Raw genomic sequence first — 144,179 nt, 5'->3', positions numbered from 1 at the left:
TGAGGAAACATCAAAGCCCTCCTCATCCGAGTCCCCGAAATGAAAGACTTGTGTGTGTGTGTGTGTGTGTGTGTGTGTGTGTGTGTGTGTGTGTGTGTGTGTGTGTGTGTGTGTGTATGTGTGTGTTATTTGTTCATTTTCGCTGCACCATTGCTATCTGATCGTGGTGACGGCTGAACAGGACAGACATTTCTTTGCATGCAAGTCATCTGGAAACAAAAGAGCACTTTGGCTGCCTCTGAAAACATCAGAAATCAGTGGGAAACAGTCGCCTCTCGGGTACAATGGGGCCACCGTGATGCCCTAACTCGCTGAGCCAACATGAACACTCACTTTCTCTTACTGACACACACATTAACTCACACACACTCACACAAAGCAAATGACACAGAAACGACTTTCTTGACAAACAAAAAATGAGATTAACGGTTTAGACTGCCGTGGAAATTGCCCTGTAGCACATTTAGTTAATTACACTCAAACCAATTGAAAAAACACGCACACACTTCATGTCATGTCAGGACAGATGTTCGACTGTCAAACAAAGGGTTAACACAGGTACACACACACACACACACACACACACACACTGTGTAGATATATAGAAATAGACTTTACGTTAATCTAAACAATGCAGTAACAGATGGTAATATACAGAGGAAACATGGGTATCCTATTCTCTTTATGCTGTCCGTCATAGAAAAAAAGTGCCGACCTCACAATAAAAACTAATCTCTGGTTTGATCCCTGACATGTAAAGGTGCAGGTGATTTCAGAAACCCGCCTCCAGTTCCTCTGAATAACGATGGAACCGAGCCCATCTTCATCATATCATTCATTCTCTTTTATTAGCACGCTAAGCTGTTCAGCAGCTGTGCTCCTGATGCCTCCATTGACAAAAAAACACACAAAAACTGACAAAAGATGAGAGGCACTCAACTACTAAACCACACCTAGACCTCAGTGTCACACAGAAACGTATTTTCTCACACACGCACCTAAACTCAAATTTTCATTCCCACCCATCCCTTCCTATCTCAACTGACCCGGCTCATCAGTCCAGCTAACCTCTCTACACACACACACACCGCACACAGGCACGCTGAGGATGTGCTGACAGGGAAGAGACTGTCGCCTCTTAATTAGCAGGAAGTTACGGTGTCAAGGTGTCACAGGGGTGTAGTGCGGAATAGCAGTGCTCGTTCATCCCCCTGTTGATTCCCTTCGGGAATGCTTTGTTGTCGCTTTCCCAGCATCAAACGCCTGCCTGCCTTCACAGCCTGGACTGCAGCCGTTTCCCTCCCCGCTGTGTTTAGATTCTCTCGTAAATGAAAAACACAGACATTTAGAGACACCAATGTTCTAATTTTGACCTCATGCTTGAAAGCTGGAAGAAAAGGAGAGGGTGATGGGGGGGGGGGGGGCATCCTAATTGGCAATTTGGGATCCTCCATAGCGGATAGGCACTCGACTAAGAAATGATTGGGCCTGTCTACTTTCATCTCCCCACCTTCTCCTCATGCCACCTCCCTCTACTCCAGGTTTCTCTTGCAACCATTTCTTTTCCTGCTTGTCAGGTCTTTAACCAGTGCTTGCACACACACTAACACACACACACTCAATCATGAGCATGTACGGGTGGTCTGTACGTCTGTTGGCGGGGGCCAGCCAGGGCAGCTTTGCAGAGCAACTCTTCCCAGGCTGCGTTGTAATTGTCAAGGAGGGCGACCTTGGCTTCCTTTTAAAATCCTGCCGAGCAGAACATTTATTTAAGGAAGCACTGGGGGCTGGATGGGGGGGGGGGGGGGGGGGGGGTTGGAGAGCGACAGGACGGACTCATGGCCACAACATCAAAGACCAAACTACACAAGGTAGGACAGAAAGGAGAGGGAAAGTGACAGGGGAAATGAGAGACACCACAAGACCACATTCCTACTTTTTTTTCTCGTTCTGGATTGTTATTATACATTTCATGGAGATTAGTCCTGTCTCACCCATAATCAAGTAAACTCAATGGATTTCCACAGAGAAGAATTAAGGGACGAGATTGCCCGGTCGCATGACTGTATGTGATGAAGAAAGAACACAAGGAAGCTCATTCAATCTGTATTGAATAGAGTCGAGGGGGCAAACAAGTTTGTGAAGTTTAGACAGTTTCAACATTGGATCTCTATTAAAGCTAATTACTATGAGCTAAGTAAGAAGTAGTGAAACAGTGTGCTACATTTGAGTCAAATTAACTGCATTTAACTAAACAAAATAGCAGATAACCCCCAACAATTCACTCTGAAATGGAGATTTTGTGTTTTAATTGTGTAAAAGTAAAGTACAATACCAGCATATTTGGTGGTTTTCATTTTAATTAACATAGCATTAACAATAAGACTTGGCCAAAAGATGAAGGGTTAACTGCTGTGTTCAAAATTATTCATGGCAATTATACAATGGCTATACGGTCAATTTGACAGAAATGTATCATGTTCAAAATGTTATATTAATCATCTTTAATGATGACAATGAGGAGGACAATGAGTCAGTGTGTCATTAATGCTTGACAGGCTGAAAAAAGCAGGTGCAGGTCTCTCTACCTGCCAGCTCTCATCTGTCACTGACTGATTCTGTTGGACGAGCCAAATGTGACGAAGAAAGGGTTTAACACTGGTGCCTGAGGCAAACACATAAGACACACATACGCAGGGCACATGCGAACACAGACACACACACACACCCTGTCTTCTATAATTCCATATTGTTTGGAAGCACCATGGGTGGAACCTTGAATCCCCCCCCCCCCCCTCCTCTCTCTCTCCTTTCCCTGAGCGCCAATGGTCGGTCGGCCGCAGGGCTGAGGAATGTGTGAGAGCCATGTGTCAAATCCCCAGACTGTGGGAAAGTGCTGCTCTCTGCTGAACTCCCTCCTCCCTCCCTCCCTGCCTCCCTCCCTCACTCTCTCATTTCGTTGGACCGTTCTCCAGGCGAGCGCTCTGCCCCGCTCCAACCCTGTGCGAGTGTGTGTGCATGCAAGTGTGCGCGTGTGTGTTGGTGCGCGTGCCTGCCTGCCTCACATCACACAGGAAGTGAGCGGAGAGAGTCTGCCAGCGGAGCTCCGCCCTGAACTACCGCTTCCTGCAGACAGTTTCTATGCCAACACCAAGCTATCCACAACACACACGTTCACACTTACATACGCAACCTCCTTAACTCGTCGTCAGGAACAGCCAAGACGCCCCGAGAAGGAGGGAGGCTGCTCTTTCTCTGTATGTTTATCTCTGTATCCCGTCTCCCCTCTCTGCCTCTTCCTCCCGAACACAAACACTGACATCTTCTCTCTCTGTGTGTACACTGCTTTCATCGCTTTGAGGATCCGGAGCTGCCAAATATTGTGCTACAAATAACAAATTGTTAAGCAAAAAACAGAAATCTCCCCAACATCCAGTGAACGCCGACTCTCTTAGTTGAGTCCGGTCACTCTTCTGTGAAGACATGACTTCTTCATGCTTTTCCACGTCTTCATTCTTCAGGCTTTTATACAGATGTTGCTCTGCACACTTTTCAGTAATATATTCTACTGCTACCATTGTCCCCCTTCTGTTCAGTTTTTAGACATTATAACGGTTTTATCTTTAGTATTGTTTTTTGTGGTCGCATGTCGTGTTGCTATTGGCTACATTTTCCTTGAAAGACACTTTTAATCCTCAATAGGCACATCTTAATAAATAATGGTTCTTATCCTGCCTGATAATGTAATCAAGATGACATGAAGGCTTTTATTCTGACACACCATATATAACAACAACAAATGCCAAATTGCTGTTATGTTGCTTCCGTTGCGCCACAGTCTGGTCTGTCACCATGAGGTTTGGGAATGTCCATGTCATTTTTAATCTATTTGGATTCTCTATAGATATTTCCTCAGTTATTTTTGTTTTTGGTGAGGAAGTGAAATTCTGTTTTTATATTGCGTGGGGTGTGAACACAGTCTGCCTTCCATTGAAATCCAGATGTATCTGTACTTGTTCAACACGTCAACACACAGTCAAGGTTTTACTCTGTTTTGGTTTGTCTGTGTTTTTGTCTCTTTCTCTGGTCAGCAGATTTTACAGAGCAATGTTTCTGTCAATCATCCTGTACTCCTCCGCAACAGGGCCTAAAAATACACTCCTTACACCTGCCGTGCTTCACCCAGCCAACCCACATGTCATAAAACATGTCTGCTGAGACACATGCTCACTTTCTCTCTCAGAGACACTGTACTGATGACATAAGCAGTATTCAGCACTCCCGATCTGTCCTCTAGCTGGAATAAGATGAGCAGATCTGCTGTTTCCTGTCAGTGACATCTAGAGTGTCCCAAAATAAAGACTCTGGTCAGCTCCCACTCTTGCTGATCTGATCTAAATATCAGCCCAGTTGAACATGTCCCCACTTGGCTGACGTGACCCCATCATGTCACGGCTCTCCCGTTTCTACACCTTTTCAGCAGCCAATAATGCGTTAATGCACATTGTATGGATGCATAACAAATGTAACATTTCCTCTTAGTGCCTTTTAAGCTTGTGCTCAGTCTATTAGTAACACCACAACTATTTGGGAACAAAAAGGCAGCTGTACTGTATTTCTGTTAAGCTGCAAAGGATGTGCCCACTTTCTAAAGCCTGCTTTCCAGAACACAATATATCAAACGCACTATCAAGTGGAAGAAATATTGGTAAACGTATTCAGGCTTGTTAATGGAGGCAGTTTCCTCACTATGCCTGCACATTACCATCACTGAGCACTCACTCACGCGGGCACGCACACACACACACACACACACACACACATACAGCTATCCTGAGTGTGAGCCAGGCGCCAAGAGCAGATCCACAATTCTCCCTTCTCCACATTAACGCACAGGCCGCGCCAAATACCCCCACAGAAATAAAATACAAATATCCCTAGGGGAGAAAGAGAGAGAGAGACAGGAGGAAGAATAATGTGTGTGTGTACGTTATACCACTGCAAGTCCAAGGATGGGTGCAATTTAACTGAGCCAGTGGGGAGGATAAGTGGCCAAGGGTTTCTCACACACACACACACACACACACACACACACACACACACACACACACACACACACACACACACACACACACACACACACACACACACACACACACACACACACACACACACACAGTACTGGCTCTCTCTGTTGGTTGAATAAGCAGTCTCTGTGCCATATTGGTTTGGGCCTCCCCCTCCTGTGTAAGACCTTGTTAGCCTGCCAGCCCTCAGTCTCATTCCCACACTCCCATATCTGGCTCTGTGGCTAGCGCTGGGATTCCCCATCATCATAGGCACACACATACACACACTTCTGTCACAATCAACTCATCATAGGCACACACATACAACCAAGGGTGGTCATTCCTTTTTTATTTGACCCTTTCCTTCACCCACTAATTTCTAGCTGTGTTCACCCGTCTCGCCAGTCCTTCCCCACACACGCTGTCTCATCACATTACTCTGTTTCTTTGTTTAAGCTACACCTTTGCATTACATCGAGAAAAGGTAATGGAGGTAGACAGAGCTATTGGTTTCTTTACAGTTCTTTGATGTTATTGTGTTAGAAAGAGATGATCTTGAGTTCTTATGTCTGTGGGACGGTTGTAACAATCCGTCTGCCGTTTCCACAGCAGTAATGGAGAATACAATGTCAATGAAACCGCTCATAGATGTAGTTCATCAGTATTTTCATTTCATTGTTGTGTCATACAAATCCAGACTTTTTAATTCTGGGGACATCTTAAAAAATGCCGAGCGCTCAATGCAGGGAAAGTTGTACACTGCATTTCTCATTTCCTCTTGGATTTTCTGTTGATAAAATGTAGGTCTTTGTTTGGCTGTGGTGACAATTAACGGTCATGCTGGTCAACTCCCAATTTTTTCTCCTATAAATTCCAAACAAACCGCAATCGCTAATGTAGTAAAGTAAAAAACATCCCTGCTGGTCCTGTCCTGTGCTCAGAACAGTAAATGTAAAAGTGTTCTTGTGATGAGCAGTACAGGCTGAATCACTAGGTAAGTAAGTGATGAAAAAGTAGCAAAATTGACATTTTTATGAATGTGTCACGGTATATTACTTGTCAGAGACAAGAGACTTTCACTGCAGTTCATCTGTTACCTCCGGTAAATCGATTAGAGATATAAACTGACTTTAGGTTGTACTGTTGACTTTATAATTGTATGTGCAGACTGAAAAGCACCGCAAACCAATGTTATATTTCTATAGTTGTAAGGCACTGCTGCCGTGTTAGAGGGTTAATGACAATGGTGAATAATTGCATGAGTTGTTTCCTTTTAATCCCACCTCTCCTGTACTGTAATGTTTGCACTGACTGTATGCACGTATGTGATTAGACGCTACACACCCAACATAATGCTGAATGACTAGATGACCACTTCCACTCATAACAACCCCTGCTGGCCATAGTGGCAATGAAGCAAAATCCAGAAAATAGGCATTACTTGCAAAGGTTATGATGACTTACTGCTTTCTAATAAGGTCCAAACTGTTGGCATATGGCATAGTTACACATCTACAGGACGCTGAGATAATTATACTTTATTACATCTGCTAAGTAAGAAGGAAGAAATACTTCAACATGTCTGTAACTACATATCTGTAGAAATATTATAAACACTTCACTTCTCAGAACTATATTGGGCAAGCTGGGAGGACTGATCACAGAAGTAAGGTAAACACATGCACTCTTTCTGTACAGCAGTTTCATCATCGTCCACAAGCTTCAACAGCACTGAGCTAATAAATTAAGGAAGGCGTGAATTACATAAAATATCTATATTTACATGACCCTTTTAGACAGACTCCTGCCTACGAAACAAACACTAAAAATAATCATCTTTAAAGGGTAAAACTTGCTCTGCAGGCTCTATTAAAGCCCACTTAGCCGTCCTGCCAGAGGAAGCGCTGCTTTATAGCGCTGTAAGGGTCAAGAGAGGGCAGATGATTTACAACCGGCAAAGGGTTGGACTCGCTCAAACACCAGTAAATAATCTGCAGAACAGCGTTTAAACAATCTCAGTTGCCGCTGATCCATTAATTGGACATTAAATCATGACATCATAGAAATAGCTGAGATATTTCAACTTAAAAATCTACTTGGGGGAGGCAGGTGAGGTCCGTGTGGGCAGAAACTTTTTTTCTTTGAGCTGAGGTCATGCTGGTTATGTGATGAAGAGGTCAAGGAAACATGAGAGTTATAGCTGGTGATGCGCTGTTTTATATGGTTTGAAGTTACCACTATAATGTCAAGCCAGCAGACTAGCTTAGCTGTGATTTGGATTGATAGCTATTCTAGCAATCATTGGAATAGTTATTGTGCAGTTAAAGCTAAAGGGACAGCTATGACAGACTTTGCAAGAGGAAATATCTAAGAATTTCACAAAGGTGACGAGGCAGAGAGGTGAAGACAAGGCGGCGCTGAGGAGAGCATGGAGGAGTGGGTGAGGAGAAGCAGAGAGGGGAGGCACTGGAGAGGAGTATAAGGGAGGCACAGCAGACATCTTATCACCCCCGGGAGCTGTGAGGGATCTAAAGTGGGCTGAGAGAGGAGGGCCTCCGTTGTGTCCTGTGATCCAAGACTGTGCTTTATGGCATATTCTAGATCTCTATCAGTGTGGGAAAAGACTGAGAGGCCAGAGGAACTGTGCCTATGTGTCTATGTGAGTGTGCGTGTGTGTGTGTGTGTGTGTATGCACACCCGTTTGTTTGGTTTGCGTGCAGTTTCTGCCACTAAAGCAATCAAGAGGCCAGAGGCTTGTGTGCATGAATCTGAAGTGTGTATGTGAGTGTGTAGTTTGTTAGTTTCTGCCACTAAAGCAATCAAGAGGGCAGCGGCTTGTATGTTTAGAGTTTGTGTGTGTGTGTGTGTGTGTGTGTGTGTGTGTTGCGCTTGGCTGCTGTGGAGCCTGATAAGGACTATAAACATCATCCAACAGCAGGCGGGCAGGTTTACCCGCACTCAACGATAAGACAGAACTTTGACCCGTCACAAGTCTAACCGACCATTTAATTCACACATACACACATACTTAATATCATAAAGTAAAATATGATTGTCGCAATTAAATCTAACGTCACTGCCATTCCATCGCTTAAAACGTTAAAACATGTCGCTCACCGGGAGCTCCAGTCATATGATTGCCTTGTCACCAGATGGCTGTAAAACAGACTGATCACTCATTAGTAATGTCCTGTGCTGAGGGCTCCAGACTATTAGTGATCCTTTATGCCTGTTGGCTTTATTGCCATCAAAGGATGCTCATACACAGTGCATGATTTCAGTGAGTGAGGCCTCCTAAAGGCAACAAAAACTATGAGTTCATGAGTACCCGCTCCTCTCTGGATGCCAGCTGAGTGATGCAGACTTCAATAAACCTGCAGTGGGGTCGTGGGGTCCTGAGGCCATACCTAAATCTGTGGCAGGTTTAGCTATTAGTTGAGTCACAGATGAGTTCATAAGAGAGGCGCACTCCAGGGGGTGACTGGGTAAATCATGCTCCATTTCACCAATGCATTCAGCTGTATGCAGGCACACAAACACACACACTGACGCCACACACACCCAAAGTCATGCAGACACCAGACTCCACGGTGACACACTCCATCATGGCCACTGTGAGTCACCTTAGTAGCCTGGTAGACATGTAGCCCGAGGCGAGGCGACACGAGATGTGTTCCTGTGTGTGTGTCTATCTGTGAATGCGTGTGTGTTGCCTGTCTGGCTCCAGTGATATCATCATTAGGAGACAGCGAGGGACGAGCCGTCTGATGGACGGCACACTCCTCTCCCCTTCTGATCCGGCTACCTCTCACCAGAAATGACCATCATCCCACTACTTCATAAAATAATGACAGAACAAAGAAATGGATGACGGGAGACGAGACGGGAGTAGCAGGGGAGAGGAGGAAGGAATGGATGTTGTATAAGCAGCCAGGTCGTGGCCCTGTGTTACGCCAGCCTCCAGACACGTCCATGGGGAGGAGACCTGGCCTGCATTTGGCAATCAGCAGCCACTTACACACTAAACTTGGAATGGACACAGACATTAAACAACCATTACATCAATAGTATAGATTGGACACACTTTAAAGGTGTACTTATCATCTGCTTTATGACCAACCATAACCACGATGAATAGCAGCTCTAGTAAATTCTGATTTCTCAGTTGCTGGTAAAGAGGGAGGCAGAGATAAGACAAAGTGCACTCATCGAATAAACTAAATTGTATATGCAAATATATGTGCAACTTGACGTTTACATTTTTGGATTGACTTTAGATTAAATTACTTCCATACAATACTGAAATGTTCACATATGCATGTAAATATCACCATGTATGTGGCTGTGATCGCGTGATCTCAGAAAACAGCATCTCAGCTATCTAAGGCTACATCCACACTAATACGTCTCCGTCCACACGGGCGTTTCAGCACCGCTTTCGAAATGATCCCCGTCCTGAAACGCCTGAAAACGAATATTACATGACTACTGACGTACACTGGGCATGCGGGTACCGGTGTAAACAGGAAGTAGATTGGTTGCTTGGTTAAAAAAAATACGACAGAGTAATATATAATAGACTTTAATAATGAAAGGTCATGCTTGATACTTAAGATCTTTCTTTGAAATCTTCCACTATAAACTCAAACAGACACATTTCGTGGAAAGTTTTATTTTTCAGACTTAGTTATAACGCTGCAGGTCTTGCTCTATCTCTCTGTCTCAAACTGGAGCATTGCCACGGGAAGACCATAAAGTAACCACACGGGTCACAGGACTGGCCTCATCAACGAAACGCCAATTATCACAGATTTGATCACACACAAACCTCTGTCTGTCACGTTACCATGAAATGGGGGTCAGCTGATGCGTCGCTGACGTGTGTGGTGGCTGAATAGAGGATGGCTGGAATGAAGGCTCCTGCTGCTACATTGAGGAGTTACCGTATACATAAGCCACCGTGTCACTGGGCTTGAGAGGTGTTAATTTGTTTCACACCTTGAGTCACAGCTTCCTTTTCCAAACAGTAGCACCTATCTTTTCTGCCGAGGCATTGTTCACCTCAATAGGGCCTTTGTGCTGCTCAGCAAGGAAAGAAGGTGGCTGTTCCCACCTCACCCAAATTTATAGTCATCATCTCATGCTGAAAATTAGTTAGGAAGATAATGTCAAAACAACACTGCGTTTAACCCTCTTTCTTCACAAAAGTCAGGTGACACTTTACACTTAAATGCAAAGTCAGCTGAGACTCAATGGATCAAATGGAGGGAGTCTGCAGGCACTGCCCTGAGGAGACCAGCGGAGGCAACACTTAATACTACATATTTTTCACAGCAAAGAAAAACTGAACAGCTTATTTTTGTTATTAAAATGTAATAATAAATGCAAGATGATTATGAGAAAAACAAACTGGAGCTAAATACGGACAGGACGAAACTAAAAATGCTGTTTTCCATTCATGCAAAAATGACCTTTATTTAGTCATATTTTGAAACCCACACATCAAGATCCTTTCAACGTACATGTTAGTTCATTTCTATTAAATTGTGATTATACACGATAGTTCATTCAGATCTGCTATTGCTGAATCTTCTTTTGCTGTTGGTCAGACGATTTGGCTGTTTGGAGCAACTATGAACACTAGTTCTGATCGAGCACAGCCCGACCCTTAGTTCACTTGATGTGGCTTTTAAGCATGCAAATTGCAAATCACAACAAAAATATATATCATTGGAAAGAAAGACCTGGACACTATACAACTTCTCCTCTTTATAAGCTGCTCCGTCATCTATTGATCAACAGGCTGAACAATTCACTCCAAAACGTAAATACTCCAAAACCCACTTCTTCATTAAAGCCCATCTTCAGGCCAGTATGCAAATCTATGCAAACACCAATCTAAAGAATACTTGTTAGGACACATCGGCTCAAGGCCCAAACATTCAGGCCTTTAAAGCACAAACGGCAACAGCCGATCAAACATCAAACAACCCCCTTTGACATCCAGCAATCTAAATCAGTGTTGGACAGAGTTTGCCGTCTCCATCGAAACTCATCTAAGCACAAAGAGCTCTGCCTCTTATTGTGAGAGTGACAGGGTGTCAGAGAAAGCAGAGTGTTGACAGAGAGGATGGAGATGGCAAACACCTCGAGGAGCAGATTGGCTCATGTCCCACATCTGCTCCTCATACTGGGGCTGCAGTCACAGCAGATTTGAAAAGCGATCGGGGTCGTTCTCAAGTGGGTCAAGGGCAAGCTGAGGTCTCTGTGCCGAGACATAGAGTGATTAAATACTAGAATTAAGGGGACAGCAGCGAACATCAAAACAGAGAGAGAAACCTATCCATCTGGGGCAATGAAGAAGGGTGAGATTAGGTGTGTCGTGTTTGTGTGTGTGTGTGTGTGTGTGTTGCACAGCGCACTTTGCTAATTCCAACAGTCAAAAGACCTCCCATGAAAAAAGGGACACAAGCCCCTTTTTAAAAGGTAGCAGTTGCTCTGATCCCATATCTGTTCTCTGTACTGGATTGTATTGTGGACATTAACATGCAAATATCTGCTAAATCCAGCTCTGTCTTGGGGCTGAACAGACCTTTCACAGCTCTGAGACACGGCAGAACATGGCAGGTCAGGGAGGAGTAATCCACACACACAACTGTTACCACCAATCCAACGACAAAGGGTTCGAGCACAAACCAAATCGTGACACCTCTACCAATTGGACACGTCAACAATAAGAAAAGTTGAAACTTTGATAAATTTTTCTCACATTATTTGCCTGATAATTACACTTTGTATGAAGTTCTTTCACATCTAACACATTGCAGCCACGGCGTATTGAATCCCAGTGGTCTATTTACCAAACAAGTTTTATTTCACACTTTGATATTGCAATGAATAAATCACAAACACAGAAACAAAACTGACCTAACCTCACATTTTATCTTAAATGATTTCACTTCCCACTCAAAGAAGATTTAAAACGGTGTTTGGCTGAGGGGGCTCCTCTGTTGACCATATCACTGTGAGGAAAGATAAAATAAAAATCTCTTTTTCCCTTTACCTCTAATGATGCCTTCTTGTTATCTAGTCGTGCCTCTCAGGGAAGCGCCTGCCTCTCAGCCTTTGAAACTAGTTGCATTGTTTCAGGCAAGGTTCGCGCTGAGGTTATGGGTAATTGCAATAGCTGTTTTACATTTCAATCGACGGTATAATCTCCAAGTCCCCATCTTCTCAAACACAAAAACACTGATATCCCCCTAATTCAACCATTTAGATGCGATAATGAAGGGATCGGCCTAAAGTTTGCTATACAGCACAAGCAGCTCCACTATTTCTGACAATGCTTAATATGGTGTTTTTTTAGATACAAATGTACATCTTAAGATACTTATGGTTTAAGGATTTTTCATGTGCATATGGTTGTTGCTCTAGTCTTGCGTTTTCATTGCATTTCCTAGTGGAGAAATTGCATCACTGGGAATTCTTTCGTTCATTATTTCCAAGAAGTCCTTTGTCTTAACTCAACCACCTCGTGAAACTTAAAAAAGAACAAGGCTCGTCTGCGCATCTGTGCGTTTTCATGTCAGTCTCCTTATATGATGTTCATTTGACACAAGGGTTTCCCTGTCAATTCCTCTTAATGGCTGACTACTTCTCATGAGGTAGAGTAGTGGCCCTTGAGTTAGGAGTTCTATTTTTATTTGTGGCTGGAGGAGGGTGCTCCTCTTTGAGATTCTTAAAGAACGAACAATCAACAAAGCCTCTTTCTCATCTCTGGTTTATCGGAGAGTTTCCTTCCCATAATGACTCGGTCCCCTTCCACCTCACGCCGCAATAAAAGACCTCTGTGACATAACTGGGGGCCCGGGTGAATTAACATGGCCACAATGGACAGTGGGCACAGTGGCCGGACCTCCACACTTTACAGTCTATCAGGCCCGACCAGCGGGGCAACCACTCTTCCTAAAGACCCACCTCTTTACATTTCTATGGTGCAACTCATTAGCTATGTAGAATCCCTTCTTTCTTACTGCATCTTTCCTCTTTGTCCGAGGGACAGTCTTTGTCTCTTCTAAATGATGCCACACAAGGCCCATTTTCTGGTTAATACATGTTTACAGCCATGTAAGGTTTTTGTGGGGATCCTGTAGTTTTATTTTGCAGGCCATCATTCCAGACACCATAAAACCATTACCAAACTGTTTAGGTAATTGTTTGACCATATAGTAGTTCTATTTGTGAAGCTCAATGAGTCGGCATCTTTAGAGTGGGCAGATGGCTAGACAACACATGCTGGGGATTCCCAGGGACAACCTGATGAAAACCCGACTCACACAGTTTTGTTGAAACTTTGCTAACTGGATAATGGTTGTGCAAGGAAAGTATAATAAACATGAATGTTATTTGCCCAATACACAGCAGTTGTCAGGGAAATGATATGCATTTGAAAGGTTTAGCTTTGCAAGTGATCATGAGATAAGCCCGACAAAGTACCCTGTCAATATTCAAGTAATTGTAGATCTCATTTACAAATGTCACAATGTTTAAAATGCAGAAAGCAACCCTTTTAGATGTGCATGTGTGTGTGTGTGTGTGTGTGTGTGTGTGTGTGTGTGTGTGTGTGTGTGTGTGTGTGTGTGTGTGCGTGCGTGCGTGCGTGTGTGTGTGTGTGTGTGTGTGTTTACAGTAGCCTCCTGGGGGGTAGGGTCATCCGATGTCCTGAGTGAATTAAAGGGGCCAGCTGTGATACCGCCTGAAAGGAACATGGAGGCAGACAAAAGGAGAGATCCCTGCGCTCCCCCAAAAGACAAAAGAGACAGAGACAAGAGGCCGAAACCACACAATCATCTCACAATCTACAATGGCCAAGCTCCTGTAACAAGCAGGATCAGGGGGATCGGCGAGGGGCTAAGCCAGCCGTGGCCACAGGTTTCAGTGCAAGCCATTAATTCCACTCTGCTTAGCACACAATTAATTTCACTCTCATGCAGAAGCTCAAAGCTTCACGATAAGAAGAGGGCTGATTCCAAAACCAAGATTAAAAGGTGAGGCAGTAAAGACTTCACTAAGAAGAGCTCAGACCAGATGCTCACAGACCAAAGAACTGAGAACTGAAGAGGGCAATGATGAGAAAAAGTAAACTGTGTAAAAGGATGGAGTCCAACACAGTGGCTCTTCACGTCACTATAGTATCGACTGAAGCCAGAATTTGCTACTGGGTGACTGTGCCAGTTAAGCAATTTGTCGGCACATGCAGAGTTTTTCAATCTTCTTTCTTTTTGTTGACATTGTAAGAAAAGATCCTTGGGACTAAGTCGGGATTTGGATGTTATTAACATCCCAACAAGAAAATGAAACAATTAAGTTAAGCAAGCCGAAAAAAGGTGCCCCTGCTGACTTTTCCATTGGGGCCAATGGGACTAGAGTTAATGCTCCTATGGGCTTAATTCAGCCACAAAAGTAGTCAGACCTTGGGGATGGCTAATTGTTGGTGGACTAAAGCACCTGCCAGAACCCGAGGGAGCTCAGGAACTGCAAAACTGGTATTTTACCAAAGTAGAGCCAATGGACCCGGATTAGATCCCTGGAGTGCAGACATCCTCTTGGCTCCCCTCGTCTTGTGCCCTAATGGCTACCCCGCAGTGCCCCGCGATTTCTGTCTGCATCCCGTCAAGCCATGTAAAACCAGGTTACACCCCCAAACCCCCATCAGACATCTTAAATAGCCTGTTTAAATCTCATCTTGGTTTATACCTGCACAGACCTGAGTAAGAGGATACATTTCCCATGGTTAAACATTATATCTTTGTTGCAGAATCTACAACAACAACAACTTGTTGAGCAGTGATGTTATATATGTTAGACTTCATCTACATGGCTATCTGGCTTTTACACACTGATTTCTCTTGCAGCAACGTTTTAGTTAACAGGAATATTATGGATAGAGCTTACAAAAAAAACAATTTTCTTTTTTAATTTAAATCCTAAAAAAAAACATTTGGAGATCAATATATTATTGAGTTAACCAAGACAATTTATAAAAGCTTTGATACACCTATGGGAAAGTTTCTCATTCCTGGAAAAACTCTAATTTCTTTTTTTTTTTTTTTTGCATTTGCAAAGTGACATTTATATACAGCCAGTGCCTCTACTGAATATCAAACTGCAAAGTAATATCTTCTTGTGACCAAAGATTTCACTAAAAGAAAGAAAAACAAAAATCGCTGATATCAATCGAAACTTACACAGGAAAAAACACACCCAAGTCACACCCTAAACATCCCTTAATATTTGGAAATAATTCAGTTTCAGACCATGATGACCTTTTTAACTTATCTAACACACTGACATAGCTCTGCATTTGTCAAAATATTAGCTCACGTTCATCCATCTGCATACAGTGGCACATATGAAGGCTGAGAATGCTTTGCACCGTGGGCCATGGCTGGAGTAGAAAGCTGTGACCTGGGTTTAGTTGATGACTAATGCCCCACAACCAATCGATTGGCCAGTGACGGTCAGAGATAAGAAGCTGGACCCGATGGCCAGAGGAAGCCTGTGGCCTCTTAACCATCCATCTCTGTCCTCATCTCTGTCCTGCTGAACGTTTGGCGCTCAGTCCATCCATTAAATTCTCCTGCGTTGACAAAAGCAGGCAGATGCTATCAGTTTGTCTGCGCAGCTTGGCCTATTAGGACATAATATCACGCCCACCTCTCTCTCTCTTCCTGGCTCTGTGCAGCTTGGAGACCCTGGCCCATTGCAAAAGGCATAGAAGACATTGTACCGAGCCTCCGGCCCCTTTTGAAGTGTCAGGACCCCAAACTAAACTTCTCTGGAGATGAGTAATGGGATCTACTGGCCCATATTGAATAAGCTTTGAGGACGAGCCTGGGGTTTTGAAAGATAACACAATGGCTAATTTCATAGTGAGGTCAAACTTTGGACTTTATTGGATACCACCTTTTTTCTGCTGGAGGAATCCCATTCATTCATTAATTTGAATTAATTCGTTCACAAAATAGCAAATAAGACAAGAAAAGGTGAAACTTGAATTAATAAAATACACACATTTACACAGAACAAAATAGCAGTTTTATGGGAAGAGCCAATTTGGAACTAATGCTTTTGACTCTGCATTTTAAAGCAGATTTTAGCATAAAATAATGATATCGATATTAGTATCTGACTCAGGACTAATCACAGCATCACGATGAGTTTAAGTTAGTAAGTTGGCTGAGGTCAATTACATTTATATAAGACAATATCACATATCACAAATTTGCCTCAAGGGGGTTACAATCTGTAGAGCATACCACACCCTCTATAACAAAGATTCATGGCTGTCAAAATTTGATAAACCACACAGTTGTCAAGAGTTACTGGTGTCTATGTTGAGCCGGACCAATGACCAGAGTCTCAGTTTTATCAGAATAAAGGAAAATGATGACAAGTAGGCCTCTAATCAAATCATTTAGGAATGATCATCTGCCTTTACAGGCAAATACAGCTGATTACCATGTAAGGCTTAATCAGTGTAAATTAATTCTATTCGTGTATTATTTGTCCAAGAGGTGAAATATAAGGAGAGAAAAGCAGAGGTGCAAGAACAGAGCCCTGAGGTACTACATACTTCACAATGGAAAGTTTTGATGTTGCATCATTATATGGAAACATACTGTTTTCTTTCAGATAAGTAAGACTTTAACCACGCGAGAACCAGGCCAGAGACGCCAAATCGATTTTCCAATCGATTTAGGAATATATAGTGATCTATGGTGTAAAAATCCGCTTTCAGATTCAATAATGGAAGCACAGAGGTGGTAAATCTGAATCCATAATAAACGTACCAAAAGTTATGCATTTGAAAACAAAAAACATATTAGTGTGGACGTAGTGAATTAGTTTGGTGTGATGACTGCGAGTAGGTTCATGCATAGACCAAAAAAAGTGTACGACTATGATGTTATGATAATATTAGCATGCAATGATCCTAAAAAATAAAAACGTTTGGCAGTCGAGACAGATGGTCAAATTACGAATGTGATGGAAGATGGCCACTTATTATCATATTCATAGCAATTGTTGCTGATCCATCCCTTTATGGGATAATCACATCACATCACAAAATACACCTCATTCCATTGCAGCTGCTTTATTAAGTACACTGAAACTGACATTTCCATTCCGTTGCATTGTTATTTCCATCACATTATACCTCTCTACATACATCTTCTAACAACTGGGGTGTATAAATCTATGATGAAGGAAACTCGAAATCCCACTCTCAACAAGATATCCTCTGTCAATTCAGGTGAGCTGTATTCAGGTGCTTCTCTTTCTCACGCTGTTCTGTAATGCAAACGCTCCCAGCTGAAATTCACACAGCCTTTCGGTAAGCCCAAAGAGACTCCCCAAACAAGTCATTTGCCTAAGCTGCCCGTCAGTCAGGTGCATTTGTTTGCACTGAGAGTTTAACTCTGCGGGGCATGGAAAATGCTAATTGTGTTGATTCTGAGGGGGTCCCTCAGGTGTGTGCTTGCTCGTCAGGAGAACCTGTATGAATGCACTGGCATGCCTTCAGTTTATACAGGCAGGCAGGGAAGCACTATCACACCTTTTCTCTTGAGAGGCAAACAGCAATTCTGGCTTCACGGGGTGAGCGTCCTGCAGAGTCTTTCTTAGTTTGGTCTAATGTTAGTAATTATGCTACCAGTGTGAACCTCATGCCATTAACAAAACAGAGGTGGAGACGGAGGGAGGAAATGTCGACAGGAGCCTGAGTTTAGGCCAACCTTATTTATAATATGACAATGTGAATGAATCGGTAAGACCTGGGGCAAGCGCATAAGGTTTACAGAATATGTAAATGAAGGACTGAATGGCTCATGTAATTAAACAGAGTTTCAGCAAACTAACTAAAAAAGAGGCTCTTATTCTGAAACTTAAACTTGTTAATATATTACTTGAACTTTACTGAAACCTCTAAGAATGGCTTTTCAATTAGGACTGTTCTCTCTACTTTGACGAACACAAAGCAGAAATCTGGCTTGAAAACAGTACCTTCTTTACCCTGCCTTCTCGAGAAGGGCCCAAACTGCAGGCAGCTAAAGCACAATATGGATGGGAGGCAAAAAAAACACAAAAAGGCATCTGTGACATAATATCAAAAGGGCCATTTTCTAACATTCTGGAGGGGCTGAAGCCAGTGTTGGCCGCAGTGGTCATCAGCCATTGGAGTGGTCAGCGTGGAGAATTCACTGTGCTCCATCATTCTGATGGCTGTGTCCAATTGCATTATGCCAGAGCAGCAGGTAGCCCTGCCTGCCGGGGTCGCAGCTCTGACTGCCTCGCCCTATTGGCCCAAGGGCTCTGGCCAAGGTTAACGGGTCAGGGCCTTGTCCGGACACAGGCTTGGCTCCTGGCCAATGGGTCGAGCCGGTCAGTGGTGGGGAGAAGTGGTGGTCAGAAGAATGATTTATAGATGCGCTGGATGGAGAGAATGCTAAGAGGCTGCACTTAAATTTGGCCAGGGTTTTTCTTAACGTTTCTCTAAAGGCACAATATGTTCATGCTTTGCTTATCCCCCACCATCATCACTTGACATGAACTTTTTGACTTGAACTGCCAGCTTTTTCAGTCTTTTTCATACATTTAATTTCACAAATCAGATGCCATTGAGTGATCTTTTATTTTTCTCTTGCATATGTTTCCCCTGAAACCTTCCGCTAATGAACAAAACCTGGGCTAGCTCACATCTTTAGAATTGTGGTTTCAAACTATCTGTTGCCAAAAGTAAAAGACGAGCTTGATCTGCCATTCTGTCGCGAACTGTTTATCGTTTGCCAACCTATTTAAGTGATTCCATCAAATAGGGACACTTCAGAGGTAAGTTTAGAGCCTCACAAGTTTTCTGGTCATGGAAGGCAGGCGAGCTCTCTGATTGCCCTGAAGGGCATTTTGTTCTTGTTAGGGTATTATGAACAGATGGACTTCATACCCAGTTGCCCAAATCAAAGATGGCATTTGTTTTTCATGTTGGATGATTTTAAGACTACAAAAACGATGCAAACAAAGCCTTCTTTCAAAAATCAAATCAAGAGAGACATTATGCTATCCAGAATTGGCTGATGGCTCACTTTAGGCTCATTTAGTTAAACCAAGTGAGCACAAAGGAGAAGTTTGTTAAGAAAACCAATATTCAAAAGTTAGAAATTATCAGCAAAAACAGCTAGACTTGCCTTGAATCATCACACAAAGTAAACATTTAGCATCGACATCATAAAACATCAGGGGAAAAAGCTGGCTGGTTTATATTGCCAACAATGTAAACCATGGACCGAACAAAAGTAATTCTATATGGCCACAAATACAAACTATTGGGCGACATGTCCCACATTCAAGGAGTCATAAACCATCCCGTGACTGGAGGAAGGGCACAGCATGTGGTTTATTTTTGGGGGACACACTTAAAGGTCAGGCGGTAATCCACAGAAGTCTGTGAACGTATTCTCTGGGCAGAATCACCAGCTGCCATTTGCACGTGGGTGGACAGTTTGTCTCCACTGGCCTGCAGAGCTGAGGCCTATGGCCATGAAACCTCGCTGCCCTTTCAGCTAATTGTTTGTGGGTTGCTTTTAAATTCATTGACAGTCTTGGTGATATAGTGCTTCTATTGTGTCTTCAACCTATTGTGAACAGCATTAACTATGGCTCCCGCTTCCCTGCTCTTGTCCTATGTCGCTGACCAGGGGCAAGAGAGCAGCGTGATGCCCAGCGGGAGAGCCCTCTCCGTGGGCAGGAGAAGAGACCTTTACAGGTGCCTCAGCCTCTCTTAGCAACGCCCTGCTGCTCAAAATGTGTTGCCCTCCTTTGGGTGTCTTTCTGAGAGTGTCAGCTGTGAGGCCCCTGATGGGAGATTTGTTGATATGATAACTCGATTAGGCTCCAGGATGGATGACATGGTGGCAAAGAGCAAGTTTGCAACTTCCAGGGAGGTAGGCACTGCTCTCCTTAACCTCTCCCTAGGAGACCAGCGCTCTGCACAAGCCAGGCATGTGGCATCCAAAAACCCTTGCTGAGCCTCCGGTAATCAGTCTCCGGAGCACAGTGCAGTTCACTACCCGAGCAAAGAATCATGATCCTTTTAATAATTTAAGTAAAGGACCAGTATAGACTAGAAGACTTCAGACAAAAGAGCCCTCCCTAATTAAGAGCGCTGAATGTGAAAGTTCCTTATTATGTGGATTTCATTTCAGGTTTTAATCAACCAAGCTGGCCTCTCTCTTGTGCACCTTACTTTTCTAATTGGCCAGGCATCATTTCCCAATTAACTTTAAAATTGGTTGATGATTGCCCTAAATTGGCACCAGATCTCAGCATGCAGCTTTAGCAGGAGTTGAAGATAAAGTTAAGGACTGTGTAAATTGGTAATTAATTTTAAGCCATCAAAGCATGGCTATTGTGGGGGAGGGATATGGATTGAATCCCAGGTAGTCAGACTGGTATTATCAAGTAGGACTCTAAGGTACACTAATGTTCTCCCAACACCGCTCCACTTCTGATATAATCTCAGCTCACCTATGTCAGCCAGGGTTGCATTATAACCTCTTTTTACCCGGTGCTTAAGTTGGAGACTAATGGTGGATTTAAATCAAAAGAGCTGTTCTCCCTCGACGAGGCTGCTAAAAGCTCTGGCATATCCGTGCAGGTGTAACAGGGTCAATCAGTAACCACTGGAGAGTTAATTAGAGATAAAGTGGATGTTAATGGATAGGCCTAGCTTCGCTCACACATTCCAACACACCCGACTTGTACACGTCTGCTTGATGACGGGTTGGTTGTCACGCAAAAACCCAACTAAAACAGACATTAAAGCATCCCAAAATGACAGAAGAAAGCCACACAAAGTAAACCTTTTTGCCATCATACATCAGCAGCTTAGCTTTCCCTATATAACGCTCATGGTAATCAGTGAAAGCTAATGGCAAAAGCACTGTCCAGCTGTCCTCACACATGCACATAATGGACACACACACACTCCCTCCTTCCCTCCCTCCATGCCTCCATGCCGCTACTCAGCGTCACAAAGCCAGGCAGCGACTCAGACAGGATGTAGCACATGTGTATCATATTAGGCAGGCCTTCCCAGCCGGCAGGCCCATAGGGGATATTAGCTCTTCAGCTGGCCCGCTCCCTCTGTCTCTCTGAGCTGCTGCCCAGCCTCCAACCCTCTCACACTGATATTTCACACATCCCTCCACCCGTCTCACAGCCTCAGTCACAGGTGGGAATGCCTTCACACAGAGCCACAACAGCCTGTTGTAATGAGTACGTGTGTTTTTTTTTTTACCCCAGCGAGGAATCAGAGACAGGGGAAGCCATTCAGAGTGCCCCACCGGGTCACACCCGTCATGGCCCACATCAAAAGCCCTAACGGACACAAACAGGAGCAGGAGAGTTCAGGTGAACGTTACTGTGGAAGGAAAAGCAAGCAGCTCCATGTTAATCCATGGAAGAGAGGAGCTGGAGAATGTCGCTGAGTGCCAGTTCGTCACCCCTGAGCAACTGCAGGAAGTTGCAGCAAGATGCTCGCCATCTGTCCTCATCTAGGGGGATCATGGGAAGAAGTACTGAGCTATAATATCCTTGAAAACCAAGATGGTTTTTCCAAGAAAAAAACGTTTGTAGATATCACCCCCTCAAATTCCAAAGTGAAATCTCACAGGTGAGCTTGAAATATTAGACTTCTGTGTTGGACATTTGTCAGACAAGAGACAGGATCTACAAGTTTCCAACAAAATACAATGATGACGTACGGCACAAGCAAGTAATTCAGTAATACTTGTGCACAGGGATACATACATTCTCATATGGGCCAGAGAACCTCTATGAACATGTTTCCCACTCCTCAGACCCAATGATCCACTCTGTCCCAGACCACTTAGAAGCATCTGCTTGTGGAGATAGTGGCTGGCCTATTCAGACAAAAAAAAAAAAAAAGTATTGATTTTTGACTATGACCCCGAACATCCAACAATGGCTGGTTAATGTGTTCTGGTTATCAGATCTCACAGATGTAACGGACGAGAAACAATGATGACCTGAAGAGGTCAAGAGAGATGATTCAAGATTTACTTGAAAATTAAGATGAATTAATGTTGTAAGAAAACAATAATAATCCAATCTCTAAACAACATCAGATAAAACAGAACTGGATGATTACAGCTCAATCTGAAGAAGACATTATTTGAGACATAGAAAAAGACATGTATTTACACTATAACCATCTCTCTTTGCTTGAGCTTTCGTGGAGATTCGAGCCCTCAGCACATGCTGCATGGCTCATCAGTCGAGCTGTGATGCATTATTCAGTGCACAAATTCATTTCACATGAGTATGAAAGGCACTCTTCATACTCTCGTCACCCTCCTACTCTTCACCAGAACACTTGCTGTCATTTTCAGAGACATACACACACACACACACACACACACACACTCACCACACTTCAAGCTTGTGGTGTGGTGAGTGACGCAAGGAGGGATGTCGTCAATTAACTGCGGTCTCTTAAAAGATGAGATGACTCAAAATATTGTTTTCTTCCATATTTCCACAAAAAGAGCAGTGTCAAAATAGATACAGATCTGAGATCCAGAGACCATAGAAACATCAAAAACAAAACAGCACTCAAGGCTGCCGGTATGGCACGTATGGCAATCGTATTGTCTAATATTAAGATGAAACTTAATTCCCATGATTGCCATCTATTGTCTGCTATTGATTATAAAACTATGAAGAGCAAACACTGGCAGGCATGAATATGCAGCATTTGACATATTCATATGTTTTAAATATTTTATTAGTTAATAGAAGTTATATTCTAATAAATATCACAGCAAAGAACCATTAAAAAGTTAATTCTTAGAGATTAGTCCTTTTGGAAGGGATGATGATACAGCATATGAAAGACTTGTGTTTTTGCTGGAAATTGACTGCAAATGCTATAAAATCAAATATGCTTATAATTCTTATGACAAAAGTGGAAAGAATATCTATGAAAATCAATATATGTCACGTTTATTACATTGATAGGAAATATATTATACGTATATATATCTTTTTACCTCAAAAGTTGATTACCTCAATGGAAAGTCACTGCATTATCAGTTATAACAGATTGCTACTCTGGCTGTTTGAGAGGGTTTGCAGATGAGGATATTTCATCTGCTTATTTTTTCTATCATCTATAAAGAGTTGAATTGCAATTAACATACCAACCAACTCAAACTCAACTCATATGCACGTAGGAAGACCTGTCAACCCACTTCAAACCTCACCCCTTATATGAAAATAAAACGAGAGAGGGAACGTGTTCCACGGTCACAGAAGTTTCGTTTTTTAACTTTTAACTTTGAGGCGTGTGCTTCCTGGTTTATGCCATGTTTTTATTAGCCTAAGGCCTATTTTAAGTTGCACTAAACATGTGCACAGCGTATACTGTGATATTTCCGATATAATTCATCCACACGTTAGATATGAGAAACCACACTTTGGGTTTCTGGACACAAAGAGTCTGGCAGTAAATGTCTTGGATGACTTCATCACCTTTCATCTTGCAGCAATGAGTGAATATTTTAGCAAGTACTTCACAGACGTCAAACACTGATGAGTAGGTCTGACCCATTTAGCTCGGGATGCACCAATCCCACCTTTTCAGTCCCGACAGCAATACCTGAGCTTTAGGTCATTACAGTTCAAGTGTGAACTTTTTAATTGCAGCAACAAATTGGTCAAAACTTAAAAAGGAATGTACATTTCAGTATTTAATGTGTAAAGTATATAAACATAGAATTTAATTAAATAGATCACGCATCATAGGCAATTAATCTGACCATGTCATCTGCAATAGTAATATTTACAGATTTGGTTTCAGAAGCAATGTGGATTTTGTACCGAGCTGCAGTTTTAGAACCAGACTTTTGGCCATTTTTAGGACTCATTTACTTTACCCGTATCTATAATTGTGAGCTTTGAATACTGACTGAAACAATGAAATTGTCCTTAGCAGGGTGGATGGGGTCACCCTTAGAGACACAGTCGGAACTCACACTTCTAGGAGTAACTACGAGTAAACTCACTGCGCGTTCTTGTCAATAGGAGTCAGTTGAGGTGGCTCGGGCATGTGATCATAATATATCCTTTCTGTCCTGGGAACGTCATGTGATCGCCAAGGAGGAGCTGGAGGATGTGGCTGGGGAGGACGTCTGGGCCACATGGTTTATCCTGCTACCAGATCAGGTGGTCAGGATGGCTGAATCTCTATGTGTACTGCAAAACAGTGAAGGCAGCTCATTCTTTGAATTTTCCCCATTAGTACACACGCTCTGTTGCCTTCTCGGGTTCTGTAATCAAGACAAATACTGTGAACATCCATGAGCATAAAAACACTAACTAAAAGCTTCTGCAAAATACGTGTTCTACCGGCCAGATCCTACAGTTCAGTTTTGTCAATGGGAGTCAACATATGTTCTGACACATACACATGGCTCAGGACAGATAGGGCCAACTCTCCCCTGTACTGAAGCCAATTGTGTATTCTTCAGGCACGCACGCAAGTGCACATCGCTATGTGGTTTACCCACAATCAATGTAATGTATGGTACAACAATGATCCTCGTGAAAGAATTGAATGCCACAGTCGAACGCAAACTACACAACGTCTTTATTAATGCGAGCAGAATGAGCCATTTCAAAGCTGTATAATGGAATTTAGCTATGCATATTGTCTATCAAAGATATTTCAGAAGTGGGTTGGCTCTTATTTAATGTTCACATGGAAGAAATGGCAATGGAACAGAACTACCTAATCACACACAGACAATAACACATTTCTCCCTGCTGCCGCTTTAAAGGAACCCCCCAAAAAAGCCTTGAATCTGACAAACACAACCCACCAAGCAGGGAGTTCACAACATAGCAGATTAATCAAAGACGAATGTTTCTATTCAATATTTTAAAGAAAAACAAAATACAAGTCAGACCAAGAAAATTCACATGAGACCAAATTCCCGTCTAAGCAGATGAAAAAGTTTTCTTTAACCAAGGGATGGCTTTTCTGTGGGCGCATCCCAAATAAGGGGGTCAGACAAGTTAAGGCTTGTCCTATAACGGACACATGTTCTCCATTGTCAAACAGACTTCTTTCCCAGCCAGGAGATCAATGCGATCTGTCAGTATCACCCACTTGCTGTCAGACCTCGGACTGATGCTTTAGTGGAGCTGGGGTTAGGGGAGGGGTTTAGGGGATTTTTGCATTTTACTTTCAGAGAAGGTGGGGGGTAATGATTAAGAATCTGGGCCCTGTGGGGTGGTGGTTGTCCGCTAGCATCCTGCAGGTAGCCCAAACTAGAGGCAGATGAGAGCTAGCAGATGTGTCAGATACCAGTGTTGGCATCTGTTGCTTCTTACAGCCACAAATGCCACTTGTAGATAAATTAAATGGAGATAAAAGGGAGGCTTTTGGCAATAGCCATGAGTCGAAAACAAATTACAACAAGGTGGACAGCAAGAGGAAGTTCTTAAGTCAGCGATTAATTTGTGCTACAAGACAAAGGACATCTTACTTATTGTTCCATTAAATGAACTTAGGACAGATAATAGCACCAGCTAAAACAATATCAGAATGATCATTTCAGTGGAGAATGGTCAGTTTAAGGTCAGCAGTGTTGACTCCAACCACCACCAGCCTGGCTGTCACTCAGTCAGGCTCTGATCTAGTGGCCATATGTGATGTAGTCAGTGTTTGTGTGCAGCAGGTCTGATGGACAGCTGCCCCTCCTCGAGCCCCGGCCACAGCACCTGCTTTGTTTGTCGGCTCAGCTGACACGTGTCCCTCTTTGTGGCCCCACGCGGTTCCCCCACTGTCAGACCTGAGGGGGGCCTCACCAGGCAAACACATCCAGGGCTTTTACCAAGGGCGCTGAGTGACCGATAGAGGCTATGTGAGAAGGGGTGGGAGGGGGTTGTTGATGAAGGAAGGATGAGGTTTGAAATGTTGAGTCCTGTAGAGGTAGTTGAGAGGTCAAAGGGAGGAGGTGTGTTAAGGTAAGGCAAGGCCTTGGGCATGGGCAAGGTATGACATGGGGCAAACAGGGAAGCAGATGGACAGTGACGGAGGCGGTGGGGTGGGTGGGGCAAACAAGATAAGCAGGACAGCTAGTCATCTGTCAACTTTACGGCCCGTAACAGATGAGCAGAGCCGTAGAAGAGAGGAGGCGGCGGGGGGCAGAGAGGATTGATTGGCGGCTCGAGGGGGCGGTGGGCCGGCAACTGTCAGTCATCTGGCCTACTGAGGCCTGGGGCACACCTGTGCACCTTTGCATAGGCCTGGAGACCCGTTTAATGGCTGGGTCAGTGCAGGTCAGTGTGATGAGGAAAGCAGGTTTGGGATGTTGTTATTCAGCATATAAAAAGGGCTGTTGTCCCCCCCAATATAGATCACCTGTGAGATAGCAGAGCAGGTCAACGGATCAAAGGCATTTTTGCGACCTAATGCATTTTATGGCCCTTCAAAACTTGGCTTCACACTGAGGAGTAACACCTATAATTAGACTTTGTTTATCTTACAGACCTTTATTCTCTGATCAAAAAAGTAGGTTGATTCCCAATTTTAAAAAAACAAAATCTTTTTTACATTATTCATTATCACACAAACATCAACAACAATCCAACCTAAAGATTTACTGTACACCATGAGGACCATGACGACACATGTAGTGGTCATATAGATAAAGATTATATTTTGAATTATGTTAACACTATACACTTCTCTATGTATTCACATTATACAACGTATGTGACATTTTTCATGTAATATATATATATATCAATATCATTTACTGTAGTTCTTCTGGATCTCCACCCTGTGGTGTTTCCACCAGGCAGGCAAACTTTCTCATGTTAAACAAAGGAACTCATTCACTGACCGCTGAGCACGGGTGAACAACTGTACAACAGGAGTAGGTGTGGGAACATGAACCATCTATCCTGTTCACATCTGCGGCGCACTTCCTCCCCCACAGCGGAGGCAGCTGTTGTACGGTAAACTGTGCCGTGCGGCTCCCTCCTCGGTCAGAGCACTTTCCCCATTGTTAGGATGAAAAGCGCCGCAGCGGTGGTGGCCCCAGTCCTCAGGAGCAATGCCTGGCTGGAGCTTATTTTGGTTGGGCTTGCCCAAATAAACACACCAGGACCTCGCAGCCGCAGCTGTGGGCCTCTCCCTGGCTGACCTCCTCCCCTGTGACTCTTCCACTCGCAGAGAGAAAAAGAGAGAGAAAAAAAGTGAGGGAGAAAGAGACAACTAGCCCGAACCAAAGCTTGCAGAGGTTAGAAGGGCCAAACGCTGCTTATTATCAGAGTCATGTCTTTCCCACGCCTGCAGGCTTCGTGTGTGCAGCCGGCGGCATGCCTGCTTGCCAGAAAGTGTTTAGCTAACTCATCTACAGTCGGGGGGGGGGGTCAGTTTCTCAGTGCTGGACAGAGAGGGAGGTTTATTCAGCAAGTTTCTGTGCGAAGACTGTGAGGTTTAAAACCAAGAGGGTGAAAGGAATGCAGAGCGCCTTTCTTCTTTTAACCTCCTGCTCTCAGAATGGCTAAGAGTGTGAATTTGGAGTTTGACAGCTGAGTAAATTGGACTAATGGGCTGAGCATGCAGGGATGAAGGTCACATTGTGCCCGTTCCTACAGCCCCATTTGTGGGAATAAGGCTACAAACTGCTTCTTTGCTGCAAGACACAAGGGTATGCTGAAAAAAAAACACACCTACATATTGGCATCAAATTTTCATGAAAAGTTAAAAAATATCCCTGAGCTGAATTTTATTTCAATTAGATGCAAATTTGGTAATATTACAAAGTATATAAATGTAGTTATATGTATTAAACTGACCCTGTCTTGCAAGGTTTACATACAATCATTTTTTTCTACAGAAAGGCTTATACTATATCATATTATATTATATTATATCAATTTCATGGCTACTGATTAAAATCAATCTGCTGATAAGGACCATAAAATACGGCCAAAAGTTCCAGTAAATGCAACAAAGTGCACCTTGTGTTGGGACAGTTTTATTTATATCTATATGTCAGATATTTTAATCTAACAGCTGTCGTTTGGCTTGTAAACTATTTATTTTAGAAATCTGTAATAAAGATGAAGAGGTAAAACATTAATAGTACCACTAGTGTACCGCCCCCCCACCCACACAGCAAAACATCCACGGCCAACCCCTGAATTCCTCCTACATGCAAACCCACACACACCCTCTACCGCCTACATATGTGTCCTTCCACACAAACTCCCACACACACACACACATCCATCTCCCGCACACACAAACACACACACCGACTCATTCTCCAACAAATACAACAGCAGCCTACACCCTCCTACACACACGCTCACACACTCTTTACCCCCTGCGATGCTCTGTTTGCACAGTCAGCCTGATGCAGAGCTTAGTCAGCAATCAGCCATTGGTTTGTGTGTGTGGGAGCCTGCAGCCTCTCCAGGAGCACTGTGGTGAAGGAGGGAAGAGGAGGGCAGCCTCTGGAGCGGACAGATGGGCAGAGAGAGAGCTCCTGGGCAGGTAGTCATCCCCAGAATGTGGGGGTCTTGCTAGGAGCTGAATGGCCTTTAAATGCCCCCCACCAACACCCACGGAGAGCAACTGGAGGGAGGCTATTGTCACTAAAGACTCAGCCTCCCTCCTCCTCCTCCTCCTCCCCCTCTATACTCTTTATACTGAGTGGGTGCATCACAGGGAGATCACCGCCTACAAACACACCTGCAGGAATGTACAGGAATGAATATGTAGCGTGTCAGCAAATGGACATCTGTTATGTGGAGCCACACAGCCTTCCTCAGTGAATATGAATGACATCGCTGCACATTTCCCGCTGAATTAATGGGATCTTGGTAGTGCTTTTTGCAGCAAAAAACCACAGCTTGTGTGTTGATTACCTGCCAGGCCCGGATCCAGCTCTACAACTGACACTAGTTGAGTTTAATTCATGCCAGACTGTGCCGTTCTCTCAGCGACCTGGGCAGCACGAGTTGAGCACCGCAGAATCCTAGAAAATAATTGAAGCCAGAAATGAAAAAGGTTCACCAATGAAGCAGAGAGAGAGCGTCAGAAGCTCGGGAGAAAGTTGAGACTGGGCATTAAATCTCCAGTCCCTTATTCTGTCAGCGTTGCCACCGCCACATAGCCACGTCAAAAATTACACAGCAGCGCCAGCTAGCAGGCAATTACAGAGAGGGGTCTGTGAGTGACGCTTGTGCAGGACTGGCTGGCACTCTCCTCACTGACATTCACAGAGGTACTTACAATTTACAGCACAGGGTTCATTTTCAGATGAACCGAGTCCAGGAGCCGCTCCCAAGGCCCTCTTTCTGTTTTTCATGGTCGTAATTACATCAAACATAATCATTCAGGCATAAATAGCTAGTTAATGGCTGTGCTTGTACCCAACCAATGAGGAAGAGCAAGCAACAGAAAGGCTGAGAGAAGGAGGGAGATAAAGGTTGTGTTTGCCAGGGACTCTCTGGGCTTGGTGGCAGGCCTGATGGCACCGTGTCAGTGTCATTACGGGGGTGTGTGTTCAGGAGCGGTTTCAGCCCAGACGGACGTGACACACACACACACACACACACACACACGCACACACACTCACACTCACACACACGCTTGTCAGGAGGCCACCCACGCCTGACATCGGGAGAGTGCCAGGCCCTGACACATGGAGCGTGGTGAGGCGACAAGTTCGTCAAGAGACGGATCGGTGCCTCCTTGCCACATGTCAGTCACTATCTCTCACTATCATCTCTCACTCTCCCCCCCCCCCCCCCACCCCTGCCTCCCTCCCCTCCTAGTCATCTGAATATGTTGAACTAATCGTTTATGTTTCATGAACACAGTACAAATCCATCTTCTGAGCAATGTGTAAGTGTCGATAAATTGCAGTTAAATGAGAAATATCTGACTTCTCTTGATTCTAGATGATAGAAAGCTCTTGTTTCATAATCATTTGTTTTCTGTTTCATTTACATCAGCGAGCAAAACTAAATGTTCGCGTTTAATAACTTCAGACAAAGCCCAGATGTGGAGACAGTGCCTGTGGTTGATATTGCCAAGTGTTGGTAATTTATTCTCCTCTAGACCCCACTACTCATCAGAACCAACAACTGTGTCAACACGCGTCCCTCCAAATGTTCCTTGTGGTTTTCTTGGGGTGTACAAGACCTCATGCAAATGCTTAATTACCTAACTTTACTGTTTGTCCCGACTCGCAAAGTAAACAAGTGCCACACTTGGGCAGGCGTCTTAAACAAGCCGAGGAGTGTAGGAGGTTTCCAGAAATAAACCAGAGCATGCAGTAAAATCACAGCCGAGGGAGGGTCAAGTGTGCCGGATTTCAAAGGGAACCCATAAAAAGACACAGTCTGGTTTTCACATTTCGACAGAGGAGGCAAATGTGGCTGAGATATCGTGCCACCGCCGTTTCCAGGGAGGGGTGCTATCGCCAGCGCTCACTGTAACTCAATCCCTGTTCATGCGTGGGGGATTTGCGGCTGTTGTTAAATCTGCGGTTCTCGATCCTGTGCCAGTGGAACCGAAATGATGAAGGTTTTTATTCCTACCACTCACTCACCTGCATTTTCTTTCTGTCTTGATGTTTGAGAATTTAAGAATAATGCATAGATCTTTATAGGACACAGATCACGTGGAGTATTTTTTCATCTGTAACAACAGCCATCTGTGCCGTTAGTCCCTTTCCCTCGCGTGCCATCAGATTAAGGTCTCGCTGTCCAGTGCTTGTACGTACACTTGCTATCTATCTCCTTGGCCGTCTATGAGATGAAGCAACACACCAAACGGGATAATCCCTTGTCAACATGTTGCTGATCCTGGGATTGGGCTGCCCCTGGGCCCTGATCTCCCCTCTGCCTCCCTCCTTCCTTCATCACTGGGTCCCTCAGGCCGGCATGGGCCCTGACAAAGCCCTAATCCATCACCTCCTGACAGGGAAGGCCGCACCGCAACACCCCTCCCTCATGGGCCAGCATTAGCCTAATCCACTGGGCCATGAGAATGGAGCGCCCACATGGCTTCACCCCGGTTCTGTTTACTCGTCCCATCTGAGTCAACACACACCCAAGAAGGACGAGCGCCACAGAACAGAGGGACACACCATGAAGTCCCTGGGCCTATCCTGACCTGTGCATTGCACCCACCAGCGGAGGAGGCCTTAACTTGGGTGGTGATGCGGTGTATCTGTCTGGACGGCCTCTGGTGTGGTAATGTAATCCCTGGAGCAAACACAGGCCTCCTGACTTCTGAAGGGTGTAGCTTGCTGTGGATGCCTCCTTCAAGGGGGAGAAGCACACTTTGATGACATCTGTGAATTGACAGCAAAACGTTGTACTCAGCCTTCAGGGTGCACTCACACTGTATATACTTCTACTTAGAACAGCACACATAGCTAACGGTAGTTGAATGGTAGAAACATGGGAGTAAAGTGGTGTGTCAAGCAGCAGTGTTGGCAAATAGCTACAAGGGTTTCACGTTTGCAAGCACATAACCAGGTGAGAGCAGAGTTTGGCTAATGTTTGCAAGAAAAACGAAAGTTGATACGTTTGTTTGACTGTCACATAACAAGAGCACAACATATTCACACGTTAATGTCAGTGTGCACGATAGCAGCTCACGAGTCTACAAAATACTTTTTTTTATTTTGAGCTGAAATGTCAACAAGGCTAATTAATTCTCAAACTTCCTGGTTTGAGTAGTCACTGTTGCACTAATGTCAGTATCAACTGTTTTTGTGGATGTTTTTTGTTGTTGTTGATGTTTTGCTCTACATTCACGCACACACGATGTTACCTGCTGAAGGCTCCACGCTGCTCTGTTTGGGAGGAAACGTCCACTGACTGATTGATCCGTGGAGTCCTGACTCACCTCTCTTCATGCAGCGTTTCAGTGACCATTCAGAGACAACACTTCCCTCTAGTGGTGGATGTATGAACAGCACGTTCAATTCTACAGCATCCAGCGGCAGGATCAGTTTTGTACTGCACGTTACAGTCCTGCTCCATATAAAACAATTATTTTAAACTGAACCTGTTTCACAGTTCACCACATGTATATTAACTGATGTTGCTTTGATTCTGTGTTCATGCTACAGTGTGATGTAAAAATTAAATCATCAACACTGAATCTTGGAAATCTCATCTCCACATCATGTTTGAGAGGCTTTTGCAGTAATACATATTGTGTGCATTGGCTGAATGACATTTCAATACATGTAAGGGAGAATATTAATTATATTTTTATTCATTCAATTTAAGTTGCAAGAAGAAACTGTACACGCGCACATGTTCATATAGTGTTTGTTGTAGTTTAATGCATGTTACTCTCATTTAGAAAGACACACTAAGTTCAAAGAAAGTTTTAACCATGTTACACTAAACGATTATGAATGTTGCAGTGTGTTGAAGAATTACAGCACCAGACTTTGACATTTTAAAATAATTATGAAAAACTCTCAAATTCAAGTTGAGAGGATATCCCAAATGCTGAAGGTGCTGTGGGGATTAATTGAGGATTAATTGGTTAATCAGTTATTTCTTAAAATAATGAATATGAGATGGGAGGATTGAACACATTAGCAGATCCATTCACTGAATTGACTGAATTGGCAGAAAATTGACCCCAGATCCTGGTGAAAACAGTTCTGATGCACTCAGTAAACATTCCCAGTGGAGTGGAAAAACACACCTAAGCCTGGAGGTGTGGGAGCCACGTGCAGAGGGGAACTGAACTCAGGTCTTATTTTCCCTAACACTCACTCCCGTGATGGCTCGCTCCTTCTCTCCTTTCCATGCTTGAGTTACCTTCGCTGTTTCCCTTTATCCCAAACCTATGTGATGAGCACATGTCCCTGAGGGCCCATCAGCACAGAGTTTCACATTCTCTGCAACACATATTGTCTGGCCTGAGATGAACAAACAAGGAATTCTGGCGGGAGAGGGAGTTATTCTGCCTTAGGGGGAGAGGGAGCTGGTAGTGGGATATTTCAGGATCTCCTGGGGCTTTGTTGGCATCCCGTCCGGCTTTGTTATCGGCTCCAGTTGGGAATTAGGGGATATTTGAGGGGAATCCTGGGCTGCGGGTGGGGTGGGATAGACTTGGCAGTAAAATGTAAGTAAAATGTGCATTTGATTTGTGTTGAGTGTACGGGGTTGTTGTAGTTTTATGGTTTGCAGCAGGATTCTCTTTTTTATTTCATTGTGAAATATGCTTTTCATTCCAGTAATATTTCAGTTTGAAGAACATTTTTTTTATTGTTCCGTGCTGAATACTGATGAACCCATAAGGTTAAGAAAAATATGTTCATAAGTGCCCCTGCATTGTCTGAGCTTCAACCTGTAACTCTGATGCTGAATATATGTTGACGTTTCACACGTGGGATGTTTTTCAGCTTTTCCATATATCTTCTGTTTTCAGTACATACAAAGAGATTTTAACACAGTAATATCATCATGTAGTTTCTACTGTCTAATGGATATTCAAGTTTTTTTAAAGTTAGAGAGACAATATCCATCTTCAACATAGACGAATCCCTCCATTGTATCCTGGACCTCTGGGTCTCTTAAATTAGACTGCCTGTAACATCTCCAAGGTGGAGGTATAAGAGGCACCCTTACTAGGTTCCCAAATCACCTCATATGATCGATGACATAATTGTTTTTTTATCCGCAATTTCATTCTTTTCGGTCACCGCCCAAAGCTTGTGATCATACAGTGGAACAAGGTTGCTTTATAGCTCAACTCTCTCTGTGAGTGTGGCTGGCAGAGTAGGTTGTCCACTGATCGTTGGTGGTTCAATCGCTTGCTCCACATGTGTCCAACTGACCTTGAGCGAGACACAAAACCTCATTTTCATATAAATAATAAAATGCACTCCCAGGCCCGTGCTTTGCATGGTAGCTCGATGCCATATGTGTGTCTGAGTGTACGTGTGAATGAGTGATGAGAGTCGAATTGTAATTCGTAAATGCAGTGAAGACTGTGGTAGCCTTGTAAAACTTAGTCTGGCTATACAAAGAGGACTATTTACATTTAAAACGTTGATAAAAGGGTGAAAAAAACACTGATTCAATCATAAACAACTCAAGTCGATGTCATTATTCTGGCATTATGGCCATGAAATCAGTGTTGATAGTGCAGAATAATGAGGTGGTACTAAGTAATTAAAACGGGCCTAGTTCATTAAGTGAACAGAAAAGCACAAAAACTAATTTGGAAACATTTCGACTTGACATACTCTAAAAAATATAGAACCAGTGGGCTGTAAGAAAACTTTCAATGACGACAGTTTTCTTCTCAAAAGCCCTTGCGACTCAATCACCGCATCCTTCAGGGAGCTGTAGACCTGCGGCGTTGACACACCTTGGCCCGAGTGTGCTGCCTCTGCAGCGTCTGTCATTTGTCATGCAGCGGGCCTCTCGGCCTCTCGGCCTCTCAGCTGCTCCCCGCACCTCCTCGGCTGGTGAATAGACAGCAGCTACATTAAGCCCCTCTGCCCCACAGCACTTTCACCTGCCCAAGTAAAGGCTGCCCGGATAATACGGGATCACCTTGCACCGCCTGCAGCTCCACTGAACACACGGCCAACAGATGAGCTGCTCCCTGACAGACAGGGTGCGTGTGTGAGAGTAGTGTCTGGTGGGGCGTGTGTGTGCATGTGTGAGTAAATTTCATGGTTATATATATCAAAGTGCCAGCTTGATCTGAGGACACCCTTGTCCTCATGGATAGAGTCCTGTGTCCTTTTCACTGTTGTTCAGAGGAATTTTCCCATTAAGGAACCTGCTCAACTGCTCTAAATTACTTCACAGACTAAGCTGCTCTTGTCCTCACTTTAATCTAGCCTTTAAAGTCCCTAATCATTATTATGGCACTCCCAGGCTCAATGAAGGCAATAGAAAGATAAAGCCTCTCTCAGCAAGCTAGCACAACACTCTAGGACAGCTTCCATTATGGCTTTTGTGGGGTTTTGGATTACAGATTCATTTTTGCTGGACGTGTGGTCAAATTCATCCCTGGGAAAAGCCCTCAGTAGTCCCTCCTTTCATCTCAGTCTCATTTTCCGGGTATCTAATGGTCATAATCGAGGCGGCCATGCTGGGTGTGTGTTTGAAGGAGCGGTCAAGGAGCCCCTAATCCCCTCACAGACAGTTTGTAGTGGTGGCCCCCAATACAAGAGCTGATTTTGTTGCCCAACATTGAGAGAGAGCGATGTGGATATGAGTTTTGGGTCTTATGAATACACACACACACACACACACACACACACACACACACACACACACACACACAGTTACACACAAAGGCACAAATACTCTAGTGGGAACCCTGGGATTCCTGGCAGACGGTCATTTCAATGCAGTAGTGAATTCATAGAAACAAAAACTCAGTAAGAATGACGGGTGACATTTTCAAACTAGTTTCAATAAAGCTTAGTTCAACAATCAGCCAAGGTCTGTTGTAGAAAGGTACAATTTATTCATTAGTCATTTTCTATCAAAACAACAGTTATCCATAGATTTTTCCAATACAGGCAAGTGATAAGACGTCAGTAGTCACAGAATTCAAGAACCGATAAAACTACTTATATGGAAGTATAACAAACAAGACGAGTTTATTTAGATAGCACACATCACAGAGGCAACTCAACGTGCTTTATATAATAAAGCTTAAAAAGTCAAGGTAAGAGAACTAAAAGAGGATAAAACTTATGTTCATAAAGATAATACTAGGTTTTTCAGCAAGAGCCACAGAGTTGGGACAATTTCACTCAATGGCACAAAGTAAAGGAACCAGGTTGTTATACATGATTATAAAGTAATTTAACTGTTAACTTAATGCTTAAAAATATATATCTGATGTGAAACACTCAACATACTCGATGTTGACGTCTAATCCTGCAACTCTAACTTTTCACTTCAATTAATTACATCTTCTTTTATGAACAGTGGTGGAATGTAACAGTACATTCACTCAAGTTCTGTACTTAGGTACAATATAGATGTACTTTCCTTGAGTATCCCCCTTTTATGCTACATTATACTTCCCGTCCACTTCATTATATGAGATTATTAAACTAGAGCTCGACCTTAAAATTCTGCCTCCACGTTAATGCATCAGTAATAATAAAATATTACAGAAATATATGCAGTATGAAAAACATTACACTCTTAATTGTGCTATTTTGCATAATGACTACTATTATTTTGATACCTGAAGTACATTTTGTTACAAATACTTTTACTGAAGTATAATTTTGAGTATTAGAATAACTTTATACTGTGGTATTTTTACTTTAAGTAAAGAATCTCAATACTTGTTCCACTACTGCCCATGACAAACCAATGACAGAGTCAGAAATGTAGTGAATCTACAAAGTTGACATTTTTTGTGGCTGATAAATCATGTTTTCAGCAAAGAAAGCAACTGATGTAAGAAGTGTCTCAGCAAAGTTTAGTCAACCAGTGATTATTTGTCTAACTCAGCTCTGATTTCCTTTAATCTCCGTTGACAGTAATGAAATGTTTCAGGCAAATGAACAACAACAGCTTCGTAAACATCACCACAGTTATGCACTCCTCTTAGATCAACAGAGGCCGTGGCTCTTCTGCTGCTCAGCAGATTACCGAAGTCAAGTGTGGTATAGTTCTCTGCCCCAATGCCCACTCCTCTCCCAGCGAGAGACGCACACAACAGGAGTGAAGATGCTCTCTCAAGAGTCCGGTATAGGACCCTCACTGCCAAATGCTGGGGCCCCTCTTCAGACAGCAGGACGTCCAACCTCCAACCCCACCTCCAACCCCACCCCCAGTGATGAAGTTCACCCTCTCAATGAGCACCTGGCCACTCGGCTGGACGGCCTGTCACTCACAGCGGGCGAAAAAAGAGGGAAAGCTTGTGGGTATTGTGTCAGCAAAGAGAGGAGAGGAGAGGAACTGACATTATCAGTATTTACGTAGATGTTAAGTGGATGCTGGATGAACAGGCTGCATCCATTTGTAAATGTAACGTTCATTGTTCAGTGAGTGTTATCCTTTTGCTCCTCCAGTAAAGCCTCCTTCATCACTTTTTAGAGTATTTTCGCGACCAGAGATGAACCTGTGGAAACCTCTGAGGTGCTCCCTCCAGCTAGCTCCTACACCCCAACAGCCCCCTCGTCCCTCCTCAGCTTCCCATGTTTCTCCCACTTCCCGTGTCACCATGTCCGCCCGTCCCGTGGGGCTGCAGGTTTCTGCTCCAGCAGCCTAGGACAAGGCCACCATTAACTGCAGGGCTGTGCAGAGGGCACGTGGGACAAAAGGCCAAACACGCTGTTCCTGCCCTCAGACAAGGCCTGAAACAAATGTTACAGGGCTGACGCAGAAGGGAATCATCCGGCCGTTGTCACTGAATACATTTACCTACCTCAGAGCCCTTTCAGCCCCGTGCTTTGTTTTAGCCCTGGAAGAAGGGTGGGCGTGAATGGAGGGGCGGGAGGAGGTGAGGACTGGGGGGGATGTCAGTGTGTGCGTGTGTGTGTGTGTGTGTGTGTGTGTGTGTGTGTGTGTGTGTGTGTGTGTGTGTGTGCAATGAGAAAAAAATGCAAGGAGGGAGGAAGGGAAGTGAACGAATGAAATAAACTAAAGAGTCTCCAGGTTTCCACAGTGACCGACTGAGCTCTGAAAACACCACAGCGTTTGTAAGGGATGGGAGGAGGTGTGTGTGTGTGTGTGTGTGTGTGTGGGTGTCCTCCCCCCACAAGGACGCCAGGAGGTCTTGTTGATTGTTGTGTTTTGTTTTTCTTTTGGCATCCCGATCGCTTTGCTACTCCTTTGTCTCTGCTATCCTTCCTGGGGTCTTTTTTAGTCTAATTGGAGACCTGGAGAGCAGAGTAAACTCAAGACAAGACATTCTCTAAGCTCCTTGACTCCAGTTTGGTCAAATAATTAACAGCAAGAGAGAAGCATTCGGTCAACAGGAGTGGAAGCCACAGAGTCAGATTGCAGGTCTTTGTGGCTTGCCGTTGTCTCTCTTAAAGTGTTTGAGTTTGGATCACAAATACAACAGGAAGGGCTGAAGTGCTCCAGAAGATACAGATCAAGAATTAGTATCAGCTGCACATTCAAAGCTTTGCAGTGTTTGACTTGGTTTTAAAAGGCTTCTAGATTTTAAATGGTTAAAACAAGATGGCAATGCAAAGTTTTCATTCCAAAACACTGCGCAGAAGTATCCCTGTGGTTCAAAGCACAGCCAGCGGCATCAATCAAAATAATTTTTCCAGGAGTACCAAGAATTAGTATCATTGATTGAATTTTCTCAATAAATCGATTAATAATCTTGTCTCTAAATGTTAGAAAGTATTGAAAAAAGTCCTGTTAGTTACTAAATCCTAATGTGACATCTTCAAGGTGATCTTATCATTTAATCAATTAAGAAATTTTAAAAAAGGTGTTTCTGTACAGTCTGTACTGCAGTACATTGATATTCAAATACAGAAAAGAAATTGCATCAGAATTGACACAAAGTGTCTACTGGGTGCACACCTCCCTCCAATAAAAATATTTTAAAATCAAACTCATCCCCTGCCCCAACAGAAAGTAATTAGTGTGTCATTTTCTTCCATAATCCCTTCAGCTAATCTCCTACAATCCACTGGGTTTGATTCAGTCATCTTTTCTCTCATATTCTAATCCATTTTGCCTTTGAGTTTTTGTGTGTGTCGCAGCGCGCCGCCCCGCTCACAAAGAGCAGTCACTGAGCTATGACATTAAAGGTATTGTTGAGCAGTCCTCAGCCCAGCAGCCCCCTTATACGGGCTCACTGTGCAAGGAAGTGCGTGTTTTCTTCTCTGTTGTCATGGGGATGAACACACACACAAGCACAAAAACCGCCTCCCCCTTCATCAGCCTCCCCTTGTACTGATTTTAGCTGACATAAATTCATTCGCTGGTGCGGGACATGCTGGTCCGTCTCCCACATCGTAGCTGCTTTCAGCACCTGAACTCTAAAATATGAACCAGGAAAATCTGTGTTTGTAATATAAGGGTGATGCGGGGTGAAATATGTTTTACGAAGGTACGGCCTGGGGATGTAAGGAAGGTCTTACGTATAACTCAGGCTGTGCCACTGCAACCTGCCAGCGCTATTCATCAGGGCTTTCAGGGGAGTCGCAGAGAGGAGATTAGAAACAGAGCTGACTGCAGCGTATAGGGTTAAACATGACCTCGGGAAATTACCGGCTGTAACCACACATACACATACTGTATGTTATCATCTGTGCATGGTGCAACATGTTCAAGCATTCAGTGAACATCCACTCATACATGTGTGCAAATAAATGGCAAAATATAAAGCTAGAGCGTACACTTGTAGTGCACATATACTGTTTGTGTATATATAGTTTTTAACTCATAACCTCAGGATTAGGTGGAAAGATTTAGTCTATATATAAATCTTACTTTCCTCTCTCAATATAGAGGTACAACAGTTTAAATACAGTATACTTGTATAATCTGTCAGTTGGCATTAAAACAATTATACTGAGCTGATATGAGAGCTTTACTGTGGAGGAAGAAGTATAAGGATCCATTACATGAGTGAAATCTCTAATACCAGAATGCACATTTATATTTAAAAGTTAGAGTCCTGCATTTAAAGTTTTTCTCAAGTAAAAGCACAAAATTATTAAAACCTCCCCAGTTCATGGCAATGAGTTGAAATTGTTGTATTCATCGGTGTCTTTGGCTGTCACTGTGTTCTCTCCATCACTCTGTCCCTCAGTCTCAGACTGCCTCGAACCTGTCTGCTACTGTCTCAAACCAAGAAAGAGATATGTTTGCCATACATTCATCACAGCCATATGTCAAAAAAAGGAGTCCTATTGTCGCACGAGACACCTCCTTGAAATCTCCATGCTGGCTAATTGAGTTTGTCTATGAAGCGTTCATTCACTGTCAGACGTTTGACACAGATGAGAGCCAAGTCTTGCCTCGTCAATCCTTCCCGAAAGTCAACACTGGGCCAGACATGCACGCACACGCACAGAAACACACACACTACAATACAGCGCCGAGGGGTCTGGGACATCCCGCAGACAGCATCCTGTTCCCTCTGAATGGCTCTTGTCTCACAAAGGACAATTTGGCTTCCCTCTGGCCCGGCTACCTGCGTGGGATCTGAATATCTCCCTGACTGACTTGTGGCCTCAGGTTTTTGTGTTTTGTTTTGGGAACGTCTCTCCCTTCTTCCCTCTCTCCTCCTCCCTCGCGCCCTCTCTTCTCTTTCTCCTTGTCTCAAGTGGTCTGTAGGGTGTCCTGGGAACCTGGCTGGCTGCCCCGCTGACAACATGCCCCCCCCCCCCCCCACACGCACACACCCCTACCCCCACCATCCCCATCCCAACAAGATGGACCCCCTGAATTAGCCCTTAGTAGCCCACTGTCTGACATCCAGGCTGGACACTCACTGACATGCACACAATGACTTATGAAGCACACACACTGACACACAGGCAAGCTGACATGCAAATACACATTGAATTGCAGACACACACACACACAGTGCAGACAATGGCAGAGCTTAACAAGCAGTATGCCAGAGAAAGGGGCAAGAGAGGCATGCGAAGAGAGCAATTTGCCAGTTTTGCCAGTTTTGCACAAACAGAAAGGAACATACACGCACACACACACACACACACACACACACACACACACACAGGGCAGTGTTGTCCTCATGTTTACTTAATCACTGAAATAGAACCAGCTATTTCAGTTTGCAGCTCTGCATCTCATAGCCTCTGTCTTTTGACATATGTGGCCAATTTTCCAAAAGTAGAAAGCATAAAACTGCTGTGTTTAGAGTGAACGTTGGTATCTGCAGCATGTTTCACATCTGCTTTTGCAAACAGCCACCGACAACATTATCAAAGAAACATTTGTTATGATGGTCTGGGCTACGGTTCATAACAAAAAAATGTATTTGATCCAGAAAATGCTTTCTTACGACTCTAAGTCAGAGTTACATACTTATGTACGTGTGTGTGAGTGCATGCAGGGAACGAGGCAGCAGGCAGCAATTTCCCCCCTGAGGATCCTCGCTCATTACCCAGAGGTCATAGCCCACGCTTGGCCACTTCCTGCCTGACCTCCCTCCAGAGACCAGAGCATGCTGGGCTGTGGATCACACGTGCTGGTCACAAACAATCCTACTTCCTGTCCCAGTTTGGGTTAGAGACACAGAGAGAGAGAAATTGAGAGAGAGACATAGAGAGGGAGAGAGAGAGCGATTCCTGGCTTCTATCTGCCACTTGCTGTGCTCACTTCCTCCATTCTCACGCTCTCTCTCTGTCTCTCGCTCTTATTCATTAGCCTCCTGACTATTCACCCTGGCCCAGCCGGCCCTGCCCCAGTACTGGGAACAAAATACTCACTGGCCATCTTGTTCCAAACGTCCTCCCACACTCCTCTGTATAAAGACATGAGTCATATGGACCTGAATCAAGTTTGAATTAAGAGTTTTTTTGGACTTTTCAGCATATCGGGGGGAAAATGATAAACTGAGGACAGAAATAAAGTTGCTGTGCTCTTCTACATTGTTGGACCCAGGTAGCAACTTGTGCCAGTAGCGGTTTATTGTGATCACCACCAAACATGAACCGAAAGCCTTTGTTTCACTGTAAACAGACCTCCTTAGGACAACTACCATGTTCATCAAGGACTGTAGAAGGAAACATGGAAATCCATGAAGATACTATTTCTTATCGGAGTCTGACCAACACTGTATTTTGGAGAATATGTGAGATAGAAAAAACTCTGAATACAATACACAGCTGATTATGTGCAAGTTGTGACCATGATATGTACTGAGAAGAACATTTTACAGTTTCAAAATAAACTTGTTCGTATGTGAACTCCTCCTCCTTATGATGAGTAAGAAAGGCCAAATTATCATCCAAATTCTTTAGTCAAAGAATTCAAAGTCTTTATTTCTGTAAATAGTGTATAATAAAGTTGTTGTTATCCTTATTATGATTTACTTTTTGTTGTCTTTTGTCTTTTACCTTAAAGCCAATAAAAGTCACTTATAAATCAAGAATCTCGTGTCATCAACTTAGTCTTTTCACACTTCCACAAATGAAATCTTGAATCATATAACAGAAAGATTCAACTTATGCTCAGTTCACCTCCAAAACTTTAGATCTACAGCATCTGTCACTTTATAAGTGTTAGCCAACAGTGGGTATTGAGCATCCAGAGAGGACCTCTGCTGAAAAGCTGGGTAAAATGAAGACTGATGTGCTGAATAGCATCTCAGGACATCTTATTGATGCCAGATGGGCTGTGTGAGCACTAGATTGGCCCCAAGAAAGAGACCTTGCACAAACATTATTGTTTACCAGTGCAGAGCCATTGTTTGTCCGGCGTCTGTCTCTGACGCACCAGCATCCTGCCAAATTAGACTGCAGCGGCAGGGGTGCTGATATCCCCTCGCTTTCATGCCTCCTTGGCTTGTCCACAAGCCCTTTTATCGTCAGTCAGCGCCCGCTACAATGACCCTCCAGGAGACTGACCCCCTGACTCACCACAGGGGGCCCAGCAAGGCCTGAGCGGGGTCAGGGCAGTAGAGGCTGGTAGTCGGAGGGCACCGTGCTGGTGCGGAGGCTGGTCCAGGGTTGTTGACTCTGGAGCCTGACCCTGGCCCGCTCCCCTCCCGTGGGGTCAGGCCTGGAGCTCAGAAGACCGAGGTCTCCTGCAGAGAACGGGGGCTGAGCAGCTACTCACTGGAGCTGAACCAGAAGCTGTGTCCGGCTCAGTGCTGACCACCGGGGACCGAGCAGGTCAGCCGGGCCAGGCTCCTGCTGCTGGCCACAGATCAGAGAATGAAAGCAGCCGCGCTCATTAGGGGAGGCAATCTGCTCTGGAGATATGTGTGAAAAGTCCCAATTAGCTGGAATTAGGTTGCACGGTGCAGTGACGTCCCAATTTATCATATTGATCAGACACTTGGTGTTCAGATTAATTGTGTGCATTCACCAAGGCGTGATGCAGCACTAACACCTCGATCCAATCCTGATGGTGATTCCCCTTAAGATTCCACATGCAACCGTATCACTCACACACACTCACACACACACACACACCATGAGAGGAGGTGAGTGGGTGGAGATCCCCCTCAGGACCTGCAGTGAGGGAGCATGTACGGTCAGGTCTCTGATCTGATGTGATCTCTCAGGGTGATGGATGAGGCTGGTTGGCCCCTCTACCTGTTTGTTTTCTCAGATCACAGCTCACATCTTGGACTCTCAGTTTGTGTGAATGTGTATTGAGTTTTCGCATGCAGTGTGGGAATTTTATGCATCAAAGCGAGAGATGTCCCAGATCAGAAAGTGACCCAAAATGTGATGCAACGTTTGGCTCCATGTCATTATACTTTAGTAAGACCTCTGCCAGTAGAGAAATTTGTGATTTTCTGCTTCGGAAAACGTCACCTACAAACCAAACTTCAATCCACATTTATGCAGTAACTGACAACCAATAGTCTATAGCCAAGCTATCCACTCTGTGAGGCTATAATTAGGCACAATTAAAGTGCTTTGAACTAAATGCTAACATCAGCATGCTAACATGCTCACAATGACAATGTTACCATACAGGTAATTGTAAGCATTTTTTTGCTTAAGGTATTCACATGCAAACCTTTTCAAATGATTCAAAATGAATCCAGAGGAGGTCATTTATTTGTGTATCACATTTAATGGAACTCCATCCAACAGTTGTCAGGATATTTTACTGAAAACCACAAATGTCAAACTGCTGGTGGCAGAGGTGAAAAATCAGGGGATCTTCAGAGTCATTAGGATTAATCCTCTTGGAACCATGAATGTCTGTACACCATTTCATTTCAATCCATCCAGCAGTTGTTAAAACATTTCAGTCTGGACCAAAATGGTTCACTGACCTACTGACAGACCCACATGACCATCCCCAGAGAACACAACAAAATACACAACCAGACTACAAATGGCCCCAGCAAGCCATGCCCACCTCATGCACCTCTGGTTTTCAGGCTGAATTGAGATTAAAAAAGGTCAGGGGGTGAACTGATAACACATGAGGACAGGTTGTGCCTTGTTTCATAAGACCCCCCTCCCATGTCTGTCTACCCCTCATCCATCCATCCATCCGCCTAACCGCACATCCATCTCTCTCTGTCGACAGTGTGTGACTGAGCTCACGCTCGGAAAGGAAGCCCCTGTCAAGATAGGGTCCTTATCGCAACTAGGTCAACCCCTCCTGTTCCCATCATCCATCAGACGGGCAGCCACCTGGACGACTGCTGACCCTCGCTACAAGCTGATTGGACAGCCAGGCAGAGAGGACAGACAGGAGTGGAAGAGATAAGGCAGATAACAAGCCTGAGCACATTCTTATAACTCTGCATTTTTTCCTCGTGACATAGCGAGGGTAAGGAATTCTATCACGCTCTTTCCATCATACATAATAATTAGTTCTTATTACTCTATAAAAGAGCCAAAGAGTAGAAAGGACTGTCAAATATAACCAGGAAGCTAATTCTCTTCTGGAGTTCAAGGCAATCCTGCCTCTTTAAGGCGCCTTGGACGGTATTTTTATGACCCGTGGAAGTGTGGAAAGCCTCAGGCTTCCTCAGAGACATAACCCCTCTCCCTCACTCTACTATTCCCATCCTCTTCACCTCCTCCTCCTATTCTGTTTGTTTTGCTTGTATTAGTACCCCAGAGGACCGAATTATGGATCAACGAAGAAACATCCATCTCCATTTCGCTTAGCCTCCCGCTCGTGCTAAAATAAGTGGCCAATTAACTTGGCGGCGACGGTGTGTGCTTGTCCCCATCTGACTGCAGATTAATGACCGGCCAATGCTTTCTCTCCCCAGGCCCATTTATCAGAACCAGCCACTAGGTCACATGATGATTAAACGTCCGGACCGCCGCAGCCTCCTGGGGCCCAGGTCCCAGCATGGCTGTAGGCAGTTGCATTTAATTGCTCTCCTTTCTCTTGGCTGTGAGAGGAAAAAGAGACGACTCCATTGATAGGTCCCATTAGCCTGTGAGGTGACAAGAGCTGAGGAATCTGGGATGTCGCACGTCCTGTGAGTGTAGGTTGGAAGAGGACTTGTCATCCACTTCATTAAAACCTACCCACTTAGGTGCAGTTGGACTTTCTTTAGACTCACTGCAGTGGCTCCTGTCTTTTATCAAAGACTTAACAACCTGTGATGAGTTGGTACAGTAGTAGAGAGGGAGGGTGTCTTATTAAAGGGGAATTCCAGTTTTATACAACTTGGGTCTCATTTTATGTAGTTTTGGCCATTGTTTCTATTGATAATAATGACACTGTTGGCATGTTAATTTGCTATCATGTGGGAATATGACAACATTGATAAAAAGAAGTCCAACAGGGCAAGAAATACAAGCAGTCAGAAGATAATACAAGTCTTAAACAAACAGGTCTGTTAATCAAACTTACTTGGAAGAGAAAACAAGGACTAAGAGTAACATTGTTACCCAAACTGTCCGTTGTAAACATCCAAAACAGTTGAATGACTGATTTCTTGTTTCGTGGTTCAACCAGCCATTCATAGCACACTGTTCCTGCAATATGAGCCTATAAAACCATTTCAGATCACTTTTTACATTTTGAGTAAAGTGTCTAAGACAATCTGGCTGCACTGTTGGCTTGTTTACGACCTGTCTGATCATCCGATTGCTCACGTTTGGTTGACTGATTTTGTTGATTTTGATTTCGGAGAAGATAACAAGAAGTCACGGACAGTTTGCCAAAAATAATCTTAACCCAAGAATCACAAACTTTCTTGTACAGGGCTTTCATCTCACACTTCATTTTACCGTCTTCATCAGCTGATGGAGTTTTCTAAAATTGTCATAGCATGACCAGAGTATGGTTCCTGTGTGACATAATAACAGGTGGTTGTATATGGGGTAAAGATTTTGCCAAACTACTATTTTGAAAGTTAAGAAGGAACTTTCACATTCAAGATCCAAGTTGTTCACGGCCCAAATTTTCCTTCAAGAAATAAGTATTTAATACCATAACTATTTTATAACTATTTAAACATATACTGATATGACCTGAAATCAATCTCTGCATTGCCTTGAAGATGTTTGGTGATGATCGTGGATGTGCTTTTCAGTAACATGATTATCCTTATTAATGTGTCTGAAAGAGAGGCTTGTGTTACTTGAGTGGCCCTGCGTGCTCTATACTACTTCATCTTCCTGCCCACCTCATTGATCAGTATTGGTTTGGCTGAAAATGTGATTAGTGCGTGTAGGTTAGCGAGGGAAGCTTGATGAAATTAGCCTGGCACGGTTGTAATAGAATTACCGTGTGTGGGTCAGTCTCTAAGGGCGGCCTGACGACATTAGCAGCTTTGAAGTTGAAGTGAATCAGGAGTCTGGCAATGTCTTTTTATCAGTCGCTAATTGAGTCCTGAGTCAACAAGTGGGGGCTGTGTGGAGTGTGTGTGTGTGTGTGTGTGTGTGGTGGCGTTAGAGATCACTAACCTGGAGAGCTTGTTGGACTCTTGAAATACATCTGAATTCTTTTGATCTCCACCCACAGAAAATATTTTCTTCAATTTCAAACTCTTGCAAGGAAATAGAATAACTCAGAAGACACAAAGTAAGGAAGTAAGGAAAGTGGATGAGGAAAGGAAACACAGAAGTTGTCTTTACTTCTATTGTAAAAGAAATCCACTTAAATTACAAATGAAAAAGGCAAATGACAAACATCAAACATACTTGTACAGCATCTGAATATGAAATAGTAATTTTAAATCTGTTAAGATACTCCTGCTTTTCTTCCGTCTAAGTTTCCCAAAGGAAGAAGATTCTCAGTTCATTTTGGACTCTACTGGGACAGCTGGCAAAATGTCAGCATCAAATAGTTTTTTAGGTCACAAAATAAAGGAGGAAGAAGAAAAGGGAAGTTCGAGGCACTTTCTGGGAGAAGGAATGCACCTTTATATTCACAGAATATGAGTTAAGGCTTACCTTATCTAAAGATTGGTAATAGTTTTTAACATCAGATTGGTCTCATCTATTTTGCATTTTATATTGTTAAAGGTTAGCTGCTGCTCCTGTCCAGAGCTGTGTTATCCTCTGATGATCAAATCAGAAGTTGTTCATGGCTGCGTGCTCACCATGCAGAGCTGGCCAGACTGAAGGAGGGTATCGATGGTATTTGAAAGGCAACAGAGCGCTGCGGCCAGTCTGACCCCGTCCTGCCCCGGCCTTTCAGCGCCGGGCCTTTCAGCCGCCACTGGACAATACCGACTGCTCTCCGGCCTTCAACTGGCCTGTGAGCCGATTAGGAAGCGGACCTGCCACGGAGGGACAGAGTCATGGCCTGACACCACCCGCTTCCAACCCCCCTTTACTGGGCCTGCCAAGGTCAGTGGCCAAGCTGACCTCTGATCTCCCGCCATGTTTGGACACGTCCGCACACAATGCGAGGCCCAAAGCGACTGATTAGAATATGGAAGGGGATGAAAGAGGGCAAGAGGGCTCCGGACTGTTGCAGGCAGTTGTGTGTGTGTGTGAGTATACGTGTGTGTGTGTGTGTGTATGTTGTTGGCATGGCGACCTGGTCAGTGACTGTCGGACCACCGGACCTTCACTGAAACCACCTGCCCTCCCCCAGATGTGCGGCTCTTGTCTCAGGTCTCTTTGTTTGAGACCAGGAGGGAGGAATTACACCAGGGATGATCCCGTATTACTGGGCCTGCCTGCCTTTCAGGTCGAGCTTAGTTTTGTTGGCTGGGTCTGGTCTTACCCTCCTCCCAGTGTTGCCACTATTGAGCTGATCCCCTTGAAGTCCTCATACACTGACCACCACATCGGAACAATCCGCATTCTGTCCCCTCTAAAAATTGAAGGTACTGTGTTGGATTTGGTACAAAAGTAATATGAAACACAGAGGATGAAAAAACGGAGGGATTCAATTTAGACATTGAAGTTAAAAAATTGCATTTACAAAAACTGACATTTGAAAAGATGTACAGAACCACACACGTCAAAACAAATGAAGTTAAACAAAAACATTATTAACTGTTTCATCAGAATAAAGTAGCTCCAAAGAAAACTGTTGACTGCAAGGGTGTGATTAACTGGGACACTGATTCTGTAAACACAAGTCAGATTTTTTTTAATGTAATTTTTCAATAACGCAAGCGTGAAACTAGAGTACATTCCCCTCCATTGTATTGGGTGGGTAGGCATATAAACACAAAAGTGTGTGCATGCCTGAATACTACAAGAGAGAATGTGTTTTTTGTGATATCGGTGACATACTAAGAGATGTATTGTAGACTATTAGATGTATTTTGAGTCTTACATTTTCCAGAGAACCACAGTAACCTATTTGTGCATTACAGATGTGTGATTTTTGATTGGGGTCAGTAAACAGGATTCTGTTTAATTGTTTTGATTTGCTGGGAATAATACTGATAAGATAAACAGTATGTGTATGTGTGTCCCATGTCATCAGCCTATACATCTTTGAGGTGTGTTTAATTGTTTTGCCTGCTTGCTTTATGCCTTTATCTTTTGTCCCTTGTTTGATTATTTCTTTTGATGATAAATTATAAAATTCATACATTTCATTTGTATGATTACATTCCCATCCATCATTCCCTTTCACCTCTCTTTCTTCCCTTCCTTCACTCCTCCCTTCTTACCTCTCGTTCTTCCTTCCCACCTCATTTTGTTCAAATAATCTACATTATTAAGGTGTGCTTTAAAAGAGGGTTTCATTTTTTTGTAACATACCCTGTGTCCCACCATAAAACAATGACATTTTTAGGAACTAAAGGAACAGAGCTGCTCCTCTATTGCTCCCTCTGCATCCTGCAGCTGTCCGGCCCGTTTGGACTGTATTAACCCGCGACCCACAACTAACCCCTTACCTCCCAGCTGTGTGTGTGTGTGTGCGTGTGTGTGTGTAGTGAGACGCCTTGTGTATGACCAGTGGTCCATACCTGTTTTACTGTTCAGTGTCCACAGCCAGAGGGTTAGTGGATTTGTATGGTACTATGTGTGTCATGGTGGAGCAGGAATGGCCGGGGGTCTCGCTCTGACGCCCCTGTGTGTACTCATTCAGCACAGAGGTCGTGTGTCAGGGGTCAAAGGGTCTATGAGGGGGAGGGGTGTGTGTGTGTGTGTTGGGGGGGGGGGGGGGGGGGGGGTACATGCCCCCAAGGTAGGTATACTATCTTAATTGGCCTCTAGAGACTTCAGAGAACGTGTGTGCCACGGGTTAAATGTATGTGAGCGTATGGCAAGATAGACCTGTATCTCTATGGAGGTGATATGAGAAGATGATGATGATGATGATGATGATGATGATGATGATGATGAGGATGACTATGATGATGATGATGATGATGATGGGTTTTTTCGGTCGGATGTTTTAAAAAATGTGTCCTAATCTTAATCGTTTCTCCAATGTACCTTCCCAAGCATTAAGGCTTTGTTTCATGTATCTAGTGCCTGCTTTCTTGTCTTCCAGATACACCACTTATGACAGCCTCTTTTAATTGATCATTTATATTGCATACATTGTTTTTTTTATTTTATTTGGAGGCCAGGCGGGCTACTGAGCCAAACATTGATGTCCTCTCAATGTCTGTTTGTCTGTGGCTATGTCCAGTAGGTGATTTGAGGAGTGATGCCATGTTGATGGGGCAGAAAGTGGTTCATGTTTGTTAGTCACGGGTGAACGACACAAACCGTCCCCTTTGTTGAAAATTAATAAATCACCTACCGAGTGTGTTTGCTATTTGTTACTTTGAATGGCCGACCAAACTAGATTCCACTCTGGGGATTGAAAAAGTTATCTAAACTAATTAAATAAAAAAAAGAAAGTGAAACAGACGAACAAGAAGAAATAATAAAGAGGAACGAGATGAATCAGAAGAACAGAAAGAAGATAGTAAGAAACTGCTTGTGAATTAAAACCATATTAGACGCTTTGTAGTGAATTGCTGTTAAAATAAAACAAATACAAAACAACATGAAAGTACGGAGTAAGGTAATTCATTTAAACTATGAGTGGTTCTTGAAAGAGCAAACACGTGTTTGAGCTCCTTAAATTATCAAAGAGCACTGAAAGCTAAACGTGTACAATTCTTCTTTACGTTCTTTATAGCTTCTCTTTGGGAGAGCTATTGGCTCGTGTGTGTGTGTGTGTGCGTGTGTGTAGGCTGCCATGGTCCTGTTTGCTCAGGGAGAGTCAGTCTTGTGCCCAGCGACCACATTATCCACCTATTAAAGTCCTGCCATTATTTACCTTCCTCCTCTCAAAGGGACGGGCCGTGTCCGTCTGGTGAAAGGCTGCAGAGTGTCTGTTTCACTCGAGGCTGGAGAGACAACGACGACTACAGTCACTGAGTGTTGGCAGAGCAAACATTCCTGAGCACCCAGGATCTGACACACACACGCACACACAATGCAGAGGAAGGACACACACATACAGCCAGGCAATAGCTTTGAGAAACAATCTTTTAATCTAAAGAGGACTCATCGACACACAAAAACAAAGGTACTTAAACACACACACGCACAGCCTTGAAGCACATGATGGGGAAAAAATATATTAACTGATAGTGGAGACAATTACTCTGTCCCAATTCCACACCACATAGTAAAAGTATTCACTATGTCCTCTGTACTAATTGTCACATATAGCATAATGTTTTTTTTTTTTTGTACTTTATAATTTTGTACTGAAGAAATGATGTGATACACGAGCCCTGTTTACTTCAATACAAAGTTGAAAGTTCTGACGTAAAGTTTTGACAAAATAAAACCCTTTTTGTAGTTCATTCTAGTTGGTGCAGCCCACACGTAAACTGCCAGACACATACACACACATGTACACACACAGGGACAAGCCCTGGCCTGCTGTTGCTGTTGTCCAAGGGTGGTAACGCTGTTCTCCGGCAACGGTCAAACAGCCAGTGGGCAGCAGAGAAGCCCAGACTGACTGGTTCAATATTTGCTGGTCCAGAGAGGAGGCGTGTGGAGGCTGCAAGGGGTCACGAGGTCAGCGGGGCGAAGCGGTGGCCTTTCAGGCCGGGCACGACTGACCGGCAGGTGAACAAACAGAGGCTGCAGTGGAGGAGGAGCACAACGATGACATGATAGGGTGCCACAAAGATGGATTTCAATCAAAAAGCTTACTTTAGTTTTAAAATATGTACGGATTAGAAACAGAAATACAGCTGACAAAAGTGTGTGACCAGTGTTAGTTGAACTTTTTCAGGAATGAATAAACATTCTGGTTTAAATTTCTCTCCTCGAGCGTGACATCTTTACATCAAATAATCAGGACGAGATGTTCTCTAGAAAACATGCATTGTGTTCATTTTCCACAACTTTTCAGAGCTGAAGCTCATTCAGTTCAACATCTTCTTAAATCTCTTCTTGTCTTAGCTTCCCCTCTAATTTGAGCACAGGTCATGTGAAAGAATAACAGTGTTTGTGTGTAAAGCAAATGGGCAAGAATTCCTGACAACACTGAATATGTAACGTGGCAATGCCCTTGTCATAATCTGATGTGATGTCAGGCAGGTTGAAATCGAAGTATTCTGGGAAAACACCAAACTATTCATTTAGATAATCCTGTTTTACTGTTTAAGTCCAAATACACATGTAAAACAGGCGTGTAAGAAAATGCTAATCTAATTAAAAGTATAAGCTCGGGGAAAATCAGATCAGGACTTCCTGAAAGGAGACAAAAGCTCACAACTTGATCACTTTTCGAGGCCCGTTGTCATTTCTGCTCTGCTTTAACACACGATGCTCCTGGCGCTACAGAGCCTCGCCTCAAACATTCACACTCAGGCTCACTGTGTGTTTGCTTTTGGTTTTAGCGCCTGCTAAGATACTATTGATGGCCAGTCAAGTAATGTCACCAGACCGTTTTTGGTCCGACCTCACTGTGGCACTTAGACGATGAAAGCCGGTCCTCAGCGTCCCCCATCTGACAACAAGTGCAGCCCCCTGTCAGCGCCACTCCGCAGGAGGAGACAGATCAGCCTGACTGACGTAAGTAGTGTGGACAGATACAATTTCAGCCTGGCAACACAGCCAGATCTGGCAACCCTTCTCTGTGTTTACCTAAAGGCTAAGGCAGCTGAGCCCAGACCTCACCTGCTGGCCTCACTGGTTGCCATGAATGCTCACATAATCCCACTAAGTCCATGCAAACCCAGAGCCGCTTCTTGTGCTAAAAACTCAGCGTCCCTCCCACTCACTAAGGCCTCCACTCGATTAAGAAACAGTTTGTGCAACGATCAGTTTTTCCATGGCAACTTTGCATCCATTCTGCAGAGGAAAGTTCCCACCCCTCTGTTGTTACACACACATCCCTTTCATTTCTTCACCCAGTGTTTCAGCATTTTATCACTCAAGTCACACTTTCCTTACTTGTCATCTTGGGGAGTCCGGCGTGGCTTAAACTGAAATCCTCTAAGTTCCACGGTCTTTATGGAAGCGTTCACGCCACGGGCTCTGTTCTTTTAGTACCTACATTTGTCTTGCTTGTCTCCAGCACATTTCAGCGACAGTGACTTTGACGACATTGACATGTTTAACCAAATTATAATTAAATCAGCTATTTGGCTTTGTTTTTTCATTTGGGCTTAGTTCTGTGTGCTAACACCAGTTTAATAATCGGGTGTGAGCTGCAGAAATAACGGCTGTTGCAGGTGAATGTTGTCGCATTTAGTTATGGTTGTGGCATCACTGATAAAATTGGATTTGAGCAATGAAAATAAAGATTTCCTTCTCTTTGGTATGAACGTATTGAGGGAGAGGTTTGTTGGAGATGCCACCTAATGGGACAACTGATATAGGAAAGATCATGCATACTGTCTACGTCAACATTTTACTGACACCAGACACTATTTCTGCTTGAGGAAGATCTCCATCAGAATGAAACATTGTCTATTTTGTCAATAAAATGTTATCGTCGTAATTTATAGTCAGTATGCACAGTTCTTTATTTATGTATTAATATAATAGAAGTCATGTTTTCTAGGATTTGGATCTAATTTAGTAGTTCAGGTGTTTAAGTAAAGAATAGCTTCATCATGCACATTTTGTCTGTTCACATAAATATCCAAACAGTGATTCAGATTTGAGGGTAAATCTTGGATGTGGTATTTTATGCAGCGGTTTGATGACATGCCAGCGCTTGTGTTTGTTTTTGTTCTGTTGTGTGGCGGGCGACCCCGTGTGTGAGTGGACATCCTGCATATTGTGGGATTAATAGGAAGATCTAGATCCACCATCAGGGATGTATTAATGGAGGCTGTTTCCCTCCACAATGGGCTGATTCATTTATGACGTCCCGTGCCATGAGACGACGATGAGGTCATTTTATGGATTCTTTCAGGGTGGACGTCAGACTTGAATGATGAGAACATGCAGTGGTCCTCTGCCCGGCCACCCCTGTGGAAACACACACACACACACACACATATATATATAAAGATACAGGACCACCACAGGATTCACACGGTCAAGCCTCCTTCAATCTTAAAATTGAAGCACTGAGTGCTGCCAAATTTATAGCTCACACAGAATAAGAACAGGGCTCTCTCTATGTGTGTGTGTGTGTGTGTGTGTGTTGGGGGTGTGACAAGAAGGGTCACTGACCTCTGTGACTTGGCTAAAATCCCCATGGGCCCAATTCTGCATTGGAATGGACCCCACAGCGCAATGGGAAGATGCCTCTAACATAATGAACACAAAGGCCAATTGTGACACTATTCTCTGCGGGGCAGAAAGCAGCGGGCCCCGGGGACAGTAGAATGTGTTGTTGGCTGAAACGGAGAAGGAAGCCTGTTGCTCCAACAAGCCTCTGATAAGATTCATCAGTGGTGAGTCAACAGTGGCAGTTTGTCTCCCCGGGGCGCAAAGTGTTAGATTTACATCCACTGTATTTATATGCACTTGTTGACTGAAGTGCTGATAAGTGACTCTCTTAGGCCAAACCACTGTCTTTTACATGTAGTGTCTCCTCAAGTATTCTTGAGTCTCTCATTACTCTCAATATTTGTTATTGCCAGTGCAATGGACCAAACTGGGCTATTCTGGGATCAAGTGCTATTTCATTTTTTGTCAAAAATAAAAAATAAAGTGCATCATGCAGCTTATCCACCAAAAAAGAAAAATAGCACCGTAGGTAGCACCAAAAACAATACATAGAAAGGAAAGCTCCTGAAACATGAAGATACCACGTCATACCAATGTCATTATAACATTTGCCTCAAAAGCTTTGTTGGAAGCATTATTAAGCATTATTAATTTGTAATTGTATGTATTTTTTTCGTAATAGCGAAACTTTTATTTGGCTCCTTTCTGAAAGGCTTTTTGCGTTTCCACATTTCCTAAAGGCCACCGTAGCTCTTTGACACACTTCGAAAGAGAGGACGTGAGCGGAGAAATATGTAGTTGGTTGCAATCTGCAACCTCACTGCTAGATGCCACAAAATCCTACACACCTTGAAATGTACAAAATATGCAGCAATAATAATTCAATTTAGGAAAACAACGTTATTATTTATGAAAACAAAAAAATGCTAAACTGATGAATGACTGGTGCACAGAAATTCGTGACATCACCTTTATCCACCTGAAGCTGACCTCAGACAAAACACAAAATACAGAAAATATCTCGAAAACATTTTGAACTTTGGCAGAAAATATTGTGTTCATGTCGGACGCAAATATGTTTTTAATCAATTATGTCCATCGAAGTCTGAATTCACAAACAATTGGCTACATTGGATGATCTGCTTTTAGAGCTTAATAGATAATAGATAGAGAACAAAGCCAGTGTCGCCAACAAGAAGGCAAACAAATGCTAACACTGCTGCTACTGACAAAAAATGCCCATCCCCACAATTTATTGCCCTTTTCTAAGACTTATTCAACGTTTTCATCATATACCGACCCGCCACACCCCCCTGCCAAAAGACCCAGAATGTGTGTGTGTGATGAGGTGGGGGATTTTAAAAAAAACGAAGCAACAAGATCGGCCCTTTCTTTTTCTTAAGAAAGACTAGAAATGAAGCTTTGTGCACGTCCGCTGCTGTGGCACATTTGAAAAGTCTGGCCCGGCTGCTTTTGTGTCACCAACATAATGGGGATTGAGGGAAAACACAAACTGAACCACTGTGCCGTTGTGGCACTGGCTATTAGTCAACGTGACGGCCTTTGCAGATGCTAATGGTGTATAGTGTGTCCCGGCCGTCCTCCCTCCTCCCAGAACGTGGCTATCTGATAGCACAAAGGCCTTTTGCTGGAGGTTGACTTTTCCCCCCTTTCTTTTCACCGCTGCTACAAACTCATTAGGCTTTTTTTTTTTTCTTCCTCTTTTTCCCCTTGTTTTTTAGAAAACGGGAATATAATGGCCACACAGAAAATAGAAAGTTGACGTTAGGCAGTCATCTCCGTGTGTAAAGCCTCAGGTGATGGTAGTGAGGATGAGGCCTTCCCCCTCTACATCCACCCCTCCCCACTGCGCTTCCCTTTGAGCAATGTGGAGATGGAGTAACAAACAGGCTCTTGTGAAAGAAGAGAGGATGCCCAGGAGTGGAGGACCTCTGGACTCTGACTTATTAATCAGTCAGGCCCTCAGCTGCCTCTCCCGAGCTGCTGCCTCAGGCTGCAACGTGTCTTCAGCCTGCTCAGGGTTGAGATAACAGCCTGCAGAGTTAAATACTCTGAAGGTTTGTCCAGACCTGAACCAGAGGCCTCATCACATCAGCACAAAGGTCACTGCATCCAGATGCAACCAGCTGTAGGACAACAGCAGACTATATTATGGAAACACACATTCATGCAACACAACTCTCCAATGATGAGTGAAACAATGCATCAAAGGTGATGGCCTTTAATTTGCCAGGTTTCTATTTAACTAAACATCTATTGGATGGATTGCCATGAAATGTTGTAGACATTCACTGTCAACAGATGATGACTTGTAATCATGACAAGTGATGACTGGCAAGATTTGGTGATCACTGAAGCGTTCCTCTAGCGGTATCAAGAGGTCCAAATTTGAAAATTTGTCCAATACTTTGTTTTATGACCAAATACCTGCAAAACGAATTCCCACCAGCTGTACTTTGTGTTTATTGCTAATTAGCATGCTGGTTGTTAGCAGGTAAGACCACTGTCATTCTGCACATGCATGCTGACGTTAGCATTTAGCTCAAAGCAGGGTTTACGCACAGCCCCCCAGAGCCGCTAGAACGACTGTAGATTCATTCTTTGGAGTTTTAATGGTCATTCTCGACTTGGAAACATTAGTTGAAAAAACAATGTTAACACAAGGTGCATTTAGTTGTTTTGGTCATTTCAATCACAGAACATGATCTCCATCAGTGGATGGAATTAGCTTGGTTCATGGAAAAGTAGATTCTGAGCCTTTAAAGTTGAAAACAGTGATTGTTTTGTCAACCGTTTTCTAGGTCAAGAATGAGCTTTGAACCTCCACTTTTAGGGTGACATAATAAAAAAAAAACTAAAAAAACATTTCTATGATAGCTGGGCAAACTCACTCATTTGCTGATGAAGAGCATACATCGTCGAAAGCTCCACAAAACTACTAAATAAAGTTTGCGATGAGATTGCTTTGTCAACTTTCTTCATATTATTTGACTGTTCTCATTGGCTAAAGGTTCAGGCAAATGGACATTGTTCAATGAAACTATAAAATATGTTTCACACAGATTGGACAAGATGACAACATGGAAAAGGTCATTTTGCATTTGTCAACTTTATTTTTCTCTTTGAACCACAAATTAAATAAATAAAGCACATCTGATGGGGTACACCATGCAAACATTACTTTCTACAACATAAAACATTTTTTTGAACCAACTCGTGGATTTTGTTACACAAGTTGTTCACTCTGCATACACGTGCTGTACATTATAGTAGCTCCATGGCTTTACCTGTACAGAACGCACCACCTGTTGTACATATGTATGTATATACACACACACACACAAACCCATACACACATGAATGAGTGGATAGGTTTTACGCAGTCTAATACCCCACCTTCGGTCAAAGCAGACAGTTTTTCATGCTAGGAAGAGTGAGTGGATGTCTAGGTGGGTGATGGAAAGAGTCCCAATTGTCCCAATGATGGAGGTGGATGTGAGAGAAGGAGTTCAAGATGAGAATGAGTAAAAAGCACAATATTAGGAGCAGTGTGGCAACATCCAGCCCTGGACAGTGACGTGTAGAAGAATCAGTGAGCTGACAAAAGTATACCATTTCAGTTTAAAATGACCCTCCAGCATGTTAGATATTTACCATTTTCTTAACTTTGACGATAACTTCTGTTCATTTACAATCCCCCCCCCAATCCAAGCAGCAAGAGGCATATGATCTTAATGACTATCATTACAGAAAGGAGAGGAAAAGTAGATATGTGCAAGTGCACATGTACGTACATAGACATAACTGTCCTGCCAAACCACCAAACCTGGTGCGGATTGGAAACACATCGGGATAACCCACCTCCCCCTGCGTCACTGGACCACCATGGACTGGATACTAGTGCGCTAAAGACTTAAACCCAGGTCTGAAGTGGAGACATTGAGTGGAACAACGGACAGTGTCATAGCGTTTGAAAATCAAATCAAATGTAGGTTTAAACTGGTTGATAATTTACTTTTACACTGTTATTATGACATCTTTAACTGATGATGCAATGTGGCTATTGAGAAATGACATCTTTAACCTTAGACATTATATAACAATGCAATATGTTAAAATACATCATCACAATCAGTTGAAAAACTGCTGCTCTTAGTTTAATAATGTGTCTCAACAATCTAGAAGCATCCTGAATTTATGTTTAATTACATTTGTAAACCTATCAAGAGGGCGTCCCATTTGTTTTTCCTTTGGAAGCAGTATTATTATTATCTCTTAGCTACAACACGGGGAGAGTATAGAGGAAATGTACAATGATGGAAGTGCAAACATCAGAAACACGAGACAAATACAGAAACAAAAAGGTGGCATGACCAGGACATCATGTGCATTTGGCAGACATATTAACAAACCATTGTCAAATATAACCCCATTAGATCAAAAATAAAAAGAAATAGATCTATACATACTATTGTTTCCGACACGTTCAGAGCTGGTCGTGTCCGGTTGATGAGTGGTTGTTGTGGAGTTACAATGGGGAGAGTTGATGAGAGGGAAGCTGGATATTAAAGCTACTTTCTACTCTTATGTTTATGAGGACATCTGCTGCTCTTATTTAGGGGTACATGGAGCATAAATGTATAGCTGCTGCTTGGAGGGATAACTTAAGTGCAACAAAAAAAAGAACCGGTAATTGTTAAATATAGGAGAATTCTTGTGTACCAGGTAAGTGTCATGGCGTATTTTAGGAGCACCAGGCAAGATAAAGGGATTCAATTCAAGGCTGTTTCACCCATCAGGAACAGCGCCAAAGGTGACATCAGTGAGGACACAAACTCTTCTACTCACATGTACACAGACACCATCAGCTGGAAAAAAACAAAACATGTACACAGTCCTCATTTATTGAAAATGAGAGGCTAGATGTCTGACAACACTGTGCATGCTTCTCTTTTCCCTCCTGATCTCCCCTCTGGACCGAGGACAGTTTGCAAGAGAAAAAAAAAAAGGAAAATCAAAGATAACGCTTGAAAACTGTTTCCTTCAGTTCAGGTCCATCTTTTCCTCAGCTTCAAAGGGGGGACAGGTAGCCAGGACGCGGGTATTAAAATCAGATGAGTGAGCGGTGTGGCCAAGGTCAGGATGTGATGACGGTCATTTACAGATTCTCTCGTCTTTGTTCAGTGCATTTCTCTGTTGGGATCCGTACATTTACTTTCAATAGTTCTGTAAAGGAAAGAAGGAACAATAGATTATATTTACACACAGTGCACAGTTACCATTTTCCCAGTGCCAGTACTTATTTAGGATCTTACTATTTACTATTATTTAACAATTGGTAAGTTTCACCATACAGCACAGAGACAAATACCTGCTTGTCTTATTTTTCCTTGTGAAGAGCTTCTATGAAGGCTTCAAGTTTCTCCTGAATCTCACGAACTTTCTCTACAGAAAAGCACAAAAAGCAGGTTCGTTAGTCAAACCCCTGAAAAAAACACAAAACAAATACAAAAACACAATGTCAATTAATTAGTCAGCAACAACTTTAATAATTGAGTCATCTTTTAGTAATTAAAAAAAAAAATAGAAAAGCCAAACATTCTTTGCTCTCAGCTTCTCAAATGTGAGGATTGTCAGCTTTTTTTGTGTTTTAAATCATTGTACACCAAATATCTTTTGGACTGTTGGTCAGATGAAACAAAACATCTGAGGACCTCAGCTTGGCCTCTGGAGAACTGGTACCAGCACAAGTATGCTGCATGTTTTTCTGTCACTGCGACACAGCTGAAGACAACAAATTGGGCTCATGTAAACTATTCTCTAATGGATCATCAGGAAAAGAAGTGGAATATTAATTGATAATGGATATAATCGTTGTAATAAACATTTCCAATGATTATTCAAAGCATGGACTGCTTTCCTTCAAACAGTGTGAATCAGTCAATCAATCAAGTCAGTCAACAAAATGAGTTCCAAGTGAAGCGACACCAGGATCATAAATCTGCTCTTTAAACAGAGGAAATATTAAACAGTATTCCCCTCCCAACCATATACCTCTGCAGGTAGAAACCCCCTCACATCTTTCACCAAAACACCAGATGGCCCTCTGACAGCGACAGCCAAACCTCAAGACCACTTCACACATGTGATGATGAAGACTTGTGTACCCTTTCCCAGTCAGCAAAGACCACATCAAAGCTCTCACCCTCCCCTTTTCATGGTATGTACCTCACGGGCACATTGCTAATGGACAGAGGGAGATACCATAACAACAACATTTCACATGAAAAGGGGGGGGGGGGGGAATCTACTGGAAAAACAATCAGTCACTTCTTTTCACGATTACACTCCCATTGTCCGAAGACCGCATTAGACGGGGCAATCCTTCCACCCGACATGTACTGTCACACGAGATGAGCGAGCCATCTAAAGCGGTCTTAATCACTGATTAAACAGTGGCTGAAGGAAGTCTGTGGGCCAACACAGAGAAAAGGAAGCCGTGGCTCGCAATGCCAGCTGCACCTCCAGGCCTGGCTGGCTTCTCCAGCGTTCCCCGTCACCCTCGCTAATCTGTCTGGATCTCCCCCAAGCACAAACTCAAACACCGGCTCTGAAAAACAAACTAGCACTGCTCCGTCTTGATCAATCGGCCACACGAGATCCATAGGCAACCTATTGTCGATTATTTTCCTGTAAAGAAGGCCCAATGAAAACAACTTAAAATTAAAAAAAAGAAAAAAAGACTTGCCCCGTTTTCAGGGAGATAAATCATTGTGGTTCGGACCTCAGAGCAACAGTGTCGTATAAGTGTCCATTTCAGGTCGGCACAAAGGTGATAATAAGTGTGTGCGTGCTTTGGAGTGAAACTAAATATTGTACTCGGGGGGCTTGTGTGCAGCCCCCTTTTGATGGGAGCACGGCTGCTTAGGTATCCTTTTCCTGATGGATGAAAAGCACACGGTTCTTAGGAGAGATGCAGCCCCCCCCCCTCCTGAAATACTAGCAGAGCTGAGGAGTTCTGGATAACACACACATGCACACGCACACACACAAAAGGTAGGCAGAACTGAGCGAATTAACTGACAGACAGAAAAACTTGGACAACAAAGTCAAACTACCGGAACGTCTCAAAAACCAGCTAGAGCTGTACAGTCACGCTACCTCCACCTTTGTTTCACCTTCCTACACACTCAACGCTGGCAGGTGGCAAAAACAAACTCCCTGGCCTTTGATACTCTGTTAACACACTCAGGCAAAATGGCAGGGCGTTAGGTGGAGATTACAACACCTAATGGAGGCATTAAGGGGGCCTGTCGAGGGGCACGCTGACAAGTCAGTGCAGCAGGTGTGGGGTTGAATGAAACATAACCCGGCGGTACGCCATTCCAGCACGCAGCCCACCGCAGGGCACGGCTCAAAGGCAACTGACAAGGGTTCAGCCGCGTGGGCTGCGTGCCCTGACCACAGAACTACACAGCTCAATCTGAGCCAATCAGAGTAGGATTACCAACATCTGTTGGACCTGAAGAAGAGATGTGAGGTATACGGGGGTGTGGAGTTTTAGCCGGTGCGGGCGAAAGGAGGTTACCGTCTGTCGGCTCATCAAAAACATGGGAAATCCCCTGGCTCAAGCTTCAAAGCTTCGAAGTGGGTTTAGATGTGGCTGATGATAAGGTGCGCTATGGAGCCTCAGTGCTTCACATGCAGACCGCTTAACACGGGTCAAACATTAAGGATCCAACCGCCGGGCAAAGACACCGTGTTCTTCTAAATCACTGGGGTCAGCAGCGGTTAGATTAGAGGGCTTGTGATAAGAAAAGACACAAGTTTGTTTCCCCAGATTGTCTGGAAAAGTTTACCATGAAAGGTTGAAAATCACTCGGCTGACACAACTGAAACCCATCATTGATCCAGTGGAGCACTAAACTGTGGTTGCACTGGGCAGCTCTTATAATAAATAAACTTATTTGCCTTCAGAAGGTTTTACAATACTACAAGATACGACACCCTTTATCCTCGGGCCGCGTTCGGGTTGACATTAGTACTGCAGCTCCCTCATTCATTTGAATAACGTTTAATCAGTTCAGAGTCACAAGATGTGCAGCAGCTCCCAGCAAGCACAACACTTGACCACAAAATCTTCTGTCTCTCCTGACAAATGATCAGCCACCTATTTTAATATATATTACATATATTCCATTATGGCATTTTGGAGAGAAGACCTAACTAAACCCATCAACGACTCCCTTACACAGGATGCTTAATGACTTTAAAATGAGCCCTCAGCAGCTTTCAGCAGCCCAGGAGGCCACTGGTGAATGTGAATGGCGTCTTTCAAAAAAGCCAATATTCTGAGGATAAAAACTGTGAGAAACAGATATTTATTTCCCCCACACCATCTGTTTGCCACAAAAAGACAGCAGCAAGAGGAAGAAAAGGCCACAACAAGGCTTTCTTTTCTCCGTCCTGTGGAAATGCAACAAAAAAAAGTGGACAGAGTCACCATTGCCGGCTTCTCGCAGAGCAGTGGGAGTAGCGATCTAAAACTCCATTTAGGCTCCTGTTTACCTAAGAGATGAGCCCCAAAACACAGTCATTCAACCGCTCACCCCTTTATCTGGTCATGAATATTCCCATAATCCTCTGGCCTCTATCCCAGAGGCCCCTTCTTTAAGATGGTTGGCGAGGATGGAGGGACTCTCGCCCATTGAGAGAAGGAGAAGGGAGCGCCCCCCCCCCCAAATTCCCTCTTTCAAGACCTTCTCTCGGCTGATCTCCACATGAAATGATATCTCATTCACTCTCACTCCGTCGAGTCCCGTAAGCCTGCCGCAGCCGAAGCGCTGGCAGAAGGAGAGCTGCGCCACAAAGGCTTTAATTGACCTGTAATTAGAGTTTGAAACTGCGCGGCCCTGCTGGACAAGTAGCCAACACAGAAGAGAGAGAGGACAGAGGAGAGAAGAAGATGAGAGAGAGGAGAGAGAGAGAGAGGGGACAGGGAGGCCTGCAACGTACTGTGAGAAAGAAAGAATAATAATCCTCTTACTGTGGGAGATGGCCACTCTCCTGTAAAGAAAGGGTGGCTGTTATGAAAAAGTGGCAACAGAGAGATTTCAGCGGATGAAGTTTGGTGCCAAGGTTGAGGCTACTTTAGCAGCAATTCACATTATAGTCACTAGAGAGCGAGAGAGGGGGGGGGGGGGGGGGGGGTTTGGTTCCTGTCCCAACCTGTCATCATTCATGACCGCCAGGGTCACAGTGTAGGTAGGGACACGGAACATTTTAACGCTCGGCTGTTTCTGCCTTTGAAAGGCGATCTTTTAATGTAACAAACAGAAAAGCCCTTTTTTTTTTTTCTTCTCTCCTCAGCATGCTGCTTGATTTGTCACTAAATCTGGATTGTCATGCTATAAAAACTGGGCCATGGGAGACCTGGACACTGGGAGAGCTGGGATGTCGACGGCCCAAAACGCCGTGTCAGCGACAGAGCAATGAATCAGCCCTCGCAGTCACAGCTCTTATCTAGAAAACAGATGCCTGGGAAAGAGCAGCCCAACCTGGGGAACCACATACGTAGGTCTAAACAGGTCAACGCTCGGGGTCAGACTAAACCAAAACGGCAGAGAAGTCCTTGGAAAGAGCCAGGTGACGATTGTGCGGCGCGGGTTTTATTGTCAAGCATTGCCTGGGCCTTTGAAGGGGCGAGAGATTTGAGCTGATTTTAGTACGGGGGGGTTATAAAGATGAAGATAGTGGCGACAACATTTGGAAGATGGTGGGTTTAGTTCTGGGCCTGATGGGTTTCACTGAGGGAAGAGCTACAACAGTAGATGTAAATGATCATGAACACAGAACAACTGAAACGTATCATCCAAACATAGCAGTAAACAGTCAGCATCACTTTCCATACGTATTGTTAAAAATGAACAGGTCTGAGACAGGAAGTCTACTCGTGACTCATGGTGTAAATCACAGAAAGTCACGAGTCTGAAGTTTTCCAAGTCTCACATTTTTACACTCCTGTGCTGAGGCTAAGTGGCAATCCATCTCGAGTAGCCACATGGACCCGAGGATGTGATAATCCCGCAGAGAAACTCCCCTCTGCTGCGTCGGCCACAGGTGTGTGTGGACCAAGTTAACTAAAGCTGAACTCAGAGTGCGTGAGCGCACAAAACAAAAACACACTCAAGTTTGAGAAACAGGCATGCATACTTCCAGCCCCGTCGGTACCTGGGTTTAAATGTAAAGGATCTGTTTTTAATCACCTTCTTTCAGTCCCTTCTTGACATGGCACTGACCCCAAACCAGCCAATCACACAAGACAACACAGAGAGCGATAAGACATGCCGGGTGTCCTCTCCTCTCCGCTGCCCTCAGGTAAATACCCGTTTCCAGCTGCTCTGGACCCCACACACCGGCACATCCATGTAACGCTGAGAGGCAGCAAACGCACCTGGAATTCCTTTGAGCCTTAAGCAGAGGCCTGTTCAGGCTCATATGGACTGCAGGTGTTTTACTTGCAAAGGCCGAAAATTAGCACTGGTGCCTCAGAAAGGACCAAAGTATCTAACGCCCCGTTTGTCTTTCTTGATACTCAACACTTCAGCTGAAATATACGTCATGCTCCAAAAATAGCCTACCCACACATGCACTACATCTACAGGCATCATATTTTGAAAGATAGTCTGGCCAACTGATTTGCCAAGGGTTTGTCCGAGATATTCTCCCACATATTGTCAACCACAAAACTGTCCATTAAACAAGACCCCAAATTTCTGTCTGTTAACGAGACAACAGTAAATCAAAAACAGGGTACGGCTAGCCTCCTCGGCCAGTGTGGTCATGACATGAGAAAATTCCAACCTAAAGTTAGCATATTTTCCACCTATATGGTTTTCCTATTACCTCATCTTTACCAGCATCTGATGTCGGACCTCTGCATGCGTTTGAGTGACTGGAGGATCAGTGGGAATGGGTCCCCGGTGGATACGGTGCGCTGGAAACATGTGAACAGAAGCACACACCTCCTTCTCTTCCTATTTTCCCACACTTGGTCCGTCTCTCCTCTAGAGAGTGATCGATGGCTTCACATTCACCTTCTTTATCACCAGTTACATTTATCGCCTCTTGATGTGTTGTCATCTAAAACACACACAGCTCTTTTCTCTTGTTTCCTTTAGTCCGGCGGGTTTATTTGTATCCAGGGAGGATATTCAGAAGCAGCCAAATAACCTGCAGATTAAGTACAAACACTTAGTCTGTGTAAAACCCGCTGTTACAGTGCTTTGTTGTTTTTAAATTAAACTGTTATACAAATGTATTGGTTCATCGGAGCCTGTTTTCATAACTGATAAAGAGCTATAAATGCTGTATAGCTGCGTACGATGCATCTGTGCAACATGTCTTAGACATGCCTGGTTGTTGACAGGAGAGGAAGGATGGATGTATAGGAGCGAAGAGAGGAAGTGAGACAGTGACCGGGAGGGAATAAGGGGGAAGTGATGAATGATGGGAAAGTGGAAAGAGACAAAGGTCACCACTTTGTAAATAGGGGCAGGTGGCTGGTTGAAGTCTTGTTGGAGTGAGGTGAGGAAGGAGGAGGAAGACGAGGTGAGAGAGACTCCTGTGCTATAAGTATCATTTTCATTGTCGATTAATCTGTTGCTAATTTTCTTGATTAATAAATGAGTTGTTTGGTCTATAGAATGTCAGAAAATTGTAAAAAAATATATATAATTGTTTCCCAAAGCCAAAGATTACGTCATCAAATGTCTTTTTTTTGTCCACAACTTAAAGATATTTAGTTAACTGTCGTAGAGGAGTAAAGAAACCAGCAAATCTCTTTTACACAGTTTTAACCTTGTTCTCTTCACTAATCTAGCCTTTTTGACACCACAGTACAAAGAAAGCCGTCATAAGATGTGGAAAAAGAATATTCAAGATATTTACAGATGTTTTCGGGTGTCTTGTGAGAGAGAAGTCAGTTCACTTTGGAAGTCGTTTGCACACATCATTAACAAGATAAGATTAGATAAAATGCAGGAGGAGCAGCAACTGTGGGTCTACCGTTCGTGTACTCGATGCTCCCGGGGAGAAGATGGATCATTTGGCAGCAGCTCTGCAGCCCGAGGTTCGCTCCTCCATGGGGAAAAAAAACGAACTTGTATTGTATCACTACTAAGCCTCCTTACTTTACGAAGCGATACCGTTTAACTATTTCATTAAGAGACAAAAAAAATAAATCGTGTTCGGAAGAGTGGGATTGAGTTTTACAGAAAGGTGGAAAAAAGGGTGCAAAAGACAAAAAGGAAAGGAGTGAGTTGAATCAACAGAAGTGTAAATGGAGAAAAAGACTTTTTGAAAAACAGTCCACAGTGGACAGTGATTATGTAGGATCGTGTTGTAGTGTGTATGTGGAAAGAAAAATACACCGATGTGTGCGTGTCAACCTTTAGTTACACAAACATGATCAGGTACTAATATCTTGCAGCAATGGTAAAAAGCTAAATATCCGTCTCTCAGTTTATATGTCAATAGAGCCAAACAGCTGTCCGACACGTGCACCGGCATTAAACTTGTGATCCGATCGGTGGCGTGAATGCAGCAGGCCAGAAACGAGCGGTACCGACTTTGGGGAAGCATGTGCACACAACACCTCAGAACGATACGTCATCCCTTACAGAGGAGCACTCGCTAATCACTCTGGAGGAAGCTGCTCAAAGGAGGAGGAGGAGGGGGGAGGGGATGAAAGGAAACAAAGTGAGCGTGAGGCTGAGCAGGCATTCCGGTGAGCAAGCTCAGACAACCAGCGCTTTATTGTATTCTGCTTCCACACAAGAGAAAGGAGAAAGTGACGGCATGTGCAAACATGAAAACACTTCACACATTATCCCTGTTCTTCAGAGCACCTTCTGTTGACACCTTTAATTCCTACTAAATCCATAATCTTCTGCACATCTGTCTCATTCATCGGTCGCAATATAAACATGCAGTGAAGATGGCGATCTTGTTGTAAAGTGCTGTGTGTGGCGGCAAGGTGTTCATTGGAATCTGCTCTTCCAGATTCATTATAGCGAGGATAAATACCATGGCTTCTGGCTCAAATAAAAAAGTACAAGAGAAAAATCCCAAATAATCTGCTAAGTGAATCACACCAAAATTAATCACAAACTTAACGTGCCCCAGTGAGGCTGGGAGCTGTGCTGTCGGGGGCAATAGCTCCTAGTAGGGTCTCTCAAGGCAAAGTGGGTCCAGAGCAAGGCTGAGCCCCATGTGTTTATGGTCAAGATGCTGGCCTGGCGAGCTCCCCTCCCAGGTCTGGCTTCAGAACAGGGCACAGCCGTAAAAAACTACATGAAGCCGCCGCCCTGTGGGCCAGCCACTCGCAGGGATAGGCATTAGGGTCGGGTGCAGTGTGAGCACGGCGACACTAAAGTGGGTCTCTGAAAAACTGAGAAACAGCCAAAGTGGTAACACTTTACAATAACGTCCCTTTTGCATAGTGTGAAAAAACGTGTTGCCATGATAATACCAGTACAACAAAATGACACAAACCCATAAGTGGACACACACACACTCCACCCATATATAATGTATTTACCATGACTAGTAATGAGTAATGGTGTCTCGCATGGTCTCTCCCAATGACTAAGGTTTAAAACTCAACTTAACACTGAAGGAAAGAGCGAATGTAATAAAGTGTCAGTAAGAGATGGTGTGTGTGTGCGTGTGTGTATGACAGCAAGTGCGTGCAGGTGCTCGTGCCAGCGCAATGTACACATCGTCTTTATTAAGCTGACGAGGAGGATAAAAAGCCACCACGAGGGGAGCGACAGTCGGTAAACCGATTCTTCCCCTTCATGGGCGGAGGTGGAGCAGGGGAATATAAAAGGAACTATAACTGTAATTTGCCAAAACTGCTCGGCTATAAGTCACTGGGAGACAGAGACAAAATGACAATCAAGGTAATAAGGGGCAAATTCAACTAATGCTTTGGGTATATACAAAAATAGTTTAAAAAAAAATACCATATGCCTTGGATTCCACCAAGAGCTCCTTTGAAAAGGCGGCCTGTATGTTATGAATGACAAATGAGCAAAATGGTGCAATTAAAATGTATGTTCACGAGTGTCAAGTGTCTGGAAGCTCATAATATGACATCATAATGAAGCAGTAATTCTGGGAACACTCTGGTATCGTGCACTTACTCAAAACAGGCACCATTGTACCTTTTACAGTACACACACACAGTACACACACACAGTACACATACACACACACACACACACACACACACACTTTCAACGAAGCAGCCAAGCGACATCCCAGTGGACTCCTAAGAGGCCTTTGCTTGAACATTAGGCCTGGGCTGTGCTCCAGAGACGGCACTGTGCCATACAGCTGGTCTGGCACACGCTGACAAACACACACACCTCTACATTGTACCACTCATTAACAGTGCTTTCACACTCTTGCTCAGTGAGGCACACACCTGACCTGTATTTGTAACCTGAGCAATGCTGAGCCTGCCTGCAAGTAGGGGCAAATACAACCTCACAACAAACTGCCTAGGAGCATATTTCTGCCTTTGTTAAGTGCGTTTATCCCTTCTCCCGCCTCCCATCTTCCCTCCCCCCCCCCCCCATTGTAGAGGTTGTGAGGTCTCAACTCTGTTTCTCATTCTTTTCTCTCTCCCCTTCTGTCAATGGGAGAGAGAGACAGGGTCAGTTGGACAGAATTTGGCATGAGAGCTCCAGAGAGTTGGGAGAGGTGGAAAAGAAAGCTAGCTGGATGAAGCAGCCTGTGGTATTAGCCAGCGGCCCTGTGGGGTCAGGTCATAGTTTGGGTTTGAGGCGATGTGACCTTCTGTCTTTCAAAAGGGCTGAAGATTGAGGGGGGGGGGGGGGGGGGGGGGAGTGATGAAATGAGGAATGAAGATTTCATCATGCATCGATTGCTTCATCGACAGACATATACAAGTCCCTTTTCCTGCGAAGTCACGAGATCACGCAGCTACGGGCGTGGTTTAGGTTTGTTCAAAACAAAGATGTCCGTCATTGAAGAGGTTAGCGTAGGTGCTTCAAGAGCTTAAGTTATATCAGAACTAGTAGAGAAAGTATTTCTCCAATGAAAGAAGAGCGCTGACGGCTTTTCATGATGGAAAATATGCTTTATATGCAGACAGATGGTTCTGGCGTGTCAAAGGGACTCCTGTGAGTAAAAGTGCACAGGTTCAATGCCTGCCAACAGCCAAAATGTGTGGGTAAAACACAATGACTGGGAGATGCCTTTGTCCAATATAGTAACCGAGTTTGCCAATGCATGATTAATTCAGGATTAAAGCAAGACTTTTAAAAGATATTCTAGGAGCACCACAAGTGGAAAAGTGTATGCAGACACAACTTTCTGATCTGAACTTCTGTTTAAAAACACTTACTTTGTGCTTTGAGGCGTGTCAGAGTCAGCCCATCAGCCAATGCAGTTCAGTTTAGACAGAATTTCAGACTGATGGACCCGCATACTCACACCCACGGGTCTAGGCTGCATTACAGAAAGGTCTGTGCAAAGTGTCAGACAGCTAATGACCCAGATCCTCCACTCACCCACTAACTCAACCAGACAGATTGACAAAGCTTAAACTCTGAAACATACATTTCCTTGGTAGGAGGAAAAGAAAAATCTGCAATAAACCATACAATTAGGAGTTAGTGACATAAGCATACGGAGACGAATATTTGCAGAATATATTGTAGGTATGGGTTACAATGTTGAAAATGACTGGTGTTAGATTAAGTTCAGCACTTTTTGGGGCATTTTCATGCATCTATTGGTGACTAGACTGTAGAGACAGACAGGAAACAAGGGGAGAGAGACAAAGGGAACAACATGCAACAAATGTCTCCAGCCAAACGCGAAGCAGGAACTTTGTGGCTTAATGCTCACCTTGAACCCTTAAAGCACCACCGTGCCAGAGATTTATCAACATCTTTTCTTCAGCTCTTTTTCTGAAAGTTTACATTACAACCGTTGTACAATCACACTATTTTACTGTCAAAAGCCTGAGCGCTGTGGTTCTGACCCGTGTACCCTCCAACTCTTTGCTGCCAGTGTTGATGCTGAAGTTTTCTCTGTGACACAAATAATAGAATTGGTATAAAAAAATAAACTCTTCTCAGCAGGTGTGAAAGTGAAAATGGCTGAAAAAAAAAATCAGAGAACAAACTTTACGGGTTCCTTTGCTGGACCCCATGGGTCTGTGAGAGGGTATAGTGTGCATGCACAGGTGTGTTTCTACCCTCTAGATCCCATGACAGAGTCCAGCCACATTCCCACATCTATCAGTGAGCAGAGTCTTTGGTGGTGGGAAGTGGAAATGACTTGCCTGTTTGGGAAAGTTTTTGGATTTACTTGACTTGCAGGATTTGCAAGGCCAGGCAGGTCCAGGCATTCCAGACAGTGTCTAATGGAGCGAGGACCGTGTGTGTGTGTGTGTGTGTGTGTGTGTGTGTGTGCGCGCGCACACTCTCTCCCCTCGGCTGGTGTCACAGAAAAGCCGATTCCACCGCAGAGGGAACGAAAACATTCCCCTTGGTATCTCTTCTCTATTTGTCTCTTTGTTTGACTGTGCCTATATGAACTGTATAGGTACTCTCTGTAAAACGACATCCGTGTGTGTCTGTACGTATGTTTGTCTACTTGAATGCACAATACAATATGTATACTGTTCTATATGATTTGTATACGTGTGCGTTTTCAATGGTAGTCACAGAGGGAAAAAGTCAGTGAAGGAGTGTGTGTGCGTTTTCTCAAGGCGACAATTGAGTCAACCAAACCAAACACACAGATAAACCAACCACTAAAAGTCTTGCGTCATTCATTTGTGGGCCTTTACAACACGAGTCCCCTATCAGCAGTCAGGAAGTCCTTATGAAGACGGGAAACAATAGAGACCGTGTGTGCCTGTCAAGAGTTTAAATAAATGTAGAAAATATTGTGAAAATGAAGATGTTAATGTTTAATTAAATGGTGTTGCTGTGGCCTCAAACATTCAATTAGAAGCCAAGAATATCTGGCAGCAGGAATAAAGACAGCAGGGTGAGATATTTCAGGGCCAGAGGGCAAAGCACCGCCAACTAAACGCCATCACAACATAGCCAGAAATATAGCTAATAATAAATAAAGTCATATGGTCACTCAGGGTATCTGCAAGTTGCAAACACTCTAATTTAAACACCTTAAAAAGTCCTTTCAGACGAAAATCACGTAACTATCAGAGTTTGAGAACAACCAAAGAAAAGACCTTCAGTCTTGACTTAAGTCAAGTAAAGTCAAGTTTATGGAACAGAAATCCTAAAAAAACATAAACGAGATCACTGCAGCCAATTCCAGACAGACTTGAATGTCGAGTTTTCAAGATCATCGCACCAATTTATGTAAAATTATTTAAAACAATACAAATTGCATTGGGGACAAACGTCTTGTAGATGCCGATGAGACTGACTGACTTGGTAACACTAATGTTATTTATCGTCAAAGGATTTATATTAAAAAAAATAATAATTAAAAAAAATAAATCGCACATTCATGAATCATATTTTCAATTACTTCTAATTAGTGTATCTAAGACATTTTAATGTTTTTTTTTAATCCCTACAATTTAGATCATGCAAAACATGTTATGGGTTTTAGATTTGTTGGTGTAAATGAGAGAATAGCAGTGCGTGTGCAACTTGTACTTTGAGGTAGGCGTGTGTAAATTATGCTTGCCTGTGTGTATGCGCCTTTGTGGTGACAGGAACTATGATTAGGAGTGTGTGTGTGTCATACAGAGAGTTCAGATATGGCAGCAAGCCTTGCATTCTGCTTTGTGAATGCAGACTTTGCTTAGCGAGCAGAGTTTTGCTGAATAAGACCAAAGCAGGAGACGACACAACCCCCCCATTGTACTAGCTGTAAATAGGAGCCTTCAGCGAGCAGACAGGTAAAAATTAGCGGATATGTAGGGCCCACCCCCGAGAAACGTCTTTCAAAACTTACCAACAGTGCAGAAATATTACATGTGCACTGTGTCATTGTGCAAACACCACATTCAGTACATACCTAAAAGCTTTTTAACCAAAGTAAATGAGAGAAACGCATATTCGCACACGGATTCTCGTCAGGAGAAGATTGGTCTTCTGCTTTAACAGCCTCTCTACAGCGGGTTTATGGATTGAACCCTGTGCAGGCAGGAAAACATTAAGCAAGGAATTCTCAAGCAATGCACTCCCAACAACTACTGTCAGGGGCTGCTAACCAGCAGTGCGGCTCAATCAACCCCCTGTAGGTAAATACATTTACATATCCATGGAAACACCAGACAACATCTACAGGTCCGGTCACGTCTCTGGTGGAGCAGTCCAAGACATGACTAACTCTCAACAACTAGAGGGGTCGTTGGTGGTGCCAAAAAAAAGAAGAAGACATTTTCCCCAGCCGTCTCTGGTTACCATTAAGGCCGGGCTCAAACTGAGAGCAGAGCCATGCTGGTCATGACTCATATAAGCCTCTTCCCACCCGAACACACAACAAATGAGCACGCCAGGCATGGGTCTGTTTAATGACCTTTGAGAACGCGAGGATTTTCCAAATGATGATTCACTTTCTTTGAACAACAATATGTTCCTGAGGAAAATACCCCCAAATGATTCTAGATGAACTATTCCATTTAGTTTCTAAAACCTTACCGTTAACATATACATCAAACATGACGTTGGATGCGACCAATAAAAGGTGGCCAGCAGGCTCTTTTTGAAAGTGTCTGCAGGAACACCGAAGGCTTCTAGAGCATTTTAGATGGCGGTTTCCCCAATTCAAGTGACTGAAAACCTTTCATCAAGTTCAGAGAGATGGCAAAATCCCAGTGGGTACGATTATAATATATGCATTTGTCGCCGAGTAAGTAATAGTCACCGTATTCCGATGGACACACAGGAGACAGAGAGCAAGTCTGGGCTTGTCTTTTAGGCATGTGGGCACTCCGCAAAGTCTGCTGTGTTTAATTAAAACAGTTGTGTTAATAGAGAGCTGGGCTGGTGGCTGGAACTGACAGGTAGACAGCCAGCACACTGCTGCTACTCATCTCACACACACACCAAAGACTATTTACATGTATGAGGGATTTCATCATGAACAGGTATGTCAAATATATGTGTAGTGTTCAGTCTCATGGGACCAGCCATACATGCACAGTACACACATATGAGGGTGAACATGGTGGGTGGAAAGCTAAAAGTAGGTGGAGACCATAAAAAAATAAACCGAGTTTAAAATGTTCCAATGTGGCAGCATTACTGCCTATTATATGAAGAATGTCATACATGTCTGATAGAAAAGCAACAGTCAATCTGCCTTAAAAAGAAGCTTAAATTGCCAGTTGACATATTCCAACTTTCCTGCACTGTATCAACTGATTGAATAGTGCTCTATCAGACTGGTCAATACCATTTCCTTCAGCACTACTGCCACCTACTGACATTTTCAATACTTCCAATAAAGGAACCATTTACTTAACACACCACAAGCTTAGGTATGGAAGCAAGTGTATGAGTTGCATTGGGGTCTCACGATCCCTACAACAACCAATGGGACAAGCTGACAGTGACAAACAGCCTCCTAAATCATGGCCTTTAGGTGTTTGTTTGTGTTTTTAGCTGTAAGTCTTTGTGTGTCTTACTGAGATCCTCGGCCAGCTGAACTCGGCGGCCAGTGATGAGGTGGGTCTTCTTCTCCATGTCTTCCCCAAAGTCATCCAGCACCTCCTTTACATTTTTCTCCAGTCGGCGCACTGAGAGGACAAAAGGAAGAACAAAAAAACACACAAAGCATAAAAATCAATATTCAATCAAACAACTATGCTTTAGATTTGTCTCTATTGTTGAATTATATAACATATTTTACCATCATTATACTGGTTGTGAGAGGAATTGTCTATTTTCACTTTAGGTGACCGATATATGAATGTACTGATATTAAAACCAATTACCCTATTGAATGGTTATCGGTGACTGGTTATAGATCTCGGGTAAATTATATCAATAAGCTCAGGCCAACATATATATAGTTTGATATATAATCAAAATATGATTTCCAAAATAATCTATATTTGTCTTTTTTTAAATATTTGAATGATGGATACCATATTCCATATCCCCAGTCCTTACCCTCAGTGTTGGTGAGCTGCTGTCGGAGCGTGTTAGCTGTGATGACCAGCATCCTCTGGATCCTCCAGAACAGAACCACATCATTGCACTCCAACTAGAAATACATGCAGGCACACAGCTTAGCTTTTCACACTCTAAATATACAGGGGAAATAAGTTCTGAAAGAAGGACAACTCGGGATTACTCATCCTCTTTCCTTACCTCAGAGTCAACAAAGTGCCTCTGGTAGTAGTAGAAGCCTCTCTTGCAGAGGCTACAGTGAGACAGCGCCTTCTGCAAGAAGTGTCGGCGATACAGCTGATGCCACGTGTCCTTGATCTGACCATGTAAGGAGATGAGTAATTCAGTAGTTAATGGATGGCAGCATAATGAAGCACTGTATGCATGCTTCAGCTGAAAATGTAGCAAGGTTGTGTTTTATGTTAGCCAAGATCAAGAGGATTCCAACACCCCCCCCCCCAAAAAAAGGAATAAATCAGAGATGCAGGTATTTCTATCTCACCAGCACAGGGTCAACTTCAACCCCTCGTCCCTCCAGATTCTTCCTGACTGTTGTGACCTCGTCATTGGCCAAGTAGGCTGTGTGCTCATCGTGTAGCTTCAGCAAGCGCTCCAGCTCATTCTTTGTTTCGTTACGAATGTGCTACAAGGTCAAAGAGAAGGAAGCGAGCACTGTGTTGAGATGTACAGTAGATGGACATTTCGATTATTGCACAGTACGAGGAGAGACCCCTTGAACTCTGACCTGATCTGGTGTACGATTCATCCAGTTCATCCACCTCTGCCTCCAGCCTGGACCCACCATATCTCCGATCACCGACTCAGCTACGAGGAGAGACAAGAGCAAAAGTCACGAGCATTCATGGCACTGCAGAAACAGAGCTGTGGACGACTAGAGCTGCCTAGACAAGATAGCAAGGAAGCACGACCAATTATCACAAGTTGTCGTCTTCCTAATATGTGTCAGCGACTCGTTTACCAATTTACATCAAAATGTGGAAAACGTGCAAATGAAAATTGAAGAATATCTTTTGTAAAATTCTGCTAAATAGATCGGACATGACTATGTTTGAACACTATCCAAATGGGGAGGAAATATAAGGCCAGGTGTTGAAGGCACTGAACACGATGTAACTGTGCAACTGTGTCTGTGTCGTACTTAGTCTGATCTACACATCTACACAGGACTTTGACACATTTCGACAGGTAAAATTATCACATTGTTAAGACTGGGAAGTGAGTCTAGTACTGGCTGAGTGACACTGCATGAGGGAATTATGGCTAACGCACTGTCTTTGAGGCGTGACTGCAGGGTTTCCTCCATGAACTGGATGGCTGCATCCCACTGGGGCTTGTCCGTGATGGAGCGGTCTTCCAGAGCATTGTGCTGGATCACCCTCTGACACACACACACACACACAGGGAAATAAGAAAGTTGAGCTGCAAAGTAAATGCAATACATATTAAGTCTTCTACCAGATGTGCCACATCCATTTAGCATCAAGGGGTATGTGCATCAATGTTAGCAAGACCAGTTTCTTTATACTCGGTGCACATGATCATGGACGTGTGTCTCTGTACCCTTGCACACACAGGGCGAGTGGATCTACTGTGTGTTTACCAGGCTGTCCATGGCCCTCTCATTCCACTTGTGCCTCTTGATGCTGTCGTCCTTCACAGCCTCCTTCAACTTGTCAAAAATGTCGTCCTGGTCTTTGCCTTTGTATTCAGCCATGAAGCGGGCAAACTCTTCCTGCAGTGTCTCCCAGGCAACCTAATGGGTGGGGAAAGAAAGAGGAGGCTCATCTTACCACAAGGCCATTTCTTGGTTGAAGATTTGTTCTACAGTCTGGGGCACAATAATTGTACTAAATATAAGTAGTAAAGAAATAGGAGTGTATTACAACGCTAAAGTATAGAATTTAAATATCAGCAAAATCCTAAATCATTCTGTAATAAATAAGTTTTGGCAACATCATAATTTATTTCTGAAAGAAATGCCACAACAGGAACAAACTCATAAACCAATTAAATGTATATAAGATCTGATTTAACCAAAGTTTAACAGTCGACATCTCCCTTTAAACGATCTGTATTGAATATTGACCAGTTGTATGAAGACGTAGATGATGAGCGTTACCTCCAGTGCTTTGTGTGGAAGCTGCTTGTCGGTCCACTGCTTGAGCTTGATGTCTACGGTGGTGTTAAAGGTACCGGAGTCCGTTGTTTGGGCAGCAGGCAGGTAGATGTTTTCAATCACATGGGTGGAAACGCGTTCCCACAGCTTCTTCTGCAAGATGGCCTCCCTGGAAGAGTAAAAAGATAAGTCATGCCCACTTCCTCATTGACGAGAGGGAAGAAGACATCTTTTGATTGGCACCTCTGGCCGTTGTGATTTCGGTAACATGCTGAAGGTCCTTCGACCACATCGTAGATGCATGGAACTTTTTTATTTTTTACATTCTGATAATTATTTTTAGATTTATATTTAAGATGGATTGAAGAAGCCAGAGTGTTTGTAACAAAGTTGTGTCCAGCTCGGTTCAGTTAAGGTGGGGTAAGAAAACAATGAGTGAAGAGTGATCGTTCTTGGCTGAGCTTCCTTCACTTCTGTAGTCAGTGCTGCACAATTGCACTTGGCCGCAGATTCCAATACAGCTCCAGTCTGACCCTGTTAGCAGCTAACAGCCTCCACACTCTCGCTCCATCCCTCCAGGGCCGTGTGACAATGGAACAAAACCTTAACCAAGTCCCCCGAAGACCAGACCGGTGTTGTGCCTTCCTCATTTATCATAAACACACTCATATTTCATTAGGCTCCCCTTTTGTTCGGGGAAGCACTCCTCACTGTCAATAAGCGCTATCTCCGATATTGCTGGCTGGCTAACAGGGCCACCCCTGTTCTGGTCCATGGGCCATTCATCAAAATATTGATCTGGGAGAACTGATGGCACGCACACTAGGGATGGCCACAACACCGTGCATACATCTCACTAAGCAAGGTTGTCCTCATTGAGGAACTTTACATTCACTCACAGATAAATACAGCAAGACATAGACCTGCAATTAGCTCTAAAAATAGCTTTCAACTCATGTCTGGTTGAGTGCTGGAGCGGTGCAAACACATGATGTAATTGCTTTCAGGCAAAGACAACACAGCTCAGTCCTCATAAGGTGGCATCTCAATTAGACCAATATCCTACACAGAGTGGATCAAAAAGTGACGATCCATATTTGCAACGCCAAAACTGACATTTGAAGAAATTACAGGCGGAAGCGCTGTGCATTTGGAGAACAGGACACATCTTCCTCCAAAAATATAAACAAACAAACAAACAAAAGGTAAAAAAACATTAAAAACTCTAAATGGTTTTAACAGTTTAAAATGTTTGTGCTGCAAATGGTTTCGAAATGTATATATTTGATATAAAAATACAAAATCAGGACCCAATTATCTGTATTAAACATTAACACTGATAACATTATTTGGAAATTAGCTCGTCATTAACTTACCAGTGTTGTGGGGTCACTTGACTCAAACTAATGACTTCATCCAAGATTTCATTTTTGGCCTTTTCGAAGAGTTCATTCTGCAAAAAAAACATAATAACATCTGTATTATAACTTAATGTCTTTGGAAAACTTAAAATGGTGTGCAACTGTTTTATAAACTCGTGTTTATCGTGACAAAACAAGGGCCACCAATGAGCATCCAATCATTTTCCTTCATACTTGTTGTTGTTGTTTGGCGAGCATCTATTAAAGAGCAATAAATGTGTCATTATGTGCACTTGCTGTTTGTGTTTCTCACCCTGTCCAGCTCTCTCAGACGAGGGTAGTTGTTCTTCCACTCCGTCTCCAGGTTGAAGCGAGATGCTGTGGTGAGTAGGGACAGGGAAAAATATCTAACTTTACACAAGTGAATATTAATGATTTCATCATATGGCCTTAAACTAAACCCGGCCCCTTAAAATGTCTAAATAAATCAACCTAGAAATGTGTCATTTGGCACGTGCTCAGTCTCATGCCTGGACGAAACTTATCTCCGGCATGTTACAGGGACAGTGCCTGCTTTGTTTGAACTTGATACGATATAAACGCAGCTTTTCTCACTGCAAAGGGTGCCTCTCCTTGAATAAATGTTGGTGTAGGACTTTGCACACTCGCTCTCTTAACTGGTCCCTTAAGAGTAGAGGGGATGGAGCCAATCACACACTCTTTATCAATAATCATAGTACACACACACACACACACACACACACACACACACACACACACACACACACACACACACACACACACACACACACACACACACACACACACACTGTCCCTTTCCACAGCTCCCTATCCACAGTGGAGATTAGGCTAATTGCCGGTTTGTGGGGCCACAGCGGCGCCAAGCAGATAGAGGCCGGCTGTGTGTGATTTGATGGGATATGGATCGATATGCTACACAATGGGCCCATGGGAACTGCAGTCTCATGGCCATAAATCTCCTGTGCTCTTAGCAATGGGCTTGAGATTGTCTGGACTAGTTGCAGTTGGAAAGCAGGACTGAGAGAGAGTGGAAAAGTGTGGCTGAGTAACACCAATACAGGGAGGGGAGAGAGTAGAGGAGTAGTAACACCTGTTCCCTGTACAGTTAATGAATCACATCCTACCATGCTCATTCACACTATTAAATCATGCTAAGAGTCCCACATATGCAGTCGTACCTTTGAAGACATCCGCTTGCTGCTCAACAGACTCCCGAACCATCTTCCAGAAGCAGTCGGAGACGGCCAGACTCAAGTTCTTTGTCGTCACTTGGTGGGCCTTCAGCATGCCGTCCCTGGTTACAGACAGACATTCATCGTCAGCTTTAAATGAATTCATTTGATGAAGCACTAATGTTGGGTGAATCACGTGTAACTTGCCTTAGTAATCTAGAGTTCTGGAAGAACTCTTCCTCATAGTCTTTAATGGAGTCTATGCTTTCACCGCTGCTCCCTGCACACAAGAAGACAGCAGAACACAATGAGAGTAAATTCAGTTAATGTTAGAGTTGATACATAATAACTATATGCATCTAATCACAGTACGAGTCTGCAAATAACAATACGTTGGAAAAACCACTATGAACCTCCAACTAGCTCGATCATGACCTGAAAGTCCTCATGAAATAATATGACATTAAATACAGCAAGATGGATTCCTAGTAGACGTTACCTTTTCCTGTCACCACTGCAAAGTAGCCCAGGGCCTTCATGGGAAACAGCTTTCCTTCCACTATTTGCTGGATCTGAAAGACAAAAAGAAAACAAAAGGACTTTCTGAAATTCTGGCGACAGTCCACTCTGTAGTACAAGCAACAACATTAGCTGATTGAAGGACCACTAAGTTAGATAAATGAGCTGAGCTCCCTCTTGTGGAGCGGCTGCATATAGCTTCACTCACTCACAGGGGCTGACAAGTTACACACTATCTATGCTCACTATTTCTGCTTCATTAATGCCATTCCACGAGGGATGATTATGATTGACTTTATTACTTTTAAGAATTGCCTCAATTGATAATCAAGAACATGTCAACTTACAATGCAAACTTCAACTGTGGCATTGCAGTCACTTTTGATGATCATCAATAAAGAGCCTGTAGACGGATCCATGCTTTCATTACAACTAGTGCAATACCCGAGTATTACAGTAGTGCAGATTTCATCTAAATTCGACCCGGTGGCACCGATGACGAGCATTTACAATAACTAACTATAGACAATCTTATCGCCGACAGTCTCGTTTACTAATAAAGGTCCTATGGAGGCATCAGTATGTTTCATAACCAGTTAAAACTCCCTCACAGTAACTTCCAGCAAACATGTCAGATGTGCAAATTGCAAAAACATTTGACACGGCACTCCCTTGTGTCCCAAGCAATACACCCGCCAAGTAGGAAGTAGATTGGATGAACAGTTCTCGAGATATGCGAAGCACATAAGCACCGACAGAGAGAAAGACTTTCCTTGCTTATATTTAGATAATTCTGATGAAATATGTGATTATATATATATATATATATATATATATATATATATATATGCATTAATAGTCAGTATAATCCTTTACATATGAAGTCACATTTTGTTGTATTGGATTTTTGGGACAGTTAAGCCATCTTACTCTGTTTGGGCTGGCCAGGTTTTTCTCAGCCAAGTCCACCTTGGTCAGGACAAAGATGGTCCTCTTCCCGTGGGGGTCCATCTGGCTAACCAAGTCTGTTACAATGCTCCTCTCAGCATCCACACTGCCATCTGAAGAGAGATAAGGAGGGCACAGGATGTATGACAGTGATGTAGATATAACAAGGAGGATGAAAATCATAAAAGATTGAGATTGGTGTTTTGCTCAAATGGAGGGCTCTTTAAGTCCCCTGACAGACCACCTCCCTGCTCACAAAGACATATGCTGCTTGTAAATACGTATAAACTCACGCCTCACCCTGAATACAGAGGATGATTGCATTGGGGTTCTGCATGTAAGCCTTGCTGATGCTGAAGATGGTTTCCTTCGTATCTGCTGCCATGCCTGCAGTCACAGTCTGAGAGAGACACACATTTATTGACGTTATTACGTTTGTATTACTGTATTTGTGAAGACAAGTTTGGTCTATTGGCTTTGATAGTACAAAGCTCAAACAGTACAACAATGTACACATTACAGATAGTATCCAGTCAAATACATTTGTAAACATTTGCCTTTTGAATTTAAGAACGTATACTCACACTGATGACTCCTGGTAAGTCAACAAGCACCATCCTCTGGATGCCGGGGCCTTTGACACTCAAGGATATTGTCTGAAAAGCAAAAAAATAAACATCTTTATTCTATGACACATCACAGATGTAAATCAGCAAGTAGCTGCTTTGTTAACAAATCTGAATGGAAGCATTATGTCCAACCTCACAGCTGACGGTCTGTCCCTCCTTCACACTCTTCCTCATCCTCAGCTCAATCTCATGCCTCAGAGCAGCGAGCTGCAGGACAAAGGATGAGAAGCCAGATGAAATGATGTCAACAGGTGAAAAAAAAAAAGTGCTAAAATTCATCTTAGATGGATGGAGTGCGTGACTTACGTCCTCCTCCTTGGTAAGGTCAAACTCTCGGCCACTGTCCTTAAACATCGCCACGTGGTGGGGGCCTTCACTTAGTGTTACCTGCAGAGACAAGATGAGTATTGTTAGGGGCCCAGACAGAAAAATCCATCAGCACTGGGTTCCTACACATTTACCTCTCACAAAGTACATCATTCCTTGTTGATTCTGGCTAACAAAGGCTATCAATGCTGTCGTTTCATGACAACAAATTCTGAGAATGTGTGTGGTCCTTTTAAAAAAGGAAAGATTACGCAAACCTCAGCCAGTGTGGTCCCACATACCTTGACAGGAGAGCGGGTCATCATCTCTCCTGAGCCCCTGGGGAAGATCCTGGCCTGGGCTATCATCTCCAGCACACTAGTCTTCCCAGCACTCTGATCGCCAACCACAACCACCTGAAACAGAAGAGGAGGAGGAGGGTGAGGGGTTGGACAAAATACAGACATAAGGACAAAGTAGAATAAGAAATGGAGGGCATTAAGTGATCAGAATCCAAACAATACGACATACGAGTTTAATAATTTGGAGTTAAGGGGATTTATTTGAATCAAGATACCAATTCCACCACAAAAATAAATGACAAAACAAGATTTGGGATATTAGCATGTTTCTTGCCTTATTTGTATCTGAAACAAAAAAAAATAAATATCTTGCTCATTTTTAATAGGAATCCATTTCCCAGGAACAGTGGGACTACATTCGACTGATCCTTACCCTGGGTAGGTGGTCCTGGGTGTTGTAGTTGGCATCATAGTCTGACAAGATGTCCAGGACTTCAGAATACAAGTCAATAAGGGATTTCTACATTCGATGAGACAACAGCAATGAATATTAATGTTAGTGTGTATCATGGTGTTTATTGAGCGTCTGTGCGTGAGTGTTTAACCCACCTTGACTTTCCTTCGGTGAATCCCTTTATCATCTTTTTGCAGCACCACTTTCCTCAACTCTTTATTCTCCTTCTCCAGTCTTTCCAGCATGCGCTGGTATTTTAGCTGTGGGATAAAACGGTAGAATCCAATCAATCACACAACTAGCATCATTAAGACTTAACATCTAATATGTTTTTGTTCAAAACCTGGTGGCAGTATTTGATCTTGTGGTACAATTGTGGGATTTAACACGTTTTTGAGTGTACTAATGTAGGGATAACAAAGATCTTTCCCGATTTGACTTTTTGGGCAGCTTATAAGGCAGATTTAAGGCATACAGTATTTAAAAAATAAAACCTCTTAAATAGGATTAGGATGAGTTACATGACACCTAAACAATTCTGTTTCCCTTTAGAAATAGATTTTATCAAAAGAAACACACAATCTACTGTACCTGCGTACGGAGCAGTTCTTCTTGAAGCTGGTCTAGCCTCTCTTTGTCTGATGACTGGAGGTTGAAATAGAAAAAGAACAGCAGCAAAGTTAGTCAATGCTGCCTTTCTGTTCTGAAAATAAGGGCCTCCCGTCACTCTCACTGTGCAACTTCACAAGCACGAAATCCCACCAGCACCACGAAGGTTCATTACGTGCACACTGTATTACAGAGAGAACCAGGGTTGAGAGATAAGTTAATGCATAGAGAGAGGAACAAAAAGCAAGGCAGACACCACGCATTACTCAGCTTCGATCAACATTAACAGGCACAAATCACAGAGTGAGCCCTGAAAAACACAGCTTAGTTTTATTGCAAAAATAATTTAGTGAGAACAGCTTGATTTTTCATGATTGAGCAAACCTCATTTGATTAAATATTTTGTACACTTGGTTTGTTTGCCAGGATGAGAGACAGGACAGAAAGCAGGAGACATAGCAAACATGAACAAATGGGATTGGCAGCAGAAGAGAAGGTAACTTAAGACACAACAAACTACTTTACCAAAAACTACACTATAAAACAAGCAGTGTGCTGTAAGTAATGTTCAGTGTATTCAAATGTTTTGACTTTCCAGAATTACATTTAAGGCTTCTACTTTGTCGTCGACAACAAAGTCAACTCTCCAATTATTACGTAGCTGGGTCCATTCACGGTAACTTGAAAAAGTGCAGCTCACACCATGCAGCTGGTTGCCACTCCACTCCATGCCGTGTTTCCGTACATTAATGGAGAGCTGCTGATGATTATCCATCCAGTTACATGAGGGAGTGAGACTGAGCTACGTCACTGTGCTGCTGGAGCCGGGCTATGAAGGTCCATGCATGCCTTCTCCACGACCGCAGCTGAGCCTGACAGACTACGGGCTGATACATGGAGGCTACTGTTGGATAACCTAGGGGACTCAAGTATCGACAGGCTCATTTGAAATGATTATGAAATGAGCTTTAAATGATGGCTTAATGTAGAGAGCTAGACATAAACATGTATAAAATATAATGCCATCCAATGCAAGAGCAATGCAATAAATACATCCAGTCAGAGGGGAGTTTAATGTATGGTTGTGTTGTACTCTGTTGCATTCTATCTGTAGATGTTTTGCATTGCATGTTTTGTAACATTGCATTTATTGCATGGCCAAAGCACTGAAATGCATTATTGTGTAATTCTGTTCATGTTGTTGTGTCCACCTTGACTTGTGTATTAGGAGCACTGCTTCTAAAATGTTAATCTTCCAATTGTTTTTATGAACGAGTTTTATTTAAATAGTCAAATTACCAGCTCTATTCTCACAAATTAAGTTAGTAGATGAGCAACTTAACATCAGGTGAAAATCATGTTTCTGCTGACCTCCAGTGGTGGCTTCCAATCATGCTGAAGTGACGTCACTGTCGGGTGTGTTACAGTTGTAAAAGAGCACAATTGAGCACTGAGCACAACCAACCACACCGATCAGTGATGCAGGTTGTGATCAGAGGTCCAACAGAAACAACTTTAACCACGGAGGGCAGTGAAACACTGATTGTCAGCCTGGTGTTAAATGCATCTATTTGACAAGACGGCTGATAGAAATGTGTTTGTCCTAGAATATAAATATACTCTTTGTCTAGAACTGTTTCTTCTCTGCAGCTGTGAGGAGACTTTAATGGGATAGGGCGGATCTAAGTGGGGTGGGACCTTCACCTTGCGTTTCTGTTGAGGGGGACTGGGGTTCGGAGGCGGACTGGGAGCAGACTCTGGCAGTGGGGGACGCGCGCTATTGGCTGCTGCGGCCCGCCGGACCTCCTCCTCGTGCCGCTGGATCTGCTGCTGAATAAGAATGAGCTCGCCAAGCAGACCCTGCTGGGGTACGTCATAATGAGAGACAGGTAGGAGCAGCAACAAAACACATCGACCGGCCACACAGGCAAATGCTGCATCCAAACACAGGGCTACAACAGAGGAAACCGGACCCGTGTCTCAATCACTGGCATTGGTGCTGTTCAGGCTCCAGAAGGATGATTCAGCCAAGGCTCAAGTTTAACAGAATCACGGTCTTTGACTTTGTTAATCTTGCCACCATCATCAGAACTATGCCAACAAAGTCAGTCTCTCTCAAACAGAAAAAGGGAGATGCCAAACTTTGCCAGACTGAAGGCAGAGGAGGTGACTAATACCACAACCAGCACCTCTCAGCAAGTGGCAACGACAATGACCGTGTTCTCTTTCCTCGCCATCATCCACCACTGTGGATTAATGACTCCATGTTCACCAGACAACGCCGGAACTGATTTTCAGACTTAAACCTAGCAGTATAAAATACAGTGAGGGAAATGTAAAATATAAACCAAGTTAAGACGACAATGTGCGGCAACACAATAATGTTCGGCGGTTTTGAACCTCATCGGTGTGATGATGCTCAACATGATGATGATGATTAAAATAAGCGAAGCCAGCACTGGGATATTGCTGCATCGGGGGCGAAGCACAAAGCATACATTATTTAGTTCAGGGGTCCCCAACATGACATCATTTAACTTTGATCTCTTTTTTCTTCTTTGTGAATCGCACACACAATATTTGTTAAGTATAGTTTGAAGTGAAACATCAACATATAAGAGTTGTTGTGTTTTATGTGCTCATGTTGGAGACCATGATTGCAGAATAAAAGCAGGACACAGGAGAGGAAAGCCAACATAAATATCTTTTTTAAATTCCGCTTTTCTTAATATTTGTTGTCAAACTGTCACATCGTGTTATCACTGTTTATACTTTAACTCTGTACAGTAATAAAAACACACAAACATAGAAGAGAGGGACACTGCAAAAAAGAACAAAACTCAAAATGAACATGAAACGGAGAGGACAACAGTAACGCAGTGTTCTGCCAGAGAATATAAAGCTAGCAAAACAAATGCTCTCCATCCATTAGATTTGTGGAACATTTAAGAAGCGTGACAAGTACTTAAGGCAGTGTGCATAAACTCTAAGCTTACACTCCTCACAATGATGTACATACATGGTAACGGTAAAACCGTATACATTTTAATCATACAGCTGCTGTCATAAAACGAGATACGATCATTCTTACGATAACATTACCACGCGGTCTCAAAAGCTGGCGCCAGCGCGTGGAACACAACATTCACATGAACGGATGAACGGATTGAATCAAAACATACTCAAAAATATTACATTACATTTACTTCTATTAAAGCTGCTTTGTGAGCGCATACGTTAATATAATGAGGACCTTGTTTGAGATCAACTTATGAGGGACCACAGGAGGAGACGGGTCAGTCGCTGCTAGGTCTCCGTGGTGCCTCGGGGGCCCTTAAATGCTACGGTTTTATGCCGTGAACAATACAAAGTCATGTGTATGTTTCTTTGAGTAGATTTCGATTCAACCTACTACCGTGAAAGGTAGCCAAGCTGCAGAGAGGACAGAGCTGAGAAGTGTCAGCAGCTTTTACTAACTTACCTTTTTGTACTGCTTGTCGCTGCCCTCTTGTGTGGCTGCAGTCGAAGAATCGGTGGCTTTTAGCGGAGGATCGCCTGATGTTTCTAGCAGTGGAGGCACAAGGACGGAGAATGAGACTCCTTGTAATACGGCATCTCTGAGTACTGAATGTTAACCTTAGGGACACAGTGAAGGGCATAGCGACAATATGCCACATAACCAACATTTGAAGCATGCATACGATTAGAGAAGTGAATGATTACATTTCAAATGTTTGGAAAATCGTGCACTGTCTTCAACATATAGGTGTGTGTATATATATATATATATATATATATATATATATATATATATATATATATATATATATATATATATATATATATATATATATATATATATATATATATATATATATATATATATATATATATATATATATATATATATATATATATATATATATATATATATATATATATATATATATAGACCATCAACCTCAATTCACCATAATTTGAAAACTGCCAAACGCAATCACAGTCCAATGGATTTTTTGAGATCATTGAACTATAGACTTAAATACATTTGCAGTGATTGTTTAAAGAATGCATTATCTATTTTGTAATCAGGTCCAGTAAGAGTAAAAAGTATCTTCATAACATTTAGTGCGCCGAGAGTTCTTCGAGCAAATTTTTAAATATGCTATCAAGGTTCAGAAAACTAGATATAGATGATTCCACTTAGATGTACTGTTGTTCACCGTTTACTGATACTTTGATTTGTGAACTTGGGTGGAGCATTGTGGCTAGGAAGGCATTGCTGTTGTTACTGTACCACTGGATGCTGAAAATAATTCAATAAAGAATCCCGATCTCTGAAACAATTCAAAACACTGCCTTAAAATCAATGATCCACTTTGTCTAAATAGCCTAACTTACATTTATATGATGTAAACTTAGACCCCACGGTAATCTGATGTGAACGGTCAAATGTAGTATCTAAGGACACTAAATATACAAATAAAAACGTGAAGCTGTCATGGAAAACATATTTTCATAAGTCATAAAAGGGTGTGAAGTTGAGAAGAGCCAGAAACACTCCTTTACTGGTTTTATGACTCACAGCAGAGGTGTGGTCTGGTCTGTACAAATGATTTTAAAATAAGGTCTTTCCATGTACCAGTGAGATCGACCTTAAGGCATATTAGGGTTGTATCATTATTATTATTTATCAATTATTTTACCACTATTTGGCATCATTTCAAGAGACAAATATTTAGTGTACGTTTGTAACTTCAACGAATGTTCAATATAAAAGGTGCGTTTTCCAAACATTTGAGTGGAAATAACTAGAAGCAGACTGAGATCACCCCAGATATTAGTGAATGTGAGTAGAATTAAAGAAAGCAGCCCATTCTGGCCAGGGGAGAGAAAAGGTGGAAGTCAAAGGAGGCAAAAAAAACACACAGACAAAAGTACAGCCACGCACAGTCAGGTTAAAGAGACTCAGAGGGGAAGAGGACAAACACCGGATCTGTATTTAAGATCAGGAACAAAGAATGTGAAACCATGTCCGGTTATTGCCACTATTTAACACTTTTCTTTTACTGGACTTGAGCCTTTATTTATTTATTTATTTATATATATATATATATATATATATATATATATATATATATATATATGCACGAGGGAATAGTAACCATTCAAGTTCTCAAAGGATTTTAAAATATTTCAGAAAGAAGAGATACTTAAAGAGTGAGGTTGGAGTTTACTCCAGTACACAGATGCCAGACACAGGGTCAAATTGGATGTCTGCATAGATATGCATAGTCATCTGAATATCCAGTCCAAGATGAAACTTATTCACCACCCTAGTCACAGGTCATACATGTCGCTGAATACAGAGCCTGCATTAACCGTGAACACCGCCATTGTTGACAGCGTCACTGGTCTGCAAACGTGGGAGCCAAAGTCCTGGGAAGGTGCCCCGCTACTGCCTTTAGAGCCGAACCACGGCGAGCAGGAAACCACCACCACCACAAACATACCAATATTGTGGCGATAGTCAAAGAGTGGCAGTGGGACAGAGGGGGAGTAGGCAGCGCTACTGAGTGTGGGGTTTACACACCTAACAACAGATGCAGACCAGAAGCTCCTTTGACTTCACTACCCAAACTCACACCTGTGAAGAACGTGGAGGAGGAGGACAGGAGGGATGGGGAGGAGGAGAAAGGAAGAACAACACAAGATATAAAAATCATAACAGACAGAAGCAGAGGGATGGTATTCAAAGCAGGGACACAGCTTAATGGTGCATATTAATACAAAAGTGGCTGCTGTGCTGGAGCTTCGAGTGAAGTGGCCACTGAATGAGAAACTGTTATAAGAGATGAGCACACATCGAACTGGGCCTGATCCCAATGGAGAGGTTACTCCATTTAAAGAAGTCTCTTCTGTTGGCAACTGATTGTTAGGCAGAATAAGGTTTAATTTTTAAGCTTAAATTATGACATAAAAACCATCCATCACTTCCTTTAACTTGATGGAATAAATCATTTTGGATTCAAAGTGCTGAATTCAAAACACCTGCACTAAAGACTGCAGAGGTTATTGGAGGAATTCAATGATCTAAGCTTAGATTAGCTTCAGATATTTGATTTAACAAGCAGACTGCCCACCATAAACAGAAGAGTTGCAGAAAAAGCAGCAATTTAGAGCATGAAGCAGACTATTTCCTCAGATTTTGTCATTACTCTAAATTTATGTCATCTCGTCTCTTCACCAGATACCTCACTTTAAGTACGGTAGGGCACTCAACTGAACTGTTGGATATATTATATAAAAGCAGAGACCAATGCAGATGTGAGGACAATTACTTTTATCTTCATTTGACACTGGACTAAAACACTGATGTCTGCAAATCATTGTATTGTAACTTTATGAAGACATAGTGGAGGTTTGGTTCACTCACCAGAGGACAGGAGGCTTTTGAGGAAAGTGAAGTTCTCGCCTATCTTGTCTAGGTCAGGTAGCAGTTTGGCTAATTCCTCGATCTCTGGTAGAGCTTTGGCCAGTTTCTCTATGGATATGAGAGAAAACAGGTCAAGCGGAGAAGACAGAAAGGTCAGGAGTCTTATCTCATGATGCATAATTGTGCAGCCATATTTTCAAGTTCAACATAAGAATAGTTGCCTCTGCTTACTGAAATCAATTCCTTTACAAGGAAGACAAGACGAAGTATTGGCACATTTAAAACACGACATTAAAATGAAAACACTTACCAAAATCAATTTGTTCACTCAGTTCCCAGACAAAATCAGGTATGACCCAGTTGTATTCACTAAAATCAGGCAGCATATCCTTCCACTCATCATAGGTCTGGAGACACAAATCACGAGTTTATGTTATCTTCACATGAAGTTGTTCCTTCACTGTTTTCAATAAGCACCAGCGTGCCATCACAGCTAAAACAAAAAGGCACGGAACAGCGGTTGATTGCCCAAGAAAGGTTTAGAAAATAAGATGGTTGGTGACTACTTATGTAGGCATCTATACATTTTCTGTTTACCGCAACTGTTTCAACTTATTGTGAGTGTTTATATTGCGATCCAGGATAAAATCCTGTATCATCTCATACCGAGATGCGGTAACTAAGAACTACAAACTAGTTCAGAAAACCTGAGTTAGAGACACTCAATGCAGACCTTTTTAGCGGTGTACCCTCCTCCCACTGCCGACCCCAGCAGAATGTATCGAAGCTTTAGCAGCCGGGAAGCGAGGCGGACCACCCAGAAATTGCGCTGCTGCTGGTGGCCACGGCCCCCCGACCCCGGAGGAGGCTTGGGAGGCCGCATGGGCAACCGTGACATGGAGGTAAAGTAGCGGGCTGCCGTGCGGTGAGGGGGTCGCTGGGGGTTGGTGTTTCCAGAGTAGCGGTGGTGGATGGCCCGTGACAGAGGGTGCAGCTTCTGCAGCGGTACCCGAAATCTCACCCCCATGTTGGTAGAGACCAGATTCCTGCAGGCCAGGCTGAGAGGACAGAGAAATTGGACAATAAATTACACAAGCTCACCTTCCTCTTTTGCCAATAAACACCACAACCCCGGAATATATAATCCTCCCCCCACAGTTCTATCCCTGATGATGCTGGTTCTGGTTCTGTACAAAGAGTAACATACATTTTTTTTGTATCAAGAGAATATATTCTACAAGATAAAAATGGGACACTTTGGAATCTATAGCTTGTATCTGTAGTACTGGTGGCTGTTGAATTAAGAAAATGCAAGTCAAATTTCTTTGTTTCCAGCCTGTGCCTCCATCATCAGGTGAAGGCCTTGGAGCAGTGAATTGAGCCTACGAGATCATTTAGGGGGAGTAACGTTAGCAAGTGATACGTGTAATAGAGTGCGTAGATAAGTTACTGTTGTGTTACGTTACAAGTCTGTCACACTGTGACAAATGATCGGTTCTGTTAGTGGTCCTTTTAGAAAAGGGTAGAACCACACAACGCTGCAAAATGCAGGAGAGGAGAAGATTTGGTACATAGCTTAAGGTAACGATAACGTTCTAATCTAATGCTAACAACGTTACCCGACAGCGATATCAATGCTACATTTACATTATGTAAATAAATCCACCAAGGTTACGTTTATAACTATCATATGTTTGGCTTAGCAAACAATCTTAGAGCGTAAAAGGCATATCAAATAAAACCATGCAAGACAAACCACATTCGCCCCCCAACACCTGGTTAGCTAGCTAACGTTAGCTACGTTACCTGGCTAACGTCAAAATCCACAACAACGGCACAGGTCGATTTGAAGATTTAAATACATGTCGGTGGCAGTTTGTGGAGAGAGCTTACCTAGCGTCTAATTAGTGATATGATTTACAGGACGACTGCTTACACGGAATAGGTAGTTAGCTAGCTTCGCTGTCCTCAGCTGTCAGACTGACCACATAGCTGTGTGCTTTCCTTCTACCAAAGATAACACAACTAGCTTCTGATGTCGTTACCTTTATCAAATGGGAACTTACCAGGCAGCTTCATTCCCGACACGCAACATGGTGCTGTTATCAACAGCGGGTTGACGCAAATCTCTCTCAAAATCACTCTTCAAGCGCGGTTTAAGTCATCTTTCCAAATGGTACACATTTGCTTGCCTGTTATGGCAGCTAACTAGCTTTGTTAGCTAACAAGGACACAGCCCAGACTGACAGTCCACTTCCGGTGAACGGTACTACCATCAAATAAGAACGGACAGAAAACGCATCGGTGAAGTAGTTCCTATTTGTAGGAGGTACAAGGGCTCTCTGTATGGACAGTGGGATCATCGTAATGCCATCAGGCGATAATACAATAATCATATTTGGCAACTAGACAGTACTTGCTTCAATATACATGTGAAATTAAAAATTACTTTCTCTGTCATTCTGTAACAGAATGGTATGAATTGTAAGTAATTCCCTCAGTGCACATATTGGACCCCAAAGTAGACACCACTATTAGGGCTAACTGTTGGGACATTTACATCGACAATAATGACAACATGATTGGTAAAAATGCCATTTGAATAAACAGGTGAAGTTTAGACTAGTTTAAACTAGATTAAATTGAGATGCCCAGTCATATGATGAATACATTTATTGTACAGATAAGTCTGCAATTAGTTGTGTGACTTTAGATAAATGCTGTGCAGTAAGTACTTGTTGCTATAGGCAGGACTTTGCATATTACATATTTGATGGTTTTCAAGCCTCAAGTCTCACTTTCATAAGAATAACAGGAAATCCAATTGTTGCAGCTGTTCATCTGCCTCCTGATGTACACAGGAATTTCTGTAAGCTACATCTGTGTACACAAGGGGGAGTGCCAACACCAATGAGGAGGAACTGCACAAGATTGAAGCTTTATGTCCCAATTCAGGGGTTACATCCTCCGACGTGCAGTTCTAGAATGAATGCATCCAGAGAGGCGTCACATTTCAAAGGCTCTGTTGAATCACCTGAATTTGGTGGGCAAACCCTGTTTAACCATTGTAGCCCTCAGTATCCCACAATCCATTATGTGCTGCTCAGTTTACATTTAGGTGATCCTGGTCAACTTCTAAAGTCTATAAATATCTTGTGATTACATCACATTAACCAGATACTACTTAGGTATTACAGTAACTAATATTGTAAACAGGTAAACTTTATAAACACTACTTTGAATTTCTGCAACACATTGGCCACTTTAAGCCTTCCCACCATTCTCTACATATAACAAGATGCTTTGCTGTAGCGTCTGCAGCATTATGATATCCCATTCATGTTCAATGGACACAAATTACTCACTTGCAGCAGACCGTTTTGAGAACATTTATTGAAAAGAAAGAAATCGAGATAAATCTGAAATACAATCCTCAGGGAGAAAAAATAAATGAAAATAAATACAAAATAAATTATAAAGTACAAATTTTTTTCCAAAATGTACATCTCCAATGCCAATAAAAACACATATACCCCAGATGTGCCTCTTGCTGAGGTGTTGGAGCTGCAAATAAAAAGCACACCAGATATCCGTAATGAAAGATTTACGTACAGATTGAGTGTAATAAAAAGTTTTACCAACATTGTATTTTCATTCAGTTTGAGTGTCAACTTTTATTATTTTCTTTATTCATTACAAATACACATTTCCCTGAGGAAACAACATCCACATGAGACTTGATACACTCAGTGGCTGACTCAATCTAAATGCCATTCGATGGTTTGTTTAAAATACATGATGTGAATAAGAGGCCGATGCTAACTGTCAACAGTCGGTGTATATTGTACCTGTATAAGAGCATAGAGGTTTCAGCATAAAAGCCATTGTTGTGACATAGCTGTGTTTGAATAAAAGGCAAAACTGTAGTGTAGAAGACAAGCAATCGTATTAGTATAGTATAGTATATAGTATAGTAATAGTATTTACGCTTTGCACGTTATAACATTTATAACTTTTCTGTATCAAAGCGCACAGTTATGACACAGCAGAGACTGAATCATTTTGCCCTTAGCAGCTATATAGTCACTTCTACAATAGACCGTTGATATCGAGCAGCAATGCACATTCTTTTTGCCAATTACAATTTAAATTTACGTGGATGCAAATGATCTTTTAAAAAAAGTTCTAGACAAAGAAAGTGAAATATGCACATTGGATGATTAAACAGAAAAGCAACAAGATTGTCATATGTTGTTCAGATTCTGAATTTGCTAAGAGGAGGTGACATATATATATAGTATATCAGTTGTATTCCCTTCTTGTGTCAGGTCCTTGATATTACACAAAGCAGCGAGACAAAAGAAAAGCCGAGAAGTCAATCGATTTTAAGAACCTGCAGAGACAAATGTTTCCACACAGGACTCGGTTGAACTTTCTTGAAACTCTTAAGTAGACGTGCTGCATTGTGTTTTTACCCAAGACGGAACAAATATTGATCCAAGTGCCCCAATCACATGTCACAATAACTAATTAAAACCGTGAAATAAATGCCCAGGATTCATGCCCAAACTAGGAAGATCCAAGCTAATGCAACTCCATAACAGAAGTGAAAGTACAAATAAATTCAATCGACAGTACAAATCAAAAGGTAGACAGACAACCGATTGTAACACAGTACCAAAATAGTAGAAAAAGACACACCCAGCCCTTTGATAATCCAAAAACCCATACATTTTTATACTAAATCTTTTGACTTTTATGCACACACTAGTGATGTACACATCTTATATACAGACAGAATCCAACATCTAATATTATTATCACCGTTAAGTCCAATTCTGCAGAGACACATCTTTGAGAGAACTGAACACAGGCTAAAACTAAACATTTCTTCTTTTTTCAAATTACTAATTAAGATGTGATGAAAAGTCTTTGAAAAAAAAAAAAAAAAAAAAAAAAAGACTAACCATTGTATTGCATTGCATTAAATTCTGATCTTTAAACAACATTCAGTTTTAGTCTCAGAAGGACTCTAGAGAGATAAAAAATTAAACCCTGAAAGCAAATACAAAATGAAAAGATGCCACCAAGTATTCAGAGGCACAGAAACCCACGTGGCCAATGTTTTTGACATCAGAATTTTTCATCTATAGTACTATATATTTCTTTCTTCTCACGCTGACAATTTACGCACAAAATACAATAACAAAATACTATACTTTGCTCATCCAATGAACAATGTATCTTTGAAAACTATAGTCGCGTATCACATTTGAGCTCGTCATAAAAAACGGTATGGATCAAAAGTCTCAAATACTTTTGCAAATCACGAGCATCTCAACAGACGATGGCTTTTAGGAACTGAGCAACTTTAGACTTGTTATAACAGATTATGCGATTATGTTTCTATATGAATAAAATCATTAATGGACAAATTAAATGCAATGTCATGTATAAAACATGTCTAAGTGTCGAATACAGCAGTTACCTGATGTTTGAAAAATAATTCGCTCAATTTTGTCAGGGAGGAAGAGTAGCATTACATTTAGTGTGACGTGACTCATAACCGCCGATGAGCGCTCACACACACTATTTGAAACCATTAATATTAAACCATAGAATTCATGAAAGACAGGCTACGGGGCAGATTAAGCAGTTATACTGACATTGAGAACCAGCTGCATGTGTGTTGGTGTCTTTGCTTTGAAGTGATACTCCACCCTAAGTCTTCCTTTGAGGATCAATCACTGGTGGCTTTAAAAGGGTGGCTCGAAAACATTTGTTTTCTTCTCCTTCCAGCACGGTGGTCAGCTTGAATCCAATCAATTACAATTATTTACAATGGAACAATTTTCATGGCTAAAAAAAAGAAGCTTCCCTGCTGTGCACCTGTTAGCTCAGTATTATTGTAATCAATCTTGAACTGGATTTCCATCGTCAAACTTCTGTTGAGGAAGACGCAACACACTTTTACAGCCACCTTCAATGTTTACAGCGAGTGTTTGATCCTTGAAGAATTGGGGGAATCTTGGAGAGCATCACTTTCAACGTCAAAGAAGAAGCAGTTAACATAAAATATAGCCCTTAACTCTGAATGCAGGTAGCCTATGTTTAATACATGAATACAAGTGTATAAGGTAATCAGCATCCATCATATGCAGCATGGATATTTTGAATGTGCAGCAAGCTGATGAGGTGCACAATGCCTTGCCTTAATTTGCTATCACGCTTTTAATCACTCTTCCATAGGAAGAAATTTAGTTTTTAGAAAATAAATTGAAGTAGTCCTGATGGCTCTTGGGAGCCAATCTGACATGAGTTTGTAAATGTAGGAGGCTTTGACTTGTATGGTCTCATGCATGCGATTACCTGTCCACGCTAAACAGACGGAATAATGCCGTTTCTTGTGCAGACTATTCTTAATACAGAGATGTTAATGTAAATGCTCCTGAATTCTACAGTAATGCTGTATTTGTAGCAATATGTCTGGTATTGCAGCCATCAAGTCTTCAGAACGTGACACTAAGGAGCTGGCTTCATGAAACTCTTGGGAGCTTTTCAGATGGCTCATGGATGTAAAAACATGAGGTTATAATTTAGAATATAGTCACACTGGTGGCCCATGAGAGTGTGAAGCTCATTACACCCTAGAAAAAACATATATTGGTGGATGAAAAGTACAGACACATTCGCTGTTAGATCTTCACCACTAAATGGGGCAAATGTCTGGCCTGAGGAGAGCAACAGAGGAAAGGCCATGTTGTTCCCTGTCAGACTTGTTAGCATGGTACGGTAATACTTATGTAAGTTTAGCATGCTAACATTTAACATGTTAGCATGCTGTGTAGGGATAAATAATCAAAGTACAACGCAAGTTGAAGAGAATTCAGTCAGTAGTTTCCGAGGTATCCTGAAGTGTTGTTGAGCGGTTGGTGGACCGACAGACCAATGGATCTACTAGCATGCCTAAAACGTTTATAAGGTTTTTTTTTTTTTTTTTATAAAAAAGTGACAATCACAATGAGATCCTGCCAGAGGTCCCAGCTTGTGGTTGAGAGAGGATGAGCACATCTGTCTCCCTCACTGTTCTCTTTAAGTCCTTTACTTTCTACAAGCACTAAAGTTTTGACTATAAGGAAGTCATTGGAGGTTGCATTTTCCTCATAATTTGGCGTGAGGTGGTTCATCACTTTGTAGCTTCAATCATCAATCTGATGTATAATGTACTGTAATTTGTGATTCATTTTAAAAACACTTTCCCTTAACCTAACTTGCCTACTTACAACGTAAGAGATATATATATAACATTTTCAAAATTTCTGAGAGCTTAAATTAAATGCGGCCGGGGACAACAGACTTATTGTAAAGTTTCCAAATCTTAAAATTTGGAAATGCCCCGTTTCATTTTCTGTACTTTTCCATAACTCCGTTACTGGCTCTCGACAGCAAATGGAAGTTCTGCCGGAGGTGTGCAATTGAAGTTGTTTCGAGATTCCTAATCTCCTACAACTCAGTGTGCTTGAAAGACTATTTGAATACTGGTCTCAGATTATTATTTTCCATTCATTCCTGTGGGTCCATGGTAAGCTTTAAAGCGTTTCTTTTTGGTTATGATTCAATACTGTCTAACGAGCACTGGCCAGGTGGTAATGCTAGCTCATTAAAATGACCCCATATGCATTTACATTAGCTGTATAAGACCACTACATAGTAGCAATCCGAGCCTGCACCGCCTGTCACTGTTACTGTGTGAACAAACTGAAGTGAGGTGTAGGCTGCTCAGAAATACAGAGGAATTGCTGCTTTTAAAACTGTATATGATATGATCAGATCATACAGCGTTGGTCAATGAAACCTTTTTCTTCCATCCTCTTCCTCAAACAGTCCAAAATCTTTCTCTATCGACCAATTATCTTATTCGCCGTCTAAGTAAGAGTGGGTCGTACTTTAGAGGGCCAAAGTACAACCATTCTTCTAAACTACCATCTTCTTCATCCTATACTGTACTTCTCCTTATTCTATTCTACTTCCTCCATTTCCTAGCGGAGTGCTACTTCGGCTCTCTTTTATACCCCTTTCACACAGACAAAGCGAGGCGATATTAAAACTGCATTGGCAGTCGATCTGAAGAGATCAGCGCGCATATTCCACCTGGCATATCACCCCACCTCCCAGCCTGGGTTGAATGCTCCTCAGCGTTGGAGAACAGACATTGCAATAAGGAATGGGAATTACAATAAAAGCTACTGATATTTAAATTACATTTAAAGACGAGCAAGAGAGACCTGAGACCGCGTGAGTGGTTGAGCCAGAGAGAGCGAGAGTGCTGAGAGACTGTGTTTGGTACTCCTGTGTAATCTTAAGGTTTTTGCAGCAAACTCTCTGGTACTACAGTATTAGACGCAAGTCTGTGTGAACCGTGACGACAGGCGATTATCTTATGACAATGTAATTTGAATAGGTTGAAGGCGCGTTCACTGAACACGCGGCATATGCGTACACGTCTCCTGTATCGGAGGGATAGATTAGATAGTGTGAGGTGCTGTGGGGGGGTGCTAGGAGTTGATCACGATTTGATAGGTGGAGCCATTTTCTGGGCGGGACTTGGCTTCGGTGGTGGTGGTTGGCTTCGGAGGCCAGTCGGGGTCCACGCTGAGCTCCTGGGCCAGATGCATGTAGCGAGCCTTGGGTGTAATCTTGCTTGGGCAGCACAGCCGGGACAGACACTTGTACGCTCGCAGGTCAATGACCCCCTGAAAATGCCACAACCCGGAAAATAAACAAAGAAATGAAATGAAAATATCAGAGAAAGGAGGAAAGGGAGAGAAAGGTAGGAAAGGTTCCATTAACTGGCGTCATAATCTGTTTGGGTTTTACTGACCAATGCATATCTGACAGTGGCATGCAAAATATAAAACTGGAGAGGAGCCATTTCAACGCAGGCACATTTCTTTACACTGGTGAATTGTAACAATGGTTCATGCATGAAAGACAGTTAAAACTAAATTCAGCATGATAATAGTTTGAGGGAGTTGGCAGTAGAAAGATTAAAGACCGAGTCCACTCCCTAAAAACAAGCTCATGGAGTCAAAGAGCAAACAAACAAAAGGATTCCACAGCAGATCTTGACAGATAAAGTCAAATTTTCTCCTTCACCGTGCTTCAATTTGATAGGAACCATGACAGCATTGACTTACAGTTATCTCGGAGCTAACAGGGAAAATGAGAGTGCAGCAAATGGAGCTTAGTAGGGCATTCAGCAAGGTGGATCTATGGTGTTTTCTAAAGGAGGCGGAAGCTTTACTCATTCACTTGATCATCAAGCTTCAAAGTAAAAGTACTACTTTCCAGTCATAAACATGTTCATCTCAATTTAAATGCGTTGAACAGTGACCACCAGTAACTCTACATTTGGAAATAGCGTTCAGCAATAGTAAGAATGTTATCAAGTTAAATAGTTGTCTTTAGGAGCAGTTATGAAGCTTATCTCTCAACGGATCCGCAGAACAGAATGGTTTGAAGTTAAACTGCGACTGTTCTAAAGCCCTAAACAGAAGGCCCTTCAGAGGGACACGAGAAGGAGAGGACGAGCAAGGAGAGCGACGTCTCGCACATGCATTTCACACAAGAGGAAAATGAGAGGGCGAAAGAAGAAGGTGTCAGATTTTCCCAACCTGTGGTGACGGGGCGACAGGAGTGATGCCAAAGCTGCTCTGTTTGTCTCGGCTGAACACAAGCTTCCATAAGATGATGTCAAGGATGAAGGTCTATGGAATAGTGCAGTGTGCAGGGGAAAGAATTACAGAGTGGCTAATTTGATTTCTCATAGCGTCTGCATTGTTTTTGCAGAGCCACAATGTGTCAAAGCTTTTAGTAATCATGTGTGGCAACTTTCTTCCATCAAGTTGTGTGTTAATCGTTACATGTGAGGTTCAAATTAAAGTAAACCAATTAGTAAGAAGAAAGTGCATGGACACTGGTGTATCAAAATGCTGAACAAAATGCTAAAATCTTTGATTATGTGCAAAATATATATACTTTTTTTTTTATTCAATTAAAACAGGGAAAGGAGTTTTCACTGGAAGTTTAGGAAATAGCCTCATCTAGGGTGCTAAGGAGTGCATCAATGCAAGGCAGTCATCTAAAAGGAAGGCAGAGGCGTTGTGATACTAATCCACAGTGTGCTATCCATGCTGGTGCAGCAATGAATTATTTTCTTCTATCCATCTATAAACTAGAGGAAGACAAACATATGTCAGAAGCCCAACAACTGTTAACATTTCAGAAAAAGCACACCTTAAAGTGTTTCAACTATTACAAATACTGCAGTTTGTCTCTTCAAAGAAAAAAACATTTTCACTTCACAAAATAAATTATTCTCACAACACAAGGTTGATCCTGCTGTCCAGCTAAATGAGACAAAGGTGAGCACACTGCATGAAAAAAACAAAAGCTGAACACGAGAAAAACATTGACTGTAACCGTGTGTGTAAGTGTGTCTTACCTCCATGAAAACAGACACCACAGCATTGACTAAGATGATGAGGAAGAGTTTTATCTTCCATTCAATCGGGACACAAACAATCTGTACAGAGAGAGAAAGAGATACTCCAACGCTGACCTTCAGAGATTATTTGAAAGACAGCCTTGTTTTACGGCATTATGTGCCTGCAACACTCGAGTTAGGCCCATCGAAACGATATAGATAAAGAGTAGCGAGCTACGCCAGTCTTGTGTTAACGTCATCTTACCTCTAGAAACTCATCAATGCCTTCGACAGGGTGGAACATGATGAACACCAGGAAAACATACAAACTCAAGGCAGACAGCACGAAAGGCCCTGGTGAGAAAACATGCAAGCACAGAAACGCACAGAATTATAACATATACAAGTAACTTTGTAACTAATGCAGGAGAGATTTATTAGGAAGCAAGTTTCTTACAATTTTTGTAGCTCGGCTGCCTGAAAGGTTTTCCCTTTGAGAAAACGATGGCAACAACGAGATACTGGAAGGAGGAGACATAGAAGAGGCTGGTGTTCTCGTAGTTTTGGATGTTGTGGTCGTCCACTTCTGTGTCATTGTGGTCAGACACGTTAGTATACGCTGACGGGTTGCAGACACTAGGCGAGAGGAGAGTTTGATTCAAAGACAATCAGATAACATTTTCAGTCTGTGGTCAAAATACAGACATCTACAACAGCATACTGGGGCCATTGTAAACGTATTAACTTTGTAGACATTAAAGGCAAAAATAGTTGTGATAAATAAAATAAAGTCACAAATTTAGCATCAGTCTAAATGTCATTGCGTATGAAGTAGTGTTCAGATAGTAAGGATGGAATTAACTACAATGGCCCTAATAAGCTGTCGTAGAAATCTGTGCACATTACAGTTATTATGAAATTATTCTCAAACAATATCTAGTTAACCATCATGTTGTGATGCTATCTTTGTTTAGCTGAGGTACATTGACAATGATAGCAGGTACCCACTCTGTAAGTGGAGTCCAGACTGTGTACCAGGACTGCTGTCGGACCCAAAGGAATGTAATGGTCTGGAAGCCCAAGCAGATGAGGATCTGGGTCAGCACGGAGAACAACAGAGGCCCCGAGATCAGACCCGACGGGGGACGACGTGACACCAGTTCCGTCCAAGATGGATTCAGACTCACTGAGGAGGAGCAGTGGGAAATGATGAAGATGGGAGAAAACAGACATTATGGGTGAGGAGAAGAGAACTGAAGTAAACATATAGGTTAAGAAAAATAAAAGCGAGACATATCATCACGATAAAAAAAAAACATCCCCTTATCCACGAGACTTTTCTTATACTTACTGGTAAAGACAATAAGGAGGATGATGGCAATATCGATGAAGAGGAACTGGAAGTCTCCAAGGTTACTGAGGATCTTAGAAACAAAGTCAACAAACAGCACAGATTACAGTCTGGACTTCTCACACATTGCTCAGCTCCTATTGTTTGTGGAAGCAGCGCTACATACAGAGTAGAGGAGAGTGACGCTGATGTACTGGATGATGCTGTAGAGCGCCATGAACTTGAACACACAGAAGGAGGTGATGAGAGCAGCACGTCCCTCCCTGTAAAAGCAACGCATAAAGTAACATTATGTCATGTAGATATACAAACACTATGAGTTAGGTGAATTTAAAAAGCATGTGGTGGTTTACTTGTATTGAAGTGTGAAAATGTAACGAATGTTAAAGCTCAAAACTAAAAAATGTTACCAAAAAAAAAAAAAAAAACAGAGTTTATGCTTCATTACCACCACTACTAAATAGCAAGTAATGACAACAACATTCATTCATATATTCTCTGCCACTGTGTGGCACAGAAATGAAGAAATGAAGACTAACTTGATGAGGCTGGGGACGCAGGAGATATTGGGGGTCCTGGAGGTGAAGGGAGAGGCTACAGAGGCCTCGAGCTCTGACAGAGAGATGCCACCATGTGCCCTCTTCAGAGCCTGGGTGAGGAAAGTGAGAAATATAAAGTACGTCTCGACTACAATCAATCAACGTCAACCTGATATTCTCATATTGTTAGTTACTTTTGAAATGCCTGTACATACCCCACAGTCGTTTGCTCCGTCTCCGCACATCCCCACAAAGTAGCTGTGAGCAAATAAAGAAGAGCAGTGACTCTGTGCTCAATGGTTCTGACTGAAGGCCGATTCAACTGCCGACTCTCTCAGTGGCAAGCAGCAAATACTGTGGATGTAACACTTCAATAAACTTTGGACTACAGCCCGTTTTGCCATTGATACTCACTCTACGCCTTGCAACGCCTCAATGAGTTGAGTTTTCTGGTCCGGGGCCATTCTGGCAAACACTGTGCCATGCAGCACCAACTGCAAGGCAGCACATACAATAATAACACAAACTTGAGGTATTGCGATAGTTGTACCCAAAGAACAGTAGGAGAAACTTTATCGTTTCCTCTTCAGTTACAGAAAAGGTTGGAGGGATGTCCACTCCCATATAAGAGACCTCGTACCTTTTGAAGCATGTCAGGGAAATGCTCGGAGATGACGGCAAACGATTTTCCGTTCATAGCAAAGTGATACAGCTCTTTTGTTTTGGGCTCATCGACGTGACACACATCCTCCAGACTGACGTTCATGTCCTGTTAAAAGTAATGACGGTGTGGATTAGAGTGTTTTGCAAAAGTCATATTTTTTATGCAACTGTTGTATTAGATTGCACTATGTAAACTAATGTATTTAGTCGTTTAAATTATGTTCTTTCATATACACTGAAACAGGACTGTGTGCTGACTTTATTCAAGGTCTTCTTAGCATTTTTCGGCAGTTTAAACCAGATTGTTTTCCCAGTGTTAAAATCCTTTGTGCACTTACTTAAAGACATTTTGCTTAGATCTTTCTTTGACTGACAATAAGAGGAAATGGGATTCCCTACCTCCTTGTCACAAATGACCAACAACTTCACTTTTTGGGTTCCAGAGACAGTTGAGACACAAGAGTATATGCCCACATGTAGCCTTGTATTGTGTGTCTGATTGTGCAAGCCTTTATATCGGTAGCTCTTTCTCTCTCTGTGTGTTTTGTGCGAGTACTCGTGTTAGCATCAGCCCCATCGCCTCACCTCCAGGCGCGATGTCTTGCCCGCCTTGTCAGCGTATCTCCAGGTGATCTTCGCAGCTTGTCCATCATGGGGAGGGAGGGCATCAGCAATGATGACTGTATCTTGGGGAGGGATCATTCCACAGTCCCGGGCCACAGAGATGGCTGTCAGCATGTTGTCACCTGGATTGTGAATACAGCAAACATTTATTATTATCCTTTTTTTAATTAATTACCAAATAAACGTTTAGCTTCAATGTGAGATATTTTATGAACTGAATTTTCCTTTTGAAACCTGTGATGCAACCTTGAAAAGACAGATTATAACGGTGAAAGCGAGGCATTAAATAAATCCTCTGGTGGATATTGGAGTTAGTTTGTGCCAGTTACATTGAGTTATTAATTGAGATTACAGGTACAGTTGAGTAAATTCCAGAGGCATTATAAGTTCTGAGTGCCAATACACAGATTACCAAACTAATTATGCTGCCTGTGTCAATACAAGGTTTTCAATGAGCAACTAAAGACAGAGAAAGACATGAAAGATTGTGTGCCATGTTCACTGTATGGAGTCATTTGCATATCTGTGTGTCCTCCTTAGTGTTCATGTCATTAGTGGTTTAGTTAAAGGTTGTGTGAATGTGAGCACGGTCTCACCAGTAACCATGACTGTGCGGATGCTGGCTCGATAGAGGTCCTGCAGCACCGCTGGAGTCTCTGGCTTCAGCTTGTTCTGCATGATGATCAGACCAAGGAACTCCATGTTTGCCTCAATGTGATCCCTAATTTAACAGAAAATCCGTACACATTTGTAATGGGTCATTGATTAGAGGAATGCAGGCGTGACAGTGTGAAGTAGCGTGCTAAAAAAAAGTTCTCTGGATAGGTTTAAGATGATGGGCAACTGCAACAATATCGATACAATACAGAACTCTACCTGTTGATGTTCTGCACTTTGTGCCAGGCGAGTTTGGATTCAAGTCGACGATGAGCCAGAGCGATGACCCTGAAACCCTGCTTGGTGTAGCCCTCCAAAATCTCTGCAAAGTTTTCTGGCACTGCAAAGAGACAGCGAGACATTGAAGAAATGAGTAAATTTAGAGAGAGTGGCAGACAGCAAGTAAACAACAATAATCCAATTCTCTATCTAATTGGCCTATAATAAACCGGCCACCGATGTATCCTGCATCCCTAATAATAATACCTTTAGTGTTATACAGCAAGATAGCAGTAACTGTAATTAGACTACTCACCCGTCTCTTTCTTGCAGATACTAGCCACCACTTCTGGCGCTCCCTTCATGTAGGCATCCATACGTTTCTCCCCCAGCAGGCGAGCCACCACACACATCCTCTGGAGTGCTGAAGAAAAGGGAAACTGGCGCACGATACCTATCTCATACGCTGACTATATATATGCACACCCACGCGCGCGCACACACACACAAAAACAAATAACAGTCTTCATTATGTCAAGAAAAGGATGACAAAAACAACAACAATTCCATCACAGATAATGCTAGTAAATGACCAACTGCAAAATTCCAATTCCTGGGATATTAGCTTCATTTAATGTTAGTTGACAAAATCCTGACACATATACAGATTAGATCATCATTTGTTTGATACTGAACAACAAACAAATTGAAGACAAAAGTTTGTCAACTTACAAATAATATAAAATTGCTCATCTTAAACAGACTTTTATTGTATCTGGCCAAGATTAGTAAATAGAAGGCCACTATTACGCCCAACTTTACTGCTAGTTAAAATCAAAAAACATTTATTTTGTAGTAAATCACTTTACATTTTTACAGTTATGGTTACTATTTAGTACTTTTTCATAAAAAGAAGCAGACTGCTTACTGTGAGCTCATAGAGTTCCTAGAATGAGGGAAAAAGAGCAGAGTTTGTCAGAACAAATAAACTAATCATTCACAGTATTAATAATGTTGCTGTTGCTGTGCTCTGGTGGTAGTGTCTATTGATGTTGCATTGAGGTACGAGAGTATGTTGGTTTTAAACATAGCCAATAAACTAAAGATTGCACGATAAAAAAAGTCCGAGAAAGAACAACAATGTCCAAAACCACACTCCAAATCTAATATTTTATTAACTACATTAGATTTATAGATCTGTATATAGTTAAATGTCTGTACTGAAAATATAGGATTTTGGACATTTCCCAGACTTTGAGGATCTGTGGTCGTTTTTAGGAATGACTGGGTTGCTCTTCATACCATGTCCTGCTCTGGTGATGCCGCAGGCTCTGGGGGCAACAGCTGTTTTGGGGGTCGGACAACAGTGGGCATGATACGGTTGTGGAGAGATGTTTCCTCCTCAGTGGCCTCCTCCAGGATCTGGGCCAACAAAGGTTTAGATAAGATAAGGTTCAGAAAAAATGTTGATGCAACAACAGCAAGAGATTTCAAGAATGTGTAAACATAATGAATATCTTTTAGATAATCTCTCTCTCTTTCTGTCTCTCACTGCTCGCCTGAACATAAAATGATTTTCAAAGTCTATTTGTCCCCACAGTCTGACTAATTACATTCCCACTGTGCTGCTTTGACCAACATTTTGCTTTTGAATAGATACAGAACAACTCACCCAGCCGATAGCCTCAAACATTTTGAGGTCCAGCGGATCTCCAGACAGCTGGCCTTCTATTTTGGTAAGAGAGTGGCAGGTGGCCATACAAGCCACAAACTGGGACTTCACAAGATTTTCCTTATATGCGTTTTCCTCTGACAGATGGAAACTGAAGAAACAGCAGGTGAACGAGGGAAAGAAGGTTTACTGATTGGCTCAAGTAAGAAGAACTGACTGCTATTTTTAAGATGTGAAAACATATTTCATGAGGAGAATAAAAGCACTACATGTATAACAAAATAGTACAGCAACAGTGCATGATTACTAATATCATTGATTCTTGCCACCATCATTTTTCTAAACATCATCACCACAGAATCAATAACTACTATTCTAAATTAAGAGAAATAAATAATCACTCAATATTCATGCACATTATAATATCTGACGATATGCAGCTGAATACAAAATTTCACAAGTGGATACTGGCTGGTTGAAGATGTTGTTGATCTCTTCTGATACCTAAATAACTTCACAATCATAACACAATAATCCCAGTTCATAATCAGTTGAGATCTCAGCATTTACAAGAATTAGAAATGAGACCTCACCTAAATGTATTGGAATAGTGGTATTTCCATGTTTGAGTCATTAGAGTACGGACCAGCTTACCTGCCATTCTCAACCCTCTGAACGCCCCATAGGTCTAATCCATCTTCTGTCAGCGTTCCAGTCTGTAAGCAGAGAGAAAGTATCACTTCAGAAGTATATTTTTGATTAAATCAAATAGAATTTCTCAATTACTCAAAATGTTCTAGTGGCACTATTGTTCAGATCACTGTGTTGTATATGTCTGCACATTTCGTTTAATTTCCGGTGTGTACTTTCTTGTTGGCCTCCAGAAAATGGAAACTCTTCTTCGGCAATATCTCAGGTAAGTGCTGACTGCTTGAGGAGCATAAACAGTCGTAATAAAACCACTCGTACTCGCCTTGTCAAAGCAGACCAGATTGATCTGACCGCAGATATTGATCCTCTGTGGACTGATGCAGAAAATGCCAAGTCGTTTGAGGCGTCGCTGGGCGTACACAATGCCAGCTGTCATGGCGGCTGGCAGCGCCGGTGGCACAGTGATGGTGATGATGTCCAGGGACTCAATGATGATGGTCTTAGCTGGCACCTGGAGCAGACAGAAAGGACAATAATTTCCCAAACAGTTCATGTTCTGCAGCACACACAGATTCAGAAATGTATTGCCTTGCAGTTTTTAAGTTGCGAAAGCTTTTGCAAAAAGTTGCACCAAGGGAGGGTAAGGCTAAAACACCAGTCAGTAAGTATCAGATGACCAGAAAGAGGACTCAAGTAAACTAAGAGTTTTTTTTGGAGTTATTATGCCAACAAAAAATCTCTTCAGTTCACTTTCAAGCTTCAGCAACAACAGATACAACTGTGGTTGTATTCTAGCAGCTCACAAGTATGTAAATCAACAGAAAGACAGAGCCAATCAATGTTCTATGGGACAGTACAATATTTGACTTTCTTACAGTTGCACTCCCTTTTTTCGACCTCCTTTACTTCTGAAACTCTAAACCCGACAAAATCAGAACATTGGCATTTGTCTAATCTGCTCGTCATTTGCGAGATTACCTTGTTCATGACGCTGAGGACAATGGAGTAGACAAAGCCAATTCCAGCCACAGCCACCAGACACAACAGGAAGAGGTAGGCATCACGGTACAGCTTGAAGTCGGTGGGTTTTGGGTAAAGGATAGAGCGCACCAGCTGGCCTTTGGCTGTGCTGAAACCTGGGTGAAGAGGTTGTTAAGAGAAGTTTTGGGTCAAACGTTTTTCAGACAGGAGCGAAGGTCTCTGAACTGTATTAAACAAGGATTCAACTGCGGAGCACATAATAGAAAAGCTTCCTGAATAAAAGGGATATGTCCCTTTAAGACATTTGATGTTTTAGTACCCACATTTCTACACCAAACATCAAGGAAATGTACGCTAACTTACAGATCATCCAAACATTAACAGTTCTGAATACGTATCCCCAGACACACTTACCTGTGCTGACCACCACAGCCTTGACCAGGTCTCCTGTGTAGAAGCGGGTCTGGATGACGTGGGTGCCACAGAAGAGTGTGTGTCTCTTATGTTCCTCCGTGTTGTAGGCACTGTCATCCTCCTCCCCCATCTCCCCGGGCAATGGGTTGGGGAGGTTGGTCTTCGTCACAGGAATGCTCTCACCTGATGGGGGGTTAGATCGATATTATGAGTGGCTGCTGTGAGATTAACAGCAAAAGCATTTTTCCGTTTCAGAATCTGAAACCGTTTATTGACAAGTTTGTTACACATACAAGGAATTTGGCTCGGTGATTTGGTGCAGTAAAAAAAGAAATGTTTGGAGTTTCTTGTGCCTACAGTCGTTCTCACTCTTGAGTTACTTAAATTTCCAGATGTCGCCTCTAACCTGTGAGCATGCTTTCATTGACGATGCAGGTGCCGCTGACCAGCACGGCGTCACATGGCATGATGGTCCCATTGCTGGGGATGACCATCACATCACCGGGCACCAGATCAGTAGACAAAATCTCTTCGATTTCTGCCAGGAAGGGGGGGGGGGGGGGGGGGTAAATGTGTGCGTTAAATACAGACGGGTGAAGTGCAGTGTGGGTAACAAAATAGAAGACAGGAAATGCTATGTGTGTAGAAAGGTGTAACGTGTGTAAATGAGCCGTAGCAGTATCAGATGGTGCATGTGGAGGTGAGGAAGGAGACATTTTGTCTTGTTCAGCACATCTCTCATTACACACGCCTCTCTAGGCAGCAGGAAAAAAAAGCTTTGGTATCACAAGCAGGGCCAGTGCAGTAAATGGATGCATAAATTAAAGTATCAGCAGTGTACAGACTTTCAGAGAAATGTTTCGAACTGATTCTGAGCACGAGTTCAATTTTGTCCTTTGGCCAACTCACAGCATTCATTTCAAATCGGTTTCAGCTGATAAGACACCTGATGACACAGTCATGCATCATCTCTGCAGACACTATCGCTCATTTAAAAAGGAGTTCAGATATACAAAAGAATGTGCAGAACTGTTTGAGTGGTTTATAAATGTACACATATGCTATGCCCGCTATCAAACATACACCATGTCTCTCTCCAAGTCTGCATTCTCCCACCCTAGCAGCGTAACTAGTGTAAATCGAGTTTGGCCAAGCACAGAAGCATAAAACATGTCTACCATCAGGTCTGGTTTGGAAAGCACTCTTCAGAACAGCAGGAGACTGACCAGAATAAAACATGCCATGCACTACTATTAGAAATGACTCAACAGAGGCCACAGAAAAAGACAAAACTTAAAAGAATTGACAAACCATTGTTGGCTCGGCATACAGACACACGGACAGTACTGTGAGTTGCCACCATATCATGAAGCATGATGTATTGCTGGAAAAAAAGGAGAAAAAAAAAAAAAAGATGAGAAACTTTACACAGCTTCTTGAACCCCATGACCACTTGTGTGACTGCAAAGTTGTTTTTCTCTGAGTTTGACTATGTCGCCAGCAACAGCAGGCCGTATACCAAATGTCATGGTAATCTTGGTCATTTGCTGTTGAAGTATCTTGCTCTGGATCAAAGTGTTGGGACGGAGAAGCCGGCAAAAATATTAAAAGCAAAAAGTGCAGTAACCTGGCATAAATGTGTCTCTAAATTACAACTATACTAAACATAATCCAATCACAAAATGTTAAACACAAGGGGATAATTGCTTAACTCCGTGTGTGAGCACATGAATCTACTTTCTCTTCCAATTCAATTTAACCAGGTCATGCCATAACTACGAGGTCAGATAAACGGCTCAGCCTTTTGTAAAGCTCACCTTTTTGATGGTGTACAGAGAGGTAGCTATGGATATGACCGACATGAAAAGAATGGCCACAGCATAATAGTAATACTCATCGGCACTCCACAGGATCACGCTGAAGAGCTGGAAGATGTAGAAAGGGTTTAAAACCTGCAGGGGGACACAAAGACTCGTATTAGTTTGGCAACAGCAGAGGTGAGAGCATGAAGGAACGACTACAATGAATTTAAAAACAGAGATGTCTACTTGAGGGCATAACCAAGACGCTACCAGGACAGTGAGGCAGAAAAAAATCTGCTTACCACAAATGATCAAGTTCACATGCTTTAGCAGTGTTTGAGGTGCAAGAGTATGAGATGCATTAGGTAATGTTACCCAAGTTGTTTGAGCGCGAGTTGTGACCCACATCACTGTGTTGGTCTGCTGGGGGCATTAGTGCAGTATTTAACGTACCTCATAAATACTGTACATAAAGAGAGTAGATATCCCAAATAGCTTCCTTAACAAGTATGCACATAACTATGCTCTATCTACTAGCTGGGAAAGAGAGCAGGTTAACTAGTGCGGGTTTGACAATGTTTGCTTAAGAGGAACTGAACAGAAACCATAACCTAACAAGTCTGTAACTTATAACAGATGAGCACACATGTTTCATTCAAGGGGAATTCAAACTCTGAGTTAAAGAACAGACCGCCTGTGTTAATGCAAACTGGGCCCTACCTCTTTGATAAGCAGCTTGAAAACAGAAGGCACTTTCACTGCAATTTCATTCACTCCGAAGAACAGTCTCCTGGCAAGAGGTGAAAGAGACATTCGTGAGCCAAGTTTGAACCAGACCTTCATATCTAAACACACATACATATGCAAACATACACATAAGTATGCAGCAAAGTTACACAGCAATGTACCATTTAAGGTTACGGGTATGCAGGTTTTCATTCTTAAGAAAATGATCAGATGATTTCTCTCATTGCTTCCTCTCCCTCATTTAAATTATCCATGCTCTGTACAGTATAAATGATCATTTTAATATTTCTGCACTGACTTCCCCTGACCACTTCTGAGAATATAAACTGCAGCTAGAGTAACTCAAACAACAGAATAATGCGAGTAACCTCCTCCTATCTGGCTGTCTAAAGTTGTGCGAGCTTTTCCTTCAGACAGGTGAGGTGTTACCTGTACTCCTGCTGGTTCCTGGTCAGGCCTGTACTGTGCTCCAAGTGGAGGGTGGAGCAGCTGACCTGCAGATCATCCAGGCCACTGTCGGGGGAAATATGGGTCAAGGCAGGGGACAAAGTCAACACTTAAGACTTGTGCTGCAGGCACAGTTTAGTGTAATTCAGACGTTTTACAGCTTGTTTTTCCTCATTTTTCTTTACAGCTCTTTGTTAGTTAACGAATGTGACTGTGCATATTTAGTTATCTTTACTGCTGTGTAATGCTGTGCACACACTGCCAGATAAAGCCCTCAAACTATTTAGCTCACTTTAAGTGAAAACCTCTCTGCAGCGAAAGTTTCTGCAAACTGGTTAAAAAAAAAAAAATAAAAATAAAAAAATAGCCTGTCAAACTTCTGTAGATAATAAAACAACTCTTACTTTAAAACGTCAAAGTTCTGCGCCCCGTCGTTCCAATAATACTTTGTGCTATGGAAGGTAAAATACCGAATCTGAAGGAATACAACAGGGGAGGGGGCAGAGGGAGGAGACATTACAGCATTACTGTACGTACAAATTTAAAGGCAAGAAACAGAAAACTGATGAGAGAAGCAGTTTCACAAAGTGCAACATTTACAATTCCGATAACATCACTTTGAATGATTGGACGACATTACATTATATTTGTATTGTTGGGTTTGTTGAGATGAGGCATTATGTAATAAACGTGGTCAGTGGAGATTACCCACAAGGACAGCGAGGCAAAGGAGTGCATGCATCTCTGTGCTTCAAACAGAAAGAGAAAGACAGAATTCTGTTTCTATGTGACATACCTTTTACAATCTGCGGTATCACTACTGATAAATAGGCATATAAGTATAATTACACACGAGCACAACTTGCCAACCCTTCAATCAACCTTGGACAGAATAACACAGACACTTGGTTGCCATTCTGGCAGCCGGTTTATGGTTTCCATCACTGGTGCTGTGTGTGTACGTGTGTGTGATATTGTAGAGACAGGTGCCTACCTGTGTGGGCTGGTAGTCACCAAAACTTCTGATGAGCTCCTGAGCAGGGCTGCCATCGGAGGAGTGGGGGTTATATCCGTTGGCCAGATGGGGGGAGGAGAAGGGACAGGAGGGAGAGGTAGGGGAGGGGGAGGTGGTCTGGGTCTCCAGGCTGTGGAAGGGGTTGCTCCCCGGGGCCAGCATCACTCGTACCCTGGCCAGGAACCAGCGTCGGAACTCATCCTAGACAAAGAAATACACAAAGTTATAGTCCTGGACCTTTAAAAAGCAATACTACACCTCCAGTGTTAAAGCGAAGAAAGATGCATGTGTTTGGCAAGTACTGAGCATTCGACTGCATGAATGAGACTTTGATTATACTGCACAAGTAGTGAGAGCTTTAAACTCATGTTTTGATACAGTTTTGCTGTTGTAAATGTGGCCCCCATTTACTTCATAAATATACACAGTATATCATATGTCCCTTTAAGTATCCACCATAAAACATTGAATTATCTGTGTATTCCTGCTGGTGTGAGTGTCTGTAGGATTCAGTCAGGCTCAATGTATTTACTGTGCTGCTACAATACATCAGTTGTATTCACTCACAGCTTTAAAAGTTCATGGGGTTAATATATGTTATTATTATTTTGTTTACATCTGTTGTTTTTTTAAACCATAAACTGAGTATAAAAGAACGTATACAATGTGTTATGCATGGTAGGTGTCTGATACTGTACTATAAGATAACGGGTCTGCAAAAAAAAGTAACATAAAATAGGTGTAATTTGAAAAGTGCACCATCCAGTATGCTCCTAGATTGAGAAGCAGAGAGCAGTAAATATTTGCTTTAAAAATGACTGAAACAATTCATGAATGTAGTTGCCGTCTGTTGACTAAGCGATTCATTATTGCAGCTTTACTTGCTACCTACTGTTGAGCGCAGCAATACCACTTCGGCATCACGGGCTGTGGTACGGGTGCAGGTGGATTTGACGCACCACTCTGGCATCCAGTAGAGCAGCAGGAGGAGGAAGCCCCCCGTACACAGCACCCCGAAGCCCACCAGGGCCACCCGCCAACGACACAGACGGTAGCCCTGCAGCTCCTAAAGGGTGGCAGCAGAAAAGAGGATGTAGTCTTTTAAGGCAGAAAGCAATAATTCCCACAATGGCCCTGATGTTAAATGAAAAAGAGCCGTACCATCTCCTCCTCTTCCCCTTTGTTGAGGACCTTCAGGTCTTCCTTCTCCATGCTGCAGAACAGTTTGTCAAGCTCCTCCCTTAGTCACTGCAAACACAAACAGGCAAAATGTCAACCCAGCGTGGAAAACCATTTCAGCTCAACAGCAAATCAAAACCGGGACTATACACCAGAGGGTCACAAGATGCTTACTAGTGATACGACGCAAAGAGAGAATTGTGTGGAAAATGCTGCGTTTGTCACCACACATTTATCACATCTTTGATAGCTTCCTCTGTTATATAGTGATCCTGGGGAAAAACCCAGATCATCGCTAGTTGTATTTTATGCAGTTAACTCTGCATTCCTGTGGTTGCAAAGCCCTGCATGCACCACAAATCACTTCATAGTTGAGGTTCATGAGAAGGATTAGTGACCACAACTGTGCAGCCAATTAACATTTAATCTGGAGTGAAAATCTGATGGTAAATTGGTGGGGCAAAGGGGTAACTTTGCTGGTGACCCTTGAAATCCAATTAGCCAGCCTTGCAACTACCCCAAACACATCGCTGACTCAGACTAACGCACTTAAATTATCTAAAATGTAATATCCGTCTCCGAGCATACTGCAAAGTTCTTATTTCAGGATTTAAAACATCATAAAAGGTTCTTATCATTGCATCATTCACTCATCATTTCAACATTGATAGACTTATTTTTAAAGAAACTGAATTGACCTAAATACTTTAATTACATACTTGAATTTGAAGAAGGCAAACATGAGTAAGATCAATTTTGTTAATAAACTGGCTCCTTTGGGTACTCTGGGAATCATGGGGCAGGTAAGTGGCATGTAGACGGGCTATAAGGATGGTGAGAGGTGCAATGCAGAGGCAACAGATGTCAGAGTCCGACAAATTATGTGTAAGGTTGTAATAATGATTTCATGGTAGGCTCAACAATTACATTTTATCAAAATCAAAATTTGGCCTCTTGCAATTTTCAAACCAGGTGCAATATTTTTTTAAAGGCAAAATGTGTGTCAACATACCAATTTAAATTAAATATTGCCGCGCTGCAGACATATCCTGGCCTACACATCATATTCTACGGATTAAAGAAAACATCGTTGTTTGGTTCAGTTCCCTGCAAAAATCCCCCCCATGATCATTTTTAGAATGAAAAGGAGAATAATCATCATAATCATCTGAGGTACAAAGTGCAGGAAAGCTACGAGAGGTCAATAGTTCTTTGAGCACACACACACACACACACACACACACACACACACACACACACACACACACACACACACACACACACACACACACACACACACACACACACACACACACACACACACACACACACACAGCTTTACCTCAGATCACCCATCTCTTAAGAGTGTCATCACACCCACACACAGACCAACGGAGTAATCTATGCGTGTTACCTAATATCAAGCTCGACCCTATTCCCTCCTCTCAGTTGTCTCAGGAGGACCGGCCAGCTGCCAAGGAGGGCACACTACCACTTTGTGCGAGTGTGTATGTGAGTTCTGCATTGATGTTGAGAGAGAGGGGCATCTAGGTCAAAAGATGAACAGGCTTTTGGAAATACCAGTTGGGCTGCAGGCCGTCTGTGTGGCTAAAAGTAGCTCCAGCAGGCTAGCTTGCCATTTTGTTGCTCGTGCATTGTATTGAGTTACAGAAACAGTAAGGCTGAATTCATGTGTCAAACTGATGAAGTAGTACGAGAGGTGAGAGAGGTTAATTAGGCTAGTTGGTTATCAATTAGCCAAACGGGTACACTGTGGATTTCACTGGCATCCCATCCGGGGCTCTACAGTGCAAGCAGTTTGCTCGCATACCCCCAGTGACAATTAGAATGTGCAAATGTGAATCATTATTTGGGTGCACCACTGGGAATGACTCAGAGTTCTGAATTGTAGACAGTTCTCAATACGTTTTCAGGGTTGTTTTAAGGGCGGTTCTTTAATCGTCACTTGAAGGAGTGAGGGAGATTAGCAGAGCGGAAAAATAGGATTTTGGTGTCATGTATGATGGCACATGCCGTCTCCCCACTTTGCCTTTCTCTGCTCTGCTGTGTTTGACTGAAGGCTAGGCCTCAACCCCTCCAAAACACACACACACAAACACACACGCATGCTGAGCAGACAGCGCAAAGAGACCGCAGAGGACAACTGTGCTTGTTACTTTAAGTGCAATACAACTCCTGTGAGTAACATCCAATGAGTATCAAAACAACTGTTGAACAAGCATAAACTGGCACAAATGTGATTTAATCAACTTATTTTTTCTGGAAAAGCCAGCTCCACTCCCAACCTGCAGTACCGTCAGGCAGTGAGTCCACATCAGCAGGGTGAGGACGAATTTAAAAGAGTCTAAATAAATTTACTGTTGATACGAATGATGTGCAAAGCGTTCAGGTGTTAAACATCATGCAATGATACAGCCATTCATTCAACTACCAGCTGCTAAGATTCATCCGAATCAAATGAAATATGTAAACAAAAACCTCACATCCTCTTGTCTATTCTCTTTTGACTTTTTTTAGCTGGTTATATCCAAAACTTCCAACTAATGAAAATCTGCCCCCTGTCTGCAAGAATGCATTACCTTTACAGGTAAGCGTATGTAGGGTTGAGTTTTGTTAAACTGGACAGAAAATCCAACGAGTGAGCACAAGTTTCCCTAGCGCCACTGCTTAGGAGAGCATAGCCGCATTCTCCATTGAAAAACAATGGCCTTCCTCTGTGCAGTGGCTGTGTCTTTGGTGTGAAGGTCGTGCACACACACAAAAAAATGCCCAAAACCACATGAAGTGACAGAAACAGAGAGAGTTAAAACACTATCTCTGAGGAGCCCTGGCATGGTGCATCAGGGCCACGGTGCCGATAGGGCCACCGTGCTACTGCAACAGCCTCTGATCCTGTATCAGTGCCCCCCACACTCTGATTTTTATCTGGCAGTTGCACCCGGGTGGACTTTTTCTCTGGCATACAGCGGGATATTTTGCTTAGGACCAAGCCCTTCCTTGTATTTTACAATAGCAGCCCCCTGGCCGGCGCTGGGCAGAGGGTGCAGTACAACAAGAACAATCCCTCCCCGAACTCTGTTGTGACTGGAAATACCAACACCAGTTCATCATGCAAACAGTCTTTTACAAAACTGCTGTCCTGGCATGGTGACTCCCAGATAACACACCAATGACAATGGCACCCAAAAAGGATTTAAAAAGTATCAAGCTTATGGTTACCGTACCCAACGAAAGTTACGAATGTAACTACGGTTCTATGAATCCTGGATGACCGCCGCCAGAGGCTGTGCCCCGGGTTAAGCACTGCCTCTGGCTGACCGTGAGGATGAAATGGAAAGATCGTTACATATTATGTCATGAAGGAATCATTTGTTCAGATTGTAACCACAGACAACACACAGGGTCCCAAAATTACAGGCTCCAAACAGACAGGAGGTCACAGTTATAACTTGGTGGCTCAGAAGCCACACATATTAACCCTGATTACAGCTTGGGCACCAATATGTTACATGTTAACTCAGACTGGAGATAAATTAAGTTAAACTTTCATTTTAAGGGAACTTGTGCAAGAGCAGGGATGGGGAACTGTCGCAAAACCAAAGGGGGAAGGGGTTTGTGTGCTCCTACCTTGAGAGCCAGGGACACGATGCCCCAGGCAGTCCTCCTCCCCACAGTTAGTTTGCTCTCTCACCACACCAACCTGGAACCCTGGGAGAAAAACAAACAGCATTTAGAAAGGTGGACTTAGTAGAGGACAGATCCCCGCCAGGCGTGTCTGCAACGACCACTGCTGTATTGTGTGATTGAATGAACACAACCTTGTTCCCCCATCTAGATCGCAAGTGTATCACACGTTTTTCATTTGCAGGCCTCACACAACAGATAGGCTCTCATTTGAATCTATGTAGATGTCTGCACCGGCTCTGTGCCAGTATGCGTCTCAGCTCCGTCTTACTCAGCTATGCAAGTGTAAACACAAGGTTGATGCCCAATAAAAAGGCAAGGAGTAACTGTGTCTCTGGCCGCAGAGCAGCGGCTGTGAAGCAGTCAGCTCTGTGTGTAGTTAGCTGTTAGCCAAACACAACGTTCAAAACAATTAAAACGTGGGCAAATTGTTTTCCGTTGTCCTGCAGTCTATGGTTTTCGCCCAATTTGTATTTGGCCGCAGAGAAGCGGCTGTGAAGCAGTCAGCTCAGCGTCGGAAATACACGAGGGCAAAGGGCAAAACTGCCCCTGATATCACTAGGAGAGGGGCAAAAAATGCCCCCGAACTTTCTAAACGAATTAAAAAAATGGAGCGCTTCTTAATCAGACCTGTGACTGCGGTCAACTCAGCAGACACTTACATGTTAGTGCACCTATATCCTGAAATTCACGGTAAACTCATTCAAACGGCGCAGATCGGGAGCGAGCGAAGGACTTTGAAAGTTAACGGAAAGATGAACGTGAGACAACATCCGGTTTCTTCAGACGAACATCCGGTTTTCAGAATAAGATGCCAACAAAGTATACATATTGCATAATGGAAATTAGATTAAATTAATTATATTCACATTAAGTATAAAACATGCTACCTGCATCTCGTGAGTTAAAGGTAAAATACACCTAAATTGTGCGTAAAGTGTCTTTATTCTTTGATTTGAGGGTTGCTGGAAATGAATAATACCTGACTGACAGTCAATTAAGATATTTTACTAAGTAAAAACTCTGAACTGAATTTGTACCTTCAAATGGCACATTTTTTTAATTTTTAAGGTGCTATAAAAATGTTTTTCTCAAAAATTCCACACAATGGCTAATGCATAAGTTCAGGACAAAAATGAGTAATATCACAATATTTGAGGTGCTACAAAAATATTTTTTCTCAATAATTCCATACAATGACTGATGTATATGTAATCAAGGCATCGTTGACTTAATAATTGTTAATAGTTGTTTAAAACATTTAATAACAATAAATAACCACAAAGAAATAAGAATAAATTGAATATGATTGTCTGATTTACGTTTGTTTTTTGTTTAAAAAAAATCTAAGAAAACACTTTGAATCTGTAGACTACTGCTAATAGTCTTATTATTGCCATTTGATGACAATTGTTCATATACTGTAAGCCTAAATAAGTATATTCATTATTTTGAACAAAGGTTAAGTTTCAAAAAGTGCCCCCAATTTTTTGAAAATGCCCCTGGATTTCAGTCAGTGGGGGCAAAAGTTGCCCCAAAAAAATATGTAAATTTCCTACCCTGAGTCAGCTCTGTGTGTAGTTAGCTGTTAGCCAAACACAACGTTCAAAACAATTAAAACGTGGGCAAATTGTTTTCCGCATAGACATGCAGTCTATGGTTTTCGCCCAATTTGTATTTGGCCGCAGAGAAGCGGCTGGGGTTTGGTGATGCACTCAGCGGTGTTTTCCCTTGTGACCCCCTTGCGATAAAAATGAGTGAGGAGTCAGCTGGCAGTTAACAGCAGTATAAAATTCAAAAAAAGATGGTGAAAGTGAGAGTCAACGCAACCACAAGAGGTCCTTGAGCATGCAGCCATAACTAGGCACCTAAAATATTATACAGTTTGCTGAACGCGAGATTAGCCGTGGACAGACGCAGTGGCGCACACTCACACACTCTCGGACGAACAGCTGGACACAAGCACTCACTCACACTTTCCACTAAATTGACTATGATGATAAACTGGGAAGAGAGACTTTCACAAAACAGTAACATGTCATCCAAAGGGAAAAACAATAATGGTTAATGTGTATTGCGCTGCAGCAAAAGAGTTACCAGGTAATGTGAAAGCACATGCCAAAGTGTTAGAACATATACTAATCATGTAAGCACTTCTGGATAAGACGCCCTTTTAAGTAAGGATCAACAACTGACATTTGTTTCATTTGGTTGTCCTTTGTAGCAACAACTTTCTGCAGTTAAAACGTTGACAAACTAAACAGAGACCATGTCCACACTAATGCAGATTTTAGTACAGAATATCATGGACTACTAGACCAGATTGGAGGGTAAGATTGACTTCTTCCTGTTCCCACCAGCTCCTGCGGACTTCTGTTGCTGCTAATCCTATCCCACTCAGACCGTGACCATGTTAGGCTTCATTCCCAGTAATTATTTCCCACAGTGACTAAAGAACATAGGTACTGTTGGTGGCAACATAATAAGCATTGCATGCCTTGAGCAACTAATCATGACCTCATGCTCAAATGGCTGCAGTATATGGAAGAACGGTCAGGTGATTCCTCCTGACTCCCTCCACTCACGAGGCTTGGTGCTCCTGTCACAATACCAATGCAATACTATAATAAATATGAGGGCGACCGGAGAAAACACTTTTTTTTTTTTTTTTTTACTGGAATACAGAGGACCCTTATAGGGCCTCTAAGAGTGAGCATGACTTCAGACATATTTATAGATTTCTGCAGCCCTGCCTAAAGCCACATTGTTGTCTCTCATTTGATTAGTCTGCTATTGTATTAATAAGCAATGCAGGCTTGGGAAAATAAAACACAGGGCAGCTGTTGACCTTTTTTCAAACTATAAGATTAAACATGACAATCATCAGTGTTAGTGAGGTTGATAATTAACCATTTAACTGTTAACGGACATTAAGAATGAAGTACAACGTTTTCATATGGAAAGCATTTATTTACGGTCTTTTATTGAGGATATTTCAGTCACCCCTAAAACAAGCTATTACTGCTAGATTCATAGTACCCATCAACACACACACACTTGTAATGCCAGGCTTGTGATGCACTGGCAGAAGCCCTGACATAGTACGCCAGGCAGACACAGAGCTGACAACATCAAAGCTGAACTAAGAACCTTACTGGGGAAGTGGCTGCTTGTGTCCACAACAATGCACGCAACACCGTGGCTGCTAACTCTCCCGTACGGGTGAACTGGGGACTCAGTTGCCTGTTTTGCGCATACACTGCAGCTGGTGGTAGATGATGGATTTAACCTGTTTATGGGTTATCGTTGCAGTTAGGCAACTTCAACCGCAGCAGCCCTGCATGCGAAGCACTAATCTTGTCTGTTAACGGTTAACGATTAGTTAACGAGTGTCTACAATCAGTCAGAAAAAAATAAATTAGCATCCGAGTGTTTCTGGAAAATGTCAGAAAACAAAATGTGTATCAAACCACAACAGAGGTGGAAACATGAACAGCTATAAAATCAGATCTTGTTCTATGAATAAGCACAGCTTTTGCACAGGCCATTGTGTATAATAAGGTGATCGTCTCTAGACACAATTAATTATTAATCTATTTGACTGTACTGTGAGCTGCCCGACTCCAACTAATCAACGGCATTCAACATACTATCAGTAATACGTTCATTATCATTAGCAAATGGACCTTTGTCAATGGTTGAACAATGGTGGGACCAGGGCTTCATTTTCTATCTGCTGATTATTTACTCAATCAATAAATCCTTTGGTCTATACAAATTGGTAAACATTCAGAAAAATGGCTATCCCAATATCTCAGAAACCCAAAGTTTTGTTTTTAAATTGCCCGAACAGTCCAAGGGCCAAAACATATTTAGTTTATTGTGTACGAGACAAAAATAAGCGGTGAATTCTTGCATTTGAAAAGCTGAATCCAGAATATATTTAAAAATTCTGCTTGAAAAATGACTGATTAATAAATTATCATTTTCACTGACTGATGATTCAAAAAGTCACATTAAGTCTTGAGTGAGTTCAGTTTTAAAAAGCTCAGAGTCATGCATCGACGTATGTCAACCGAAGCCTACGCTTACAGTCATGCTTCAAGGCCCAAATGTCTCAATATCATCATTTGCTAAATATTATCAGATCACAAAGTTGACTTTTGGGTGAGGCTTTTCCAAGAACCTGAACACAGCAAATAAATCAATCCAGGACATGTTCTCCTTTCCCTTTCTGTCCTGTTCCTCAACACACAGACAGAAAGGAAAAGGTGAACAATGACCAATGACCTAATGACAAAAGTCTATAATTCATGGAAGCATTTGGAGGAAAAAGTGTTTTGTTGCCATCATGCTCTGTACTCAATGTGCTTTCTTTATCACTTCCCCTCCTTCGCATGGGCGCTATAGCCGAGCTTTGTTCCCCGTCACGGGCCAATCAAGCCGTTTATCACTGCGACCACCGGCCTTACTAAAAATCTACGACTATCTGCACTTCCTCTGCTGTCTGAACAGAGACCACCACCACTGATAACATAATGAATCTAACAACTCCCTCTTAACAACTTGCCAAAGGAGAAAACATGAGTGTTAACGCAAACAGTGCTGAGGTAGCAGCGCAACAAGCGCACAACCACTTCCAGTTTCATCATTAGTAGCAGGTTAGATACGCAATTAACAGTTTCTTGCTTGTTGAACTCTCAAATCAGCTCCATCTTAACAAAATATGAATCACCTTGTAAAACTCATAGATGCAGTAAACATCCACACCTCTTAACAATTAGACCAGCATCCGCCTCCGAGTGAGACGTCGACACGTGTTCTGTGTGTTTTGAGATGACGTATGCAAACTTTAGATCACAACCAAGTGAGAAGAGCCACTGACGTTCCAGGCTACAATAATCAATGCTCAAAGTTCACATGGATGAGATCAGGGAGTGAATGAAGAAAAAAATAAAAGTCTGTACAAGAGCTCCACTCCTGTGGAAAAAAAACAATGACCCTGCAGATCAAAAGTGTGCTGAATTTTAAGTCAGACCACATGCTCATGGCTTAACAGCGGCATTGCTGGACAGTCTATGACAAACTGCGTGTAACAATGTGCAAGAGATTAAAACACGTTTTACTTGATTGAGCAGCTTATATAATGACCCTGGGTGAGAAATAATATTTCTGTATGGATGTAACAGATTATTGAATTAGTTTCCTAAATTCATGAGCAAAATGTCAGCTATTTATTCAGGCAAACCAAGATGAAAGACTTAAATCAGCTGAAGTTTAATACAATCATAAATATGAGAAATAACTAAATATAATTCAAATAGTATCCTCACTGCCTCAATCAAACACACTCCTATTACTATCATATTTTATGTTCCCGTGTGTGCTTTTTGTTTCTTATGCATTAGAGTTTCATATGTATTTATATGTATATATTCATTGGTCCGTTTTTCAGGAGTTGCTATTTCTTCACAACAGCTCATACAGTTTTGCGACTGCAAAATGATCCACTGCGAGTCTCAGGACGCAACAAGTGTGTGGCTGTGTTACCGGTGTAATGCCAGATGGATTAGTGGGGTTGTCATCTCTTTCTTTCTTTTAACAGTTTAACCAGGTCTGAGAACGGAATGAAGAAACGGCTGCTTTGATATCTTCCTATCTCTTGCGCTGCTTCATGATCATGACCATCATCATCATGAGTAGCATTTTATTGAGGGATCTAACAGCAGCTCTGTCCTAAGCTGTCTGTCACAAATCGTCTGAGAAGCTGCTGCTGATGAGTGCGAGCTAGAGCAAACCGTGCAGGACACACCACCACAACCACAACAACAACAACAACAACAAATGATGGTCCTCTATACATGTCCCAACAGCACCTGACAACCGACAGCCAACATCTTTAGGGATTCAGTCAAGACGTCCTTGTCTGAGGACGGCAAGCAGATTTGTAAGGGATTAAAAGCTCAATTTTTTAGGGCCAGGCTATGCAAGGCCTTATAAGCCCCAAGAAAAATCTTCAAATCAATTAAAAAATAAACAACTACCTGAGTTAGTGGAGAGTCCTCCTGATTTGCAGTATGATTCAAATCAGAAAGGCACTTTCAATCAGCAATGCCCGATACATTCATCTAATTGCACAACTCTATTCTCAGGTTTGCGTTACGGTGTTAAATTTCACAGTTGTTTCTGCGTTTCATCTCACTTCGACTGATGCAGGCCGCTGGTTTGTCCTGTTCTTGTTGGAAGCAAACCGCTAAACCGGCACAAGAAAGATCTGCTTCTCTGTCACACCGCTGTGGGGCTTTTACACCAAACAGCGCTGGGCTGCCGACAGGACTTTTACCATGTTGGGATATTTCTCATCTCCACTCTCAATCAACACTGGCAGGCCTTCTATCACATGGTGTTGTCTTAAGGCTCACCTGTGAAAGGTTTAGAGGAATGTGATCATTGAGCCAGAAAAACATATTTTTAAAGGATATAACACTCTGTGTTTTACTCTAAATACTGTTCTTTGATTTTTAATTGGGAAAGATAAATGATACATAAGGTTTTTCTTACAAACTGATCCTGTATCTTACCCTAGTAGTCAAACTTTCTAAACTAGTTCTAAAACTAAGCCAAAGCATGAAACAGACAGTTTGTTTAAATTCAGCTTGGTTGATCGCTTAGTAAACTTAATTCTATTCTCTGACTTAATTTAGACGGAGCCACTCAAATTAAATTGCAGCGCTGCAATAACTAGCGCTGCTCAGTGCTTTTACACAAATTGTGAAATGTGAGGATTTGGTGACTCTCTACTCTGACCGCTTGCTATGTGTGGATATCACTCCTCTCATCTCAAAGGTCACATCCTCAATAAAAGCACATAAACTAATTATCCCCTCGGCCTCACTGTGGCGGCAAAGAACTGTCTCTGTTAATGCACCATAAAAGTGAACAACAATGAATGAAGTGAATACATTTGTCCTGAGCTTCACTGGAGGACTGGTAATTACCCGACACAAATAAACTTTAACTCGATCAGGACATTATTAAATTGATCGGTGTTGACGCTCAATCCCTTTCTGATCCTTTGTTTACTTGAACAGTTTGTGGTTCAGGTATGCCAGCCATGCCGCAGCAAACACAAATAAATAAATAAATAATCTCTAAATGATATCCACACTGACAGTGTGAGACCATAAGTAATACCAAAACAGCCACTTCAAGGCAGTTTCAATTCAATTTTGGAGTGACCTGATGAACACAATACTGATTTCTCTTCAATGTTAAAAGTACATCCAGGGATAAATTAATTAAATTAACTATCAAAACTTCTAAAAACATCAACATTGAGTTAATATAGTAACATATTAAAACAAGGGTATATGCATAGTTTTGTATAAGGTAATTCATAGTAAAGAAGACCCGACCAGTGTTTACTAGGAATGAGACAAAGCTAGTAGTTTGCTGAAAGGGGATAGATAGATAGATAGATATATTTATTCTCTATTGTGATTAAATGACGTACAATATATGAACAACTACTACTACTATAGTTGTAATTACTAATAATTTAGTCTAAAGCCAATTAAGGACCAAAGACACGTCGACTCCACTGTTATAGGTCTACATTGTAACACAATTAGCGCATTGGTTTATCTTTTCACTAGCTAATGTTACCGACATCCCTCACGATATTCCCTCGCAATAAACACCTAATTTCTGACAACGAATCATGCCTCCAAGCCTCAGGAAGTGCTTCTGGATGTCGGCTAGCTGGCTAACGTTAGCCCAAGCTCCATTGTTAGCCCGCTACTTAGTGACTACCAGCGTGTGTCGCGTGTGTCTTCCGATGCAGAGCTCGCTTTCGGGTTCAGAAAATCTTGGAGCGAACCAGCGTTTCAAAAAGAAACAAGTCTGACCGGTTTTCTCGGACACGCATCTGCTAGCTACCGTTAGCTTTATCCCCAGCTAGGTAGCGACTGACACATGGGTGATGGTGACAGCGAGGCTCGAAACACACTCACCCAGAACCACCTGGACACGCTGAAGATCACCTCCGAGTCATGGTGAGACGGGAGTAGCTGTTATCTGAAGGAAAACGTCGTTGAAGAGAAAAACGGACCAGTGTCGATAGAAAAATGTTGTCGCGGCAGACAGGCAGAGTGTTTGGCTGCTAAGTGTTGACAGCTCAGAGGGACAGACTGAGTACTACAGCAGTAGTGAACTGGCCTCAACTGGCTGTCTGACGGCAGGAAGTGACATCACGAGGGGGGAGACAATACGCAAGGTAAAGAGCGCGCATCCTAAAGTCACCTGAATACTATTACAGCAATGAAAGTTCATTATACTCCCATGTGTCACAGCTTAGAATTACCACAGAAAAGCCACATGATGGTAAGGTAATAATGAAGTCATGATCCATTCTTAGGGAGGATCAGCTCAGTACGATGCAGGGACAAAAATAGTATATTATAAGGGAGTAGTTAGCTGATTCGTATTGGTTTACTGGAGCAGAGGAGGCCAATTGATCCAGATCTACATCCTACATTTCCCATGATGCAACCAAAAATGCCTGGTGGTTTTAAACTCCATGTCCCCTGTTTGAAATGCAGACTTTCTACAAGTAAGTCAAAGTCTTGTGCCCAAGCCAACACATCATTGGGGTAATTTCTTTACACTTAAGAAATGTCTTCCAGAGCCAGATATTATACATTTTCCCAGACTGTTAATACAAGAAAACTGATTTTTATGTGTCAAATCAGTGGAGTCCCCCCTTTAACAAAGTTGTCAAGCAACTCCAGTATATAATCCTTTATTCAGAGTTATTCAGTAATGACTAGGTATTCATTAGTCAGCGTTCGCTTTCTGAATTGTTCATTCACTGCAACTATTCAGGATTTTGTGTTACTCCTAAAACAATCCCCCCTCTCCCCCCATGCAAGGTGAACAAAAGGCCCTGCAGGCTCAAATTATCCAGCGTCTTCCATGTCCGCTGCATTGGAGCGGTCACTGACGCACGGGCCAAGAAAAACAAAAAGGGCCATTCCCCACTGCTGCTTCAGATGTGCTAATCCATGCTCTTCATGACTTCTGCAAACAGAATTCCACCTTTTTATATGGGACACACAGTTTGTTTTCCTTTGGCCCAGTCTCAGAAGGGACAGACATGAGGCCCAGAGATGGAGCAATGCTAGCTCAGCACTTATCACACCAGACGGCTTTCACGGAGTAAAAAACACATCTTTTTGTTCTTTAGTTTATTGGAAGTGTTTGGAAATACAGATGGAAAAACAGCGACTTTTATCTATTGTCAACATAATAAGTTCTCAGGTGTACTAAACCAAATGTATGAATCTATTACAACAATGCAAGCCCTCAGTAAAGTTGAGGAGACATGTTATGCAATTTGAACTCCAGTTAAACAGCCACTGTGTGTGTAATGATTGATCCTACTCGGCATCTCAGATTTCAGGCCTCTTTACTAAGCTATACATTCCTATCTAACAGCAACATTAAAGCAGCAGGAAGCACTGCATGGCTTTTCATTGTCGGTTGATTAATCACATCCCGAATGTATTAAAGACAAAACAGTTACAGAATTATAAATACATATATGAAGCACTGACTGAATTAAGGATTTCAAAAGTATTTCCACTATCAGTAGGGCTGGACAATACGGTTGAAAACACGATATTACGAGGGATTTCATAACAAGACAAATGTATATAAAACCACACACAAAATAGTCAAACAGATGTTGAAAGCAGTTTATATTTTTCCTAATTAGAACTAATTCTTTAAAAATGCCAGCTCAAAATGATTTATGTAATCATTAATTAGCAGAAACTGGTAGAACAAAATGATCAGATCATATCTCCATATCATGTCGGTGATATTCAATAAACAATATAATTGAATTATCTCCCAGCCCAGCCTATCATGTCATGTTTACACCCCAAACAACATTAATTTCTACTGCCGATAACAGCAATTGCTTTGCTACACTTCATTAGTTGTTTCCCAGTCATTTATCTTAAAGGGATATTGACTTGAGGAAACTGGGAGGAGTAAAATGTGCTCCATAACTTTGCTCTAATCTGAGTATTGTTCTGTTATCAGGTTCTAGGAAGTCCCTTCAGTTAAAAATGCCCTGCTCTGTTGCTCCAACATCATCGCCTAAAGCCCCCGAGCAGGCAGATGGACACAAAGTCTGAGGGATGATGGAGAGGACGGAGGAGCCCTGGCCGTCTAGTCTGGTGCTTATCTGCGCCGCGGGGCTTTTTCCAGTCCAGCCCTGATAACCAAAGGTCGACTAGCAAAATACAGGATATGACCCAATAACCCTGCAAGGCAGCAGGGTCGCAATATTGTTTTATTAGGGGAGGTCTTTTTCTGTAAACAGTCCCAACAGATCTCAGTGGTTTTGATGAATGTGGTCAGAGTTTTGACAACCGCTGTAGTTGCCTCTGTTCACTGAAAAACAGCCATAAATTAAAGTCGTAAATTAAAGATCTCCATTTTGTTCCCTTTGGCAGCCCCCATAACTATAAGCAGTATTTTCAGGTGTGTCAGTGGGGCATAGGCGCAATCAGAATTGTGTTACCGAATTCGGGAGTAGATAATGACTTAGACATTTATTGCAATGAAAATCTTTGATATTACTACTTTAAGGACAAAGCTGCACATTGCAACATTCAACACCAACCAAACTATCAGCTATTTTCACCATAACTTTACCAACAACGGCCTGTTGAGGTGATGAGAAAGATGCAGCATATTACACAGACGTTAGCTGGAAAGTAAAACAAGACAGATAACAGTTCAGTGTTTACACTTTTTAATTTCCCCTGAAATGAATGCACCATGATGTGTATCACATTATTAATTAAGATTTACATTTGTTTGTCATTTTGCCAAGTTTACAGAAGAGAGTCCAACCATGGCACAGGTGCAGATGTTATTGAGTTTGGGGTTTGTTTATCCCCCTCCTGTTGTTTTGCAGTTGGTTCAATCCACTGGGAATTTGCCTCTTCAAAATCCCACTGGAAAATATGGACAGGTTAAGATATTATTATATAGAGATAGAGAGATAGAGAGAGATAGATATAGAGATATATAGAGAGAGATACAGAATAACAGCCAAAGGATTATCATGTCATATTTTACAATTTATGCAAGAGTCACCATAGCTTACTAACCATCCCTGTAGACATTAAGGCCTCAAGAGGGTTATGTTTCGGGGTATATAAGCAACGTGTCATAGAGGTAGCTGTTTGCTCAAACCGTTTCCGTAGCAGAGTTGCAAATACCCTTCATCTAGCACTTTTTCTCCAAAAACAGGAATATTTGTTATTAGGCCCTGATCCTTATCCCATTTAACACTGTTTTTTTTTTTTCAATGCGAGATCCTGAAATGAAATACTTTTTGTATGACTGTTGTGTAACAGACTCAGCTAAATGTCGAGAATGCAAAAGGCTTAGACTTGCTCACACACAGAGTTAAGTCCTGGCCAGCGGACATCACACAACAGACCATAAATGTATCCCAAAATAGCAGAGGGTAACACTGGCCCCTTATAGACAAGGCAAGCATTTTGCACTACTTCCTAGGCAGACAGGCCCAGCCCAGTGCTGGTATTTAATCAAAGATCCTTTACTGGAGAACAATTAGGCCACAAGGCAAATCTCAAACAATTCCAACCCCGGCTGTACCCCTCAGTACATACAATTCCCCCCCCACCTCCCACCACACACACACACACACACACACACACACACACCCTCTTCACCTCAGTGAAGAGCCGGCACTCAGCAGAAATGTGCAAGAAACACACAGCACAATAGACAATTCAAGCTGCTGGCTGCATCGACTGCCCAGTGTATGCAGGCAGCACACTCCAAAATGCTGCAGTGTGGTTTTATCATGATCAGCAATTATGGCGATATGAAAAGCAGACATTTAAATTCACGTTATATGTATATCTAAAAATTGTTCACTAGCACTGATCGCTTCCTCTCTGTCCTCTGCTTGCTTTGAAACATTTTACAGTTGGGTAACTTCTGCGTTCAATGTAGTGGAAATGTTTTGCAACCAAATAAAAAAGTAACAGTTTTCAAAGAGCAGTCGGTGGATTTGAGATTAAACATTAGACACTGTGTGAAACCATCTTTCCATTGAATCACCAAGTAAACAGCTTCTGTTAATTCTAACTAGCATGGGGGGGGGAAAGTGCCAGACAGGGAGGGACCTCAGACTTGCGATTTGTTCATTACTGATCAGAAAAGATTAGCCGTTATTATCGGGAGTTTACAGATTTGGTTTTACGGATTCAAAGACTAAATCGTTGCTGCCCCCAAAACACTGACTATTTGGAAGCTCCAGTGCTCGGGGCAAACAAACCTCCACGAAACCAACAAGAGTTGAGATTAGATTAAGTTGAAGAGGAGTATTCACACAGCCAGATAAAATTACATGCTTTACCACATACAACTTGTACACACAGTACATTTTGAACACTTTGTTTGAGCCCTCTTACTTCTCTAGAACACCAACTGTAATAAGGGCATTCAAGTCATTTGCCTTTTCCTGTTTGCTTAACAGTATCAAGCTGCAATTGTTTGCACTCACACCATTTGCCCTTGTTTCTTGGATTAAATGACACCCTCCATAGCTGGACTTTCTACACCAGAACATTAAGGGAGTTTCTCTTGTGGCTCTGAGCGCCTGAAAAGGAACAGCTTGTAATTTCACTCTCTGTGCAAACTCAAACTGTGCCTGTTTAGAGAGGGGAGTTTATATAAAATGTGAGCTGCCCTCAAAAGCGAGATTGCTTTTTTGCTGTGTAGCCAATATTTAATTCTGCGCACAATTGTACACTGCAGAATGAAGCCACGTTTCACTTTACTTCAAATCACCAGTTAAACAAATCATGCTTCTCACAAATATTCTCACCATACACTTTTACCCATAAAGCACGTGCACACACGGGTCTCTCTATGACTCATCAATCCTAAAACAGTATGATGACTGCTGTCTTCTTACAAGAACCTCCGACAACTGTCTGACTTACTTCCCTCGAGGTCACATGTGAAAAGCACAAATCTCGGTGTGCAGCAGATCAAACTGCTGACCTTTCTTGACTGTTACTTCTTCTTGTGACTTCCTCAGAGCGCTGGATTTTAATTTGCTCATTATAACCTCTAAAATGTACATGTGAGGCATTGGATTTAATCTAATGTAACATACAGCCCATTCATAAAGGTGGTATAATATATCTAGTAAAGTAGATGGAAAGAAGAACACACAGTGCCATTTCAACCCTTTAAGTAGGTAAATTGCAGTGTCTCGACTGTAACCTCTGCATGAACTTCCGTGCTGTGCAGGGAAAACTCGTTACATAAGCCCATATAAAAAGATAATCAATTCAAACAGATTCAAGCAGTTCACACAAGGTGATATTGCACAATTTAACAGCGGTCATCCACCCAGTTATATTCATTCAGTTTCACAGTGGTCATGAAACACACATCATGCTGTCGCCACCTAGTGGTAGGCCCACTGTGAGAAGTACACACAGCTTTATTAATTGACAGGCTTGCGTCTGAGATCATTGTTCACCACTGCAAAACAGACAAGATATTCCTAAATATGGTTATGATTGCAGGAAAAAAAAAATGCAACAGTGTACATTTGAGACTTACAGGTTGTTACTTATTAAACATTAAATTAGAAACGTTAATAGGGTTGTTGACTTAAAAAACAAAAAAAGACAACCATTTCCTGTGCAGTTGCTGACTACATTATCGGTGTAAGTATTTTGCATTGAATCTATTAAGGAAGCATTAACTTTGGATCTCTGCTCAGACTGTTGAGCTTACTGAAGTTTGTAAGAAAAAGGTCATACTGCTCACCAACAGGGCTAAACAGGCCTCCAACCCACCTCCAGGTCAGAGCTGACTGGTGAAGAGTCACAGGATGTATCTGAGGAGCAGAAACTGTCGACTCTGATCACTCGCACTGTCTGGTTGAGAGACCGGTCCTCCATCTCCTCGGACATCACCTCCTTAAGGCATATCTGCAAAAGAAAAACAAAAAAAACATATTCAACTGCAAGGATGACCAAGGAGAAAATGTAATGCGAGTATGCAGTCTGTTCCACCACAGATTCTTCACTTACTTTCCCCGCAGGTTGAACTGTGACATCCATATAACCACCCATCTCAGTCATCTTCTGGATATTTTTTGTCTTTGAAGAAAAGGTTGAATAGAATTATGATCAAAAGCATCATTCCCATTCATTCTACAAAAATGACTCAAACCTTGCAGAGGAATGCCTGCATTCTGTTACTTTAAGCACAGTTAAACAGACGCATCCTGGTAATTTAATGAGTGAAATGACACATTAAGTAATCTTCCAATACAGTCAATGTTTAATATAAAACAGTTGGTTAGTTGTTACTTTATTTACTCAGAAAGTTTGTTGAGATAATGATCCCTGTACAATTTCTAGGGTTAAGAAAAACCAATAGGACCACAAACACCAAGTATCAAACCGTACTTTTGTCCCTGCTGACGAATAAGCTTGCCGTTTTCCTTGTCTCTTCATGACAGCGTTATCCTCAGTGAGGATGCGGGAGCCAATTAAAAGGCTCTCTTTGTCTGGAGAAAGAATGTTAAGCTTCTGCGTGGCTCCTCTCCTCCACCAGTGGACGACAAGAATCTGAAGACGTTGGATTAAAGGTCGACACCTGGCTGAAAGTCGATACAATTCACATACAGTCAAGCAATTCAAGACATCATGTAATCTACTTGTACAGGTTATTTCCCTGAGGTCCAACATTGTAGGCAGTATTGTGAAGTCCTTCGCTTGCATTTTGTATTGATGACTTTTGGGTTTACGCTTGTGTTGCTCTCTCTCTCTCTTTCTGTTACGTCATGGTGTCTATTGCTGTTGCTTAAACAGTTACCAGAGAGAGTTCAGAACTTGGTGAATCTGAATCATTGTTGTGTTGTGAATGCTACCATGAACCACCTACAGTTCTGTGGCTAAAAGGTTTGCTGTGAAGCCCTGAGCCTGACAGAGCGAGTAAGATGCGGTCACTTTTTGCCATATAAGGATACAAGAAGGTCCATGGTGACACAGCATATTGCTGACAGCAGCCACGGCATGACTCTTAAGAGAAAGCCAAACTGAGTGTCGTAGAGGAGTATGGCAGCAGCGTAGAGGGCACCAGACAGCGAGCACAGCAGTCCAGAGAATATGTAGGCCCAGGTCAACATCTGCCCTCTGTACTAAAAGGGAGAAAATAAATGTAATTTATTTAAAAGCGATTCAACACTGGGAACTACTTTGGCAAAGCAATAAGTGGTGGCTCTGACACCAAAACACTCATGTACTGTTTGTCACTTACTGCTCTGCAGAGAGCAGGGAACCTGGAGGTACAGGCGATGACACAGGACAGCAGGCCAAGTACGTAACCCAGGACTTCAGTGTTGTCCTGTTAGAAGAACAGTTTTAAGTTGTTATAATGTCTGATACAACACGAGGAGAGGTGGGAAGTCTAAATAGACCACGTTGAAGAACATGAACATCGATCCACACTGCAGGAATTGAAGATCTGAAATACACTACGGAGTATTTAAAACTGCAGAGTGCCACGTAAATGTGAGAAAAGTGTAGATGTACAAACGAATTCCACCTGTCACTACACACGAAATGTAAATGCATTTGTCCATGGAACTGCACTAAGTCATACAATTAAAAGGACTACAACTAGCTACAGCGGTGGTGTGTGCTCACTTGGAGGGTGGCATGCAGCAGTCTCCTCCTGCCAATGAGAGGCCTCACTGCTGGGAAATGGGTCACCCTGGATTTCAAAAAGCCTCCCGCAACTACCATCAGTACACACACGGCAAGGAGGTGCTGCCTCCTCCGCCCTCTCATCATCCTCAGCCTCCTGCCTGAGATAGAACACACACACACACACACGAGGAGATGTTTGCAGTTGGACACAGTTAACACATCCTCTATTCATGCGTTTGGTTATCTGTAGAGCGTCTCTGATACGGTCCTTACTGTTTTGCCTAAAGGGTTTGGCCAGTTGGATGCTACTACTAAAAACACCTTCTCCACTTTGTTTGAACAAGGTACAGTTGGTAGATTGAGAAGGATAAGGTTTGCATTAATGTTATTGAGATATGGCGTTTTTTCTATACATACCTGCCTTTGAGTTCCAGTTCAGGAGCACATGGCAGCAGCAAGAAATAAAACTAACAGCATCCATAGCAGCAGCAAAAGCACCCATCAAAACCTACAGAGCAGGAAGCAGAGATGAGCTATTATTGTATACAATTTGATTTTTTTTTTTTTTAAAGTGCCATGATTAAAAACCATGTTACCTGAATATGCAGCTGTCTGGACAGAATGGCTCCGATTGTGCTGCACAAGTTACCGAGGAAGCTGTAGAGGAAAGTGATGGTTCCTCCTGGATTTTCTCCTCGAAATGTGCACCTCTGATACACGAAGCTTAAAGAGTTGATACGGGTTTTATTGTTAGAACTTTTTTTTTTTTTTTATTACTGGAACTAATGCTGATTTAAGACATACTTACAGAAAGCATGACAGCAGTAAAAACAGCGCAGATAGAAGGCTGAGACCGATGGGGACGCAACGTTTGTCTGCGTTATGAGAGAAGCAGGTAGTGACCGAATCGACGCAAAATTCATCCAAACCGAAGGGGAAAGTGTTGGGATTTCCTCTTGTCTGACCCTCCAGGGTCAATGTACGTCCCCCCATGTCAATTGCGAATAGGCTTACATTTCGTTGTGCTCGAAAAAACTGCACCTGTGCAGCCGTAAGACGCCCAAAAGCATGATGGAAGCACCTGCATGTTGTAGGGAGGAGCTCACCTGGGACATGCCTTATATGGAACACTGGATGTTGCGGGAAATAAGCTCCAGAAGTCTCAGTTTTGAAGGCTAAATTTAAACTAATGCGTCCATGCTTTGTTTGATCATTTAGTTGGAGATCAAAGTCGAGCTTCCATAGACATTTGCATGCAATGTTATGCAATCGATAGTCAACATACAGAAAGATCTAAACAAAAATCAACAACAGGGCAACATTCAGATCAAATCTGTTGAACTCGTATTTTTCTGCAATCACCTGCACATCTTCAGATTTCATGGGTTTAAGTGAATTCAACTTCATTCTAAACAGAACCTTTAACTTTCATTTGATTAAATGCTGATATCAAAATATTCATTCATGTAAATGTTTAGTCAATGAAACTGCAACAAATTAAACTTTTTTTTAGAGATGAACCTCTACATTAATACATATGCCCCTAGATATTAATTGTTTGAATATGTAATTTTCCAAACATTTGCCAATACAGATTATTTTCCTTCACTACTTTGTATTGTGTTGCATTAACCGATGATACCTGGTGGAAATGGAGTAAAGAAAGGATGCACTGACATGAAAACAAACAATTTATGTTATAATACAGCTTTGTGACATTAATGACATCTTTTATGAATAAAAGCAGTATCAAACAATCATTTCTCCGGGTAATTTAGACTTTGTGATGTGTCGTTTGAAAAAACGCCTTCATAATGCAAGTAAATAAAGTGATGTTCAATGTCTTATAAAATTCACACCCTCTGGACGTTGAATCCATTTACTAACACTGTGGTGAGATCTGGTGTGCAACCGGTGGTCCAGTTGATGGAATGCATTGCGTCAATATGATCTTCTAACCAGAGCAGTATATATATATATATGACATATTATGCACCTCATTTGTTAATATTGAGACAGCCAAAACATGTTCCGTACTCACAAGATTAAAGGGACGATATCTACCTACGGATACTAGTCAGCATTAATTCCTCTGAAATCACATGTGTACATTTCATAATTGAAATTGCTTTGATTTCAAATCTTCGTCAGGCGTCCAGGTGCTGTTTAAGACGGCGTACTTTCTCCTTCTTGTTCTTGTTGCCGTGTTTTTTCCAGGGTTTTCCCTCCACCACCTCTGAACCAGGTTGTCCTGGGCCGACAGGTCCGCTGCCTGGCTTGTAGCCCATAACAGACTGAACCCCCTTGGAGAGCGCCCGCACATTCTCCTGAAGATTGAGATTCCATCAATACTCAAGCATGTCATTCCACATATTTTTATATTCTATGACAACCAATAACTACTATTAAGGCATTTGTCTTACGAACAAGAAAACAACATATTTATAGTACCTGATGGAAGAAGTTCTTGTCAACCACATTTTCAATTCTCCGGATTTTCTGCGGTTTGCTTGTTGTTGTGGAAGAGGAGAGGTCACAGCAGTCTGAGTCCATATTCAGGAAGCTGTTGTGCTGCGGCTGGAAGTCCTGAGCGTTGATATGTGGAGGAGGATGGCAGTACAGAAGCTTTCCCTGTAAGGAGTCAACATTGTTAGGTTGCGTGTGTGGACACCCTCTGTCCTAAAATGTAGTAGCAACTGTAACGTTTCAGTTCTGACTCGGGTGCAGCACTCACAGTGACAAAATCCTTCAGGATGTATCGGGCTGATCTGGATTGATCAGGCTGGCCGTGCGCTGTCATAAAGCCTCTCATGTCTACAATAGAGGGAAACACAATAATACACTTTATGCTGCTCTTATTTAAAAGCATTGAGTTTACTCAAGATAAAAAGTACACATTCAAAAGAAACTTAGTTCTAGGAAACAAAAGGCTATGAAGTGGGCTAATAACACATGAGTGTATGAGAGACTTTTTATTATTTGATATAAAAGTTCAGCTCATCTCCATTTAGAGAACATTTTTGGGCCTATTGTTAATCTATTCTCTGTTGACACAATAAATAACTGTTAATCTCACATCCATAAGCCATCAGCATCTCCTCAGAGGTGGGAGGTCTGTCGGGGTCTTCATCTTCTCGTGGTCTGATGATGTTGAAGCCATAGGTGCCTTCTAAGACATGCCGAGGGATCACCTGACATATGTGACCAATCTGTTAAAGACTTAACCAAGATCCAAGAAATTCTTAAAGTTATTCAAGATTTTTGTTATACAGTTTAAAATTAATTTTGGTTATTTGAATTCATCACGGTAAATAAATCACCAGCTGATGCTGGGGTATAGTGACAGAGGGGTGCAGTTGATCACGCTGCCATGATTAGATGGTTGAAGACAAACAGTTCTGTGTCACTGACTTTAAAAAAAACTGCTGCAGGATTCTGCAGGTGCTGTGCCAGCAGCATACAAAGGATATATGGGAGACTGCAGGTACGTGATCTCTCATCTGGTCAATGGGCAGGATCCCAGAGCAGATCATCTCAGCTTTGGTAGAAACAAAGGAGGGCATGACCAGACCTGGGCAGTCACAGAGGCACAGGGCTGGCTCCACATACAGAGTCTGTTATACGTGTCAAGAAAAGGCAACACAATCAATCACACATTAGGCTTTTTTAATTTGAATTCACATCGAGAGGTTTGAAGAGCTGTACTGTACCTGAAAGTGCTTCGTGTGTCCAGGAGTGGCTGAAACAGACACCTTCTTGTTCCTTAGAATAGTGTTGATTGTGGAACTCTTCCCCACGTTAGGATACCCAACCTGTTGAATTCATTCACAAAGCCAATCAGAAGACTCATAACAGGACTTGGTCACAGCATGCACTTTGCAGTTGATTGTATCGCGTTAACTTTTCACCCACCATTCCCACTGTTAGTTGTCCTTCTCTACACCTGGGCCCGTTGTGAACAGCCTTAAACACGTCAAGCAGCTCATCCTTATGCAGCAGCCGGCTTGAGTTGTGGAAGGAGGATTTATTGGATGAACCAACTCCCCCTTCTTCTTCATCTTCTCCATCATCCTCTGAGCAGGTGTGCCAGTCCTCTTCATCGACAGTTATCTTTACCGGCTGATCTTCGTCTGTACCACTCTCTTGTTCCTCTTCATCCTCGTCGTCGTCGTCGTCGTCGTCGTCGTCCTCCTCCTCCTCCTCCTCCTCCGCTGCCTTCATCTCCTCCTCTCCAGTTGCCCCTTTTTGGATCAAGTCTTTGTCATTGTCTGGCTGTCCTTCTTCTTCTTCTTCTTCTTCTTCTTCTTCTGGGTCACTCTCTGCACACTCTGGCTCCTCCACTTCCATGCCCTGTGAGAGGAGACGCTTTGCATTCTGATACTGGCTTTAAAATGCAGCAAGTCTGAATACGCTAAAAAGATCTACACACATCTACAAGCATTTTTCCGAAACAATCTAAAATCACAAACTGATAACATCGAGCTCCCCATGCTGAAGGAATGTAGATCTACACTTGCTCTCAAGAAATGTACACGACTGTATTAACACATACATTCAAATTCCCCAGTGATGTACAGCTTCTCAAATTCACCTTTTCCTCTGCCTCTAGTCTGTCGTTCTCTGCCAGCGCAGACCAGAAAACTGCCCTCAGCCCCTGTTTCTGGAAGTATCTGGCCCACACTCGCCTCTGCTCCTTGGTCAGCAGGTCTGCCTTATTCACCAACACCATGTTGACCTTATGCTCCGACGCTTCCTTTACGTACAGTTCCTGGCGGCACACAACAGAAAAGTGTCAAATGTTCGGTTCACTTGTGTACAGTATTCCTGCTGTTTTACGCTTCTATTTAATTTGATTATTTCACTTATTTCAAAATAACTACAGTAAGTAGAGATGTTAGAAGGCTTTGAGAAAAAAAAAAGATGAAAAACCATTCAAAAGAGAGAACAAACTGTTTAAAGGTGACAGAAAATATGTATGTATCCTAATGCAGGGTGGAAAAACACTGGAAAGTAAGTCACAGTTTAGTTCCATCCTCCTTAAACAACTCTACCAAATGTACTTTACCAGGTCAGCACATCTGAACAGCAACGGATTTCTGCCATCAACAATCTGAACGACGACGTCACTACAGGAAAAACATGAACATTTGCATTACGTATTACATAAGGAGCACACATTCCTTATTAAAGACGGGTATAAGCTGACAGCTGTATACAGCTTGTATTTTTTTACCTCCTCTCGATCACTCTCCACAGTTGTCTCCAGAACTCCAGGTTCCTCTCAAATGGGGTGAGGATTAACTTCTGTTCCTCTTCTAGTCTTTAAGGGGAACACTTGGGAGTTAAATTGCTGACACCAATAATCTTACACTGATGTAACCATATTACAATGTCTGTTTTTAATTTTTTTACACAACTTTTTAGACAACAAACAATAACAACAACACTAATGCTTATAAGAAAACCATCTTTAAAAGAAAAAAGGTGACTGAGAATACAGAATATTACACACTGTGCAAGCGCTCGTCTCCACTCCAAGAAGCTGTCTTTCTCTGCTAGCTGAAGCACGTCTGCACTGGTGCCTTCGTCCCAGTGGGGGCTTAAAATTAGGAGAGAGGTATCACAAAAATTAAAAATGTAGGAAATACAGTACGACCAATTCATCAAATACACTAGATATGTGTACTTACCGTCTCGGAATTCTGAGGAAATGCTTGTTGTCTTCATGCAGCTTCTTCAGCCTGGTTCGCTCTTCAGCTGTTATTAAGCCTGCTCTGGCCTCCGCTGGCACAAACTTGATGTTGAGTTTCTCTAAGAAAGCAAAGCATGAAACAGTCAGAGACAGCAGTGGAATCAAAGGACAGAGGAGTATTAAACAACACATTAACATTTAAGGCTAAATATATCTGAGCGCCCTTTTCCCATGAGCACAATTTATCTTTGATCCTCTAAGCTGTGAGGGCGAGGCACACTTCATGTGCTCAATGATAAGACTATTACATTGCAGCTGCATACAACACAGTATCAACAGGTACAACCCAAAATGTGTTGTGCAACAACCAGTGTTAATTTGGTTTGCATTCAGTTTAATATGAGGTTTACAAACAACAGTTGTGTCAGAGAATTACATGTATTGGGGCAGCGAGTACCCCTTGCCACGCTTGGTAAGTAAAAATGATTCTTTGGCCACAGCATACATGTACAACCAAAGAAGTACACGTGAGTTAAGTGAGGTATCGCTTACCTGCAACAAACTCTGTTCCCGCCATTTCTGCAGTGGCCAGAAAGTCATCCATGGAACTCTGTTCTGTCACTGACTGCAGGTTGAGCCGTCCCCAGTCATAGCCATCATTCAGCTCACATGTGTGGCGCTGAAAATGTGAAACAATTATCAATTATCAACAATTATCAAATAATGCCTCCAGATCTAGTGTAATAATGCCTCCATTAATAGAAAATCACACAGAACCAGTTCTAACAATTTTATGATGGTATGGCAAAAAAGTGTTCCTGTATAATTGATCTCCACAGGGGTAGCCTGTGAAATAAATGTCCTCTCCTCTATGATTTGATTAAACATGTTTAATATAAGCTAGTTGATGGCCTGACATACCCAGGTCTCGCCCTTCGGCCCCATGTTTCCTCGGCCTGCCTGGAGTCTTTCCTTGATCAGAGCTCGACCCAGTCCGCCTCCTCCGCCTGCTTTCTTCTTACCCATACTTACTTTTGATGTTGACACGTCTGTTCTAATATATATATAAAGTATACTCCACACAAAAAAAAACCTGTAATATAGTGTATCTAAAGGGAGCAAACACGCTATATGTCACTAGCTACTGTACCCCATGTGCACAACGTTGTTGTCGTAGGAACCGGAAGTGGGAAAAACCAATCGAACCTCATATCCGGACGAATCGACCTCAACTACTTGGGGATATTGATTGATATATCTTAGTTTAGTAGTTACGAATTGTCATACCACTCCTGCATAATTATCCACTAAACACGTAGGATAATATCTGCTTTATTGTAAGCATTTACAGTGTCGTTGTTATGGTACAGTCTACTTGCTTGTCCAGCTATCAAATGTGCCCTGAAGAAAATGGGGCACTACTAATATTTGTTCCTCGCGCCTCAAGTTTTACAATAAAATACATATAAATACAGACTTCATAGATATAGCACTGAAGTAGATTGACATTAGATTAAATTCACAAATTAAAAGTTAGTAATGGCAAAGTAACAAGTAATTACTCTTCCCTCGTTACACGAGATTAACAAAAGCACTTCTGATGTTAACCAAAAGATGGCAGCATAAAACAGCTTTATCAGAATGACTCTCCTAAACTCGTCTACCTAACCCAAAATGATGAGCAGACACACAAAGTAAATATTTGGCAACTTTATATTATACAGCCTATTATACACAGCTTGTGTTTTCAATGTTAAAATTACATTTAAGTGAGAAGGGAAAAGATTGTAGATGCAGATTGAGTCGATTTCATCTCAGGAGGAGAAAACACACTTCAAATTCCAGTTAAAATCGTTAATAGAAAGCCAAGGAAATGAGCTACATATTTCAAGTCTAATTTGTGTCTAAGTCTAAATATTGATTTTGGTGGGGTGGGAATATGCCTAATTTCGCATTCGTTAATGAATTGGTATATTAAATATATATATATATATATATATATATATATATATATATATATATATATATACATATTTGTATGTATACAAAATAGGCTGCAGCCATTTGGAAAACAGAGGGTAAACGTGAGGTTTTTGTATCAATGAACACAATCAATACAAACCATTACATGTCTATTGTCATTTGGTTTCGCCCCCCCCCCCCCCCCCCCCCCTTGCATTCTCACTCAAATGGTTTCTCCCTGAATATATTCCGCGAAGCTCGTCCAACAACAGCAGTCTGTGTGCAGAGCTGCGAAGAGACAGAGCGAAAGGCACCACAATGGAAAAGAGCGCGTTAGAGGAGGAACATATGAAGTACGGTGTTTTTGCGTCCAGTTCCCAGAGAGTAGCGCACCAATGACCTGACGAGCAACATAAACACCTCTAGGATTTAGTAGTAATACAAATTTTTTTATTTCTTTCTCTCTCCGTAGACTTTGTTGCTGTTGATTGTAAACAGCAATAAAATGCTGCCTTGGAAGAAGAATAAGTTCGACCTGATTGAGGAAGACAGGCAGTCCAAGCAGAAGGGCTATGCTGTGAGCCTCAACTACTCTGCTCTCACCTCCTTCGCCAAGTCCTGCCCCGAGAGCGCACTCAACAGGGTGGGCAGCATGTTCAAGTCCAAGAGGAAAAAGGTGAAGATCACCAGCGAGGACCCCACGTACACGGTGCTCTACCTGGGGAATGCCACCACCATCCAGTCCAAAGGGGACGGCTGCACGGACGTGGCGGTGAGCAAGATCTGGGGCAAGAGCGAAATGGGCAAGAACGGCACCAAGATGAGGCTGACCATCAGCTCGCAGGGCATCCGGATGGTGCATGTGGACGACAAGGTCAGGCGGCCGGGACACTTGTACTTGCTGCACCGGATAACCTACTGCGTGGCGGACCCGAGGCTACCCAAGATCTTCGCCTGGGTTTACAGGCACGAAATGAAGCACAAGGCCGTGATGCTGCGCTGCCACGCAGTGCTGGTGTCCAAGCCGGAGAAGGCAAAGGCCATGGCGCTGCTGCTGTACCAGACCTCGGCCACGGCCCTGGCTGAGTTCAAAAGACTAAAACGGAGGGACGACGCCAGGCACCAGCAGCAGCAGCTCATAGGGGAACAAACCATACCGTTGGTCCCCATCAGGAAGCTGCTGAACGGACAGTGTTACTACAAACCCCCGGTGGAGCGCAGCCGGAGCGCGCCCAAACTGGGCTCTATCACAGAGGACTTGGTCGGGGAGGAGGAGGAGGAGAAAGCGATGCACTTTGAGTGTGAGGACATTCTGGACACGGACGGGGATCGTGTTGCCAACGGCAAACAGGAGTTGTCTCAGATTATTAACGACTTGGGAGAGATGAGCATAGGAAACGACGTGCAGACACTAAAAGCTGACCTCAGAGTCACCAGACTTCTGTCTGGGGAGAGCACGGGGAGCGAGTCCTCCATAGAGAGCAGTCAGGAGCCCCCTCCAATCACTAACGGGTTTGAGGAGGTAAAGGTGCAGGAAATTGCCTGACTCATTTTAAGCATTTCTTGGTGCCTCTGTTTTGTTGAGCCACTGTGTCTCCACAAGAAGCATTTCCTGTGTCTTCAGCCTTGTGTTGGAGAGTGGTTGTGTAATCTGGTGCATCCACGACTAATGGACAGGATCCAGAAAAAAAAAGAAGGTTCCGAGACTATTACCGCACATGGGCACGCAATTAGGCTACTGAATTATATTTGAAGAATGTGTAAACACCAAAAGCAAGTGCATGGCGATTTGACAGATGACCCCAGTGCGCCGCAGGACACACTGCACTAATTCCATCTCCTTCATTTAAGAGGATTTGCTATTTCCTCAAGCTTGTTTACCTAACTTTTTTTCTCTCTTGAAAATTGCATTTTTCTGTTGAAAGATGCTCATCGTGATCCAAAAAACATTCCGTTTTAAAGCACGTTTTGTTCTTTTCCTAAGTGGTTCAGTGGGTCTAAACAGGCATCCTTAATTTTCCTGTGAAGGCGCTTTTGCAACAGCCTGTTCATTTACTTTATTTTGCACTCTTGTTGAATTCATTCAAGTATTATGTTGACTACATGTACATAATGTTTGTTGGTATGTTGTCTGAAACATACATGTCTTATCTTTGCTGTGCAAAAGAAAAACACCATGTAATAAGATGTAAAGTAAGATGTTTAAAGTATAAATATGTTATTTTTTAAAAGAAAATGTGGTTTGTTATGTGAACCTCATTGAATTATCAATAAAAAAGAAAATTATATGAACTCGTTGAAGTTTGTGTCTAGATTTGTACAACAAGTAGGCAATGTTTTCCTCTGGTGCTCTTCATTATAGTGGGGATTTACCTTGAGAGGCTCAGATTTGCAGTGCTGAATATAAGTCACACGGAGGTGGCAAACAGAGAGAGACTCCACATTTCTTAGCTGTGTAGTACAAGTGTTGTTGGTGTTGTCACCGCAGTTTCTGTGTTTTTGTAGATACATATTTCACTTTTAAGTCTTGGCTTGATCTGTCCTTTGCCAAATTGCTCTTAGGGAACAGGCTGTAGAAGTTATTCAATTAAGTTACTGAAGGCCCATTCTTTCTGACTGGCCTCAGGGAAGCCAGGCTGCACAGGAGGACGTCAGCAAAAGCCGTTAGAACATCACATGGGTCCTTTAATGACACGGTAACTGAAGCACCAGAGGTCTTATAACAGCATACAGACTGTTTTTCATTTGGAATTACGTCATTCACTACAGAGAATCTCTTAGGGGCAAAAACAAGAGCTGTGATTCTATATATATACGGTAATGTTATAGAATCGTACATTCAGAACCAGCGGCTACATTTCATTCACATTTGCCACAAATCAGAATAACTGCATAAGTAGTGGCATGTGTTAGTTTGACTAAAATTTCAAGTTGAAATTGAAAGTGACACTGATAAAGGATTAAGTGACTTCCTTCTATTATATGCCAGTGCACCCACAGTGGAAAAGAGACAGAATCACCTCTCATGCCAGCGCATGTGACCTGTGGGTCAGCGAGGGATGTGACTTAGCAGGTGCAACACTTCTCTTGTTCCTCTAAATGTGGTCGGCGTCACTTCTTTTTCACACACAGCAACAGGCCTATGTATGTGCCACACAATTCTTGCCAGTCATTCAGACAGAGCATGGAACACACAGATGTTGATGTATTGATGTATTGATGCACGTAAGCCATTAGTGTTATGTGAGCCGCACCCCAAAGCCCACAGCGTGCAGGGTTTCTCCCCCATGGGGGAGAAACCCTGCACGCTGTGGGCTGTGGGCTCTGCAGAGCCATGCATATTCCCACTAAAACCAGCAGCACTGACACTGCACACTAACAGGGCTGAATAAGACATGGGCAGGAAGAAAACCAGAGGAGGTAGCAATGGGGATTGTTATCTGCACGGACAGGGTTTCACCAGCTGACACAATCCTATTGGCCCTGCTGAGGTATTCACTGAAAGCAAAAACACTCCCACCATGGATTTAGAAGGACATCCATAGACAGAAGGTTAATGTATTTCAGCCAGCGGTTGGCGAGTCCTATAAAAAGCTTCACAGCAGCTCATTATGAATTGATGTGCTTTCACACACAGACACACACACACACACACACACACTACATCGTTGCTGTATTTGTGGCTTGTCAAATGGTTATTGTGCATGTGAGTTGAAATAGCAATAGAAACCCACACAGTTTCTGTTCCTCATGTGGTCTGCTCCAGCTGCAGCCTCACAGAAGTTGTCCTTATACTGTGAAGATAGCATGACATCATCAGCATGTGCCCAGCTCAATGTAGTTAGTGGACTGCCAGTGCTCTTACCAAATAAACGTACAGACATGCAGAGCAAAAGGCCATTTGTTTATCATTCCTGCTTTTTATACCTGAGAAACGCATTTATAGTTCAATATTCCTCCCTAACGTATACATTTTCTGTTTCGTGTCCCACCTCTGCAAAAGCAATCGAGGTCTCGCAGTCTTCCAGGGTTACCTGCATATGAGCCACAGGTGCAGCCAGCCCAGTCACACAATTAAACGTCTGAAAGTGTTTCTTGTGGACAAGTGGTTGTCGAGCACGTTTCAAGCTGCCAAAAGAGAGAGCCCAGTTTCTGGCTGATAAGAGAGAATAAAATATGTTTTTCATATTCACTTGTCATATTTGCTTTCCCCTCAAGCTAATTATCAGGTGTTTACTTAACCTACTGTCAAGCATGTGTGAGTCACAGGGAAAGAGGCTCCATTACGCAACAGGAAAATTGCCGTTACAGTCACAGAAGCTAAGTGTGATGCTGTGGTTTTTAATACTTGGCCATCTTTCATGCTGTTATTAAACATGCCATCCGGGAATGGACAGAAACATTTGGATTTTTTTCTGTGATGGATGAAACCCAAAGATCGTCAGTTAACTATCACAAAGAAAATAACAAATCTTCAATATTACAAAGTTGGACATTTTTAGCATTTCTTCTATTAAAA

The 144,179-nt window shown here is 42.5% G+C and overlaps 5 protein-coding genes across 14 annotated transcripts; 1 reads left to right on the top strand and 4 right to left on the bottom strand.

The window, feature by feature from the left end:
- Positions 1 to 57,037: 57,037 nt before the first annotated feature.
- On the bottom strand, positions 57,038 to 91,336 carry opa1 (OPA1 mitochondrial dynamin like GTPase). Of its 9 annotated transcripts, none has more exons than XR_012953100.1 (33): positions 91,130 to 91,336; positions 89,797 to 90,121; positions 89,374 to 89,470; positions 89,064 to 89,171; positions 88,221 to 88,274; positions 86,109 to 86,191; positions 84,332 to 84,490; positions 82,610 to 82,663; positions 82,174 to 82,278; positions 81,998 to 82,084; positions 81,565 to 81,678; positions 81,263 to 81,343; positions 81,089 to 81,163; positions 80,912 to 80,983; positions 80,628 to 80,727; positions 80,310 to 80,440; positions 79,360 to 79,432; positions 79,068 to 79,140; positions 78,867 to 78,982; positions 77,960 to 78,024; positions 77,662 to 77,738; positions 76,289 to 76,454; positions 75,770 to 75,922; positions 75,439 to 75,547; positions 74,894 to 74,973; positions 74,651 to 74,791; positions 74,350 to 74,466; positions 74,149 to 74,242; positions 73,662 to 73,772; positions 66,014 to 66,085; positions 64,853 to 65,179; positions 59,319 to 59,392; positions 57,038 to 59,173 (listed from the first exon to the last, which is right to left on the bottom strand). XR_012953100.1 is itself a non-coding variant. In XM_076088094.1 (31 exons), exons 1-30 carry the CDS (start codon positions 91,156 to 91,158, stop codon positions 59,328 to 59,330), a joined length of 3,114 nt encoding a protein of 1,037 aa, XP_075944209.1. In that variant the 5' UTR covers positions 91,159 to 91,335; the 3' UTR covers positions 57,038 to 59,173; positions 59,319 to 59,327. The 9 variants fall into 9 exon arrangements, 3 of the variants coding, with proteins under 3 accessions (XP_075944209.1, XP_075944210.1, XP_075944212.1); XR_012953101.1 differs by having other exon boundaries at positions 84,332 to 84,487; XR_012953104.1 differs by lacking the exon at positions 84,332 to 84,490 and having other exon boundaries at positions 91,130 to 91,335.
- Positions 91,337 to 92,438: 1,102 nt separating this feature from the next.
- On the bottom strand, positions 92,439 to 124,426 carry atp13a3 (ATPase 13A3). Of its 2 annotated transcripts, XM_076088092.1 has the most exons (34): positions 124,228 to 124,426; positions 116,159 to 116,239; positions 112,493 to 112,579; positions 112,224 to 112,397; positions 111,311 to 111,532; positions 110,721 to 110,791; positions 110,299 to 110,382; positions 109,843 to 109,912; positions 109,138 to 109,272; positions 108,632 to 108,704; positions 107,727 to 107,858; positions 107,321 to 107,503; positions 106,904 to 107,061; positions 106,248 to 106,436; positions 105,929 to 105,990; positions 105,275 to 105,425; positions 104,905 to 105,024; positions 104,531 to 104,548; positions 103,919 to 104,072; positions 103,603 to 103,723; positions 103,323 to 103,447; positions 102,688 to 102,848; positions 102,080 to 102,208; positions 101,854 to 101,933; positions 101,655 to 101,697; positions 101,440 to 101,549; positions 101,067 to 101,163; positions 100,901 to 100,973; positions 100,558 to 100,735; positions 100,007 to 100,185; positions 99,815 to 99,903; positions 99,568 to 99,648; positions 98,738 to 98,830; positions 92,439 to 97,816 (listed from the first exon to the last, which is right to left on the bottom strand). In XM_076088092.1, the coding sequence occupies exons 3-34, from the start codon at positions 112,541 to 112,543 to the stop codon at positions 97,619 to 97,621; spliced, it is 3,804 nt and encodes a 1,267-aa protein (XP_075944207.1). In that variant the 5' UTR covers positions 112,544 to 112,579; positions 116,159 to 116,239; positions 124,228 to 124,426; the 3' UTR covers positions 92,439 to 97,618. The 2 variants fall into 2 exon arrangements, with proteins under 2 accessions (XP_075944207.1, XP_075944208.1); XM_076088093.1 differs by lacking the exons at positions 112,224 to 112,397; positions 112,493 to 112,579; positions 116,159 to 116,239; positions 124,228 to 124,426 and adding an exon at positions 111,029 to 111,065 and having other exon boundaries at positions 111,311 to 111,514.
- An 842-nt stretch (positions 124,427 to 125,268) lies between these two features.
- tmem44 (transmembrane protein 44) lies at positions 125,269 to 133,139 on the bottom strand. Its single transcript, XM_076088090.1, has 10 exons — positions 132,815 to 133,139; positions 132,603 to 132,729; positions 132,424 to 132,514; positions 132,004 to 132,164; positions 131,615 to 131,701; positions 131,325 to 131,495; positions 130,762 to 130,923; positions 130,381 to 130,449; positions 130,144 to 130,278; positions 125,269 to 127,245 (listed from the first exon to the last, which is right to left on the bottom strand). The coding sequence occupies exons 1-10, from the start codon at positions 132,997 to 132,999 to the stop codon at positions 127,123 to 127,125; spliced, it is 1,311 nt and encodes a 436-aa protein (XP_075944205.1). The 5' UTR covers positions 133,000 to 133,139; the 3' UTR covers positions 125,269 to 127,122.
- Positions 133,140 to 133,684: 545 nt separating this feature from the next.
- Positions 133,685 to 138,888, bottom strand: lsg1 (large 60S subunit nuclear export GTPase 1). Its single transcript, XM_076088091.1, has 14 exons — positions 138,620 to 138,888; positions 138,251 to 138,377; positions 137,697 to 137,817; positions 137,519 to 137,605; positions 137,240 to 137,326; positions 137,072 to 137,132; positions 136,598 to 136,774; positions 135,919 to 136,356; positions 135,717 to 135,818; positions 135,486 to 135,620; positions 135,083 to 135,215; positions 134,741 to 134,820; positions 134,458 to 134,637; positions 133,685 to 134,333 (listed from the first exon to the last, which is right to left on the bottom strand). The coding sequence occupies exons 1-14, from the start codon at positions 138,722 to 138,724 to the stop codon at positions 134,154 to 134,156; spliced, it is 2,013 nt and encodes a 670-aa protein (XP_075944206.1). The 5' UTR covers positions 138,725 to 138,888; the 3' UTR covers positions 133,685 to 134,153.
- Positions 138,889 to 139,946: 1,058 nt separating this feature from the next.
- On the top strand, positions 139,947 to 141,952 carry fam43a (family with sequence similarity 43 member A). The gene is made up of 2 exons (XM_076088628.1): positions 139,947 to 140,013; positions 140,133 to 141,952. The coding sequence occupies exon 2, from the start codon at positions 140,166 to 140,168 to the stop codon at positions 141,204 to 141,206; it is 1,041 nt and encodes a 346-aa protein (XP_075944743.1). The 5' UTR covers positions 139,947 to 140,013; positions 140,133 to 140,165; the 3' UTR covers positions 141,207 to 141,952.
- Positions 141,953 to 144,179: the final 2,227 nt, after the last annotated feature.

Source organism: Anarhichas minor, unplaced genomic scaffold, assembly GCF_050575085.1.
Source record: "Anarhichas minor isolate MPS153535 unplaced genomic scaffold, ASM5057508v1 ptg000010l, whole genome shotgun sequence".
Taxonomy (NCBI): Eukaryota; Metazoa; Chordata; class Actinopteri; order Perciformes; family Anarhichadidae; genus Anarhichas; species Anarhichas minor.
Note: the sequence above shows the minus strand (reverse complement) of the source record. Positions and strands in the feature narration are given on the sequence as shown.

Excerpts from the sequence above, each read along its gene's own strand:
- opa1 (XM_076088094.1), bottom strand. The coding sequence starts at position 91,158 with ATGTTGCGTGTCGGGAATGAAGCTGCCTG. Across the intron at positions 80,728-80,911 it reads ACTTACCAGGAGTCATCAGT|ACTGTGACTGCAGGCATGGC; the intron begins GTGAGTATACGT and ends TGTCTCTCTCAG. Across the intron at positions 59,393-73,661 it reads TCAGCTGGCCGAGGATCTCA|AGAAAGTTCGTGAGATTCAG; the intron begins GTAAGACACACA and ends GCTTTTCTGTAG.
- atp13a3 (XM_076088092.1), bottom strand. The coding sequence starts at position 112,543 with ATGGAGAAGGAAGACCTGAAGGTCCTCAACAAAGGGGAAGAGGAGGAG. Across the intron at positions 105,426-105,928 it reads CAGAGGGTTGAGAATGGCAG|TTTCCATCTGTCAGAGGAAA; the intron begins GTAAGCTGGTCC and ends CTGTTTCTTCAG. Across the intron at positions 105,025-105,274 it reads TGTTTGAGGCTATCGGCTGG|ATCCTGGAGGAGGCCACTGA; the intron begins GTGAGTTGTTCT and ends TTGTTGGCCCAG.
- tmem44 (XM_076088090.1), bottom strand. The coding sequence starts at position 132,999 with ATGGGGGGACGTACATTGACCCTGGAGGGTCAGACAAGAGGAAATCCC. Across the intron at positions 130,924-131,324 it reads GTGTCACCATGGACCTTCTT|ATTCTTGTCGTCCACTGGTG; the intron begins GTATCCTTATAT and ends CAACGTCTTCAG. Across the intron at positions 130,279-130,380 it reads CAGTTCAACCTGCGGGGAAA|ATATGCCTTAAGGAGGTGAT; the intron begins GTAAGTGAAGAA and ends TTTCTTTTGCAG.
- lsg1 (XM_076088091.1), bottom strand. The coding sequence starts at position 138,724 with ATGGGTAAGAAGAAAGCAGGCGGAGGAGGCGGACTGGGTCGAGCTCTG. Across the intron at positions 135,819-135,918 it reads GACAACTAACAGTGGGAATG|GTTGGGTATCCTAACGTGGG; the intron begins GTGGGTGAAAAG and ends TGAATTCAACAG. Across the intron at positions 135,216-135,485 it reads TGAGAGATCACGTACCTGCA|ATTGGTCACATATGTCAGGT; the intron begins GTCTCCCATATA and ends AGTCTTTAACAG.
- fam43a (XM_076088628.1), top strand. The coding sequence starts at position 140,166 with ATGCTGCCTTGGAAGAAGAATAAGTTCGACCTGATTGAGGAAGACAGG.